Source organism: Salmo trutta, chromosome 14 (assembly GCF_901001165.1).
Source record: "Salmo trutta chromosome 14, fSalTru1.1, whole genome shotgun sequence".
Taxonomy (NCBI): Eukaryota; Metazoa; Chordata; class Actinopteri; order Salmoniformes; family Salmonidae; genus Salmo; species Salmo trutta.
In genome coordinates this window covers 21,943,162-22,087,340 of record NC_042970.1, presented here as the reverse complement: position 1 = coordinate 22,087,340, position 144,179 = coordinate 21,943,162, and the positions used below count along the sequence as shown (strand labels likewise).

Sequence of the window (144,179 nt, the reverse complement as noted above, 5' to 3'; positions counted from 1 at the left end):
CGCTCCACTTCCTCCATGGACCTTCTCCGGCCATAATCTCCTCCCACGTCCACTTCTCACGATCGTCCATATCAAAGTCCATTTTCTCAGCGTTCCTCCTCTCCTTCTTCCGCTGCTTGGTCTTGTTGTGGTGGGAGATTCTGTAACGGTTGTCGTCGGGAATAGCGGACCAAAACGCAGCAAATAATGAGAACACCAAAATAACAAACGAAGAACGCACGAACAACAAAACAGTCTTGTCAGGCTCACACATGCAAAACAAGAAACAATCTCTCACTTAACCAAACACATACCCCTATATAGGACTCTCAATCAGAGGCAACTAGAAAACACCTGCCTCCAATTGAGAGTCCAACCCCAATAAACTAGACATAGAAATACAAAAGACTAGAGACCACATAGAAATACAAACCTAGACCAAAACCCGGAAATAATAAATCAAACACCCTACTACATAAAACACCACCCCGAACCACATAAACAAAATACCCTCTGCCACCTCCTGACCAAACTACATTAACAAATAATCCTTATACTGGTCAGGACGTGACAGCTACCAAATAATAATTGAGTGTATGTAAACTTCTGACCCACTGGGAATGTGATGAAAGAAATAAAAGATGAAATAAATCATTCTCTCCTATTATTCTGACATTTCACATTCTTAAAATAAAGTGGTGATCCGAACTGACCTAAGACAGGGAATTTTTACTAGGACTAAATGTCAGGAATTGTGAAAAACTGAGTTTAAATGTATTTGGCTAAGTTGTATGTAAACTTCCGACGTCAACTGTATATATTTAAAAAAAACTTTCTATTGGAAGGATTGAATCATTTGCAATTATGTCTACTTATGATAAGGTAAAAAGTTTACGTTTCTGTTTCCATATGATATGATAACTATACCCAGTGCAAAAAACATATACATTTAAATGGTATTAATATTAATTTGCATATATTTCCGTTAATTCCCATATATTCCTGTTAATTCCCATATTTTCCCATTCATTCCCACGGAAAGTTTCCCCCTCTGAATATTCCCCAAAATGTGCAACCCTAGCCACCTGTATCCTTGATTGCATAACACATTAAATGCATGACTCAGCTCTGTTTACATTTTCTCCAATAAGTACAATAGAGCAGTTTGCCAATATCTGAGGGACAGAGACATAATACTTTGGTACATTTGGAAACTGCTCTCACAGTAATTATATACTTTGCACACAAACATGAGTAAGAAATCACGAATGTATTTATGTGAAATATCTTGGTTCTTTGTGTATTTTGTCAGAACCAGGCCTTCTTGGAAAGGGTGTTGGATCTTTTTGCACAACGCTTGTAAGGCTCTGATTGTCCAAAAGGGGTCCCCACCCGTCTTCTACTTTTGTTCTCCTCTGCTGTCGTCCGTTATCCGGTGACTTGTCGTGTAGTCTTGAACAGAACTACAGAGTTTATTCTACTTCCATTCACTCTGGAAGATGCTCCTTTGAAGATAGGCTAGCCAGCCCTGTTGATGGTTCCCAATGGGTTGATGAGAGTAGTAGAATACGATGGTTTGAAGAGAGTAGTGGAATGGTCCCACTTAAATGAGCTTTTCTAGATACTTTACTTAGGACAGCTAATCAGCAGTACCAGTGATTGTCCAGGTGGTGACTTTATATCTCTATCTCATGTTGAGATTCAAAGTTCCAACCACTTCAAATGTGAGCTGCAGCTTGATGTCTTCCTGGTCTGACATGTTAATTGTTAACCCATCATTTTATACTGTTCGTTCAAAAAGGGGGGGTTCCTTCAGGCTGACACACTATGTGACCTCACTCAAGGGGGCTGTGACAACTTACTTGTAAAAAGTTATAGAAACTATTATCTCTTATGGCTCCTAAAATCATATCCCTCTCTCGACAAAAACACTTTCATAATTTTTCATAACTCATGCACAGCGCATCGGATGGACACTTCACGCAAATAGTGTGTATACTTTTCAAGTTACAGTATTTCCTTTATAACATTTTTAATGACATCACAAAACAACACCTGAAACGTCTCCAGTGTTCTCCATATTGCCTCTGACCATTCCCCAAGTTCTTTGTTAGAAATGTTGTTCCAGTATTCGCTTCAGAACGTGTTAGAGTTTTGGTGGGAAAAGGTCTGTGTAGACAAAGCCACATTCCTTGGGTGAATTTGGAAAGGGACATAGCTGAATGTTCTGAAATTGATTGACAGGGTGTGAGCTGTCAACCCCCCACCAGTTCCCTTCTCCCCCCTCTGCGGGTGAAAGGGGATCTGGTTGAAGTTATTTATTGCAAAGCTAATCTGACCTATTTGGATCCTTACAGGACAGTTTTGACAGTAGGTCACTTTCTAAATGTAATTCATTACAGTAGTTTCCTGTCCAAATTTGTAATCGATAACATAACTTTTGGATTTCCTAAACTCGGTAATGTAATCTGATTACATTCTGTGACTTTTAGATTACTTTTTTTGCATCATATGGGATGATTTCTGTATTTTGAAAGTTACTTATCTTGAAAACTTGATTGCTGAGAAGAAAAACATTTTGGGACTATGCCAACAATGGACCAATGAAACAAATTCCAAAATATAGTTTTTGGGTGGAGTTTTCCTTTCAGACATTAGAAGAAGACAAAAAATGTCCATCAAATGTATTTTGTATGTCATCATAGTGGTCTATGACACTCTCTCAGGTGGAACAAACTTTAACTTGAACCTTTTTTCAATGTTGAACAGAAAGGTGTCATAATGGATTTTTTTCTCGCAAACATCCCTTCTGAATTTAAAAGTAATACATTTTTTTGTTGTTGCTGGTAAAGTAACTAACAGTTGTAGTTTTTTTGTAATCAGATTACATGTTACTGATTACATTTAATAGTTTAATCAGTTACTCCCCAACCCTGTGTATAAATTACACACAGGACAATCCCCCGGTTGTTCCCTAGCCCAGAGCTGGTTGGAGGGAGCATACGTGGGTTAGTTATTTTCTGCTCAATCACACAGCAGGGACAACAGAGCGCTTTACTCCCCACACAATGACAGGGATAAGGCACATTCTATCCCCTTACCCAGGGACAAAACTGCTTTGACATTTTGTGAAGAAAGAAAGGTTTTTTGATGGTAATGCTGTTATGTCATAATGGAGTGGGATAGTCACAAATACGTCATGTCAGACACTCTTTCTCTCCTGAATTGTCCAGAACATTTCCTCAAATTGTAGATCGACAATTGAATCTATTATGATTGGTAACGGATTTGAAAATGGAAAACAAGAAGCACATGACAGGTGCTGCGCCACATGTGAACTGTCCTCGTGTTTTAGGGCTAGCAGTCCGTTTTATTGTGTACGGCCATGTGTCTAAAAGGAATCTAGCTATTTGTGCTTTTTGAACATGTTTGAAAATGGTGAATAAAGCTGTTTCAGCTCCCGTAAGATAAGACAACATGGTACAGTAGTGTACAGAACCATGGAAAGAATATTAGCCAATGTGCTGAAAGGGGAAAAACCAATAATTACACGTAATGTGAAACAGTGGTGGTGGACCTATCAGCATCAGTGCAACATGTAGGAAATTGTCAACTGAGGAACACTTTCCACTCATTGCAAATTTGTAGACTTTCTGAGATATACAGTGTTGTCATAATCTTAGGCTATACTAGACTAATAATGGTTCAACAGTATAATTTAGTGTTATAGAACAATATTGCCCAAAGCAACTTACACACTCAGGAAAATATTAGTTGATTTTATTGTTGTTGTTTATTGTGGTTTGTTAGGATCTTTTTAACCCACCAAGGGCTAGCCATGAAGTTGACCACACAAATAATTACTACCAGTAACGACTGTCAGAGATCCCACTTCTCTCACTTTTAATGGTTGTTCACCCTAATCATCCTTTGTATTGTAAACAAGCCATTATGTGACCAACTCTCACTCTCTTGCCTTGTCACCCTCTCTCTACCCCTCACTCTGTATTTCTGTAACTGCCTCCTGTGTCTGTTAGTCTGTCTGTCCGGCTCAGGGCTTGTTTAAAAAGGCCCAGGAACTAAGGAACAGGACAGAGGGTGTTTACCAAGCCTGTAGAAGTCATTGTTGTTCAGGTTATTCAAGCCTTCAAGTGATGCCAACTTTACCAGAATACTTGTGGGAGCGGTTTGGAACAGGACTGAATGGAGGTTAGATTCATTAGAGCAAAAACAGTTCATGTTCCTCCCACTGCCTTAATGTTTCATTCTATTACCAAATTGAATCAGTAAGTGGCTTGATTGGCATGGTCAGGCAGTTTCCTTTCGAGGAGCTGCCTAAACAAAGAGACTTGGAAAGTCTGCTAGACTTTCCAAGTCACACACAGCTGGCAGGCATGGAGAACAAACGAATGAGAGTGAGAGAGGACTGTTGCTTAAAGAAACGTTCAGTAGCTGCCTTGTTAAGCAGCGTCTTGCATAATCACACATTGCCACACTCTGCAACAAATAACCTAGTAACAAATGTGAATATATTTGTTGAGAATATACATAAATGGTAACATATTATCTGACATTGTGTGGGTAGGGATGAAAATGAGAGGCCGTGGAATGAACAGAGTGTTCTGATGATCACACACACACACACACACTATCAACCTCTTCCTCTGCGTAGTCTTCATTGCCTAGCAGTACCCAGAACATTGTGCGCCTCACTCTGACCCCGTCAATCTCCCGCCTCACTCTCCTGCTCTCTCACTCTTAAAGCCTCTCGCTCCATTCATTTAGAATGCACTGCTGTTTAGAACACGGCCACTGAGGCAGAGAGGGAGTGCACCATTCACTCGTGTTTCAATGGAGATGACGCAAATCCCTGACCTGTTTTGTACTCCGAAATCCTGGGCCTTCTCTCTTCGACCAACGTTCTCCTTACAAATCTTGACCTTGCTGGCAGGTGGACAGACAAACTAATTATGAGTGGGCCAGAATCCCTATGTGGACTGGACCAGGCCCAATATTCCTGTCTGTCTGTCACACCCCTGCTAGTGGTGAAAACACTTTCTCTGAGGTGGATACATGGGGTCGTAGGTTACCTATGTGGCACTGTCAACAATGCTATCCTGACATGACTCTGTATCATGACTCAAATCTCAAACATAAACAATGCCAATCATTAACAGTAATTATTCAATAAGCCAATTATATTAATTAACCAATTGAGAATATGTGAACCATTCTATACATGTTTTGTAGAGCTGTAGGTATTATCTTTTCTTATTGATATTTTTGATCATTAGAGTAGTTTGAAACTACACTACAGACCAGGGCCCAGGCCAAAGACCAGGGTGGATAAATGTCAAACTATATAACAGCACCACCTTGTGTTCAATCGAGGAAACATTTGACAATATACCTACTGTAAATACCAAACAGAGGAGGCTGGTGGGAGGAGTTATAGGAGGACAGGCTCATTGTAATGGCTGGTTTCCATATGTTTCATGTGTTTGATACCATTCCATTGATTCCATTCCAGCAATTAGAATAAGCCCTTCCTCCTATTGCTCCTCCTACCAGCCTCCTCTGATACCAAATAATACATAGGGCTCTGTCTAAGACCAAAGAATATCTGATAATGCTATAAACGGGGCTATGTTTGCTTGAAATGTTGCTTCATTTATACACCAGAATAGGTCTACGCTGTGCCTTATGTTGGACATCAAAACATGATAGCTGAAAATAATGACAGGGACAGTCGATCTAATGAATAAGCAATTTATTCATATCAATACAATAACGATTTTAATAATGAAATAACTGATTTTGAAAAGGTAGGGCTTGCACATGATCATATAACAATGACTACTTGTCTAGGCTATATATTTTAGTCCTGGCTTGGTCAAGCTCTAGCATGTCGGCAGAAGCCACAGGTGAGTCGCTTCACTGCTCTCCAAACATGGGGGAGGAATCCTCCCTTCTTTCTGGGGTGATTTACGGTCACCTGAAAGATAGGAAGAAGTCATATTTGTATTCACCTCCAAATCTACTGTACTCTTTGCAGACCATGTACTGTACATTGATTTGTTGACACACTTGAAAGGTCCTCATATGTCAATGATCTGCGAGAGTGTACGAGGCTGAAAAGTCTGCTAGTCCACACTGTAAATAGCATATTTGAGTGACAAAAAACCTTTAATTGTATTCATAGAGAGAGCTTACTCTTTCGCTGATTAACTCTGATCCAACAACAATGGGATCCGAGAACAACACTGATGGGGTTCAGTGACCTATCAACTTTTCCACAACCATTCTGGAGACTATAAAACACAGCTCCTTGTCCTCCATGAAGGCATCAATATGAAGTTGGTTTGCAGGGAATGCTGAAATGTACCCAGAGTAGAGCATATCTCGCAGATCAGAGTCTACCTTTCCCAGGTTCTCTTCAGTCAGGTAATATATTCAAGGCTCTCAGGAGAGCTTTGGAGCTTTGGCAAACTCATTTTGGATAATGACCCAAAGCTGATGTGCCAAGCAGAAGTGCGTCGTCATGTCTTTATCCATCATAGTCATGACGGGATCAATTGGAAAGATGTTATATGTAACCGATGTGAAATGGCTAGCTAGTTAGCACTAGTGTGCGCTAATAGCGTTTCAATCGGTGATGTCACTCGCTCTGAGAACTTGAGGTAGTTGTTCCCCTTGCTCTGCAAGGGCCACAGCTTTTGTGGCGCGATGGGTAACGATGCTTCGTGGGTGTCAGTTGTCAATGTGTGCAGAGGATCCCTGGTTCGAGCCCAGGTAGGGGCGAGGAGAGGGACGGAAGCAAAACTGTTACATATACACAAATTTGTTGATGATGTGCAGAAATTGGGAATTAGGCATAGTTCCAGTGGACATTAGGGTCCAGTAGTTCACAGCTTTGTGTTCTTCAACTCTGCAGTACCTTCCACAGTCACCAGGTCTCACAGGGTACCGTTGAGAGTACACACTGGGAAAGAGCTACGTCATGGCTCTCACAATCAGGCAGGCAATGTCTCTGGACACCATTTGGCTTTTAGAGGAGACATTGTACTGAAGGATCATCTTTGTGCTCGACCAGTCAGAGTTCTGGGCAAGTTGATCATACACAGAGGCTAGAATCTCTTCCACCTCAAGTGGAAGTTGGCCTCTGTTTCCCCATTGGCGACTGACATTCCAAGGTCCGCAGACAGGTGGTTCTCCAGACCCTCAGGACGAGTGTGGCTTCCTTCTTTGGTGCCTCAGAGTATATTTGGCTCAGCAGTTTGGCTCTACCACCCTGCACAACGTTGGGATCAATCACAAGACGTTCTCCATGGAGAAGAGGGGACTTACTGCCAAGGTGTGACTCAGACTTCTGGATAAAATGGAAGTTTACACAGGAGGAGGGTCCAGTTATTCAGTCACATGTGATAAGCTGACATACAGAGTTACAGCTGTCATAACAGATCCGGTAACCTCACTATCTCCAGCACTCAGGGCTTTTCTCAGGGCAGTGGGGTCACCAGCCATACTCAGCAGGTCATCAAGAATGGAGCGCACAACCATGATGCCCACAGGCCTGTAGTAGAGGCTCTGCAGCTGCTTCGTATCATTGAAAGCATCTGTGATCTTAAGACTACCAGTCAGTTCCTGCAGCACCGAGATCACCACCCACATCATCAAGTCGACCAATGCCACGCTGGTGGAGGCCTCTCCCTCAGAGGAGTCTCTGTCTGCAGGGTAGGTTCCAAGAATCAGACTAGTGACGATTTCACAACCGCAGATGCACTCTGTAGACTGGAGGCTGGAAGGTAGGTCAAGTCACTGATGATGTTCTTAATGGCCTTTTGGAGCAAACTTGTGGTCGCAAACCCAGTAGGTTCCCTTTAGAGCCACAGTCTGCTCTCCACTTGCAGGGTTTATGCTACAGCAAGACAGCAAATAAAGGCCACAAGTTTAGAGACTATGAACACTACAGCAGCAGTGTAAAGTACTTAAAAGTAAAAATACTTTAAAGTACTACTTAAGTAATTTTTGGGGGTATCTGTACTTTACTATTTATATTTTTGCCAACTTTTACTTTTACTTCACTACATTCCTAAAGAAAATTATGTACTTTTTACTCCATACATTTTCCCTGACACACAAAAGTACTCGTTACATTTTGACAGGAAAATGGTCCAATTCACACACTTATCAAGAAAACATCTCTGGTCATCCCTACTGCCTCTGATCTGGTGGACTCACTGAACAAAAATGCTTCGTTTGTAAATTATGTCTGAGTGTTGGAGTGTGCCCCTGGCTATACGTAAATAAAAAAACAAGGAAATGGTGCCGTCTGGTTTGCTTAATATAAGGAATTTGAAAATGAGTTACACTTTTACTTTTGATACTTAAGTATATTTAAAACCAAATACTTTTAGACTTTTACTCAAGTAGTATTTTACTGGGTGACTTTCACTTTTACTTGTGTCATTTTCTATTAAGGCATCTCTACTTTTACTCAAGTATGACAATTGAGTACTTTTTCCACCACTGCACTACAGAGGCCTACAAACAGCGAACTATGTAACTGATGTGCATATATTACTAGCTAAGAAACACTTGTATCAAGTAAAGTGACACTCACAAGTTAGGAGAGGAAAGGAAGGAACACATTAACCCTCCAATGCCATGCAGTGGCTGAGCGGCTGTCACTGAACAACCCTATCATCACAATGTGTCAATGCAATAGGTTCAGAGCTTATTAACAGCTAATAAACTCAAATTATATTTTACTACTGCCTATCTTATGACCTTGCCAGCTCAACAATGGTGAGATCCCTGCCTTCCCTGATTTATTTTTTAAACCTGAAGTTACAACAAAGGTAATCATGCTGCTAACTGCTTCTCGGTTGTCTTACTGCCTTCACCTCCAATGAACTTTACAGCGAATAACTGATAGTCAAATTATTAACAATGGGGATTATGAAATGCTAGTTAAACACTCCCTCACTTGTGAGGTAAGCCAATGCTTCATGTCCTCTGTGGTGACATGAGGAGCAACCTTGTGCTGGGCCTCCAAAGCCAGGAACTACATCAGGGCTCTTTTCTGAAAACAGATGAGAGGCCTCACAATACGTTGTTTGTTCTCTTTCAAGGTTGACTATTTTACCTGATGGGTATAATACGATCTCTCCCAGCACAGATATAATGGTCTTCAGGTATTCATTTCTGGTAGAACAAATGACCTGAAATATAAATATGGGATTATAAACGAATATCGTCATCAATAAAAACGTTATAGCTTATAGCTTCCATCTCTACGCAGACGACACCATTCTGTATTCTTCTGGCCCTTCTTTGGACACTGTGTTAACTAACCTCCAGATGAGCTTCAACGCCATACAACTCTCCTTCTGTGGCCTCCAACTGCTCTTAAATGCAAGTAAAACGAAATGCATGCTCTTCAACCGATCGCTGCCCGCACCTGCCCGCCCGTCCAGCATCACTACTCTCGACGGTTCTGACTTAGAATATGTGGATAACTATAAATACCTAGGTGTCTGGTTAGACTGTAAACTCTCCTTCCAGACTCACATTAAGCATCTCCAATCCAAAATAAACCTAGAATCGGCTTCCTATTTCGCAACAAAGCATCCTTCACTCATGCTGCCAAACATACCCTCGTAAAACTGACTATCCTACCGATCCTTGACTTCAGCGATGTAATTTACAAAATATCCTCCAACACTCTACTCAGAAAATTGGATGCAGTCTATCACAGTGCCATCCGTTTTGTCACCAAAACCCCATATACTACCCACCACTGTGACTTGTATGATCTCGTTGGCTGGCCCTCGCTTCATATTTGTCACCAAACCCACTGGCTCCAAGTCATCTAAGTCTTTGCTAGGTAAAGCCCCGCCTTATCTCAGCTCACTGGTCACCATAGCAGCACCCACTCGTAGCACGCGCTCCAGCAGGTATATTTCACTGGTCACCCCCAAAGCCAATTCCTACTTTGGCCGCCTTTCCTTCCAGTTCTCTGCTGCCAATTACTGGAACGAACTACAAAAATCACTGAAGCTGGAGACTCATATCTCCCTCACTAACTTTAAGCACCAGCTGTCAGAGCAGCTCACAGATCACTGCACCTGTACATAGCCCATCTGTAAATCGCCCATCCAACTACCTCATCCCCATACTGTTATTTATTTATTTTGCGCCTTTGCACCCCAGTATCTCTACTTGCACATTCATCTTCTGCACATCTATCTCTCCAGCGTTTAATTGCTATATTGTAATTATTTCGCCACTATGGCCTATTTATTGCCTTACCTCCCTTATCCTACCTCATTTGCACACACTGTATATAGACTTTTTCTATTGTATTATTGACTGTATGTTTGATTATTCCAAGTGTAACTCTGTGTTGTTGTTTGTGTCGCACTGCTTTGCTTTATCTTGGCCATATCGCAGTTGTAAATGAGAACTTGTTCTCAACTAGCCTACCTGGTTAAAAAAAGGTGAAATAAATAAAAATAAACAGCTGCACAGAAAGTAAGTAGAGCCAATTTTACCTCACAGTTTTCCTATTCATCAATCATGATTCACAGAAATTAGGTCAAACTCCAGTCAAAATCTAATTTTGTCAACCTTACCTTATCACATTTGTGGGATTATTACAATTTCTGTTTGCACTTTCTGGACATTTTGGAGTGTTTGGCAATTTTGATGCAAAATCAATGCAGCACTTCATAGAATGAAATGGTGTCAATTGCCATGAGTGCAGACAGATCTGGCTTTTCAAGTTAAATAGAAAACGCCATTATGCATATTGATTTGAAATTAATCTTTTTTTGACACGTGCTCCACATGTGGAGCACTCTGAAATAAGCACATCATTTTTATGAAATAAAAAAATATACTCTACCGGTTAAAAATTTTAGAACACCTACTCATTCACTTGTTGGCTGCTTTTCATTCACTCTGTGGTCCGACTCATCCCAAACCATCTCAATTGGGTTGAGGTCGGGGAATTGTGGAGGCCAGGTCATCTGATGCAGCACTCCAACACTCTCCTTGGTAAAATAGACATTACACAGCCTGCACATGTGTTGAGTCATTGTCCTGTTGAAAAACAAATGATAGTCCCACTAAGCCCAAACCAGATGGGATGGCGTATCGCTGCAGAATGCTGTGGTAGCCATGCTGGTTAAGTGTGCCTTGAATTCTAAATCACAGACAGTGTCACCAGCAAAGCACCCCCACACCATGACACCGTCTCCTCCATGATTTAGGGTGGGAAATACACATGCAGAGATCATCCGTTCACCTACACCGCATCTCACAAAGACACAGTGGTTAGAACCAGAAATCTCAAATTTGGACTCCAGACCAAAGGACAAATTTCCACCGGTCTAATGTCCAGTGCTCGTGTTTCTTGGCCCAAGCAAGTCTCTTCTTCTTATTGGTGTCCTTTAGTAGTGGTTTCCTTGCAGCAATTCAACCATGAAGGTATTTTCCCAAATAGGGCTCTCTTCTGTTTTCGACCCCTACAACACAACACAACACAACTGTCTCAAAAGTATTAAGAAGGAAAGAAATTCCCCAAATTAACTTTTAACAAGGCACACCTATTAATTGAAATGCATTCCAGGTGACTACCTCATGAAGCTGGTTGAGAGAATGCCAAGAGTGTGCAAAGCTGTCATCAAGGCAAAGGGTGGCTATTTGAAGAATAGCCACCCTTTTGATTCGTTTAACACTTATTTGGTTACTACATGATGCCATATATGTTATTTCATAGTTTTGACTTCTTCACTACTATTCTAAAATAAAGAAAAACCCTTGAATGAGTAGGAGTTCTAAAACTTTTGACCGGTAGTGTATCTCACAAATAAAATATATAATGTTCAGATAATGTAGTTTTATATATATATATATATATTATGCCAGTTCAGTGGTTTTAAATTTTAAACACAATAGTAAACGTATCTAGTAAACGTATCTTCACATCATGTGGATTGTTACATACGTAGAAAGGCTACAATTTCATCACTTATAGCCTACCTTTACAGTAAGGCTACTGCAATGTATTTACTATCCATTATATCACTATCCGACTGATGTATCATTTATTTCGTGTTTTTTCAAAAATGCGAACGTGTATTTTCCATAAAAATTGACATTCAAGTCTCTGCCGAAACCCGGGATCGAACCAGGGACATTTAGATCTTCAGTCTAACGCTCTCCCAACTGAGCTATTTCGGCAGACATGATATGAAGGAATCCAACAGACATTTTGAACAACCCCAATGCCTTGTGGGATATGTTAGTTTCTGTGCAATTTTACAGATACACCTGCAGAGGTCGCCATAAGGCTAAAGATTGTAATGTGACGTGTAAACAAAGATGGTTGAGAATTGTCTTTCTATACCGCAAACGTTTTGTATAATTTATGTTGAATATTATTGTATTAAATTGTTACATTGTAAACAAAATACTATATTGACCAAAAAACAACAATATGAAATACACCCCATATACTACCCACCACTGCGACACTGGGTCCAGGTCATCAACAAGTCGTTGCTAGGTAAAGCCCCACCTTATCTCAGCTCACTGGTCACCATAGCAGCATCCACCCGTAGCACGCGCTCCAGCAGGTATATCTCACTGTTCGCCCCCAAAGCCATTTCTTCCATTGGCTGCCTCTCCTTCCAGTTCTCTGCTGCCAATGACTGGAACGAACTGCAAAAATCACTAAAGCTTGAGACTCTTACCTCCCTCACTAGCTTTAAGCACCAGCTGTCAGAGCAGCTCACCGATCATTGCACCTGTACATAGCTCATCTGTAGATTGCCCATCCAATCTACCTCATCCCCATACTGTATTTATTTATTTATCTGCTCCTTTGCACCCCAGTATCTCTACTTGCACATTCATCTTCTGCACATTCTACTGTTCCAGTGTTTAATTGCTATATTATAATTACTTCATCACCATGGCCTATACCTCTCTTATCCTACATCATTTGCACATGCTGTATATAGAATGTTTAAAAAATCTAATCTCGATAGTAGTGCCTGCAGCTCGCTCTGTTGATGGCTGTTCAACTATTGCGCCTGTGCTTTGCATGTCCTGCAGCTACAGCCCACACATACAACTTATTTTGCCTTGCCATGCTCAATTCAGCCTGTACTCAAACTGTAGATAGCGTGCTCATAGCAATGGAGAACCCATCATTTGTACACACGTACATGCACACACACACACACACACACACACGCGCGCACACACACACACTCACTCACTCACTCACTCACTCACTCACTCACTCACTCACTCACACACACACACACACACACTGTATATGTGAGTGTGTGTGGACATGCATGATAAAGTTGTTACCTCTTCATCTGCCTCCAGCTGCAGCCCTCACAGCAGGCCTTCCCTTAACATATTTCTCTACTGAAGGAAAGACTTTCATGAAGCACTGTAGCTCCCCAGGCTTCAACCCCAAGCAATTTTAAACCATGTATTCTAAAGTGGCTGTATTCATGTAGCACAGTGTGGTACTCCTCTTTATTCACGGAAAATGTGCCTGTTATTGAAAAACCTATAGATGACAACAAGAACAGAAATATAGAAGCCAGATTAAAGGTGATTGACTGCAAACACAAGACCCAATTCAATAGTCACATTTATTGATATTTTCATTGTCTTCTCTCTCTACATTTAGATACAAGAAAACAACACAATGTGAATTTATACAATGAATACATGTGACGCATGTGCGTATATAAAGCGGGTATGAACATTCAGTAGCATAAATCCATTTGTCTCAGGTTTTATGATGATAAATCTATAAGACACAGTCCCACAGGGAGTTGAAGGTCTGTGTGTGCACCACAGAACAGCACGGTGCTGAAATCAAACAATTAGCCAATAGTGTTCTCTTTTGTTTTTACCTCGCCTACACCAGTGGAGGCTGCTGAGGGGAGGACGGCTCATAATAATGACTGGAATGGAGTAAATGGAATGGCCATGTGTTTGATGTATTTGATACCATTCCACTGATTCCACTCCAGCCATTACCACGAGCCTATCCTCCCCCATTAAGACGCCACCAACCTCCTGTGGCATACACGTTGATTTTTTCAGTCCTTTATTTTCACATCTTATTTTTTTACCCGTATGCGCAAATAACGAATAATAAAAAAACCCGATGTAAGCTAAAATCAAATCTACTACCGGCATATTTATTTGTCACATGCGCCGAATACAACTGGTGTAGACTTTACCATGAAAATACAACTGGTGTACACTTTACCATAGAATGCTTGCTTACGAACCCTAAATATACCGGTAGTACACAAACCTACCTGTGTTCCTACAGGCAAATTATTCCAACAGGCAAATTATTACAAAAACACGGTTCTGTTCATTTGCACCGGCTCTGGGGACTTTTGCAGGTACAAAGGTATTTAAGTGGTTTGACACAAGGGTTGACAAGATGGCCATGACAGATGTCCTCTACTATAACATCATCACTCTTTGTAATACGACCAAATGATGTGGGGACCAACTGACAAGGTGGAAACCACATTGAATAAGTTACAATGTCTATTTTATATACAATACATCGCAACAGATAAATATCAATACATGATTACAAATTCAGTGCCAAATAGTGATTTGTGGACACTTTTATGAGCTTTGTGGAAGTTTATCTGTCAACAATTAAACATTGTCTGTCATCTGTTTATCTGTTTACTACAAACTATCCAACACAACACTGTGTATTACACATCTCTCTCTCTCTCTCGCTCTCTCTCTCTCTCGCTCTCTCTCTCTCTCGCTCTCTCTCGATGCAGACAGATATTTATTAGCATCAGATTTGCCGCCAACCTATACTGAACAAAAAGATTAACGCAACTTGTAAAGTGTTGGTCCCATGCTTCATGAGCTGAAATAAAAGATCCCAGAAATGTTCCATATGCACAAAAAGCTTATTGGTCACAAATCTGTTTACATCTCTGTTAGTTGAGCATTTCTCCTTAACCAAGATAATCCATCCACCTGACAGGTGTGGAATATCAAGAAGCTGATTAAACAGCATGAGAGAGAGAGAGAGAGAGCGCGGGAGGGAGGGAGGGAGGAATTGTAGATCGGCATTTAGTGATTTGTGGACACATTTGTGAGCTTTGTGGACGTTTATCTGTCAACATTAAAACATTGCCAGTCATCTGTTCACTACAAACTATCCAATGCAACAGTCTATTACATAGGGAGATCCTTAACCTCTGTATCTCCCCTCCTCTCTCTATTTACACTGCCTTCAGAAAGTATTCATACCCCCTTGACTTCTTCCACATTTTGTTGTGTTACAGTCTGAATTTAAAATGAATTAAATTGAGATTTTGTGTCAATGGCCTACACACAATATCCCATAATGTCAAAGTGGAATTATGATTTTGTAATTTTTTACCAATTCATAAAAAATGAAAAGGTGAAAGATCTTGAGTCAATAAATATTCAACCCCTTTGTTATGGAAAGCCTAAATAAGTTAAGGACTAAAAATGTGCATAAGTCACATAAGTTGCATAGACTCACTCTGTGTGCAATAATAGTGTTAAACATGATTTTTGAATGACTACCTCATCTCTGTACCCCACACATAAAATTATCTGTAAGGTCCCTCAGTGAATTTCTTTCACAGATTCAACCACAAAGACCAGGGAGGTTATCCAATGCCTCGCAAAGAAGGGCACCTACTGGTAGAAGGGTAATTATTTTTATTTTTTTACATTTAATATCCCTCTGAGCATGTTGAAGTTATTAATTACACTTTGGATGGTCTATCAATACACCCAGTCACTACAAAGATACAGCTGTCCTTCCTAACTCAGTTGCCAGAGATGAAGGAAACTGTTCACGGATTTCATCATGAGGCCAAAGGTGATTTTGAAACAGTTAAAGAGTTTAATGGCTGTGAAAGGAGAAAACTGAGGATGGATCAACAACATTGTATTTACTCCACAATGCTAACCTAATTGACAGAGTGAAAAGAAGGAATACAAATATTCCAAAACATGCATCCTGTTCGCAATAAAGCACTAAAGTAAAACTTCAAATAATGTGGCCAAAAATGAACTTAATGTCCTGAATACAAAGCATAATGCTTGGGGAAAATCCAACACAATACATCATTGAGTACCACTGATCACATTTTCTAGCATGGTGGTGACTGCATCATGTTATTGGTATGCTGGTCATCGGCAAGGACTAGGGAGTTTTTTGTTGTTGATAAAAATATACAGAATAGAGCTTAACACAGGCAAAATCCTAGAGGAAAACCTGGTTCAGTAGGCTTTCCAACAGACACTGGGAGACAATTTTACTTTTCAGTAGGGCAATAACCTAAAACACAAGGCCAAATATACACTGGAGTTGCTTACCAAGACGACATTGAATGTTCCTGGGTGGCCTAGTTACAGTTTTGACTTAAATTGGCTTGAAAATCTATGGCAAGACTTGAAAATGGCTGTCTAGCAGTGATCAACAACTAACTTGACAGAACTTGAAGCATTTTTAAAATAATAATGTGCAAGTATTGTACAATCCAGGTATGCGAAGCTATTAGAGACGTACCCAGAAGGAATGACAGCTGTAATCGTGCCTAAAGGTGATTCTAGCATGTATTGACTCAGGGGTGTGAATACTTATTTTTTTATAAATTTGCTAACATTTCTAAAAACATGTTTTCTCTTTGTCATTATGGGGTATTGTGTGTAGATGGGTGAGCCCAAAAATCTATTCAACCCATTTTGAATTCCGTCTGTAACACAACAAAATATTGAATAAGTCAAGGGGTCTGAATACTTTCTGAAGTCACTGTATATATGAATAGATGACAGTGTACACTATGTACAAAGTTCCATCTTATATTATATCAGTAGGATATATACATATTCTTGTTCAGAATCAATGATACCTTTAAACCCATTCTTAAAATAGTTAAGGCATGGGTAATACAGATGTAGGATCTTCATTTGATCACTCTTTTGTTGCTGAGAATTTTCCTGCTCAGCAGGAAATGCAACCTTGCTGTGCATTCAAGTTTTAAAAAGGCTTCTAAATTTTATAATTTCCACTTTAAAATGTCAGACTTGATTTACCCCCAAATTCTTTAATCAAGCCCTACAAAAAATGTCCATTAATTATAATCAACATAATAATTCACATTTCCTGTTGATGCAGGATTATTTTCCTGTTGTAGCAAACTGGCTTCAATTAAGGTCCTACATCTGTATTTAGCAGGATATGTATTTGTGTATCTAAATGGGTGCCAATGTTTTTCTGTTGTTTTAGAAGCTGCCTTCCAATGCTTGAGTGGGTGGAATTCTGATCCTGTGCTGGCCAAACAGACACTCATATAGGCTACTGTAAAGAAGTTACGTACATAAGCATCTTAGTGTTTACACTCAGTGATATACAGCAGGGTTTCCTAAACTCGGTCCTGCACCTGGTGCACCTGCACCTGGTGCAGCTAGTGTGTGCTATTCTTCAGGGGCTCTACCAGGCAATGGTCAATGGTTTCGCTGCCCTCCAGCTGTAACTGGCGTCCCTTCCTTGGCTCCACCCAGGAGTTGTGTGTGATGGTCTCTCCTGGCGAGGGGCCCACCTGCAGTAGTGACACCACCCTCTTCTTCACCTTGGCTCTGAGGGCAAGCCGCAGCTTCTGCCTGGTGAAGGCGTAGAGCAGTGGGTGGGAGATGGTGGTGCCATAGGCCAGGGCCAGAAACCAGAGGCGCAGGCTGACCAGGGTGTCACTGGGGCCCAGGCCCAGGATCAGCACATTGGCCACGGACAGAGGAGCCCAGCAACCTAGGAAAGTGGAGACGATGAGGAGGGACATCCTGAAGACACGCCGCTGGCGCTCCCGCCGGTCCCGGTGACGCCTCACGGCCCGCCGCAAGGCAATGATGGCCGACACAGATGCCTGAACAGTGGGACCGGTGACAGGGGCAGCAGGTGCAGGGGCAGCAGCAGCAGCAGCAGCAACAGCGCCTTCTGAGCTAACCAGAGGGGCTGAGGACAGGGCTGGGGGGGAGATGGCTGTGGGAGATGGGATGAGTGGAGGGTGAGAGAGGTGCTTAGTTGTGTCTGTGCACTGCTCTCCTCCCTCTATCACTCCCAGCCCTGCCTTCTGCTTCTGTCTCTTACGGTGCCCCCTGCAGCAAGGTGCCCTGAAGCGCTGGCTCTTTTTAATATGGGAGCCGATGCGAATGTTCAAGGCCCGCAGGATTCGTGAGTATGTGAACAGCATGACTGCCACTGTGATAAAGAAGATGGGCACCTGCAGCAGCAGGTGGTAGTACATGGCCAGGCCTGTGTGGTAGCCCTGTCCACCCACACAAAGCAGCGTCCGGTTACGCCACACTAGTGCCAGGGTGGTGTCGGGGGAGGAGGTGGAGCTGTGCTGTCCACTCTCCGCCCCTCCGGTGAGAAACTCCACCTCCAGAAAGGGGATGAAGAAGACGGCCAGAGACGTGGCCCAGACGGCAGCCAGCAGCAGCCCCGCCCTTTGCGGGGTGAGCAACCGGTTGGCGGGTCGGACAGAGATGTCGTAGCGGTCCACGCTGATGACCAGCACGTTGATGGCGGTGGCGAAGGAGGCGAAGGTGACACAGGCCTCGTGGAAGCAGCAGAGCAGGGCCAGGTTGGGCCCTGGGGGCAGAAGCACCACCACCAGGGTCAGAGGCAGACAAAGCACACACAACATCACGTCCAGCACATGCAGGTTGACCGTGACCATGTTGCTGACCGAGTCGACCAGGTTGGACTGAGAGCAGTAGAGCACCAGCACCATCAAGTTGCTGCTGAAGCCTAGGACCAGCTCTAGCATGAGGAAGGCGGTCAGTGACACCTGGAAGCCCAGGGGGTAGTGCATGTACCAGGCTGTGCTGGAGGAGACACTTCCCCCCGAGACCTCCTCCAGGGCCCCCACACCTACCACCGTCCCAGCCCAGTCGCTCGGGGCTGGGGTCGGGGTGTAGCTGTCCGTCTCCATGGTGGGGACTTCTCAAGCGTCAGGGGTAGTAGTAACCGTCACAGCCGTGATGTGTTCCCATTGTGCAAACTGGCTCCATGATGATGGAGAACAGAGCAGTAACAATCCTGTAGAGAAAGGGAGACGGGGGATGAATTGTGTGTCTGACGGGGGTTTTGAAATGGTTAAAGCTATAAGGCAAAGATAAGTAATCAAACACACAGGCAATCAATTGCTTTTAATGGATTCTCAGAAATAACACATTCAACAACTTAGAAATGGGTTCTGATCTTTGGCCAGTAAGCTATGACTCGGATCACCTGCTGGATCGTTCTGCCAATTCGGTGACTTTTGAGGTATGTAATTTAACCTAATTTTAACATTTTGTCATAAAGACCACATGTTCAACTTCATAAAAAACATGTTTTCCCATCTCAAGAGGTTAAATATAAAAATATATATATACAGGTAAGTGCCTGTTAAGTTCCAAATAAAGTAACAGGGTTTCCGTAACAGGGTTGAATCCCATTGTGACAGGGGTAATGGAAGCTTGTGTGCAACAGGGATTGGCAATTGAATGCAAGCTCCACCATTTATTTCCTTCACATTCTAGCCTCTTGTCTATGGGTAACAGGTTTGACAAGTTATGCTCGACCTGCTCAGTTTTCCACCACAAAACAACAGAAAAGGGCCAAAAATAGTAGAACCAGCTCACCTGCTTTAACATTATGATTTGACTATTAGATCTTCAATGTTTATTTAGAAAAAATATTTATTAAGGAATAGTTTCACCATATTAAAACGAGTTCAGTTCACATAACAGGGTTGACCTTAAAATGAGGGACAGATGTAAATGAATCACATGAACTAAATAATCATACTCAGAAATGACTTTGTCAAAGCAACAAAATAACTAGGGCTTTACAATGATGGTGAAAACCTGGAGAAATGTTGGGGTTCCGTGGGTTAAAATCTTCCCTAGAAGTCACAGAGGGTGCACAGAGGGACATGTCAGTCTTTATTTATATAAAAAATCTGATTGATTGAATTTGCCATGTGGTCTATATTAAATGGCCCTTCATTGAATATAAGAGGCTTTTAACATGATAGTTTTTGCATATATTTTCTGCGTAAAGTGCTTAGACTTTATTGAGCAGTTTGTCAGAATTGACTGCTTTTTAAATCAATTTTAGGGCATCATAATACATTCAGAGAAACGGCAGTAGGTCATCTAGAAGCGTCTGTATCATCCCCTGGAGGTTAAATCTACATCAGGGCTCTCTGACAGATACGGCCTCTTTCATCTCCTCAAAGAGATTGACTAAATGTCAGCATTTGTCAAGGTGGCTTTGGTATACAATTCACAGAGCTACTGTAAGAGAGTATTTACAGTGTTACATCAGGACACGCAGCAAAACAGACAAACATGCATGAACTACACATATTTTATAATAAGATATAATTTGGTATTTATGGTGTACAATAATTTCCTGACATTCCCACTTGAAACTGATGAATGCATGTTTGTGTGTAAGAGATGGGAGGAAGTATTAAATATACTAATGCAACTGCAGTAAGTAATTGCAAGCTCTTTTTACATCGCTGTACAATAAAGATGTAACCAATGCACAAATCCACTGCACAGTCTCTCACATACGCTGTGTACAATGCACCCGCAGAAACACAATCAGCCAAACAAAGTACTGTGCTAAGCCATGTGTGTCAGTGGAATGAAGCGTTCAGAGATAAAATGTATAATTTGTTTTCTATACTGAGGTGCTCGTGGGTAATCAGATTAGTGTCTACATGCCAGACTATAACCCCATGCTGTATTGACAGCATACCAGTGGTGATGTCCATGACACAATTCCCAAACATTGATTAGGGGCCAACTGCTGAAGGCAATCAATTGATTAATCAAAATCCCAATCTTTGCTCTAAATCAGGAAATCAGACCAATCAGGAAATTGCGCCAGAACCCAACCCCCTCTGCACTACTCTAGAAATAACACATTTGGTTGAACGATGGACCCAATCTCTCATGTTGTCGTTGCCATAGCAACTGAGCTGCGAGGGTCTAAATTAATCAGGGAACACAGATGCTGTAGTACTACGGAGCTACTGTGTGACACCATGTTGGTGACTGTGTTAAACGACCCACGATAGGCTACAGTTACAGCCTAATTGTTGGGGTTCTAGAAAAAGGCAATACTTGTAGAGTTTTTCCAGCACTGGAAGGCGCGTGAGATGAGATAAATGCCAAGGCAGATACATTTGCCAGTATACTCTAAAAGAGAAAACAATGAACCTATAGTAAAAAGAGATAAGGAGAGGTCAGGTAGAAAGGGATGAGGGGAAAGAGGGGAAAATGAGGTGAGAATTAGAGGGGTAGGACTAGGGAGGGAGGGATGTGTATGGAGCACTGCAGTCCTACGCTCACTTATTATAGAGATTTCCAGCTGGCTGGGTTCGTGGGCAGACTGGCTAACCACCACTAGGCTATGAGACGATAGAGAGATAGGAGAGGGACAGAGTCTCTAAACAAACATACAGTGAGACAGGGACTGAGGCTGAACGAATCAGTTGGACGGGCCTTTGATTTCCATAGGCGGGCACCTTTTTTTGTGGGGGGGCGGGGGGAGCTTACTATTTATCCTACCATTTCTACCGATCTGCATGAGTTATGATTACTTTTATATGCAAATTTTTGTGGTACAGTTTAATTTCTATAATAAAGTTTTCATTTCTCATAATCAGTGTAACGTGGTTAATTATAAAAAATATATATAAATCTAAAAAACAAAATTCAACTAAGATGAGAGCATCAGTCTCTGCCATATGGACACATTGATAGCCTACACTGTGATCCATTTGTCAGAAGGTGGGTGTAGCTGGTGCATGAAGTCAGGCGCAGCAGAGCAGAATGAGTGAGCAACGTACTTTACTCAAAATAAAGGGACTAGGTGACAATACACTTGACCAACAATAAATGGTAATCAATTACGCACGGGTGAAAACAGCACCCGTCGAAATACCAGCCATAACGTACCGAATGAACATAGAAACAATCACGCACAAAAACATGGGGGAAACAGAGGGTTAAGTACATGAACATGTAATTGGGGAATGAAACCAGGTGTGTAGAAAGCAAAGGATGTAAATAAAAAAAAATACTTTGTTGACTTACAGTGTGAGGTGAATAAGAAATGAATGAGAAGCTCAGCTCATTAGCGGTGGACGTGGTGAGTTAAGACAATCAAAAATCAGACATCCCAAATGGGCACTTTCCTATATATGCATGCAGCAGGCCAGATATGCCTACTTCTATGCCTCCTAGAGAAAAACCAGACACTCATTACTCACATGGAGCACTCCAAACAAAAGACAATGAAAACATTTACAAAACTCGTCAATTATGTTTATGAAATAAACCAAAACTTGCTTCTCACAAGTGTAGCAGGTTCTGAACTCTGCAAACAACGTTTTTACATTTACTAGACCTACTGGTGACATACGAAATGGGGAATTTATGAAAAATAAATACAATCAATGGGCAAACAATTCACACAATGAATGTGCAAGAATTGACGGGAGACAGCTGAGTGCATTCTGGAGAGCTGAGTGCATGTATTCTGGAGAGAGACAGGCCATATCTTCTCCACACACCCCTCCCCTTCTTCTTGTTGCAACATTTGAAATTATACTCAAGACACATTATCTTCACACATATTTTACAGTGAAGGAAAAAAGTATTTGTTCCCCTGCTGATTTTGTACATTTGCACACTGAAAAATAAATGATCAGTCTATAATTTTAATGGTAGGTTTATTTGAACAGTGAGAGACAGAAAAACAACAAAAAAATCCAGAAAAACGCATGTGAAAGATTTTATAAATTGATTTGCATTTTAATGAGGGAAATAAGTATTTGACCCCCTCTCAATCAGAAAGATTTCTGGCTCCCAGGTGTCTTTTATACAGGTAACGAGCTGAGATTAGGAGCACACTCTTAAAGGGAGTGCTCCTAATCTCAGCTTGTTACCTGTATAATAGACACCTGTCCACAGAAGCAATCAATCAATCAGATTCCAAACTCTCCACCATGGCCAAGACCAAAGAGCTCTCCAAGGATGTCAGGGACAAGATTGTAGACCTACACAAGGCTGGAATGGGCTACAAGACCATTGCCAAGCAGCTTGGTGAGAAGGTGACAACAGCTGGTGCAATTATTCGCAAATGGAAGAAACACAAAAGAACTGTCAATCTCCCTCGGCCTGGGGCTCCATGCAAGATCTCACCTCGTGGAGTTGCAATGATCATGACAACGGTGAGGAATCAGCCCAGACCTACACGGGAGGATCTTGTCAATGATCTCAAGGCAGCTGGGACCATAGTCACCAAGAAAACAATTTGTAACACACTATGCCATGAAGGACTGAAATCCTGCAGCGCCCGCAAGGTCCCCCTGCTCAAGAAAGCACATATACATGCCCGTCTGAAGTTTGCCAATGAACATCTGAATGATTCAGAGGACAACTGGGTGAAAGTGTTGTGGTCAGATGAGACCAAAATGGAGCTCTTTGGCATTAACTCAACTCGCCGTGTTTGGAGGAGGAGGAATGCTGCCTATGACCCCAAGAACACCATCCCCACCGTCAAACATGGAGGTGGAAACATTATGCTTTGGGGTTGTTTTTCTGCTAAGGGGACAGGACAACTTCACCGCATCAAAGGGACGATGGACGGGGCCATGTACCGTCAAATCTTGGGTGAGAACCTCCTTCCCTCAGCCAGGGCATTGAAAATGGGTCATGGGTGGGTATTCCAGCATGCCAATGACCCAAAACAAACGGCCAAGGCAACAAAGGAGTGGCTCAAGAAGAAGCACATTAAGGTCCTGGAGTGGCCATGCCAGTCTCCAGATCTTAATCCCATAGAAAATCTGTGGAGGGAGCTGAAGGTTCGAGTTGCCAAACGTCAGCCTCGAAACCTTAATGACTTGGAGAAGATCTGCAAAGAGGAGTGGGACAAAATCTGGTGGCCAACTACAAGAAACGTCTGACCTCTGGGATTGCCAACAAGGGTTTTGCCACCAAGTGCTAAGTCATGTTTTGCAGAGGGGTCAAATACTTATTTCCCTCATTAAAATGCAAATCATTTTATAACATTTTTGACATGCTTTTTTCTGGATTTTTTTGTTGTTATTCTGTCTCTCACTGTTCAAATAAACCTAACATTAAAATGATAGACTGATCATTTCTTTGTCAGTGGGCAAACGTACAAAATCAGCAGGGGATCAAATACTTTTTTCCCTCACTGTAGATGTTTGTCACTGACAGCCTCAACTCAATCAGCTCGGCCTATTGCCACACGCGCTGCCCAAATCGAGGGCTTCCCAAATAGGCATACTGTAGGCCTACAAACTTGTGAGTTGAAACAATCCACAGCTATTTAAAAAAAATAAGCTAATGATCCTCTATGGCTAAGTCAAGCTCTCTGGTGAAGTATTTTGAATGATTTTATTTAGACAGGAGTTACTATATAATTTGGGCAAAACATCAATTTACTTTAGGGGAAGCCAGCATCCGAACAGTGCACTATGCAATCGCCAAATTTTCTTTCCAGTTCGCAAGCGGCTGAAACTAGAGATCTCTATATAATAACAAAATGCTCATGTCTCTGGCCTAACAATGGGAGTCGTTGTCCCAAAGGTGGGAAAGCAGGCTACAAGCTTAGGTCTGGATGATATGCCCATAAAAACGCATCGGGCTTATTCTGGACAGAGTTTGGTAAGAGTGAGCCCTCTCGCTTTGCCTCTTCCTCTCTGCTGGAGAAATCATCTGAGCGAGCCAAACAGCACCCCTCTGTCTTAATATATGTAGCCCATGTATATGATCATGTCTCTCCAAAAATAGTATGACATGCCATACTATTTTTTTTCCAGACAGCATCAGATACATGCTCTACACATTCTGAGACAGAGGGGTGCTGTTTCGCTTACTTGGATGCTTTAAGAGAAGGATTGAGGGATGAAGGGAGGCAAGGATAGGAATCATGCCTCGCAGGTACACAAGATGCCCCAGGGAGAGAAGATGGAGTTGTGTTTTTTCCACTCCAATCTCTCCCATCAGCCTAACCCTGTTCCTGCCTGCTCTAATGCTCCCTCTACTCTGTGTTTTCCTCAAAGGCCTTACACACATATCATCCACCTTATATACACTTTACTCACGCACATCATCCACCTTACACACACATCATCTACCTTACACACACCTTATCCACCTACACACACACACATCATCCACTTTACACACGCACATCATCCATCTTGCACACACATCATCTGCCTTACACGCAGGTAGTCTAGTGGTTAGAGCGTTGGGCCAATAACCAAATCCCCGAGCTGATAAGGTAAAAATCTGTCATTCTCCCCCTGAGCAAGGCAGTAAACCCACTGTTCCCAGGGCACTGAAGACGTGGATGTCAATTAAGGCAGCCCCCCGCACCTCTCTGATTCAGAGGGGTTGGGTTAAATGCAGAAGACACATTTCAGTTGAAGGCGTTCAGTTGTACAACTGACCAGGTATCCCCCTTTCCCTTTCCTTTCCACACATCATCTACCTTACACGGACATCATTCACCTTACACACACAGGTCATCCACCCTGTGTTGAGAGCTGCGTGATAACAGGTAGGACACCACCACCACCACCACGTTGAACAATAAAACAAGGTTATGTCCCCCTGGATTGTCCTTGTAAATTATAGGTTCAGGAGCAAAATCAGGCATTCATTTTTCAATGAGGTTTGAGACACTCAAGAAGATGTTTTGATTTTTTAAAGACCATCCAATATGACCTTGGTTTGACCCCGACACAGGGCCACAGGGTCACATGGCCTTACAGCCGCATGTCTGATCACTGAACACAGGGGAGCCTCATCTCCTGCATGTGGAAGACCTTTGTTACCATAGTGTCAAAGTGTTTTTCCCATCTCAAGGGAGAGAGCTCCCATCTGGCAGACCAGAAAAGTGTTAATAGTTCCCCTTGTTAGATCAGTGTCTAGACAGTCAGTGATGAAAGCACTGCAGAGAGCGCAACAAGGGCTCTACCAGATTTCAACTTAGCACCAGTCCAGCTACGAGCTGTCCACCCTGATCACTCAGCAGTGAATAATCAGCATGCTTCGCAGGTCTGCACTCTCAGAGTCAGTCCCAAGCTCTGGATAGTGTGAACCCAGGAGAAGCAGCTATGGAGCTAACTTCCGAATTAAGACCTCTTGTTGCTGCTAGAGGAGGAGGCCCACAGGGAAGCTCTACCCCACCAAGAATAACGGAATTCATAAGAGCCAGGTACAGCAGGATCTAATGAATGCCCAACAGGGCACCTGTTGAGTCAGCAGCCTGAATACAATAACTACTCCTTGCACTCTGCTGAGTTTATAATGAAGACTGACTTACTTACCTACTGAGAGTTTAAGGGAGAGAAGAGGGAGGGAAAAAGAAAGTGTATAATATTGCCAGGGATTAAAAATACCGATTTAAGGGATAGAGGGAGACAGTGTTTGAATTATAAGGGCTGTGGTATTCATGAAAGTGGGGTCAGTTTGGAGAAGAAAGCGGGTTCTGCTCCATTGATAATTGGTGGAATAGAAATAAATAAGTATTTATTTAGGCTGAATCTGAGGCTGGTAACTCTAATGAACGTCTCCTCTCCATCAGAGGAAACTCTGGTTCTTCCTTTCCTATGGCGGGCCTCATGAGAGCCAGTTTCATCATAGCGCTTCATGGTTTTTGCGACTGCACTTGAAGAAACAAAGTTCTTGAAATGTTCCTTATTGACTGACCTTTATGTCTTAAAGCAATGATGGACTGTCGTTTCTCTTTGCTTATTTGAGCTGTTCTTGCCATAATATGGACTTGGTCTTTTACCAAATAGGGCTATCTTCTGTATACCACCCCTACCTTGTCACAACACAACTGATTGGTACTACCGTGCAGTATTGAAGAGCCCTCAGTGCTGCTCGATCATCCTATTTTTCTAACTTAATTGAGGAGAAAAAGAACAATCCAAAATGTATTCTTGATGCTGTCGCAAAGCTAACTAAAAAGCAGAATTCCCAAAGAGAGGATGACTTTCACTTCAGCAGTGATAAATTCATGAACTTCTTTGACGAAAAGATCATGATCATTAGAAAGCAAATTACGAACTCCTCTGCACAACACTGCTAGGGACAAGGATCAAGGGAGACACTCAAGTTTTTTAATACTATATCTCTTGACACATTGATGAAAATAGTCTTGGCCTCTTAACCTTCAAGCTGCATCCTGAACCCTATTCCAATTAAACTACTGAAAAAGCTGCTTCCTGTGCTTGGCCCTTCTGTGTTGAATATAATAAATGGCTCCCTATCCACCAAATGTGTACCAAACTCAATAAAAGTGGCAGTAATAAAGCCTCTCTTGAAAAAGCCAAACCTTGACCCAGAAAATATTTTTTTAAATAGGGGGCAGTATTTTCACGTTCGGATGAAAAACGTGCCCAGAGTAAACTGCCTGCAACTCGGGCCCAGAGTCAAATATTTGCATATTATTAGTAGATTTGGATGGAAAACACTCTGACGTTTCTAAAACTGTTTGAATGATGTCTGTGAGTATAACAGAACTCATATGGCAGTTAGTTTTTCAAGTGATTGCCTATCCAAACTACAGTGTCTGTGGGGTCATTTTGCACTTCCTAAGGCTTCCACTAGATGTCACAGTCTTTATAACCTTGTCTCATGCTTCTACTGTTACTGGGGAGAGAATAAGAGCTGACTCAACAAGGACTGCCTGAGACCAATGAGTTGTTTACTGCGCGGTCACGCAGGCGCGCCGTTCCTTCTTTTTCCTCTGTAATGAATACGCCATTGTCCGGTTGGAATATTATTGAATATTTATAATAAAAAGACCCTAAGGATTGATTGTAAACATCGTTTGACATGTTTCTACGAACGGTAATGGAACTTTTTGACTTTTCGTCTCGGGTTTTGCGCTCACGCATTTTGCCTTTGGATAGTGATCTGTACGCGCGAACAAAAGGAGGTATTTGGACATAAATATGGAGTTTATGGAACAAAACAAACATTTCTTGTGGAAGTGGGAGTCCTGGGAGTGCATTCCGACGAAGATCAGCAAAGGTAAGTGAAGATTTATAATACTATTTCTTGGTTTTGTTGACTCCAGAACTTGGCGGGTAACTGTATAGCTTGCTTTGATGGCTGAGCTCTGTACCCATGAATATTGAACAATGTGCTTTCGCCGTAAAGCAGTTTTGTAGTGTATCTATAATTCTTTCAATAACTGTTGTAAATTTTATCAACGTTTGTGATGAGTATTTTTGTAAATTGATGTGCTCATTCACCGGAAGTTTTGGAGGCAATACATTTTCTGAACATCACGCGCTAATGTAAAATGGGGTTTTTGGATAAAAATATGAACTTTATCGAACAAAACATACATGTATTGTGTAACATTGAGTCCTGGGAGTGTCATCTGATGAAGATCGTCAAAGGTTAGTGATTAACCTGTTAGGGATGGGGGCAGTATTTACACGGCCGGATAAAAAACGCACCCGATTTAATCTGGTTATTACTACTGCCCAGAAACTAGAATATGCATATAATTATTGGCTTTGGATAGAAAATACCCTAAAGTTTCTAAAAGTGTTTGAATGGTGTCTGTGAGTATAACAGAACTCATATGGCAGGCAAAAACCTGAGAAGATTCTGTACAGGAAGTGCCCTCTCTGACCATTCCTTGGGCATCTTGACTCTTTTTATTGAAAACTTAGGATCTTTGCTGTAACATGACACTTCCTACGGCTTCCATAGGCACTCAGAACCCGGGGAAAAGCTGAATGATGTCGAGGCAGCACCTGGCTGAAAAACATTAGCGCCTTTGGTAAGTGGTCTATCAGAGGACAATGAGACTGAGGCGCGTGCACGAGGCGACCCCATGTTTTTATTTTCTCTCTCTTTGTACTAAAACACAGATTCCCGGTCGGAATATTATCGCTTTTTTACGAGAAAAATGGCATAAAAATTGATTTTAAACAGCGGGTTGACATGCTTCGAAGTACGGTAATGGAATATTTAGAATTTTTTTGTCACGAAACGCGTCGGGCGCGTCACCCTTCTTTACACTTCGGATAGTGTCTTGAACGCACGAACAAAACATAGGATATTTGAACATAACTATGGATTATTTTGAACCAAACCAACATTTGTTATTGAAGTAGAAGTCCTGGGAGTGCATTCTGACGAAGAACAGCAAAGGTAATAACATTTTTCTTATAGTAAATCTGACTTTGGTGAGTGCCAAACTTGGTGGGTGTCTAAATAGCTAGCCCTGTGATGCCGGGCTATCTACTTAGAATATTGCAAAATGTGCTTTCACCGAAAAGCTATTTTAAAATCGGACATAGCGAGTGCATAGAGGAGTTCTGTATCTATAATTCTTAAAATAATTGTTAAGTTTTTTGTGAACGTTTATCGTGAGTAATTTAGTAAATTCACCGGAAGTTTGTGGGGGGTATGCTAGTTCTGAACGTCACATGCTAATGTAAAAAGCTGGTTTTTGATATAAATATGAACTTGATTGAACAAAACATGCATGTATTGTATAACATAATGTCCTAGGAGTGTCATCTGATGAAGATCATCAAAAGTTAGTGCTGCATTTAGCTGTGGTTTGGGTTTATGTGACATTATATGCTAGCTTGAAAAATGGGTGTCTGATTATTTCTGGCTGGGTACTCTGCTGACATAATCTAATGTTTTGCTTTCGTTGTAAAGCCTTTTTGAAATCGGACAGTGTGGTTAGATTAATGAGAGTCTTGTCTTTAAAATGGCGTAAAATAGTCATATGTTTGAGAAATTGAAGTAATAGCATTTCTAAGGTATTTGAATAACGCGCCACAGGATTCCACTGGCTGTTACGTAGGTGGGACGATTTCGTCCCACCTTCCATAGAGAGGTTAATTTTAGCTGTATTTCTGGTTGTGTGATGCCTCTCCTTGCTTGGAAAATGCATGTGTGGTTTTCTTGTCAAGGTGATGTCCTAACATAATCTAATGTTATGCTTACGCCATAAAGCCTTTTTGAAATTGGACAATGTGGTTGGATTAACGAGAAGTTTATCTTTAAAATGGTGTAAAATAGTTGCTTGTTTGAGAACTCCGTTCCGCCAGCGGGACCCCTCGCCAACAGCCAATGGAATAGCAGGACGCGAAATACAAAAAGATTTTTGTTGTTTTGTATTTCACGTCCTGCTATTCCATTGGCTGTTGGCGAGGGGTCCCGCTGGCGGAACGGGGTTCCGCTAGCGGAACGTCTGTCCTCAACAGGTTTTAACCCCTTAACATCGAAATTTGACATTTGGAGAATGTGAATGAACGTCTAATTCTGCAGTGAGACTGTGAGAGTTAGTTGGGAAAGTGATACTAAAAGCAGATGGCTCCAGCTGATGAAATCCAAATTGAGAAAGGGGAAATGGAGAAGGGAATGGGAAGATAAAATGTCTATGGGGGAGTGGTGGAGAGAGGGAAAGGTGGAAGGAAGGAATTAATGAGAGAGGGTTATGGTCTTAATGAAAGGATTTGGGTGTGAACTCTCCTACCTCCCTGTAGTGCCTTGTGTGTGTTCTTCTGTGAAATACTTTGATAGTGAACGGAGGGCAACCTCTTGACAGACATACAGAGCCACATTCATTATGGCAGGAATGTTGGCAGCAGAGACATCACTCTGCTCTCTGTCTCCCTGCAGCCAGAAGATTAATTGGATTAATTGTCCTCTAATTGCCTTGCTGTAGATAAGTAACCTCATCATTTTAGCCAACTGGATTTATGTCCAGCATTCCTCATCCTCTGGCCCTTCCCTACACACACACACACACACACACACACACACACACACACACACACACACACACACACACACACACACACACACACACACACACACACACACACACACACACACACACACACACACGCACACACACACACACACACAGTATTGTACAGCTAACCTTGTGGGGACACAAGTCCAATTCAAAATCCTATTTACCCTAACCCGTACTCTTACCTTAACCCTAAACCTAACTTTAACACTAACCCTAAACCTAACCCTAGCTCCTAACCCTAAAACTAACCCATTTCCTAACCCAAACCCTTAATGTAATTCTAACCCTAACACTAATAGCATTTGACCTAGTGGGGTCTAACAAAATGTCCCAAGTTGGTCAAATTTTTGTTTGTTTACTATTCTTTTGGGGATTTCTGGTCCCCACAAGAATAGTTAAACACATCCACACACACACAAAGTCACATGCACACATGTACAGTTGAAGTCGGAAGTTTACATACACTTAGGTTGGAGTCATTAAAACATTTTTCAACCACTCCACAAATTTCTTGTTAAATAACAAACTATAGTTTTGGCAAGTCGGTTAGGACATCTACTTTGTGCATGACACAAGTAATTTTTCCAACAATTGTTAACAGACAGATTATTTCACTTATAACTCACTGTATCACAATTCCAGTGGGTCAGAAGTTTACATACACGAAGTAGACTGTGCCTTTAAACAACTTGGAAAATTCCAGAAAATGATGTCATGGCTTTAGAAGCTTCTGATAGGCTAATTGACATCATTTGAGTCAATTGGAGGTGTACCTGTGGATGTATTTCAAGGCCTACCTTCAAACTTAGTGCCTCTTTGCTTGACATCATGGGAAAATCAAAGGAAATCAGTCAAGACCTCAGAAAAATGCCTGAAGGTACCACGTTCATCTTTACAAACAATAGTACGCAAGTATAAACACCATGGGACCACGCAGCCGTCATAACGCTCAGGAAGGAGACGCATTCTGTCTCCTAGAGATGAACGTACTTTGGTGCGAAAAGTGCAAATCAATCCCAGAACAAAAACAAAGGACCTTGTGAAGATGCTGGAGAAGACGGGTACAAAATTATCTATATCCACAGTAAAATGAGTCCTATATCGACATAACCTGAAAGGCCACTCAGCAAGGAAGAGCCACTGCTCCAAAACTGCCATAAAAAAGCCAGACTACAGTTTGCAACTGCACATGGGGACAAAGATAGTACTTTTTCGAGAAATGTCCTCTGGTCTGATGAAACAAAAATAGAAATGTTTGCCCATAATGACCATCGTTATGTTTGGAGGGAAAAGGGGGAGGCTTGCAAGCCAAAGAACACCATCCCAACCGTGAAGCACGGGGGTGGCAGCATCATGTTGTGGGGGTGCTTTGCTGCAGGAGGGACTGGTGCACTTCACAAAATAGATGGCATCATGAGGTAGGAAAATGATGTGGATATATTGAAGCAACATCTCAAGACATCAGTCAGGAAGTTAAAGCTTGGTCGCAAATGGGTCTTCCAAATGGACAATGACCCCAAGTATACTTCCAAAGTTGTGCCAAATGGCTTAAGGACAACAAAGTCAAGCTATTGGAGTGGCCATCACAAAGCCTTGACCTCAATCCCATTGAAAATGTGTGGGCAGAACTGAAAAAGCATGTGCGAGCAAGGAGGCCTACAACCCTGACTCAGTTACACCAGCTCTGTCAGGAGGAAGGGGCCAAAATTCACCCAACTTATTGTGGGAAGCTTGTGGAAGGCTACCCGAAACGTTTTACCCAAGTTAAACAATTTCAAGGCAATGCTACCAAATACTAATTGACTGTATGAATACTTCAGACCCTCTGGGAATGTGATGAAAGAGATAAAAGCTGAAATAAATCATTCTCTCTACTATTATTCTGACATTTCACATTCTTAAAATAAAGTAGTGATCCGAACTGACCTAAGACAGGGAATCTTTACTAGGATTAAATGTAGGAATTGTGAAAAACTGAGTTTAAATGTATTTGGCTTAGGTGTATGTAAACTTCCGACTTCAACTGTACATGCACTAATGCACACGTGCGTGTACACACACCCACGCACACATACAAACACACACACTATCAAAAAGCTCTTCTTCCTCTGCATCTCCTCTCTCTCTCTCGCTCTTGCTCTCTCTCTCTCGCTCTCTCTCTCTCTGTCTCTCGCTCTGTCTCTCTGTCTATGTCCATGTCTAACCTGCTCAAGTTTTCACAATCGTTCTATTTCAGGTCCATATTTCTGTAAAACCCAACCATGAATCATTCATGTGATAGGGCAACACAGTGAACACGTGTCTCTGCCTCTCAAGGTCCAACCTTCCATCTGACCAACATGCTGTTTGGCCAGTTTTCCCGCAAAATAAAAAAGCTTCACAATGTTTACCTAAACTAGAGGAATCTTATAAAGATAAAGCACATTTTAAAAATATGTTATGTAAATTAAATTTTACTCCCTGAATAGCCCTTACGTAAGGTCCGCATAAGGCCTCTAAATACAACGACTTTTAATAGATTGTTTGGACCTAGCTATATTAAATGTTACTTTTAAAGAAGGCCTTATCTTCTACATCTCTGTCACACCACCAGTACACCATCTTCATCTTTTCCTGCTTTCATCCGCTTGCCTCTCCTTGTACTCCTTGTATTTTTTTCCTATTTTATACAACCACACTTTCAACCAGAATAGTTGTGTCTCTAACTGCTCCTTAGCGCCATATTGAAACTAGCAAAAATATTTATGACCTGGAAAGAAATGGTAATTGGATTTCTGCATAAAAAGAAAGGATCGGTCTGTAACACAGAATGAGTGGCTGTTAAAATTCCAGACAGCTGGTCAATAAGCCAGTCACAGTTGAACAGGCCCGTAGCCCTCGATTGGCTCTGTTTTGTTATGCTATTGGTGAAGGTCAGAGCACTGGAATAGACAGATAATTCACATTTTATGTGTTGGAGTTAATGAGTTGAAAATATGGCTCTCTAAGTGTGTTACGGAGTTGGTCACATGACTAATTAGGGGACCGTTGCCAGTACCTCACGATATTCCATATTCAGCCATTTCCTTCTGTTTGCAGGAAGGAAATATTTTATACCAAAAGGAAGCCCTGGTAGTGACCAAGAAAGCTGAAACAAGTGCAAGGGACTATACATGTATGTGTACAAAACATTAGAAACACCTGCTCTTTCCCATGACATAGACTGACCAGGTGAATTCAGGTGAAAGCTATGATCCCTAACTGATGTCACTTGTTAAATCCACTTCAATCAGTGTAGATGAAGGGGAGGAGACAGGTTAAAGAAGGCTTTTCAAGCCTTGAGGCAATTTAGACATGGATTGTGTATGTGTGCCATTCAGAGTGTAAATGGGCAAGACAAAATATTTAAGTGCCTTTGAACGGGGTATGGTAGTAGGTGCCAGGCGCACCGGTTTCAGTATGTCAAGAACTGCAACGCTGCTGGGTTTTCACGCTCAACAGTTTCCCCTGTGTATCAAGAATGGTACACCACCCAAAGGACATCAAGTCAACTTGAAACAGCTGTGGGAAGCATTGGAGTCAATATGGGCCAGCATCCCTGTGGAACGCTTCTGACACCTTGTAGAGTCCATGCCCAACGAATTGAGTCTGTTCTGAAGGCAAAAGGGGGTGAAGCTCAATATTAGGAATGTGTTCCTAATGTGTTGTACACTCAGTGTATGCCACTTTATATAACACACTGTATAAATTAATTGTCCATGTATTCATTTAGGAAACAAATGTGTGTGTGTGTTGGAATCCTCAGTAGGCGGAAATAGCGCCACGGCTGCCCCACCTCCATTGTTATGGTTTTTGTTGCTGAGCTGAGGAGACGTTGCACAGCATGGTAAAAAAAATATCAGTACATATTGTGCTCTTCTATTGTGCGTGTAATGATGTCAGAGGGAAAAAAACAGTAACTTCTTTGTTGTTGTAATATTGCAAAAGGACGTGCCGATCATTCAGAGTTAGAGACAGCAGGTGCGGTAGAGAGAGAGTCCAAAACAGTAGGTCCAGAACAAGGTAGCACGTCCAGTGAACAGGTCAGGATTCCATAGCCGCATGCAGAACAGTTGAAACTGGAGCAGCAGCATGACCAGGTGGACTGGGGACAGCAAGGAGTCATCAGGCCAAGAGAGAGAATTAGAGAGAGAACTTAAATTCACACAGGACACCGGATAAGACAGGAGAAGTACTCCAGATATAACAGACTGACCCTAGCCCCCCCCGACACAAACTACTGCAGCATAAATACTGGAGGCTGAGACAGGAGGGGTCGGGAGACAATGTTGCCCTGTCTGACGATACCCCCGGACAGGGCCAAACAGGCAGGATATAACCCCACCCACTTTGCCAAAGCACAGCCCCCACACCACGAGAGGGATATCTTCAACCACCAACCTACTACCCTGAGACAAGGCCGAGTGTAGCCCACGAAGATCTCCCCCACTGCACGAACCCGAGGGGGGAGCCAACCCCGACAGGAAGATCATGTCAGTGACTCAACCCACTCAAGTGACCCAACCCTCCTAGGGACGGCATGGAAGAGCACCAGTAAGCCAGTGACTCAGTCCCTGTAATAGAGTTAGAGGCAGAGAATCCCAGTGGAGAGAGGGGAACCGGCCAGGCAAAGACAGCAAGGGCGGTTCGTCACTCCAGTGCCTTTCCGTTCACCTTTGCACCCCTGGGCCAGACTACACTCAAACATAGGACCTACTGAAGAGATGAGTCTTCAATAAAGACTTAAAGGTCGAGACCAAGCGTGCATCTCTCACATGGATAGGTAGACCATTCCATGAAAATGGAGCTCTATAGGACTGTTTGCTTAGAAATTCTATGGGACAGTAAGGAGGCCTGCGTCTTGTGACCGTAGCATACGTGTAGGTATGTATGGCAGGACCAAATCGGAAAGATGGGTAGGAGCAACCCATGTAATGCTTTGTAGGTTAGCAGTAAAACCTTGAAATCTGCCCTAGCCTTAACAGGAAGCCAGTGTAGAGAGGCTAGCACTGGAATAATATGATCACATTTTTTGGTTCTAGTCAAGATTCTAGCAGCCGTGTTTAGCACTAACTGAAGTGTTTTTAGTGCTTGTATCCGGGTAGCCGGAAAGTAGAGCATTGCAGTAGCCTAATCTAGAAGTGACAAAAGCATGGATACATTTTTCTGCGTCATTTTTGGACAGAAAGTTTCTGATGTTTGCAATGTTTTGAAGATGGAAAAAAGCTGTCCTTGAAATATTCTTGATATGTTCTTCAAAAGAGAGATCAGGGTCCAGAGTAATGTCGAGGTCCTTCACAGTTTTATTTGAGATGACTGCACAACCATCAAGATTAATGGTCAGATCCAACAGATCTCTTTGTTTCTTGGGACCTAGAACAAGCATCTCTGTTTTGTCTGAGCTTAAAAGTAAAAAAATGATGCCTTATGTCTGAAACACAGGCTTTCAGGGAGGGCAATTTTTGGGCTTCACCATGTTTCATCGAAATGTACAGCTATGTATCGTCCGCATAGCAGTGAAAGTTAACATTATGTTTCTGAATGACATCACCAAGAGGTAAAATATATAGTGAAAACAATAGTGGTCCTAAAACGGAACCATGAGGAATGCTGAAATGTACAGTTGATTTGTCAGAAGACAACCATCCACAGAGACAAACTGATATCTTTCTGACAGATAAGATCTAAACCAGGCCAGAAATTGTTTGTGTAGACCAATTTGGGTTTCCAATCTCTCCAAAAGAATGTGGTGATCGATGGTATCAAAAGCAGCACTAAGATTTAGGTGCACGAGGACAGATGCAGAGCCTTGGTCTGATGTTAAGTTTAGGCTCTCATTCTGAAAAATAAAAATCCAGTGTCCACAACTGGGATCGACCACGCAACCTTCTGTCTCTGGATCAATCCCAGTTGTGGACATTGGTTTCTTATTTTTGTTTTTAACCCTATCCCAGACCTTAACCCTTATCTTAACCATTTGGAATGAATGTCTAAACTTAATGTTTAACCCTATCCCAAACCTTAACTCCAATGAGTACCGGTTTTGAAGGCATTTCCCAACGTCCTCAGGACATGGCTAGACGTCCAATTTCAAAGTCAATCTTGAATGGCCTGGCTGCACTTTCCATTCCCTGTCAATAGGTTCACTTCCACCTCTCTTTCTTTCTTCTCTCCCAGTATCATTGATGTATCTGCACATCACACATTCACTCCTGGATATAGACCTATTGAATGCAGAGAGAGAGATGGTTTCCTAGTCAGACCTCTGAAGACTGCAGTGGAGGTATTCCCAGAGGAGTGTGGGAGAAACACACAGCCTCTGTGCCTGTATATGTTCCCACAATAAAGCCCGGTGGGTTGAAAATAGCTCATACTCATAAAGTCAATCAATACTATTTAGCCTACTTACAGACTTACCACCAAAAACCCACGAAAGCAAAATGAGTCCCATTTCTCTTACTACAGTTTACATTATTATCTACAAATAAGGAATCAATATTCCAAAGTAATTTGATGCAAAAGAAACATTGACCTATTTGGTAGATAAAATAACACACTAGGACTCTACCACAAGGAAAATAGAGCTATGACATAATAATAAACACAAAGATGTAGGCTTTTTTGATTACATGTTCAACAATGTATTATTATTGATGTTATTGCAATATTATATGGAAGATAAGGTACAAGGTGTTATTGGACTACAAGAAAGTAGCCAAATAATGTAGACATATACTATAGTGGGCCACATTCATTTTAACATTTATTAATTCATGCAGTGTGTTTACATTTAAGATGTTATTTGAAGTTGCTCAGGTAAAATAGTGGAACAGGACTTACCTGTTTGTAGCTCTCGGTCTTCTATTTGTTGTATTTCATATCATGTTTAATGGCTATGTAATGTGATTATATTAATGCTGTTGTAGTCACTCTCATGTAACATCTGCGTTGTTGCCTCTGTGTTGGAGATGATTGTCCTGCAACAGTATTATGTACCGTGAAGAATCCCGTCAACATGTTGTGAGTGTCTTCGGAGACCACATGCTGCTCAGCAGAGAGTACGCTACCACTAGTCACATCAGACGTAGAGCTGCTTTCCCTCCATCCGATAACGGGCTTGCACATACTGCACAGTGCAGTGTGGGATTGAGTAATTACTTTATTTCGCGCCCTGAGTGACAGGAGGGAGGTGCTTCATTTTACAAGGAAGGTCAACTGTAGCGTGTGGAAAAGCATATGGTAAATCCTGTAAAGGCAGGATTTCATTGAGTAGCCAAGAGGAACAAAAAATACACACCCTGTAACGAATGCAGTCAAGTTGAAATAAAAGAAGGCTACAGTGTCTGGTTTATTTTAGATTAAACTAAAAGGACAGTGCCTTAAAAAAAATCATACCCCTTCACTTCTTCCACATTTTGTTGTGTTACAGCCTGAATTCAAAATTGATGAAATAGTCCCCACCCACCCATACCCCATAATGACAAAGTAAAAACATATTTTTAGAAATTGTTGCACATTTATTGAAAATGAAATACAGAAATGTAATTTACATAAGTATTCACACCCTTTTACTATGACACTCCAAATTGAGCTCAGGTGCATCCAATTTCCTTTGATCATCCTTGAGACGTCACTACAACTTGATTGGAGTCCACGTGTGGTCAATTCAATTGTTTGGACATGATTTAGGGGGAAAAAACTGTCTATATAAGGTCCCACCGTTGACAGTGCACGTCAGAGCAGAAACTATACCATGCAGTCCAAGGAACTGTCTGTCCGTAGATCTCCGAGATGTAATTGTAATGAGGCATATATCTGGGGAGGGATATAAAACAATTTATAGAGTGTTGAAAGTTTACAAGAGTACAGTGGTTTCCATCATTCAGAAATGTTTTAAATATGGAACTACCCAGACTCTGCCTAGAGCTGGCCGTTCAACCAAACTGAGCAACCGGGCAAGAGTGACCTTGGTCAGAGAGATGACCAAGAACCCAATGACCACTGACAGAACTACAGAGTTCCCTTGGCTGAGATGGGAGAACATTCTCTATAGCACTTCACTAATCTGGGCTTTATTGGAGAGTGGCCAGACGGAAGCCATTCCTGAGAAAAAGGGACACGACAGCACGTCTGGAGTTTGCAAAAAGGCACGTGAAAGATGCAGAGCATTAAGCAAAATATTATGTGGTCTGATGAGACAAAAATTGAACTCTTTGGCCTGAATGCAAAGCGCTATGTCTGGCGAAAGCAGGCACAGCTCATAACCCGTCTAACACCATCCCTACTGGGAAGCATGGTGTTGTCAACATCATTCTATGGGAACAAGAATATGAAAGTCCTTGAGTAGCCCAGCCAAAGCCCAGACTTGAATCCCATTCAAATCTGTGGAAAGACCTGAAGATTGCTGTTCACAGCTGCTCCCCATCTAACTTAACAGAGCTTGAGAATCTGCAAGGAAGAATGGGAGAAAATCCTAAAATACAGATGTGCAAAGCTGATAGACATACCCAAGATGACTCGAAGCTTTAATCGCCACCAAAGGTGCTTCTACAAGGTATTGACTCAGGGGTGTGAATACTTACACTACCGTTCAAAAGTTTGGGGTCACTTAGAAATGTCCTTGTTTTTGAAAGAATTTTTTTTTTTTACCATTAACATCAAATTGATCAGAAATACAGTGTAGACATTGTTCATGTTGTAAATGACTATTGTAGCTGGAAACGGCAGATTTTTTAAATGGAATATCTACATAGTCGTACAGAGGCTCATTATCAGCAACCATCATTCTTGTGTTCCAATGGCACGTTGTGTTAGCTAATCCAAGTTTATCATTTTAAAAGGCTAATTGATCATTAGAAAACCCTTTTGCAATTATGTTAGCACAGCTGAAAACTGTTGTCCTGATTAAAGAAGCAATAAAACTGGCCTTCTTTAGACTAGTTGAGTATCTGGAGAATCAGCATTTGTGGGTTCAATTACAGGCTCAAAATGGCCAGAAACAAATAGCTTCCTACTGAAACTCGTCAGTCTATTCTTGTTCTGAGAAATGAAGGCTATTCCATGCTAGAAATTGCCAAGAAACTGAAGATCTCGTACAACGCTGTGTACTACTCCCTTCACAGAACAGCGCAAACTGGCTATAACCAGAATAGAAAGAGGAGTGGGAGGCCCCGGTGTACAACTGAGCAAGAGGACAAGTACATTAGAGTGTCTAGTTTGAGAAACAGATGCCTCAAAAGTCCTCAACTGGCAGCTTCATTAAATAGTACCCGCAAAACACCAGTCTCAACATCAACAGTGAAGAGGCGACTCCGGGATGCTGGCCTTCTAGGCAGAGTTCCTCTGTCCAGTGTCTGTGTTCTTTTGCCCATCTTAATCTTTTTATTGGTCAGTCTGAGATATGGCTTTTTCTTTGGAACTCTGCCTAGAAGGCCAGCATCCCGGAGTCGCCTCTTCACTGTTGACGTTGAGACAGGTGTTTAGTGATAGAAAAAGCGAGTAGATGCATATGTCTTACTTTTGCTAGGCATAAATAAATGTTCAAGGGTCATGCAGAAAGAGTGGCTTCTGTGCAAGGCAGAGATCAACATGTGAGCTATATAAGTGAAAGAGAGCAAGCATGCCCAGAGAAAGAGAGTCAAGAAAAAGAGCCAGAGAGAGAGGAACAGCGAACAGATCTAGAGAGGGAGGGACAACAAACAGATCCAGAGAAAGAAAGTAATCAAGCTGCTGCAGCAACTCCTTCCAGAAATGAGAGCGATTTTGGTGACAAAGACACTGGGCCCAGACAAGTGAAGCTGAATAGCTACCCACACAAAAGTTTTGGGACACAGAAAAGGCCATTTCAACACTGCTGGTTTGTGAAATACAATTGGGTAGTGTACTCTGTCCACAAAAATGCAGCTTTCTGCTTTCCATGTAGAGTTTTTGGCAAAAACATTACATTTAATTATTTTGTCATTAATGGCTGTAAAAATTGGAAAAAAAACTTTGTTTATCTTCAGAAAACATGAGATGGCACAAACACACAGAGACAGTGTTGTGGCATGGCAAAGCTACCAGGCAACTAGCAATCATGGGAACATTGCTCCGATTTTAACATCTGCCCATGCTAGTGATACTGCAGAGAGAAGGGAGTATCTGAGGAGAATTGTTGCGGTCACCTCAATGTTAGGAAGACAGGGACTTTCTTTCTGTGCCAATGTTGAATCTAGTGAAAGCACAAATAGAGGGAACTTTTTTGAATGTATGAAGCTTTTGAAGGAGTTTGACCCTTTGCAGGAAAGGTACAATACTCCATCAAATGCGATGTCTCTCTGTCCAGAATCTCAGAATGAAATGATCGAATGCTGTGCTCAAGAGATTACGGACACCATAGTCTCTGAGATGTCAAAGTCTGGAATGTATGCAATTATGGAGGACGAGGCCAGGGATGGACAGTCTGAACAGTTGGCTCTGCGTGTTAGGTATGTGACAGAGGGGAGAGTTAACTAGCACTAGCAGAAATCAAGTCATTTGATGCCCAATCGATAGCAAATGAGTTGCAACAGCAGCTCCAAATGAGAGGGGTATCAGGCCTAAAGTGCGTTGCACAGACCTATGATGGTGCAGCTGTCATGAGTGGGTCCAAAGGAGGTGTGCAAGCACAATTCAGAGTGCTGCATCCGGAGGCAATTTATGTACATTGCTATGCTCATGAGCTTAAATTTGGTGTTGAGTCATACTTGCAGGGCTATTCTGGAGGCTGCTGAGTTTTTCAGTTTCTTGGAGAATGTTTATTCGTTTTTCAGTACATCCCTAGTTAACCGCCAGAAGTTCAAAGAAGCTCAGTCCAAACTTGGAATAGCATCAGCTGAACTTGTACAGCTCTCAAAACACTCGCTGGGCATGCCAGCGGCGGTCCATAAATGCAGTCCTGGACACCAACTGCTATTTTTGATTGTCTATCTGCCATTGGATCCCCCATGGCTGTTGGTGTGACAGCAAAGCTTCATATGTTCTCCACCGTGTATTTGCTACTGATGTTTCAGTCTCTTCTTTCCATAACTGAGGGATTACACAAGTTCTTCCAGAAAGAGACTTTAGACCTGGCAGAAGCTTGTTTCGGCAAATAAGCTGTATGTGACACACTGATTGGCAAACGCACAGATGCATTTGCCACAGAACTTTATGACAGAACCAAAGCACTCTGTGAAATTCACAATATTCCAGAGGCAGATGCAGCAAGAAAGTGCAAACAAAGGAAAATGGGAGATTTTGTGGTGGAGACCTCCTTGGGTTTAGGCACAGAATTGTCATGTTCCCAAACAACGAAAACAGAGTTGTTGCTCCCCTGCTTGGACAGGATGGTTTGTGAGCTTGACCTGTTATTTTCGGCTGTAGACGCAGGTCTGCTCAAAGGCATACAGGTATGCAGCCCCAACTCAAAAAACTTACTAGATACATCATGCTTAACTGAGTTTGCCAAGCACTACGGTATTGATGTTAAAACAGAAGAGATGTTGGTGGCCAGAAACTTACTTGCCCGGAAAAGAGGTTGGATGTCCTCCCAAAGATATGCTTGCTGTGCATAACCTCCTGGATGATGATATGCTTCCTTCTCTGAAGGAAATTATTCAGGTTGCCCTCACAATTCCAGTGAGCAGCTGCTCCTGTGAAAGGTCCTTTAGTGCACTGCGCCGCTGCACTCCTGGTTGTGTAAGACAATGAGTCAGAAAAGGCTTGCAAGTCTTGCAGCCATGTCCATTGAGGGTGACCTGCTTGGGCAACTAAGCCACAGTGTCATTGACTGCTTTGCCACCTTTAAAAATAGGAGGTACACTTTGATGAATAACACAAAAAAGACAAACACTACATGTCTTATTCACCAACACTGAGAAAGTATAACAGCATCAGCTAATAAAATGTTAATTAAGTTGGAATTTGCAACACCCACAGTGTTAGGGACCCAACATTCTGGGGGTGTTAGTTTATCAACACATTGAGAAGTGTTAGTTTAAAACAAATCAAAATGTTATTTGTCACATGCGCCAAATACAACAGGTGTAGATCTGACAGTGAAATGCTTACCTACAAGCCCTAACCAACAATGCAGTTAAGAAAATACCAAGAAAAAGTAGTAAGAGAAGAGAATAACAAATAATTAAAGAGCAGCAGTAAATAACAATAGCGGGGCTATATACAGCGGGTACCGGTACAGAGTCAATGTGCGGGGGCACCGGTGTTGAGGTAATTGAGGTAATATGTACATGTAGGTAGAGTTATTAAAGTGAGTATGCATATATAATAACAGAGAGTAGCAGCAGCATAGAAGAGGGTTGGGGGGCAATGCAAATAGTCTGGGTAGCCATTTGATTAGATGTTCAGGAGTCTTATGGCTCTGGGGTAGAAGCTGTTTAGAAGCCTCTAGGACCTAGACTTGGTGCTCCGGTACTGCTTGCCGTGAGGTAGCAAAGAGAACAGTCTATGACTAGGGTGGCTGGATACTTTGACCATTTTTAGGGCCTTTGACATCGCCTGGTATAGAGGTCCTGGATGGCAGGAAGCTTTGCCCAGTGATGAACTGGGCCTTACACACTACCGTCTGTAGTGCCTTGCGGTCAGAGGCCGAGCAGTTGCCACACCAGGCAGTGATGCAACCCGTCAGGATGCTTTCGATGGTGCAGCTGTAAAACCTTTTGAGGATCTGAGGACCCATGCCACATCTTGTCTCCTGAGGGGAATAGGTTTCGTCGTGCCCTTTTCACGACTGTCTTGGTGTGCTTGGACCATGTTAGTTTGTTGGTGATGTGGACGCCAAGGAACTTGAAGCTCTCAACCTGCTCCACTACAGCCCCATTGTTGAGAATGGGGGCATGCTCGGTCCTCCTTTTTCTGTAGTCCACAATCATCTCCTTTGTCTTGATCACGTTGAGGAAGAGGTTGCGGTCCTTGCACCACACGGTCAGGTCTCTGACCTCCTCCCTATAGGCTGTCTCATCGTTGTCGGTGATCAGGCCTACCACTGTTGTGTCATCAGCAAACTTAATGATGGTGTTGGTGTCGTGCCTGGCCGTGCAGTCATGAGTGAACAGGGAGTACAGGAGGGGACTGAGCACGCACCCCTGAGGGGCCCCCGTGTTGAGGATCAGCGTGGTGGATGTGTTGTTACCTACCCTTACCATCTGGGGGCGGCCTGTCAAGAAGTCCAGGATTCAGTTGCAGAGGGAGGTGTTTTGTCCCAGGGTCCTTAGCTTAGTGATGAGCTTTGAGGGCACTATGGTGTTGAACGCTGAGCTGTAGTCAATGAACAGCATTCTGACATAGGTGTTCCTTTTGTCCAGGTGTGAAAGGGCAGTGTGGAGTGCAATAGAGATTGCATCATCTGTGGATCTGTTGGTGCGGTATGCAAATTGGAGTGGGTCTAGGGTTTCTGGGATGATGGTGTTGATGTGAACCATGACCAGCCTTTCAAAACATTTCATGGCTACAGACGTGAGTGCTACAGGTCGGTAGTCATTTAGGCAGTTTACCTTAGTGTTCTTGGGCACAGGGACTATGGTGGTCTGCTTGAAACATGTTGGTATTACAGACTCAGACAGGGAGAGGTTGAAAATGTCAGTGAAGACACTTGCCAGTTGGTCAGCGCATGCTCAGAGTACACTTCTTGGTAATCTGCCCTGCGGCCTTGTGAATGTTGACCTGTTTAAAGGTCTTACTCACATCGGCTGCGGAGAGCGTGATCACACAATCGTCCGGAACAGCTGATGCTCTCATGCATGTTTCAGTGTTACTTGCCTCGAAGCGAGCATAGAAGTTATTTAGCTCGTCCTGTAGGCTCGTGTCACTGGGCAGCTCTCGGCTGTGCTTCCCTTTGTAGTCTGTAATAATTTGCAAGCCCTGCCACATCTGACGAGTGTCTGAGCCGGTGTAGTACGATTCGATCTTAGCCATGTATTGACGCTTTGCCTATTTGATGGTTCGTCAGAGGGCATAGCGGGATTTCTTATAAGCTTCAAGGTTAGAGTCCCGCTCCTTGAAAGCGGCAGCTCTACCCTTTAGCTCAGTGCGAATGTTGCCTGTAATCCATGGCTTCTGGTTGGGGTATGTACATACAGTCACTGTGGGGATGATGTCCTTGATGCACTTATTGATAAAGCCAGTGACTGATGTGGTGTATTCCTCAATGCCATCGGAAGAATCCCAGAACATATTCCAGTCTGTGCTAACAAAACAGTCCAGTAGTTTAGCATCTGCTTCATCTGACCACTTTTTCATAGACCAAGTCACTGGTGCTTCCTGCTTTAATTTGAGATTGTAAGCAGGAATCAGGAGGATAGAATTATGGTCAGATTTTCCAAATGGAGGAAGGGCGAGGGAGAGCTTAGTACATGTCCCTGTGTGTGGAGTAAAGGTGGTCTAGAATTGTTTTCCCTTTGGTTGCACATTTAACATGCTGATAGAAATGAGGTAAAACTGATTTAAGTTTCCCTGCATTAAAGTCCCCAGGGGCCTTCTGAGTGGCGCAGTGATCTAGGCACTGCATCGCAGTGTTAGCTGTGCCACTAGAGATTCTGGGTTGGAGTCCAGGCTCTGTCGCAGCCGGGCGCGACCGCGAGACCCATGGGGTGGCGCACAATTGGCCCAGCGTCGTCCGGGTTAGGGTAGGGTTTGGCCGGCAGGGATGTCCTTGTCCCATCACGCACTAGCAACTCCTGTGGCGGACCGGGCGCAGTGCAAGCTGACACGGTCGCCAGTTCCTCCGACACATTGGTGCGGCTGGCTTCCAGGTTAAGTGGGCATTGTGTCAAGAAGCAGTGCGGCTTGGTTGGGTTGTGTTTAAGAGGACGCATGGCTCTCGACCTTCATCTCTCCCGAGACCGTACAGGAGTTGCAGCGATGAGACAAGACTGTAACTACTACCAATTGGATACCACAAAATTGGGGAGAAAAAGGGGTAAAAGGAGCGCTGCCTCTGGATGAGCATTTTCCTTTTTGCTTATGGCGGTATACAGCTCATTGAATGTGGTTTTAGTGCCAGCACCGGTCTGTGGTGGTTTGTAGACAGCTACAAAAATACAGATGAATACTCTCTAGGTAGATAGTGTATCTCATGATAAGCTGTAGGCCACACTACCTCAGGCGAGCAAAAACTTGAGAATTCCTTAGACATCTTGCACTAGCTGTTTACATATATGCATAAGCCCCCGCCCTGTGTCTTACCAGAGGCTGCTGTTCTAGCCTGCCGATAGAGTGTATAACCCGTATGTTCTTATTGTCGTCGTTCAGCCACGATTTGGTTAATTATAAGAGTTTTTAATGTCCCGTTGGAATACATACGTGCTTTCAATTCGTCCCATTTATTTTCAAGCGATTGAACATATGCTAGCAGGACGGAAGGCAAAGGCAGATTAGCCACTCGTCGCCTGATCCTCACAAGGCACCCTGATCTTTTTCTGCAAAATCTCAGTTTCCTTCTCCATTTAACACGATTTCAGTGGATCACAATTTATGTTAAAATTCTGATCTCAAATTTGCTGTGTGGTGGTACTGAGGGCCTTGAACTGAAAGGCATCATGAAATCAGCAGATTATCAGGTGCTTTGGAGTCCAATGTTCAACCCAGTGTCCATAAACTCAGTCTCTATTGAATGTTGTGGGTCTTCCAACAGGACAACAACCCCAAACAATGTCAAAAAGCACCCAGGAACGGTTCAAGAAGAAACACTGTTCTAGAGTGGCCAACGAAGAGGCCAGATCTGAATCACATCCAAAACCTATGACGAGAGCTGAAAATAGCAGTTGGTGGTGGGCACCCCTCAAACATTGACGAATTAGAGCAGTTGGCTGCTAAAGAGTGAACCAAATTGACAGTAGAAAGGTGCAGCAAGCTTACTGATGGCTACAAGAACCGTGGGTCTGCAGTTCTTGGCCAAAGGCTGTGCAACCAAATACTAGCTCTGGGATGCCAATAATTTAGTACATCTTCCTTTTCCCTAAATTAAAATTATAAACTTAAGTTGACAGAAATAAAATTGCATCTGCAATGTTTAAAGTCCAATAAAAAGGTGTGGAGGAGAACAAACATGTTTTTTCTATTTCAACTTATTTTAGAAGAAATAGAGAATTATTTAAGTGCAAAAAGTTGAGAATGACACAAATATTAATTTCCACAAAGTTTGCTGCTTCAGTGCCTTTAGATATTTTTGTCAGATGTTAGTATGGAATACTGAGGTATAATTACAAGCATTTCATAAGTGTCAAAGGCTTTTATTGACAATTACATGAAGTTGATGCAAAGAGTCAATATTTGCAGTGTTGACCCTTCTTTTTCAAGACCTCTGCAATCCTCCCTGGCATGCTGTCAATTAACTTCTGGGCCACATCCTGACTGATGGCAGCCCATTCTTGCATAATCAATGCTTGGAGTTTGTAAGAATTTGTGGGTTTTTGTTTGTCCACCTGCCTCTTGGGGATTGACCACAAGTTCTCAATGGGATTAAGGTCTGGGGAGTTTCCTGGCCATGGACCCAAAATATTGATGTTTTGTTCCCCGGGCCACTTAGTTATCACTTTTGCCTTATGGCAAGGTGCTCCATCATGCTGGAAAAGGCATTGTTTGTCACCAAACTGTTCCTGGATGGTTGGGAGAAGTTGCCCTTGGAGGATGTGTTGGTACCATTCTTTATTCATGGCTGTGTTCTTAGGCAAAATGGTGAGTGAGCCCACTCCCTTGGCTGAGAAGCAACCCCACACATGAATGGTCTCAGGATGCTTTACTGTTGGCATGACACAGGACTGATGGTAGCGCTCACCTTGTCTTCTCCGGACAAGCTTTTTTCCGGACGCCCAAACAATCGGAAAGAGGATTCATCAGAGAAAATGACTTTACCCCAGTCCTCCGCAGTCCAATCCCTGTACCTTTTGCAGAATATCAGTCCGTCCCTGATGTTTTTCCAGGAGAGAAGTGGCTTCTTTGCTGCCCTTCTTGACACCAGGCCATCCTCCAAAAGTCTTCGCCTCACTGTGCGTACAGATGCACTCACACCTGCCTGCTGCCATTCCTGAGCAAGCTCTGTACTGGTGGTGCCCCGATCCCGCAGCTGAATCAACTTTAGGAGATGGTCCTGGCACTTGCTGGACTTTCTTGGGCACCCTGAAGCCTTCTTCACACCAATTGAACCACTCTCCTTGAAGTTCTTGACGATCCAATAAATGGTTTATTTAGGTGCAATCTTACTGGCAGCAATATTCTTGCCTGTGAAGCCCTTTTTGTGCAAAGCAATGATGACGGCACGTGTTTCCTTGCAGGTAACCATGGCTGACAGAGGAAGAACAATGATTCCAAGCACCACCCTCCTTTTGAAGCTTCCAGTCTGTTATTCGAACTCAATCAACATGACAGAGTGGTCTCCACCCTTGTCTTCGTCAACACTCACACCTGTGTTAACGAGAGAATCACTGACGTAATGTCAGCTGGTCCTTTTGTGGCAGGGCTGAAATGCAGTGGAAATGTTTTTTGTGGGGTTCAGTTAATTTGCATGGCAAAGAGGGACTTTGCAATTAACTGCAATTCATCTGATCACTCTTCATAACATTCTGGAGTATATGCAAATTGCCATCATACAAACTGAGGCAGCAGACTTTGTGAAAATTAATATTTGTGTCATTCTCAAAACTTTTGGCCACGACTGTACATTTGGCTGCAACAGTAAACAGAAACCATCCATGTGAACACATTATTGCATGGTTTATATTCAAAATATTTGTTTCCATTAGCCAAAATCACATTAAGATATGTCAGCTGGATGGAATTGGGTTAGAGAGGCCCTCTACATTTTACTGTGGCCATCTCTCTCGCTCCACAGAACAATGCAAACAAACCAGCCTCATGGAGCATTAGGTAAATGCTTGTGAAGTGGCCACTTACTGTACCAACTGATCGTGTGTATGTGTGTGTCTATAGGGGAGAGAGGAGGCTTCATCAATAGAACAAATAGCAAAAGGATTACGAAAACATGAGGAAGAGAGTCTGAAGTGTCTGGGTTTGTAGTTACATCCGTTCCTTTCTATAGAGTTCATGACTCGCATCAAATAACCCTGATGGGAAACAATAATTGACCACTTCAATTTTGGAATAGTCTTTTTTTTTTATTTGACATTTTTTTTAGTAACATCAAGTGCTACGATGAGCAGAGCAGTAGCCACTAGTATCGGAGTGTCTGAAGTCAATGGAGAGAAATAATGAGATGCATGAAGTCGGGCAGGTTGGCTAGAATGTTCCAAAATTTGTTTGAAGTAAATTACACAATTTTCCTTGAGATGGTAGAGGGAGAGTGGGCCTATTGTTGGTGCTGCTGCTGCCAAAAGCATCATCTTCTCTGTCTGTCTGTCTATGTAATGGCTCATTTCCTTGGCTCTGCACTTCAGCCCCCTACAGCTGGGTGCCATTCCCTGGCCCTCTCCCCCCCCTAGCAGGCCAAAGAAAGATGGGCTCCAGCTGGCAGGACAGGGCAGGCTGGGGGACAATTAAAGGAGTGTGGGCGAGACAACCATACCTTATGCCAATTAGTGTGCCTTGAGCCAGTCAGACATGTCATCCATAATGACCTCCAACACTGTGGAGCCAGGTGGGAGTGTGTGTGTGTTGAAGGGGAATAAAGTCACTCAGAAAGGTTAATAATCATATGATTTATTTTTGCTTATTAATATTAATATCAGTTGAAAGTACAGTCCAGAAGCAGTCACTGCAAAAGAAAAGTAGGCATTTGCTTGTGGGGTGTTGCAAGCCATATACACAAACATATGTAACAAAGCACAAGTGACTGCAGCCAGGTATTTACATAGTGTGGGACAACATAGCATTTCCTGTCACAAAAGTCAATCTAGAGGAGTGACCTAACCAAAAGGCGTGTACCTGCCGCAGTAACCATGACATCATCAGAGTGATGCAACACTATGTACCCATTTTTTTTTTTAGCACAGTCAATTCCCTGTTTGAATATCCTGAAAATCCATCTATCCTTCTTTTCTCCATTCCATGAAATGACCACTAATCTGCCATTACTGGACAGATGCAAGCTATGTGGTGGAACTTTCTCTTTCCCCTGCACAATCAACTAAGATGGGTGATTATTAGGGAGAAGGGAAGGATGCATGTTAATAGTATTGGAATAGGTCAAACAACAGTCAAGCCCATCACAGCAGTCCTGCCCATCAGAATGCTCTGTAGTTGTTTGATCTTGCCTTCCTGTGGCAGTGGTGGCAGGCCCCTGTCTGCCCGGTCATCCTCGTCCAGGAGCTGCCCAGGAGGACGTGGCCTGTGGCCTGCATGGAGAACAGGGTCCATCTCAGAGCCTCCTTATAGGAACAGGGAAACAGTTGCAAGACAGAAAGACACTAATACCTGGACTGTAGATCAGTGATCAGACAGGTGAGTGGCAAACCGATAGACATAAGCATATAGTAAGGCAAATGGAGAAACACCAACAGTGTTAGACAGATGGGAATCACAGTGTGATTGACAGTACAGGGATGGAACCTGCATCTCCTTGATCTCTCCTAGTTTAGATACAACTTCCATTCTCTTTCCACTGACTTTTTATAGAGAACAATACAAGCAGAAAATAAAGCAGCCTAGAAAACATTATTTGTCGATCTTGCACAATTTAAATCCTCACTGTCACAATTGCTCAGCTAAAGCCGAAAATCGGCAGCGCTCAGTATGGATGACATAACCTTCCAAAATGAATCTGAACATATCAATAACCTCCTCCTAGGTCTAACCGCCACACCTTTGTGTACCCACATAAACAGACAGTGACACATACTCACAGGTCACTCACTTTCAGCATCTTCTTGGCATCGTAGCAGCGCATGTCGTAGGAGACAGAATAGATGCCATAAAGGGTGGCCTTCACATTCAGACAGCCAAAGAAATCCTGAGGGTTGTTCTTGTACAGGTCAAATGTTATTTTAGCCACATCTTTCCTTGGCTGGGGTTTGAGCTCATTTCGCATTCTGCGAGGAGTGTTCTGGGAGCAGAAATATTGAGAGGGGGAGAGAAAGAGAAACAAAAGCAAATCAATTTCCCCCAGGAATTAAGTCTGGTCTCCAACAGCTTATTTTCGATGGGAAACTCAAATTGTGTGTGAAGGAAAACTGCATAGATAACCTCTTACACTGGCTGTCAAACGAAGATAAATGAATGCAAGACTAGTTAGATCCCCCATGCACACACCCCTCCCCCCTCCACCCAAGGGCTTCAGTCATCTGCAAAAGAACATAACGAGCATTAGAATACAGATGAATTCATTCTGAACGGTGGATGGACAACAGGAGATTAAATGGCATTATGTTAATGAGAGACGCTCAGCATGACAGGAGCCAAGGAAACACACAGGGTGATGCCGTTCAGGTGGCAGCTCATCATTTAATGAATATGAAAATGACCTGCTTTGGACAAACAAACACCACTCAACTCTTGCTCAAATGGTGCTTTTATTATGCCCAAAATTGTAAAGAGGTAACTAAATGAGGGGTTTATGATTTATCATATACACTGACCAGCCAGTTTATTAGTTACACCCGTCTAAACTCAGCAAAAAAAGAAACGTCACTTTTTCAGGACCCTGTGTTTCAAAGTGAATTCGTAAAAATCCAAATAACTTCACAGATCTTCATTGTAAAGGGTTTAAACACGGTTTCCCATGCCATAAACAATTAATGAACATGCACCTGTGGAACGGTTGTTAAGACACTAACAGCTTACAGACGGTAGGCAATTAAGGTCACAGTTATGAAAACTTAGGACACTAAAGAGACCTTTCTACTGACTCTGAAAAACACCAAAAGAAAGATGCCCAGGGTCCCTGCTCATCTGCGTGAACATACCTTAGGCATGCTGCACGGAGGCATGAGGACTGCAGATGTGGCCAGGGCAATAAATTGCAATGTCTGTACTGTAAGACACCTAAGACAGCGCTACAGGGAGACAGGATGGACAGCTGATCGTCCTCGCAGTGGCAGACCACGTGTAACAACACCTGCACAGAATCGGTACATCCGAACATCACACCTGCGGGACAGGTACAGGATGGCAACAACAACTGCCCGAGTTACACCAGGAACGCACAATCCCTCCATCAATGCTCAGACTGTCCGCAATAGGCTGAGAGAGGCTGGACTGAGGGCTTGTAGGCCTGTTGTAAGCCAGGCCCTCACCAGACATCACTGGCAACAACGTCGCCTATGGGGACAAACCCACCGTCGCTGGACCAGACAGGACTGGCAAAAAGTGCTCTTCACTGACGAGTCGCGGTTTTGTCTCACCAGGGGTGATGGTCGGATTTGCGTTTATCATCGAAGGAATGAGCATTACACCAAGGCCTGTACTCTGGAGTGGGATCAATTTGGAGGTGGAGGGTCTGTCATGGTCTGGGGCGGTGTGTCTCAGCATCATCGGACTGAGCTTGTTGTCATTGCAGGCAATCTCAACGCTGTGCGTTACAGGGAAGACATCCTCCTCCCTCATGTGGTACCCTTCCTGCAGCCTCATCCTGACATTACCCTCCAGCATGACAATGCCACCAGCCATACTGCTCGTTCTGTGCGTGATTTCCTGCAAGACCAGAATGTCAGTGTTCTGCCATGGCCAGCGAAGAGCTCGGATCTCAATCCCATTGAGCACGTGTGGGACCTGTTGGATCGGAGGGTGAGGGCTAGGGCCATTCGCCTCAGAAATGTCCGGGAACTTGCAAGTGCATTGGTGGAAGAGTGGGGTAACATCTCACAGCAAGAACTAGCAAATCTGGTGCAGTCCATGAGGAGGAGATGCACTGCATTCCTTATGCAGCTGGTGGTCACACCAGATACTGACTGTTACTTTTGATTTTGACCCCCCCGGGATTCATCAGAACAGGCAATGTTTTTCCACTCCTCAATTGTCCAGTGTTGATGATTGCATGCCTACTTGAGCCACTTCTTATTGTTTTTAGCTGATGGGAATGGAACCCGGTGTTTATCTTCTGCAATAGCCCATCCATGACAAGGATCTTCGCCGTTATTTGTCTGTTTGTGGCCCGCCTGTTGGCTTGCACAATTCGTGACATTTTCCTTCGACCTCATCAAAGAGCGGTTTTGCCCACAGGACTGCGCTGACTGGATGTTTTTAGTTTGTCTCGCAATTCTTGGTAAACCCTAGACAATGTCGTGTGTGAAAATCCCAGGAGAGCGACAGTTTCTGAGACACTGGATCCGGCGCTTGGCACCGACAAACATACCAAGCTCAAGTCGCATATGTCACTAGTTTTGCGCATTCTAACGTTCAATCTAACAGTAACAATGCCTTGGTGCCCGTCTGCATGCTTTGTATAGCAAGTCACGGCCACGAGACTCACTGTCTGCAGGAGCGATCCATTTTCGTGAACGGGGTGGTGTACCAAATAAACTGACAGGTGAGTATGTCAGACAATTTCCCTCAACTCTTCGCCCAGAATAAGTATGCTTTTGCATTTATCTGAACGGAATAATTTTTGATATGCAATATGGGAGTAGATTCTCTCTTTTGTTCCATTTTATCTAAACGGCTTGTTATACAACTGCATCTTCATCTGAGAACACATCAGTATTGTAACTACTAGGTCTTACTGAAATGTGTCTGGATGATGATGATGCTGCCGTGCTGCTGCTATGCACATAGTACTGGCAGATTTTCCATGCCGTGGCAGGATCAGACGGCGGCATCGGGGAATTCGAAAGGTGGATTGTGTTTTTTCATAAATAACAACTGGTGTGCTGCTTCAAGTGTGAAGGAAATGTTGAGCTTTTTCTCATCTGATCTAGAATACCTCATGGTAAGCTGCAGACCGTTTTATCAACCAAGACCGTTCTCATCCATTATCATCATGCCTGCCTACATCCATCCACGAGCCAAGACCACTCTGTAGCTCAACGAACTGTATGGGGCCATAAACAAACAACAAACTGCTCACCCAGATGCAGCATTTCTGGTGGGTGGAGACTAACGCGGGGAGACTTAAAACTGTCCTACAGTGCATTCGGAAAGTATTCAGACCCATTTACTTTTTCCACATTTTGTTACGTTACAGCCTTATTCTGAGATAAAAAAAATTATATATCCTCAGCAATCTACACATAATACCCCATAATGCCAAAGCAAAAACAGGTAAAAAATAAACAGAAATACCTTATTTACATAAGTATTCAGACCTCTTGGACCAACAGGCTCAGAGACAGCTTCTACCCTCAAGTCATATGAATGGTACATTTCCAGACAGCTAAATAGTCAATTAATGGGACCCTACACACACACACACACACACACACACACACACACACACACACTAGACCAATATATATGTAGTAGCTTTAACAGCATTCTCTGGTGTATTCTTCCCTGTAGCTCAGTTGGTAGAGCATGGTGTTTGCAACGCCAGGGTTGTGGGTTCGGTTCCCACAGGGGGCCAGCACAGAAAAAAACAAAAAATAAATGTATGAAATGTATGCATTCACTACTGTAAGTCGCTCTGGATAAGAGCGTCTGCTAAATGACTAAAATGTAAATGTAAAAATGTGTAGCCAGAGGACAGCTATTTTCCGTCCTCCTCTGGGTACATTGACTTCAATACAAAACATCAGAGAATCATGGTTCTCACCCTCTTCAATAGACTTGCACAGTAATTATGATGACTTCCGGAGGACACCCTCCATCCTATCAGAGCTCTTGCAGGATGAACTGACATGTTGTCCACTCAATCAAAGGATCAGAGAATGAATCTAGTGCTGAAAGCATAAGCTACAGGTAGTTGGCACTGCAGTCATAACATGTGGTGAGTAGTTGAGTCAAAGAGAGTGAAAAACAGTTGGGACAGTTTTGAATAAATTAATAAAAAAATTAAGGAGAAGCAGCAGAGAGAGTGAGCTAGTTATATTTTTGTCACGTTCACAGCTAACTAGCTAATCCAGCTTGCTAATTTAGCCTACTCAAAACACCCAGCTCAACAGAGAGGAATGCCATTTATGTTAGCTAGCTGGCTAAGGCTATCACAGGAACTCTTCGAAGTCAAGGTAAGCTTTTGGTTTTATGAATTTATTGCCACCGGGGCCTGCCGGTGTAACTACTAAACTGCACTGCGTAATTGTAGCGGTTTACTAACGCCTTAGTTCTAGTAGCAATGTTGACTATGACGTTAGCCTATATGGTGACATTGACAACGATGCAGGCTGTGTGTAGTGGTTAGTGGTTATGGTATGAAGGTTTGGCTTGGAAAGGTTTTTTTCTCGTCTGCCAATGACTGGAACAAATTGCAACAAAAAAAATCACTGAAGCTTGAGTCTTATATCTCCCTCACTAACTTTAAGCATCAGCTGTCAGAGCAGCTTACCGATCATTGCACCTGTACATAGCCCATCTGTAAATAGCCCACACAACTACCTCATCCCCATATTGTTATTTATTTTTGCACCCCAGTATCTCTACTTGCACATCATCATCTGCACATCTATCACTTCAGTGTTAATGCTAAATTGTAATTATTTCGCCAATATGGCCTATTTATTGCCTTACCTCCCTTATCTTACTACATTTGCACACACTGTATTTGGATTTTTCTATTGTGTTATTGACTGTACATTTGTTTATCCCATGTGTAACTCTGTGTTGTTTGTGTCGCACTACTTTGCTTTATCTTGGCCAGGTCGCAGTTGTAAATGAGAACTTGTTCTCAACTGGCCTACCTAGTTAAATAAAAGGCGAAATAAAAAAAATAAAACATTGACACTCCCACACACATTCACTACAGACGCACGAGCATACTGACAAAACATTATACACACACACACACACACACACACACACACACACACACTTTTATTTTCTGCCGCTACTCTGTTCTTTATTTGACTATTATTATTCATCCTGATTCCTAGTCACTTTACCCTGCCTTCATATACACATCTACCTCAGATACCTTGTACCCCTACACATTGACCTGGTATTAGAACTCCCTATAGATCTCCATTCTTGGGTATTTTATTTATTTATTTTAAACTTTGCATCGTTGGGAAGGGCTCGTAAGTAAGCATTTCACGATAATGTCTACACCAGTTGTATTCGGTGAATGTGACAAATAAAATGTGATGATAATACACAGAAGTGAGGCCTCTTCACCATTCTGCCTGCGTGACCCGGTGTAATGGCACCACCTAGTGGACTCTGTGAGAAGAAGGATCAGAGGTTATATATACTGTACAGTGTCTGTGGAAAGTATTCAGACCTTCACTTTTTTCAAATGTTCTTAGGTTACAGCCTTATTCTAATAATTGATTAAATTGTTATCTTCCCTCAATAATCTACACACAATGTAGAAAATAGTAAAAATAAAGAAAAACCCTGGAATGAGTAGGTGTGTCCAAACTTTCGACTGGTACTGTATACACACATAGTGCCATCGGAAAGTATTCAGACCCCTTGACTTTTCCACATTGTTACGTTACAGCCTTATGCTAAAAAATAAATTTAAAAATCCTTAGCAATCTACACACAATACCCCATAATGACAAAGGTAAAACAGGTTTTTAGACATTTTAGCAAATGTATTAAGTATAACAGAAATACCTTATTTACATAAGTATTCAGACCCTTTGCTATGAGAATCGAAATTGAGCTCAGGTGCATCCTCTTTCCATTGATCACGCTGATGTTTCTACAACTTCATTGGAGTCCCCCTGTGGTAAATTCAATTGATTGGACATGATTTGGAAAGGAACACATGTCTATATAAGGTCCCACAGTTGACAGTGCATGTCAGACCAAAAACCAAGCCATGAGGTCAAAGGAATTGTCCGTAGAGTACCGAGACAGGATTGTGGGAAACTAGTCAGGATCGAGGAAAAGTTGAACGGAGCACACAGAGATCCTTGATGAAAACCTGCTCCAGAGCACTCAGGACCTCAGACTGGGGCGAAGGTTCACCTTCCAACAGGACAACAACCCTAAGCACACACCCAAGACAACACAGGAGTGGCTTCAGGACAAGTCTCTGAATGTCCTTGAGTGTCCCAGCCAGAGCCCAGACTTGAACATCTCTGGAGAGACCTGAAAAGCTGTGCAGCGATGCTCCCCATCCAACCTGACAGAGCTTGAGGATCTGCAGAGAATGGGAGAAATTCCCCAAATTCAGGTGTGCCAAGCTTGTAGCGTCATACCCAAGAGGAATCAAGGCTGTAATCGCTGCTAAATGTGCTTCAACAAAGTACTGAGTAAAGGGTCTGAATATTTATGTAAATGTGATATTTATTTTTTATACATTTTTTAGATTTGCAAACATTTCTACAAACTTGTGTGCAGATTGAGGAAAAAAATAACTTCATTTTAGAATAAGGCTGTAACGTAACAAAATATGCTATTTGTCAGATGCCTCAGGACATTCAAGGCCATATTACATAAAATCTAGTACTGTACATAAAAACTATTTCATTTAGGCCTATTATTTACCCCCCCACCTCCCAAAAATGTAAACAAAAATCAAAACATTGATACCATATGCAGTAAACAGTAGCTATCGCTGTGTGGGCTAGGCTACACTGTGTGGGCTAGGCTACACTGTGTGGGCTAGGCTACACTGTGTGGGCTAGGCTACACTGTGTGGGCTAGGCTACACTGTGTGGGCTAGGCTACACTGTGTGGGCTACTCACCGTTAGCTAGCCAAGACTCATTAGCCAAAAATAAGTACAATTGCCATTTTCAAGAGACTGTGCATAAAAGAGGATGTTAGCGTATTTGCCAAGTTAAATGATATCTGTGATTTTCACTGATTGCATTGATCTAATGGAGGGCCTTAAAGACAGTTTCAGTACATGCAGAGACAAATACAGCATTGTAGTGCTGATCATTATTTCAACACTTTTAGAAATCATGAAACATGCTTCTCCACTTCAACTCGCACTCTCTTCCTCACTTCACTGAGACATAACCATCAGTCCAGTGAAATTACAACAACTGACCTATTACCAGTGTCATCATATAGCAACTGACCTATTACCAGTGTCATCATATAGCAACTGACCTATTACCAGTGTCATCATATAGCAACTGACCTATTACCAGTGTCATCATATAGTAACTGACCTATTACCAGTGTCATCATATAGCAACTGACCTATTACCAGTGTCATCATATAGCAACTGACCTATTACCAGTGTCATCATATAACAACAGACCTATTACCAGTGTCATCATATAGCAACTGACCTATTACCAGTGCCATCATATAGCAACTGACCTATTACCAGTGTCATCATATAGCAACTGACCTATTACCAGTGTCATCATATAGCAACTGACCTATTACCAGTGTCATCATATAGCAACTGACCTATTACCAGTGTCATCATATAGCAACTGACCTATTACCAGTGTCATCATATAGCAACTGACCTATTACCAGTGTCATCATATAGCAACTGACCTATTACCAGTGTCATCATATAGCAACTGACCTATTACCAGTGTCATCATATAGCAACTGACCTATTACCAGTGCCATCATATAGCAACTGACCTATTACCAGTGTCATCATATAGCAACTGACCTATTACCAGTGTCATCATATAGCCTAGCTTCAGACTCAAGATTTGATTCCATGTTATTTATAATAAGAGGTAGGCCTACAAGGAGAAAATCAGACCTCTCTGTATGAAACAATATTTCCAGTCAATGTAAATTGCCTATCACACTTGATCTCCCGCGACCGACTGGGAATTGCACCCCGCTTGCATTTTGACTCAAAGTGATCTCGACCAAGTAAAGGTTGGTGACCACTGTTCTAGTCTATATAGGCTATGGCTGCCTATTGTGATTATTACTGTTATAGCAGGGCATTATGTTCTAGTCTCATAGTCTATTAACTATAGGCCTATGGTTTATTATGTGTAGGTCTATGTGAGTCGCATGTTAACTGATTAACAAGACTATTTGGTCTGTAATGTGAAATCACGTTAGATGGTTTGTTGTGTGCGATCGATTACATTAGTGTATAGGGTAGGCTTTTATGATAATTGAATGATGATTTGCGTGCCCAAATTTTTGCCACACCTACATTTTTGCTGGCCCTGCCATCAGCGGATTTCTGCCAACACCACCGGCACGTACTGCAGCATACAAGCCTATGACGGAAACTGCCAGTTCTCTGCTTCCCTTTGAAAGTCTCTGACTCACCCATCCTTTCAGTCCTCCATTCTTTTAACCATCTGGGTCACATTGTTCCCGTGGTTTAAATTTATGATGAAGAGGTAGTAACCTGACTCTTTCCTTCTCCTCCCTTACTGTCCATCACTCATAAACCACTCTTCTCTCTTATTAAACGTGTACTCGTTCTCAAGCACCCTCTTCCTTCTCTTTCATCCCTTCCACATTTCCTCCTTTGTTCTCCTTACCTTGTTGAGAGGGTCTCGCAGCCCATTAGCCATGATTCCCTTTTTAACGTTGCGGTCAGCGCTGGTGACCTGGAAGGGCTTAGGCCGACGAGACCTGACAAGGAGCTGCTGGGTCATGGAGGCACTGGCTGACACACTGGCTGTCACACAGCTGGTGGAGACACATACAAGCACACAGTCAAAAACGGTCAAATGTATTGGAAAATTATGCTGATCTTGACTCTAAATGTGGTCCTCCGTAGCTCAGTTGGTAAAGCATGGCGCTTGCTACGCCAGGATAGTGCACTCTTAGAAAAAACTGTTCCAAAAGGGTTCTTCTGCTGTCTCCTTAGGAGAAGGAGAACCCTTTTTGGTTCCAGATGGCGCTGATAGAGATGGTCGCCTCGCTTCGCACAGTATTTGTTTTTTTTATGTATTATTTCTTACATTGTTACCCCAGGAAATCTTAAGTCTTCATTACATACAGCCGGGAAGAACAATTGGATATAAGAGCAACGTCAACTTACCAACATTACGAACAGGAATACGACTTTCCCGAAGCGGATCCTCTGTTTGGACCACCACCCAGGACAATGGATTGGATCCCAGTAGGCGACCCAAAACAACGGCACCGCAGAAGGGGCAGACGGAGCGGTCTTCTGGTCAGGCTCCGTAGACAGGCACATCGCTCACCGCTCCCGAGTATACTACTCGCCAATGTCCAGTCTCTTGACAACAAGGTAGACGGAATTCGAGCAAGGGTTGCCTTCCAGAGAGACATCAGAGGCTGTAACATGGCTCTCTCTCTCTCTCTCTCTCTCTCTCTGTTTCACAGAAACATGGCTCTCTCAGGATATGTTGTCGGAATCGGTCCAGCCACCGGGCTTCTCCATGCATCGTGATGACTGAGATAAACATCTCTCTGGGAAGAGGAATGGCGGGTGTGTATGCTTCATGATTAACAACTCATGGTGCGATCATAACAACACACAGGAACTCAAGTCCTTCTGCTCACCCGACCTAGAATTCCTTAAAATCAAATGCCAGCCATTCTACCTACAAAGAGAATTCTCGTCAGCTCTGTACATCCCCCCTCAAGCAAACACCAAAAACTTCACTCAACTTTATGTAAACTGGAAACTATATACACCGAGGCTGCATTTATTGTAGCTGGGGATTTTAACAAAGCAAATTTGAGATCAATGTTACCTCAATTTTATCAGCATATTGATTGTGCAACATGTAGGGCTAATACTCTCGACCACTGCTACTAACTTCCGCGATGCATACAAAGCCCTCCGCCGCCCTCCCTTCGGCAAATCTGACCACAACGCTCATGTCGGCTTATAGGCAGAAACTCAAACAGGATGTACCAGTGACGAGAACCATTCAACGCTGGACTGACCAATTGGAAGCCACGCTCCAAGATTGTTTTGATCACGCGGACTGGAATATGTTCCGGTCAGCTTCAGAGAATGATATTGATCTATACGCTGATTCGGTGAGTGCGTTTATAAATAAGTGCATTGGAGATGTTGTAACCACTGTGACTATTAAAACCTACCCTAACCAGAAACCGTGGATGGATGTTGGCATTCGCGTAAAACTGAAGGTGCGATCCACCACATTTAACCATGGAAAGAGGTCTGGAGATATGGCTGAATATAAACAGTGTACTTATTCCCTCCGCAAGGCAATCAAACAAGGGAAATGCCGGTACAGGGACAAGGTGGAGTCGCAATTCAACAGCTCAGACACGAGACGTATGGGGCAGGGTCTAAAGGAAATCACGGACAAAAACAGCCACATCACGGATGCCGACGTCACGCTTCCAGACAAACTAAACACCTTCTTTGCCCACTTTGAGGATAGTACAGTGCCACCGTCGCGGCACGCTAACAAAGTCTGCGGCCCCCCCTCTCCTTCTCAGTGGCTGACGTGAGTAAAACATTTAAACATGTTAACCCTCGCAAGGCTGCTGGCCCAGACGGCATCCTTAGCCGAGGCATCGGAGCATGTGCAGACCAGCTGGTTGGTGTGTTTACGGACATATTTAAATCGCTCCCTATCGCAGTCTGTTGTCCTCAGATGCTTCAAGATGGCTACCATTGTTCCTGTACCCAAGAAGGCATAGATAACTGAACTATATGACTACTTCCCCGTAGCACTCACTTCTGTCATCATGAAGTGATTTGAGAGGCTTGTCAAAGATCATATCACCGCCACCTTACCGGCCACCCTAGACCCACTTCAGTTTGCATACCACCCCAACAGGTCCACAGATGATGCAATCGCCATCGCACTGCACACTGCCCTATCCCATCTGGACAAAAATAATACCCATGTAAGAATGCTGTTCATTGACTACAGCTCAGCATTCAACACCATAGTACCCTCCAGTACCCTCAGCAGTGGAGAAGATGGAATATTTTAAGTTCCTGGGTGCACACATCACAGACAAACTGAAATGGTCCACCCACACTTTCAGTGTGGTGAAGAAGGCACAACAGCGCCTCTTCAACCTCAGGAGGCTGAAGGAATTTGGCTTGTCACCCAAAACCCTGACAAACTTTTACAGATGCACAATGGAGAGCATCCTGTCGGGCTGTATCACAGCCTGGTACGGCAACTGCACCGCCCTCAACCGCAAGGCTCTCCAGAGGGTGGTGCGGCCTGCACAACGCATCACCGGTGGGCAAACAACCTGCCCTCCATAACACCTACAGCACCCGATGTCACAGGAAGGCCAAAAAGATCATCAAGGACAACAACCACCCGAGCCACTGCCTGTTCACACTGCTATCATCCAGAAGGCGAGGTCAGTAGAGGTGCATCAAAGCTGGAACAGAGAGATTGAGAAACAGTTTCTATCTCAAGGCCATCAGGCTGCTAAACAGCAATCAATAACTCAGAGAGGCCGCTGCCCACATTGAGACCCAATCACTGGATACTTTAATAAATGGATCACTAGTCACTTTAAACAATGCCACTTAAAATAATTCCACTTTAATATTGTTTACATATCTTACATTACCCATATCACATGTATATACTGTATTTTATACCATCTACTGCACCTTGACTATGCCGCTCGGCCATCGCTCATCCATATATTTATATGTACATATTCTCATTCACCCCTTTAGATTTGTGTGTATTAGGTAGTTGTTGGGAATTGTTAGATTATTTGTTAGATATTACTGCACAGTCAGAACTTGAAACATAAGCATTTCGCTACACTCACATTAACATCTGCTAACCATGTGTATGTGACCAATTAAATTTGATTTGAGGTAGAAACCCTTTTGGTTCCAGGTAGAACCCTCTGTGGAAAGGGTTCTACATGGAATCTAAAAGGGTTCTTTCTACCTGGAACTAAAAAGGGTTCTTCAAAGGGTTCTCCAACGGCAACAGCTGAAGAACCCTTTAGGTTCTAGATAGCACCTTTTTTTTCTTAGAGCGTGGGTTCAATTCCCAGGACTACCCATACTTAAAATGTATGCACGCATGACTAAGTCCCTTTGGATAAAAGTGTCTGCTTCATGGCATACATCCCCTCAGTGCTGCGGCATCAGGCACTTGGAGAGAGAAGCAGAGGACAGGAGACTGAGGGACTTCATGGAATAATCCATCCTTTGGATCCACTGCTCCCAGGATCCACTGCTAACAGCACCTGTGGATGAAAAGGGAACAATTCACCAATGTAGTCTTCACACTGCAGTTACAACATCACCACCAGCAGGGAAGGCTACCACCACACTGACTGTACACGGTACTGGGGATCTTTTTACAAATATTTAAAACATTTGTATGAGAGAAACATGACTGACAAAGACAAGCAAGCCATAATTACAGCTCCGAACAGCAATATTTCTGGAGAGAAAAGGCAACCCTTGACAGCCCACGTCTTGTCACATACAATAGACACTTGAAATGTCAGTATCCTAATGTAGCCGACCACAGACAACACTTCATTATAATAGTCTTGTGACTATCTGTCCAAAAGGAATACATTTTTACTAAAATAATATATGGTAATTATTCACTATATACACAAAAAATAAAACATGGTGCTAATGAACTCCACTTTACATTCATACATTCACAGCTATAATTGACAGAAAACAGAGATGACAGTTCTGACACTAAGTCTCCTGTCTACAGTAAATTGAGTTTTGGTTACCTTTTTTGCCACGCTTCTCCATCTCTGTGAAACACAGGTCCAATTTCTGATAATTTATAAATCGACGGATCCTTGATTTCACTGTCTCTTTTTTTGCTCCCTCTCCTACATCACTGGTTCTTTTTTTGCTCCCTCTCCTACATCACTGGTTCTTTTTTTGCTCCCTCTCCTACATCACTGGTTCTTTTTTTGCTCCCTCTCCTACATCACTGGTTCTTTTTTTGCTCCCTCTCCTACATCACTGGTTCTTTTTTTGCTCCCTCTCCTACATCACTGGTTCTTTTTTTGCTCCCTCTCCTACATCACTGGTTCTTTTTTTGCTCCCTCTCCTACATCACTGTCTCTTTTTTTGCTCCCTCTCCTACATCACTGGTTCTTTTACTTTCGTTCTAATCTGTTGACTGTATGCAGTCAGTTATATTCAGCAACTCTCTCAAGCTACCAAAAATAAATCAAATCCCAGTGCTGAAAATCAAGAGATGGCAATAGTAGTGGGCCTACTGATGTCTGTCCAACCGTGGTGTTGTTATCTGACCGATGTCTCATACACATCACTTTAATAACACATCATAGAGTGGGAGTGCCCTGCCTTTTAACTTCTATCAGACCATCCATGTTGCACAACCAGGTGTGTTTTAACAATTAGATGAATGTGTTTAGATTCTATGGCTTACATAATGTGGGTCATAATGTAACTGTAGTAAATCAAACGAGACACATAGTATCAGGCTATCAAAATCCAAAAGTGTTTGTGTAGGCAGGATTCATCTGACTAGTAGCCGAGGTGTGACACAAAACAAAACCATCAATTCAATCACAGATTATATTCACACCCCTGATCTTTGATCTGACCAGTACTGAGCAAAAAAATCTATCATCTTCAACTGAGAATAGCACCACACTAGAAGTGGCATTTTGGGGGCAGCATAACCACTGATGGACACGCTTGTCTTTTGAGCTCATGTATGGTGTGTTCCAATGAAACCTCAGGCTCACTGGGGATGGAGGGCCCACCTTGGCTTTCACGTGTTAAGGAATTGAAAAAAAATACATTTCACAAAGCAGAGTGTCAAAACCTCCTGCAGTCCTTTAGTTTGGTGAGAAATTACTCTTTCACAATTTATTCTCTGTTGCCAGTTATTTCACACGCTGTCTGTGACCACCTAGCTTTTACACACATAAATGCCCCACAGCAATACAGAGCATTGACAAGCTCTCTTGACCACAGGAACATTAACATACACACTCAAATGAGAAACACAATTCAACTGCATCTCAAATCTACAAGACAAGCAAACCACACACCCACCCACACCCCCTCTGGGAGCCAGCCAAATAAGGAAAGTGCATAAACAGATTAAGGACAGAGTGATAAAATGCTTAAGTGCACTGCTGCTTATGCAGTCACAACTCACACCTCCTCACGCAAGATTGAGGCGCATTATTAAACACAGTGGCATTACAGGATCATCTTCACATTAACCCTGACTCAGTAATACAGCTAGGGTAAATGGGATCAACATCACAGTACCAAGTTACCACTTGCCTTCTTACAGAGGGTCAAAAATAGGTCAAGTGCCAGGGTCAGGACAAGTCAGAGCTCGACAATGTAAGCTACAGTACATTAGAATGTGTGCAATTTGCATTATGGTTGATCTGCACAATAAGACACATTTAATTATATACACACACAAGGTCAAACTCAGGACAATGTCCAGTACATTAATGTTTCAACTCCTAGTCACATTACGTGGCAATGCCTTCAATCGAGTATGCAAAGCCACGAACATTTATTTACACAGAAAAAACTAAACATACCTTGTCTGTCATAAATGTTGAATACAATTATATTGGACATTACTCTGCCGATTGATTGTCTGTGGTGTCGGTCAATCAGCTGGTTGAACATTGACAAACTATGCGCAGAAATGTATTATTAAACCGACTTCAAAACGCGGGTCTATGTGTGTGGCAATCAAAATGTTTGCTCATGACGGAAGGCACTTGGACAAGACGCGGAGTACATGCAAGCACACTAACAAATGTTTTCATTGTTTTGATCGTGTGCCAGGTCAACTTCAGTAGCAGCATTCTAAAAAGTCGGGTAAACAATACTTTTCTGTGTATATTTTGTCTTACATTTTGAGCAGCTGAGGGACCAACCAAACAGACAATCGGTAGAGTAATTTTATTCAACATTTTGGCTTATAAAAAAGGTACAATTGCACGGTTTTGCAGTGGTTTGTTTCAGACTGTATACCATTTTTTGGGGGATCAAAGTCTGATTTATTCATTGTGGTGAAGTTAGCTTTATATTAAAGATAAGGATTTTGCTCGTCAATACCTCAACGGAACATGACAGGATGATGGAAATGTCATATTCTAAATCAGCTGACGATAACGAACAAGTTACACCCCGTGTTTTTCCAATTCCGTGCTATATTTACTTTTTGGAGGGGAAATGTAGCTAAACCGTTGCGCTCCTAGTGTTAAGGGACCATCTTAAAACTGCAACGCCTACCAATTGCATGTTAATTAAAAACGTCAGTACCTTCTCAAACCAATTGACATTGTTCAGAGAGACTTCTTCTCAAATATCAACGGCAATTAGTATTTTTATTTACTTTATATTTTCCTTTTATTCACTTTACATAAAAATACTGCCAAAAAACATCAATAGCTTCAACCTCATTTCACTTTCATGATTACAACCAACTGTTATTGCTTCAGGGACCTTATCCTTCCAATCAAAAGCAATAACTTAGTATTTTTTACTCTTAAAAAAAAATATATTTTAATTGAGTTTACTTTGAAAGTAAAGTAAACGGGCACTCAGAGTCTGGAGATGGAGCGCTGTCAACAGGTCCACAGCTGGGAGAACGACTGCCCCTTCTATTAAAGCCACGGAAGTTCAAGACCGACTGCGGTACTACAGGCATTGTTAGCAGAAAACAGTATCCAATTTTTTTTTAAGACAGTCAATGTACCAATAATTGCTTCTAATACACCAGATGTCCTTGAACTGATTATTTTAAAATTGCTTACAGAAGAAGTATAAGAACAATTTAGCTGCTAATGGCAGCCTACAGTACTGCGTCGGCCTTAAACTTGAGTTACTCAAAGAGAGGGTGCAGCACGAAGCTAGCTTGCAACGTCACTTCCTGGAATAGCTCAAACTGCGCATGTTATCTCCATGAGACACCATATTAACCGACTTAATTTGGCTATAATGCACTATCGAGTCTTTACATAGGAAGGAATGGTGTCATGTGATCAATAGCTTTGTCCATTCATATATACACATTGTTAGGAGTGTATAGTGGGGACTGAACCTTGTAACCTGTTGGAGGTTACCAGGTTCAGAGAGCGTGTTTGGGACACCAGATGCCTGTGGTTCCTGGCAGTGGGTCTATAGAGGTCTTAGTGGTGGGGGCTTAAGTGCGGGTGCCCCGGTTCGTGAGGATCTGGAGGTGAATGAGACTGACCGGAATGCAGTTATGGGTGATGTCCAGGGAGAGGGTTGTTGCCCGTGTAGGGAGAGTAAATGTGTAGGCCTGGAGGTCCAGGGAGTAAGCTAGACTCTCAGCCCCAGGAAGAGGGCAGGCAGACAGGGAAAGGAGTGTAGGGCCTGGAGGTCTGGACTTAGTTTGTGGAACTCCAGTGTAAGGAGTGGAGCTCCAGAAAAGGTGAGGCAGCAGTGAGGGCCAGACAGGGGTGGCTTGACTGGGGGAATAGGTCACCTGGTCAGTGGGGGACTGTCTGGTCCTCCAGAGAGGTCCAAGGAGGGTGAGGCAGGAGGCAGGGAGATACTCCGATCCAGACTCATTGCGGATAATTTTTTTTACGTCCGTAGGCCTAGCATAGCGTTTGGCCGGAGCAAGGAGTCTGGGTAGCCAGGCAAGTGTGAAAGGGCTGGCTGAGGCCTACGGTAGGTGACGGACACCGTCCTTCTCGTGTGCAGAGCAGGGTTCCTTGGGTGGTCCCCCGGCTGCTCCCTGGCCCTTTCCCTGGGGCAGGGAGCTGGCTGGAATAGTAACCCTGGCATCCTTTTTTTCATGTAAATTAAATTAAAATTCATTAAAAAAATTGACAAAGTAAAAAAACACTCAAATAATTGCTGTTGATTAGCGATATAGTCACTGAACCAATAAAAGTTGGTTGTATCCATGAAAGTATTATGGGTTTTAAGCTATTGAAGTTAAGTAAGTATTTTTCCTATTTAAAGTCAATTAAAATTATTGCCGTTGATTGAAGAGGACAGGTCCTTGAACTTACTAAAGTTGGTTTGAGAGTTCTGTCATGTGATTTCAAAACTTGAAATTTCAGTTAACAGTGGGTTCAAATTGCACCTTTTAAGATGGTCCCTAAACTGCAGTACAAGGAAAATCTGGCATTGAAATTACTGTGAAGGTCACTTTTTGTAAACGGAACTGGACAACCGGTGTAGCTTCTTCGCAATCGTCAACCGATTCAAAATGTAATTTATACCATCCTGGCATGTTCTGTTGAAGAGGTATTGATGAGCAAAGTCTGAATCTTTATCATAAAGGTAACTTTACCGTAGGGATTTACTGGGCAAACCATGTCCCAGCTCCATTAGGTCTACTACTTAGAAATCTTCAATGAATGTCAGGGGCAAACGTAAATCTACCAATATACAATGAAACAAACGTACTTGTTAGTATACCTTTGAGTCAAAATAGCCTCTCCTTATGGCTGTCTGCTGAGTGTCATCCACCTAGCCATCATTGGCAGCACCTTTTTAAATCACGTAATAAAACATAATTAGGCCTACTGTGCTGAACTCTATAAACGCTGAAATTCACTAAATGTGTTCTTAGTATTTTTGACCGGAGTAACTATAAAAATGAAAATAATCATGGTATTTTTGCATGGTTTATAAATTGCTTCAATGCTTCGTCCAACTTTGTGTGAATAACGACATCATGTGGGAAAATGATGAATGACCTTGTAACACCTGTGAGGCTGCTGTCGGTCGGGCACTGCATCTGGGCAACGAATGAATCCCGCGGCGGTCGAAGCTATCAGATGTGATCTCAAGTATGACCTGTCAAAGCACAGAAATTGCTCAATTCACTACTGCTCTGATGCACCTCAGACCGCTTTGGGGTAGTATACAAATGGTAGACCACATGATAAGCTGTCAACTGCGGCTTCGGTTATGCAGGAAAGTGCCAAAAAATTTGGCCCCCGGGTTCAGTGACTCATCTGTATTTTCTTTTCAAATATCCATTTATATTTCTTAAAATAGCTGTTAACTAACTTATGTTGTCTATGTTGGTAGTGTAGTAGTAGTAGACTACACATGACAACAGTAGCCAAAAGGGGGAGTGAGACCTTTTAAACAGTTGGCTCATTAAAGGCATTTATTTTATTCTTCATTCATCTTCTTCATGATATGGGCCTGGCCTATAGTAATCATACAGATTGTGCTGACACTATTTCTGTATAGCCTATGGTAGGCTATTATATAAACACACACATATATATATATATATATATATATATATATATATATATATATATATATATATATATATATATATATATATACACTACTGTTCAAAAGTTTGGGGTCACTTAGAAATGTCCTTGTTTTTGATAGAATTATAATTTTTTGGTCCATTAAAATAACATCAAATTGATCAGAAATACAGTGTAGACATGGTTAATGTTGTAAATGACTATTGTAGCTGGAAATGGCTGATTTTAATGGAATATCTACAGATGCGTACAGAGGCCCATTATCAGCAACCATCACTCCTGTGTTCCAATGGCACGTTGTGTTAGCTAATCCAAGTTTATCATTTTAAAAGGCTAATTGATCATTAGAAAACCCTTTTGAAATTATGTTAGCACAGCTGAAAACTGTTGTTCTGTTTAAAGAAGCAATAAAACTGGCCTTCTTTAGACTAGTTGAGTATCTGGAGCATCAGTATTTGTGGGTTCGATAACAGGCTCAAAATGGCCAGAAACAAATACCTTTCTTCTGAAACTCATCAGTCTATTCTTGTTCTGAGAAATGAAGGCTATTGCATGCAAGAAATTGCCAAGAAACTGAAGATCTTGTACAACGTTGTGTACTACCCCTTCACAGAACAGCACAAACTGACTCTAACCAGAATAGAAAGAGGAGTGGGAGGCCCTGGTGCACAACTGAGCAAGAGGACAAGTACATTAGAGTGTCTAGTTTGAGAAACAGACGCCTCACAAGTCCTCAACTGGCAGCTTCATTAAATAGTGAACAGGTGACTCCGGGATGCTGGCCTTCTAGGCAGAGTTCCTCTGTCCAGTGTCTGTGTTCTTTTGCCCATCTTAATCTTTTATTTTTATTGGCCAGTCTGAGATATTGCTTTTTCTTTGCAACTCTGCCTAGAATTTATCTTGGTTTAGCTTCTCTAGTGTCCGTGAGTTATTTACTCATATATATATATATATACCTTTATTGAACAATTGAGACAGGCTATAAACATATTCTTTGATGAACATGATTGTGTTGTTTTTGTACCATCATTTTAGTCGTTTTGTAGGCCATATTACCTCACAAACTGTACCACCTGCACACCATCCAGTACTTCCAGGAGTCCAGACGAATGTTTATTTGTAATTTGCTTATGTATCTATCTGAGTTAAGTAATGGTCTGTGCTGTGACTAAAAATTACTCTCAGCATTGCTGCTTTAATTATCCAATTGACTTGGGATCAAGCATTGATCAACTAGATGGATGATCTCTAACAGGGACCTCTGTCTCAGGTCAGTTTCCTCCCTATGCCATAGTCCTGTTATCAGTCTTCTTGTTGGGAATGACGCAGGGTGATATTACTTATTCGTTAGTGCTTTATTGGTTACTGATGCTTGTAATTAATAAACGCCTCTGACGTCAATGCAGAAGAAGCAAGCTGTACACACAGAAATTAGGTTACATTATCTGATTTTATTTTCCAACCTTTCCTTAGTTTGTTACACATACAAATAAAAACAATAAACAGACGCCAAATAGTTCCCTGCCTATTACTATTTCAGAAGATTATCTGCCCACAAATTGTACATTTTGCCCACTGTAGCGGAGACAAAAGACCAGCTTCATCTTATATTTGATAAGTGACATTTAATTAGCACAATTTGTTCTATCATTCTTTTTATATAATGGTTCTGTACAGGCAGACAGTGGATCTTTTTGGCATAAAATGAGGTAAGAATTATGCAATAGAAATATAAAACAGATAAAGGGCTAAACTAATTAAAGACTTCAAGATGTCTTTTCCTCTAATAACAACCATTCCTTCCCATAACCTATCCATCCCTTAACCTGATTTTGAAAACCCACCCTGGTGAGTTGAGAATTGCCCCCCTTAGCCTTTGCCCATACGACCCCAGCCTTTATTTCCTTTTTCCAATGCGTGCCATCAGCTCTGCATTGGCAGCAGCCTTGGCTCTCATGTCGTGGTTCTTGGCAAGATCTATGAGGACACTGAGGATGCTGGTGGGAACATCCAGGGACAGGGTGAAGCGAGACCCTTGCTGGGCTCTCTTGGAGACCTGGGAGGCCGGACGTGGGGCTCTGGTCTGCCGGGGTGTTGGATGGAACTCTGGGGGGAGCAGAGGGCCCAGGATGCCACTGCGGTTTACGAGTTTGACAGCCAACAGGTCTCCTGTGTCTTCTTTTCCCAGCTTGGCACTGGCAGAGTCCGTTATCTGGCACTGGTTGCACCATGGCAGCAGCAGAGCCAGACACAGACTTAGATGCATGCCTCGCATGGTCAGCACAGTTGATCTGAGGGAGGAAAGGCGGAGAGGAAACTTTTTATAGTGAAAATCATACAATTTTGAAGCAGATTTGTTAATTTGCTCTAAATATAGCATGGTTCCCTCATGGTCCTTGTAATGATGGCATGGCACACCATTAATGTTTCCTCAACGGTATGTAATTGCCATGACTAATGGTTACCCACTGTGATATACACTGCTCAAAAAAATAAAGGGAACACTTAAACAACACAATGTAACTCCAAGTCAATCACACTTCTGTGAAATCAAACTGTCCACTTAGGAAGCAACACTGATTGACAATACATTTCACATGCTGTTGTGCAAATGGAATAGACAACAGGTGGAAATTATAGGCAATTTGCAAGACACCCCCAATAAAGGAGTGGTTCTGCAGGTGGGGACCACAGACCAATTCTCAGCTCCTATGCTTCCTGGCTGATGTTTTGGTCACTTTTGAATGCTGGCGGTGCTTTCACTCTAGTGGTAGCATGAGACGGAGTCTACAACCCACACAAGTGGCTCAGGTAGTGCAGCTCATCCAGGATGGCACATCAATGCGAGCTGTGGCAAGAAGGTTTGCTGTGTCTGTCAGCGTAGTGTCCAGAGCATGGAGGCGCTACCAGGAGACAGGCCAATACATCAGGAGACGTGGAGGAGGCCGTAGGAGGGCAACAACCCAGCAGCAGGACCGCTACCTCCGCCTTTGGTATGGAGGAGCAGGAGAAGCACTGCCAGAGCCCTGCAAAATGACCTCCAGCAGGCCACAAATGTGCATGTGTCTGCTCAAACGGTCAGAAACAGACTCCATGAGGGTGGTATGAGGGCCCGACGTCCACAGGTGGGGGTTGTGCTTACAGCCCAACACCGTGCAGGACGTTTGGCATTTGCCAGAGAACACCAAGATTGGCGAATTCGCCACTGGCGCCCTGTGCTCTTCACAGATGAAAGCAGGTTTACACTGAGCACGTGACAGACGTGACAGAGTCTGGAGACGCCGTGGAGAACGTTCTGCTGCCTGCAACATCCTCCAGCATGACCGGTTTGGCGGTGGGTCAGTCATGGTGTGGGGTGGCATTTCTTTGGGGGGCTGCACAGCTCTCCATGTGCTCGCCAGAGGTAGCCTGACTGCCATTAGGTACCGAGATGAGATCCTCAGACCCCTTGTGAGACCATATGCTGGTGCGGTTGGCCCTGGGTTCCTCCTAATGCAAAACAATGCTAGACCTCATGTGGCTGGAGTGTGTCAGCAGTTCCTGCAAGAGGAAGGCATTGATGCTATGGACTGGCCTGCCCGTTCCCCAGACCTGAATCCAATTGAGCACATCTGGGACATCATGTCTCGCTCCATCCACCAACGCCACGTTGCACCAAATACTGTCCAGGAGTTGGCGGATGCTTTAGTCCAGGTCTGGGAGGAGATCCCTCAGGAGACCATCCGCCACCTCATCAGGAGCATGCCCAGGCGTTGTAGGGAGGTCATACAGGCATGTGGAGGCCACACACACTACTGAGCCTCATTTTGACTTGTTTTAAGGACATTACATCCAAGTTGGATCAGCCTGTAGTGTGGTTTTCCACTTTAATTTTGAGTGTGAGTCCAAATCCAGACCTCCATGGGTTGATAAATTGGATTTCCATTGATTATTTTTTGTGTGATTTTGTTGTCAGCACATTCAACTATGTAAAGAAAAAAGTATTTAATAAGATAATTTCTGTCATTCAGATCTAGGATGTGTTGTTTAAGTGTTCCCTTTATTTTTTTGAGCAGTATATTTACATATCAGTGGTTCTAACAGATCATTTAACTCCCGAACATTCTTGAGTTAGTACGTCAGTGTACACTACTGGTCCAAAGTCTTAGAACACTTACTCATTCAAGGGTGTTTCTTGATTTTTCCTATTTTCTACATTTTAAATGTTTTTATTTTACCTTTATTTAACTAATCAAATCAAATGTATTTATGTAGCCCTTCTTACATCAGCTGATATATCAAAGTGCTGTACAGAAACCCAGCCTAAAACCCCAAACAGCAAGCAATGCAGGTGTAGAAGCAAGTCAGTTAAGAACAAATTCTTATTTTCAATGACGGCCTAGGAACAGTGGGTTAACTGCCTTGTTCAGGGGCAGAATGACAGATATTTACCTTGTCAGCTCGGGGATTCAATCTTGCAACCTTTTGGTTACTAGTCCAACATTCTAACCACTAGGCTACCTGCCGCCCCCAGATTCTTCAAATAGCCACCCTTTGCCTTGATGACAGCTTTGCACACTCTTGGCATTCTCTCAACCAGCTTCATGAGGTAGTCCCTAGGAATGCATTTCCATTAACTTAACAGGTGTGCCTTCTTAAAAGTTAATTTGTGGAATTTCTTTCCATCTTAATGTGTTTGAGCCAATCATCTTAATGTGTTTGAGCCAATCAGTTGTGTTGTGACAAGGGGGGGGTTAAGGGGAATACAGAAGATAGCCCAATTTGGTAAAAGACCAAGTCCATATTATGGCAAGAATAGCTCAAATAAGGAAAGGGAAACGACAGTCCATCGTTACTTTAAGACATGAAGGTCAGTCAATACGGAAAATGTCAAGAACTTTTAAAGTTTCTTCAAGTGCAGTTGCAAAAACGATCAAGCGCTATGATGAAAATGGCTCTCATGAAGACCACCGCAGGAATGGAAGACCCAGAGTTAGGAGCAGTTCATTAGAGTTACCAGACTCAGAAATTGCAGCCCAAATAAAAGCTTCACAGAGTTCAAGTAACAGACACATCTCAACATCAACCGTTCAGAGGAGACTGCGTGAATCAGGCCTTCATGGTCGAATTATTGCAAAGAAACCACTACTAAAGGACACCAATAAGAAGAAGAGACTTGCTTGGGCCAAGAAACATGAGCAATGGACATTAGACCGGTGGAAATTTGTCCTTTGGTCTGGAGTCCAAATTTGAGATTTTTGGTTCCAACCACGGTGTCTTTGTGAGACGCGGTGTGGGTGAATGGATGATCTCCGCATGTGTATTTCCCACCGTAAAGCATGGAGGAGGGGGTGTTATGGTATGGAGGTGCTTTGCTGGTGACACTGTCTGTGATTTATTTAGAATTTAAGGCACACTTAACCAGCATGGCTACCACAGCATTCTGCAGCGATACGCCATCCCATCTGGTTTGGCCTTAGTCCCACTATAATTTATTTTTTCAACAGGACAATGACCCAACACACCTCCAGGCGGTGTAAGGGCTATTTTACCAAGAAGGAGAGTGATGGAGTGCTGCATCAGATGACCTGGCCTCCACAATCCCCCGACCTCAACCAAATTGAGATGGTTTTGGATGAGTCAGACCGCAGAGTGAAGGAAAAGCAGCCAACAAGTGCTCAGCATATGTGGGAACTCCTTCAAGACTGTTGGAAAAGCATTCCAGGTGAAGCTGGTTGAGAGAATGCCAAGCGTGTACAAAGCTGGCATCAAGGCAAAGGATGGGTATTTGAAGAATCTCAAATATAAAATATATTTTGATTTGTTTAACACTTTTTTGGTTACTACATGATTCCATTGTGTTATTTCATAGTTTTGATGTCACTATTTTTCTGCAATATAGAAAATAGTAAAAACAAAGAAAACCCTTGAATGAGTAGGTGTTATAAAACTTTGGACCAGTAGTGTATAAATGTTGCTTTGGTCTTCAAACTCTATTTCTGGCGTACATCTGACCATTCAACACTTGTCCAATTGAGAATGAAAGACATTATGGTTCCTTAAAGTTCCTTTTACAATCACATTTACTATGAAAGTTGTGGATCATCCTTGGAAAGTATAAAACATGTAATCATCAGTAATAAGTTCTTACCCAATGTCACAACTTAGGAGTGGTAAGGTCCCCAAAAGGCACTTGTCCTGTTCCTCTTAGATGCAGGGTGGTGGCAAAGTATTTTTCTTCTGGTTCTCTCTGTAATGCACGCACAGATGTTCAACTGGACTTCTCTCTCGTTACCCAAGACTCTTATCGTCCTCCCTCTCTATCGTTCGAGTGTTACTGCACCGTCACATACACCTCTCCCCTACTCTCTGTTTATCTTGTACATCTCTCCATCCCTTGCCCTCCCCTTTCATCTTGTCTCATTTCCCTTTCTGTCATTGTTTGCTATCACCCTCTTTGTCTAAAAATAACATGATGGTAAGTGCAATTTTGTCTCTGTCTAGATTGGATATTACCCCCATCTTCACTCACAAAGAGATAATAAACACAGATTTTCCCATGCTTTAGACATGCTAGACTATTCACATGTATTTTGGGTTTTCTTGATCAGTATGAGAAAAACATAATGCAAAAAACATTAGGTCCACCTATATCAAGTGACAACACTATGGTTGTGGTTGTAACATCTGGTTCAAATTGGTGTGCAGATCCCTATATCTGATTTTGAAGTTATCATGATTAACTTTTTGCCTATGTGATTATCTAATTTTCAGAGTGGAAGAAGTGAAAATGTAATTTATTTTACTCAGATCAGATTGACTTCACATGAAGGGCCATTCACCTGTCACAGCACTTTGCCTGCCACTCATGATCATAGTGTTGTTGAGTGCTGTGACCGCAAAGCCATTCTACTGACAGATTCCGTCTGTCAGTCCTGCCAACAGTAAACTGGAGGGTGTATGCAACTAGGATTTCCCTATAGTTGAGTTAATCAATTTATCAAGGAGATCAACTGATCAATTACCAATGTCTTGGGTGTGTGTTCAGGACGTGTTGACCCATTTATCATCCTTGTCTTGAACTGCACCAGTACCGATAACACGTGAAGAAGAAAGAGGAGAAACAAAAAGGCAGTGGCTGCGAATACGAAGTTTTCACATTGTATTGGAGCAAGAATAATCTGTTTTATGTGATGAGTTAGTCTAATCTTTGTAGTTGCTACCATAGCGTAGCCATTAGCCAGAGTTGCTGAAAAAGAACATTATTACTTTGACTGCCTGTCTGCCTCCTGCTTAGCCATTGTGACGACTAGAAAATAACATTAACATTAAAAACAATGAAAATAACATTAAATGGCTAATGTTTGTGTGTGATATGCTGCCTAGATAGCTGCATGTAACTCCCCACTTGAGGTTTGTATTGGGGTACGAACATGTTGATCATGTCTTTTGTGCACAACATATAAAATAAAGGTACCTTGAGTAAATGAGAGATAAAAAGTTTATAGAAAGCAGGTGCTTCCACACTGGTGTGGTTCCTGAGTTAATGAAGCAATTATTATCTCCTCATGCTTAGGGTCATGTATAAAAATGCTGGGCAGGCCATTATTTTGGCTCCACAGCTAAGCCCCCATAGGATGACAATGCCCCCATCCACAGGGCACAAGTGGTCACTGAATGCTTTGATGAGCATTAAAACGATGTAAAACATATACTATGGCCATCTCAGTCACCAGATCTCAACCCAATTGAAGACTTATGGGAGATTCTGGAGTGGCGCCTGAAACAGTATCTTCCACGACAGCACCACCATCGACAAAACACTAAATTATGGAATTTCTCGTGGAAGAATGGTGTCACATCCCTCCAACAGAGTTCCAGATGTGTAGACTCTTTGCCAAGGTGCATTGAAGCTATTCAGACTGCATTGAAGCTATTCGCCCTATTAAGACACTTTATGTTGGTGTTTCCTTTATTTTGGCAGTTACCTGTAACTGCATGTAGCCTTTCTCCTGAAAAAAGAACATGAAATTGCGCTTATGCTTAATAGCCTACTGAGGCATAGAATGCAATAGTTCGAACCTATCGTCCATGTCCTTTGAGCATAACATGAAGTTTGTAGGCTACACCAGACAAAGACATTCATCTCCGAAGCAGCAGAAGCACCTGCATCCGCACATGAGCAGAAATCTATCTTTAGCCACGGCAAGTCGGTTTCCAGAAAGTCTGGAACTGCAGCCACTCCAACCAAAAAAATAGGGATAGAGAGAAGAGCCACTGGAGAGAAAGTCCTCAGGAAGAGGGAAAAGGGAAATTAGCTGTCCACCTCGGAAGGAAGAAAGGAAGACAAGCCTATCTCGTTTCCTTTGTGACCTCTAGCCCATCAAGACATTTATCCTCATCTGACTAATGATAACCATGGTCTTACTTACACAGCCTGAGCCAAGGGACTGGACCCTGAGGGCCACAGAGACAAGGCCCTGCCTCAGTCAGTGACCCCTGTATGGGGGTCATGTACGCATCATACACCGTAGTCAGATAAGTGGAGGCGATACATAAGCTAGCCCCTAGTCTCTGTACCTACAGAAAGGGACAGCCTGAAATAGAGACGACTGGAACCTAATTCTCACACCCAGAAAGAGTTCCACCAGCAGACCTAGTCATAGATCAGCGGTTCCCAACCTAAATGTAGTCAATTTTATCAGTGACTACAACAGATTAAAGGTGTTTTATTATTATTATTATTATAAACTATAGTATTTATTTGCATTGTGAAAAGTAAGGTAAAATTGCTTACACCGTTAATACTAATACTCCCAACTGTTATTGTTTGAAGAAAACAATTCTACAAAATAAAACATTTCTAAAATAAATGATGGAGCGCCTGTAGAACTCCGGTTGACCACAGGTTGAAAACCAGGGTGGTAGATAAGAGCATACAATATGTCGCCCTCATAAGGATGTGAGATGATGTCACAATGTCCATATCATTCAGGAGCAGATTTGTGTGTCCTTACACAGCTCGGGGTTTGACAATGATTCTTTAAATGGGCTTTATTCATGGATATGCCAAACAAGATAACCCCAATGAGCTGTTTGCCTGCAATTTGTCCACAACTCATCAGTAATGAATTCATTTCTCTGACTAACCATCCAGACATGAGCTAAACTGTGTACTGTTCCTGGAGATGACTGATTTGAAGAACATGCTCACAGATTACATGTTGATATTTTTTTGTTTTGTGCATGGAATGGTTAGGTTGCGTTAAGGATTCATTAAGTCACATTCTGTTAAAGGTCCCCAAAGCACACACATCCCTGGGACGCTCCTCTTTTCAGTTTGCTGCAGCTAGCGACTGGAATGAGACTCAATCATGGACACTGTTACTGATAGTTGTGGTGCTTTGTGTGATGTATTGTTGTCTCTACCTTCTTGCTCTTTGTGCTGTTGTCTGTGCCCAATAATGTTTGTACCATGTTTTGTGTTGCTACCATGCTGTGTTGTCATGTGTTGCTGCCTTGCTATGTTGTTGTCTTAGGTCTCTCTTTACATAGTGTTGTGTTGTCTCTCTTGTTGTGATGTGTGTTTTGTTCTATATTTATATTGTATTTATTTTTCCTTTTTTTCACCCCTTTTTTCTCCCCAATTTTGTGGTATCCAATTGGTAGTAGTTACAGTCTTGTCTCATCGCTGCAACTCCTGTACGGACTCGGGAGAAGTGAAAGTCGAGAGCCATGTGTCCTCCAAAACACAACCCAACCAAGCCGCACTGCTTCTTGACGCAATGCCCATCCAACCCGGAAGCCAGCCGCACCAATGTGTCGGAGGAAACACCGTACACCTGGCGATGGTGTCAGCGTGCAATGCGCCCGGCCCGCCACAGGAGTCGCTAGTGTGTGATGAGACAAGGATATCCCTGCCGGCCAAACCCTCCCTAACCCGGACGACGCTGGGCCTATTGTGCGCCGCCCCATGGGCCTCCCGGTCGCGGCCGGCTGCGACAGAGCCTGGACTCGAACCCAGAATCTCTAGTGGCACAGAGCACTGCGCCACTCGGGAGGCCCCCTATTTTTCATTTTTAATCCCAGGTCCCTGTCCCCACAGGAGGCCTTTTGCCTTTTGGTAGGCCGTCATTGTAAATAAGAATTTGTTCTTAACTGACTTGACTAGTTAAATAAAGGTTAAATTAAATTAAATTAAAATAAAAAGGGTTCAGGTTTGGTTTAACCATAAAGCCAGTCATGTCTGGACAGTGAGAACAGTAGATTTACTGTCTCAGGAGCAGGTAAATCGTGGTCCAATATTGTTGACCTTACCTAGTGGTATGTACAGTATAAGGAAAAAAGGGATAAGGGAGATACAGTTAGAGAGGGGGGAGTTGAAGCACACATAAAGGGAGAGGAGATGAGGTTAAGAGAGCGTGTTTGTGCATCTGTATTTCAGTTTCCTCTTTTGTTTCGCCAGTAGCAATTGGGTAAAAAAAGAATTTATACTGCATCAGGGGAGACATATCAAGGGATGTCGGCATAGTCAACTCTGGTCCTCTGTAAAGAAGTGTTGTACAACAGAAACATCTCCGGTCCTGACATGTCTCCATCCATCTGATCCTGCCCAATCTGATGGTATTTGGGTGTTATCTATACAGTGCATTTGGAAAATATTCAGACCCCTTAGCTTTTTCCACATGTTGTTACGTTACAGACTTATTCTAAAATTGATTAAATAGTATTTTTCCTCATCAATCTACACACAATACCCCATAATGACATTTATAGAACTCATTTTATTGAATCCATTTTAGAATAAGCCTGTAACGTAACAAAATGTTGAAAAAGTGAAGGGATAATTTCTGAATAATTTCCAAATGCACTGTATATCAGTGTAGGTTAGTGCTGTTTAAGATGAGAGAGGAGGATATTTTTTGTTTATGAACATGGCCTTATTTCTATTATTTAACTTTAATATAGTATATTGGATGACTGTCATTCATATTCCATTCACCCAGCTCAATGTAACATCAATAGACTTAGGCCATTACATGACATTAAAAATGTTCCTATACCCATCATGAGGTTGCTACTGTACAACCTAGCCTACAAATGAAAGTTTACAATGTAGGTGCACAGGTTGAGAGAAATATGAGAAATCAAGGTGACAGACAGTGACACATTCAATACCGCCTTGAACACTCTTGCCTGCATGTTACTGATTTAGGGTGTAATCATTCGTCCAACAGTTGGAAACAAGAGTTTCTATTGGACAAATTCAGGTATGTTTACCCACGTTTTGTTCCGTTTGCTTCTGTTTTAAAAAAGTTTTTCAACAGAATCGGCAAAATGAATACACCCCTAATTACCGCAAACACAGTTCACTTTCATAGCAGCCACATCAATGGCGACCCACATCAATGAGCCCCACAAAAAAATATAAAATAATAATATATATATATATATATAGAGAGAGAGAGAGATTTTTTTGGGGGGGGCTTGCCTGTTTGCATGTTATTTTGTCATTAATATGTGTCACATATCAGTTTGCAAACAATGTAAAAAAAAAATAGATCATTAATAAAGCTGCATACAAACAGGCAGCTCCAAAATGCAGGTGTTTCAGCCGAGCTCAGTGCTTTCTGTGGTGGTGTGGCAGGCCGGCAGAAAATAGGAGCATTGCACCGTGATTGGCTCAGCATTTCACAGGGATTGGCTCAACATTGCACCATGATTGGCTCAGTGCTCTGTCACTCATGGGGACACTACGTCACCCGCAGATAAAAGGACGTCAAAACACGTTATATCTACAGTAGCTTTGATTGGACTGATCATGTCAACATCTTACTTTCAAAATCTTAGCTAGCAGTCATCATCAAAAATCAAGTAGACAATATATTGGCAAGCTTTAACTTCTTGACTGATGTCTTGAGATGTTGCTTCAATATATCCACATAATTTTCCTCCCTCATGATGCCATCTATTTTGTGAAGTGCACCAGTCCCTCCTGCAGCAAAGCATCCAAACAACATGATGCTGCCACCCCCGTGCTTCACGGTTGTGATGGTGTTCTTCGGCTTGCAAGCGTCCCCCTTTTTGCTCCAAACATAACGATGGTCATTATGACCAAACAGTTCAATTTTTGTTTCATCAGACCAGAGGACATTCCCCCAAAAAGTACAATCTTTGTCCCCATGTACAGTTGCAAACCGTAGTCTGGCTTTTTTATGGCGGTTTTGGAGCAGTGGCTTCCTTCCTTGCTGAATAGCCTTTCCGGTTATGTCGATATAGGACTTTTGTACCTGTTTCCCTGTTTGCTACAGCATCTTCACAAATCAAAATCAAATCAAATCAAATGTATTTATATAGCCCTTCTTACATCAAGGTCTTTTGCTGTTGTTCTAGGATTGATTTGCACTTTTCAAACCAAAGTACGATAATCTCTAAGAGACATAACACGTCTCCTTCCTGAGCAGTATGACGGCTGCGTGGTCCCATGGTGTTTATACTTGCGTACTATTGTTTGTACAGATGAACGTGGTACCTTCAGGTGTTTGGAAATTGCTCCCAAGGATGAACCAGACTTGTGGAGGTCTACACATTTTTTTCTGAGGTCTTGGCTGATTTCTTTTGATTTTCCCATGATGTCAAGCTAAGAGGCATTGAGTTTGAAGGTAGGCCTTGAAATACATCCACAGGCACACCTCCAATTGACTCAAATGATGTCAATTAGTCAATCAGAAGCTTCTAAAGCCATGACATTTTCCAAGCTGTTTAAAGGCACAGTCAACTTAGTGTATGTAAACTTCTGTCCCACTGGAATAGTGATAGAGTGAATTATAAGTGACATAATATGTCTGTAAACAATTGTTGGAAAGAATACTTGTGTCATGCACAAAGTAGAAGTGCTAACCGAGTTGCCAAAACTATAGTTTGTTAACAAGACATTTGTGGAGAGGTTGAAAAACGAGTTTTAATGACTCCAACCTAAGTGTTTGTAAACTTCCGACAAGTTTGGACACACCTACTCATTCAAGGGTTTTTCTTTATTTGTACTATTGGTCATGTCCGGACCAGTAAGGGGGTTATTTAATATTGTAGTTTGGTCAGGGCGTGGCAGGGGGTGTTTGTTTTATGTGTTTCAGGATTTTGGGTTTGATCTATGTTTTCCTTTCTAGTTCTATGTTTAGTTTCTTGGGTTGACCTTCAATTGGAGGCAGCTGTTCCTCGTTGCCTCTAATTGAAGGTCCTATTTAGTAGGGGTGTTTTTCCATGGGTTTTGTGGGTAGTTGTCTCCATGTATTGTCAGTGAACCTTACAGGACTGTTTTTCATCGTTTGTTTAGTATAAGTGTTTTTGTTTTCTTTTTTTTCTCAATAAAAGATGAGCATACATATACCCGCTGCGTTTTGGTCCACCTTCAACGACGCTTATGACAGAACTACCCACCAAAAAAGGACAAACCAGCGGAGGAAGGAGCAACAGGAGAGCTATCTAGAGTCCTGGACATGGGAGGAGATACTAGCTGGAGAAGGCCATTCCCCCCAGAAATGTATGGGAACTTGCAGGTGCCTTGGTGGAAGAGTGGGGTAACATCTTGCAGCAATGACTGGCAAATCTGGTGCAGTCCATGAGGAGATGCACTGCAATACTTAATGCAGCTTGTGGCCACACCAGATACTGTTTCTTTTGATTTTGACCCCCCCCTTTGTTCAGGTACACATTATTCCATTTCTGTTAGTCACATGTCTGAGGAACTTGTTCAGTTTATGTCTGTTGTTGAATCTTATGTAAATATTTGTATGAACATGTTTAGTTTGCTGAAAATAAACACAGTTGAGAGGACATTTCTTTTTTTGCATTGTTTATATTTCCTGACCTTATATCAGTCACTTAAACCTTAGTCAAAAAATAGTATTTTTTGCAATTCATTGTTATTCAATGCATTTCTGTGGGATTTGGTACAAAAGGCCAATTTCAATATTGTATCAAATGTTTTATATATTTCTTACACCAAAAGGGGTCCTAAAATTGAAAATCAAATAGCTAAATGATGCATGGTTAGACAATCTGAAAGCAATTCTGTCAGCGTATAACCCCTTCACCCCCTTTTTAAATGTTATGTTCCAAAGTGGCGCATTGGTGGCTTGTAGGCCTGGAGATGCTAAACATGTTTGTCAATTACAAAACAAGGATAGATCATAACATATTAAGTCTTACTAATCTAATTCTGTGTGTGGGACAACGACAAAAAAAGTGTTTCACAATGTTTTATTTCAATTTGCCGGAATGAGAGATTCTGTTATGTACAATAGGACAGAAACAAAATACATCAATTCATAAATACTTCTGCTCTACATTAACTGGTTGTACAGTGCCCTGATTTTACTGTATATATATCACTGAATGTCTTCAGGTGTTCCCCTCTCTTCCCAGGAACAGTACCAGGTGCATGAAGAGGCTCAGTGATATTAACAAAAATCTTCCGTATTACAATCTTTCTCGAGAGGTAATTATTGAGAATTACAGGGAAACAGAACACTCAGAACTTATTCACCCCCCCAACAGTGGTTCTCTCCCTCATAACCAACTAAAACTAACATAGCAGGAATAGAGCGGTGACAGCGAGAGATGGAGGAGAGGGAACTTTGATGGAGCCGATACAGATCTGTGCTGATGAGCTAAGGCAGTCCTCAGTTCCTCACTCTTGCAGTGATGGGAGGAGTAAGGGAGTGGAGGAGAGTGAAAGGAAGAGCAGACATTGGACACGCAGAGAGCAACACTATTGGGTTCTTAGAAGCGGAGCCAGTACATGGCACTGCGCATTCTGTTGTAGTCAGGCAGCTGCTCAACGGGGCCTGTGGAACAGAGAAAGACAGTAAGACAAGATGAGAGAAGGATTGAGGAATCAGAACGTTACCAAGCTAGGTAGCCACTAGCTGGACTTTTAGACTATGCGCCATCTTTATCCTGCACAAGAGGATTAAGGTGCAAAGGCTGCTTGGAAGGAATACTGATGTGTGGTAACTTACCAACAGCAGACACAGCGGGACACTTGTCATAGATATATTTGGAGCAGACGTCACGCACCATCTTGGGCGTCACAGCCTGAGGGGGAGAGGTGGTGAGAAATGTGGGGTGAATGCAGTAAGGGGTGGGGGGGGAGAACTCCGAGTGAGATCAGAGAGAGAGGCACAGAAAGAGCACCCTATAGATCAGTGGTATTCAAAGTCAGGGTCTGGGGGAACTGTCTGTAATAAAGCCCTTTTTTGGGGGAAAACGTATTCTTATTGGCTGTGCCTGGCTACCCAGTGGGTGGGCCTATGCCCTCCCAGGCCCACCCATGGCTGCGCCCCTGTCCAGTCATGTGAAATCCATAGATTAGGGCCTATTTTGTTTCTTTCTTCGATTGATTTCCTTCTATGAACTGTAACTCAGTAAAATATTTGAAATTGTTACATGTTGCGTTTATATTTTTGTTCAGTATATATGTTTTAATATAAAAATGAACAGTACAGATTATTGTATGGGACAATATACAAACGTTGAGAAAGATGATTAGAAAAATGGCATTTTACTGAATATAAGTATTTTTTGGTAAAAAAAATAAAAATGAAGAGATGAAAATGTAATTTATTAATTGTTGTTAATTGGGGGGGTTGAATACCTCTGCTCTAGGTGGTAGAGGGTGTAACAGCTGTATGTGTGGTGCATGGAAGGCGGTTGTACTCACGTCGATGCGGGCATCCCACTCAGCCAGAGGGATACGGCGGCCGTAGTTCAGGACGTGCCTGCCGATGTCATCACATATCGGTGTCGTTCCTACACAAGAGCAGTACGGCAGTGTTAGTGTTGAACAAGGAGAGGTATTTGTGTGTGTGTTTAAGTGTCTGACAGGCTACATGAGGAGATAGAGCTCTTACCGTCAAGCTGTCCCACCAGGCTGGCCTTGAGGGCGTTCTTGGCTCTGGCAACATCACTCTCTGTCACTGTGGTGCACAAGTTCATCCTTCAGGGAGAAAAAGAAAACGAGGAAGGTCAATACTATCAAATGAAATGTGTAAAATTACACAGGCTGAGGATAAGTGTTGGACCAGGAGTGTATCCATGTTTGTGAGTGTATGTATTGGAAATCACAACTAACCATGCGTTCTGTGACCAGTGCATCATGTCATCAATGTGGTGTTTGTCGGTGACAAAGTAGATGCCCAGCAGTCCAGTGTCGCTGTAAGAGGAGTGGAAGGCCTGAAAGCTGTGGCACAGACTCTCCTCTGAGGCCAGACGAGCAAGGCGGCTGCTCAGGTGCTTTCCACCACCAAAAGTGATGTCATAGCTGCCAATGATGGAGTTGGCCACCATGAGAGGCACAATGTCTGGGCTGGCGGCACTGGCACCCTCCACTGCGATAGCAATTTGTGCAAGGGGCATATCATCATCACGCATTCGGATCTACAGAGGGAGAGAGGAGACGACAACACAGGGTTAACCATATTAACATTCCAAATAAAAAGAAGAATAGCTCTGATGGGATACCTGTGTCCTTGTTCAAACATCTGTCAATTCGGACACACACTGAAACAGGGGCGCTCCTCACCTCGCTGCCAGAGAAGCGGCAGGGGGACAGAACAGGCACGGCATCATCCTCATACTCAAAGGAAACTCCGCTAAAGTGCTGTTTGGCCAACCCAACCAGTTCCTCATGAGTCACACCTACACAGGAGACAGGCAGTGAGCCATTACAAACAAACAACCATTACACTCAAATAAAATAAAAAACAATCAGGGCCGGTTGGTATTGGCATGTAATACCTCTATATACAGCCTTAACATGCCAGTGTTAATGTATGGGAGACATACCTCCAGCAGCTGCCAGCACCATGCGGGGGGCCTTGTAGTGGCTCCTGATGAAATCTACCAGATCTTGTCGACTCATAGTCCTGAAGGGAAGAGACAGACCTTTACTGCTCAACTAACTGGGAGTGCTGTGAAATGTAACAGGATTCGATAACATGTGCGAGTTTCCCTGGTGTTTTGGTTTGGCCTAGCCTGACCCAATAGGATTCCCTGGTAGGCTCTGTGTGTGTGTGTGTGTGTGTGTGTGTGTGTGTGTACCTGGCGTTTTGGGACGGTCCCAGCACACTGTGTCCCAGGGGGGTACCCTGAAAAGCTGTGGCGTGCAGCAGGTCCAAACAGACGTCCTGCAGACTGCCCTCCACCTCCTCCAGCTCTCTCAGCACCACACTCCTCTGCTGCTCAATGTCAGCCTCGCTCAGGGCATTGCTCTGCACTACCTCTGACAACAGCTCCACCGCTGGAGAGCGTGAGAGGGGCACTTCAGTATACATAGCAATTGACAAGGACTACTGGAGACCATGGGAATGGAAGTTCAACACAGGCATGAGAAACTAATTCACCAAAAGGAAACAGGAGCTTTACAACTAGATACATAACACTCACTCAACCTCTGTGGAACTAGAAGGGCTTATAAGAACCCAACCCATTGTACACACTATTGAATTGTCATATCACCTTATAAACAGTCTCCATGCCTTATTCCTGCCTCATTGAAGTGTCTGCTATGCTGGGTAGGTGGTCTGGTTGGCTCACCTTTGGGCAGGTCTTTGGCCAGGGTCTTCATGTAGTAGGCAGTGTGCTCCCGGGAAGTGTATGCACTCAGGTGAGCCCCCATGGACTCCACCTGCTGCTCCAGGGCCATCTGGGTGTGCGTCTTTGTCCCCTGGGGAAAAGAAACAAGGGAAAAAAGGGGTGGAGAAAGAGAAACCATGTTGGGCCAGTCTGGTGCAGTAGTAAAGTAAGTGTGAAGTCCCTTATGAGACTGAAGGTAGGTTGCATAGATGCCAGGGCTGTTGTGTACCTTGAAAGCCATGTGCTCCAGGAAGAACCCAGCTCCATTGTTCTTCTCAGTCTCATAGCGACTTCCACAGCCGATCCACAGCCCAACCTGAGAGACAGAGGTGGAACTTAGCTAGATACCATGACACGCCAACAAATAGTCAGGTTCATCTGAAATGTGACTAAGTGAATGTCTGCACTAGGCAATGTTTCCCAAATCCATCAAGATGAGTGCTTGGATTGTATGATCAATGACACAGCAGGTCCTTACAGTGCATGTGCTGTGTCCGGTCTCCTCTGATGCGATCCTCAGGCCATTGTCCAGGGCAGTGAGGCGGGTCTCTGGAGCTCCCAGAAGGCTCTGGGCGTAGGTCACCGTAGCCTGACCACGCCGCAGAGACAGCAGGATGGGCTGGAGAATGAGGGAGAGGATAGTTAGCCTACAACACTGTGTGACTGTGACAAGAGATTCTTCAGCAAAAAATGAAACGTCCCTTTTTCAGGAGCCTGTCTTTCAAAGATAATTTGTAAAAATCCAAATAACTTCACAGATCTTCATTGTAAAGGGTTTAAACACTGTTTTCCATGCTTGTTCAATGAACCATAAACAATTAATGAACATGCACCTGTGGAACGGCGTTAAGACACTAACAGCTAACAGAAGGTAGGCAATTAAGGTCACAATTATTAAAACTTAGGACACTAAAGAGGCCTTTCTACTGACTCTGAAAAACACCAAAAGAAAGATGCCCATGGTCCCTGCTCATCTGCGTGAACATGCCTAAGGCATGCTGCAAGGAGGCATGAGGACTGCAGATGTGGCCAGTGCAATAAATTGCAATGTCCGCACTGTGAGACAGCGCTACAGGGAGACAGGACGGACAGCTGATCGTCCTCGCAGTGGCAACAACACCTGCACAGGATTGGTACATCCGAACATCCCACCTGCGGGACAGATACAGGATGGCAACTACAACTGCACGAGTTACACCAGGAACGCACAATCCCTCCATCAGTGCCCAGACTGTCCGCAATATGCTGAGAGAGGCTGGACTGAGTGCTTGTAAGCCTGTTGTAAGACAGTTCCTCACCAGACATCACCGGCAACAACTTCGCCTATGGGCACAAACCCACAGTCGCTGGACAAGACAGGACTGGGAAAAAGTGCTCTTCACTGACGAGTCGCGGCTTTGTCTCACCAGGGGTGATGGTCGGATTCGGGTTTATCGTCGAAGGAATGAGCGTTACACCGAGGCCTGTACTCTGGAGCAGGATCGATTTGGAGGTGGAGGGTCCGTCATGGTCTGGGGCGGTGTGTCACAGCATCATCGGACTGAGCTTGTTGTCATTGCAGGCAATCTCAACGCTGTGCGTTACAGGGAAGACATCCTCCTCCCTCATGTGGTACCCTTCCTGCAGCCTCATCCTGACATTACCCTCCAGTATGACAATGCCACCAGCCATACTGCTCCTTCTGTGCGTGAGTTCCTGCAAGACAGGAATGTCAGTGTTCTGCCATGGCCAGCGAAGAGCCCGGATCTCAATCTCATTGAGCACGTCTGGGACCTGTTGGATCGGAGGGTGAGGGCTAGGGCCATTCCCCCCAGAAATGTCTGGGAACTTGCAGGTGCCTTGGTGGAAGAGTGGGGTAACATCTCAGAGCAAGAACTGGCAAATCTGGTGCAGTCCATGAAGAGGAGATGCACTGCAGTACTTAATGCAGCTGGTGGCCACACCAGATACTGAGTGTTACTTTTGATTTTGACCCCCCCCTTTGTTCAGGGACACATTATACCATTTCTGTTAGTCACATGTCTGTGGAACTTGTTTAGTTTATGTCTGTTGTTGAATCTTATGTTCATAAAAATATTTACACATGTTAAGTTTGCTGAAAATAAATGTAGTTGACAGTGAGTGGACATTTCTTTTTTTCTGAGTTTAGTTGATTTTGTTGTGTTGATAGTACTGGTGTAAGGATATGTATGAAATTGCTAAAATAAGCTATAGTAATGGAATGAAGAGACATTTAGCAAAATATGATGCATTTTAGCAATTTATGATCGCCTCAATGTCATTGTTAGGAGCTAGTAACATAAGCATTTCACTGCACCCACTATATCATCTGTTAAACGGTGTACGTGGAAGCGAAAGAAAAGCACACCCATTTAGACGAGGTGCTGGCTAGCAGAGTAAAATACTTGAAAAAAAAAGAGAAAAAAAAGGAGAGCCACACACTAGGAGCTCAGATACAATAATTTAATAACCTCATAACCAACGTTTCGACAGACAGGCTGTCTTCATCAGGGTATAATGAGAAACACTGCGGGTCACTAGTTTATATACTGTCAAAGGACACACACACACAGGTGTCTGTAATCATGGCCAGGTGTGGCCTGATATTGGTTAATTCTCAGATATAAACAGAACACACAAAAAACATGAATAGATAGCATATCATCATAGATACAATTTGGCTACATAGGTCTACAAACATCCTGAGTGGTGCAGCCGTCCAAGGCACTGCGTCGCAGAGCTAGAGGTGTCACTACAGACCCGGGTTCAAACCCGGGCTGTATCACAACCGGCCATGATCGGTTACTAGTCCAACGCCTTAACCACTAGGCTATCCTGCCGCCCCACCCACACACACAGTCTCTGTGTGTAAAATAAAAAGTGGTTAACGTGAACCTAACTCACAGTTAAAAAATTTTTGGAGAAAGCAATCCAATGTATTTGTTGCCTAGACTTTACTGCAAATGACAAGTCTTGAGAAAAAAACACTAATATTGCAGTTAGCCATGACAGCCTTTATAATATAACGATTGTGACCACACACAAATATTGCACTTGGGGAAAAAATATCTTAAAGTAGAAATAGAATGAAATAAACAGGCATTCTATTTTTTGCTCTATTATAGTGGCCACTATAGACGTCGATGAAGTGCACAAGGCTACATGTGTGAAAAAATAACATTCACTGAGTAAACAAATGTATAATCCCCCTCACACACACATTACTGTCAAATTCAACACAACAAAAACAATATCTTTGGGCTAGACATTATTACATTGTACACTTTCTGCCTGTGGACATGTGCCAGCAAAAGTGAGAAAGAGGGAAAGTGTGTGGTGTTCCTTTCACCTCTATAGGCATCCAGCTTAAACCAGGCCCATCTCCAGCTACACTTGATCCCTGAATGCACTTGTTTAACAAGCAGCGCCTCATTTTAGTCTAATTCTCTCATTCTGAAAACGAACCACATACTGTAGAGGAAAAACACGAGTTAATTAACAGATAGTGGTTAGTTCGTTAGCTAGTTAACATTTCACACAGATTGCCAGGGTCCAGTAAGGAACTAACGCGTTATAATTTGCGGACCGGTGCTGTCCTGAAAATCTCCCCCCTGCCAGAATTCTCCCTCCCTTCTAATTTCCTTAATTGTGTGGCTAGAGTCAACTACTTTCTGTGGCACACATCAAAGTCAAATACTTTCTATAGAACACACTTCACGTCAGGATTGGCAACAGAAATGAATAAGTAATGTATGTGTGTAGATTTATTTATAGACTAATACAAATCAGTAGCAGGTTTAGGTACGGGAGACATGGGCAGCGTCTTTCCGGGGCGGTCGCTGCAGGGGGGTTCGCACAGGGCGCCATATTGAAATAAATAGCCAAAACGAAAACTGCAGACAAAAATGCTTTCTGCTACTAAGATCAGTGAAATGTAGGCTAAACTGACAACGGAGTGAAGAGCAGAAATGTCCACCTTCAAGCAAGTCGCAGCAATGAAGAACGAGAATGGGGGGTGTATTCTGACAGGGGGGAGATTTGGGGTCGTATACTAGCGAGTTGGTTAGGTTACTAATGTTAGCTCATCTGGTGTTGTAACGTTAGCTAGCTAATTTCCACACCATAAACTAAATTAATTGATCAGATAATTTGGATAATGTTGCTCAGCATTTCTCTGGCTAACTACGGAGAAATCGATCCAGCTAGCGAGATAGTTAGCAATGCTAATACTTGTTCCACCACACTGTCTCCCTCACCTCACCCTTTCAGAATGCCAGTAGTTTTTCGGTTACAGCTCATGAAGTACGTTTCATCACCGTCTCACCCCCGTCTCCGTGGTCAGGCTTCTCACCTAACGGTACCTCTTCGTTATCGTTCAGGGGACGCGCTGCTGTAACTGGCAAGCTGCCTTTCCAGAGCGCCCACTGAGGCTCTAACTAGTAAATTGGTTGTCTCTTCAGTCGCGTGCTGCACTGCATTCTGTTTTGTAAACGATTGTCTGATACAGCAGCCAGCATTGCTCCAAACGCGTATCACTCGTTTGCTTACAGCCAGTAGTGATCCAAACCTCCCGCCTCTCTCCCAAACTTTTCTCATCGGATCTACACGAATCACGTAGGATTCAACAACGGCGAATTTCGCCGAATGGTGACTAGTTTGCAACCCTGCACTGGGAGAGGATCAAGAGATTCAATAATAGAGACCATACTGCTGGTGTCCTTTGCAAAACTGTGTATGTGACCAATAAACTTTGATTTGATGTCATCATTGCCTTGAAAAGGAGAGAAAGTGGTAGTGGGGTGATCTGCTGACTGTTGATCCCACACAATAACAGTGACAGCCACCAATTCACACATACCACCAGTCGACCTTAGCTAGCTAATAAGTTGGAGGTAAGGAGGGGCTATTTTTATCTTTACTGAGGGTCCATCAACAACACTTCACCAGCTAGCCTAGCAGCCCAACACCACAGTTTGAAGTCAAACGACTCAAACACACTTTCAAGTTAAGAGGTCACACAATTAATGACTATGTAGCGAGTTCAATTTAACATAGCTACGCATCCAGTTGGACAAGACAGCTAGGTAACTGGTTAACGTTAGGGCAAATAGGACAACGCGGAAGTACGGACAAAATTACCTTGTTCGTTTTTAAAAAGCGAATAAGGCAACGCAGATATAGGTTAACTAAAGTGTTAAACACGGATGTCAAAATTCCCACTCGTGTCACGGTTTTTACAGTGAGACATTGCGCCTTTGCTGACAGTGGGTTGACCTTGCGCTAACTCCAAGCTAATGCTAACCGCCTAGCCATCACGGTGCTCTGGTTACATAACGTTAACAAGATAGCTACAGAGGCCTAATTTTCGGTAGAAGTTGCCGACGTGAAGGAAATGCAGATCCCAATCAACAACGCAGTTATTCTTACATCCTTACAGACCCCTCAAATACCAATATGTTCCTGAATACTTACGCTACGCGATTTGGCGAGGGCTCGACCCACAGTGCTCCCGACTCGGCACACGCACGCTGCCATCTTTTCCTGTCGAATACAGAAAACTCAGCTGCGCGCACGTTCCCCAACGTGGACGCCCAAGACGTGCATAAAAATGTGACGTCAGCGCATGCCACCCTTCACTCATGCAGCAGTACCAACAAGTTCAGCCTGGTCTCATAGACTAGACGTAACATAGTAAAAATCAGGACACTCAAATGAATATGGTGTGTTATGTTTGGTATGTTACATAAGACAGATGGTTACTTAAGGCAAGTATGAAAGTAGGTTGTTTGGTCAGGGTACAAAATGAACGTCTAGCAAGCCAAAGGTTGCTAGTCATCATGGACAACTTTAGCATTTGAGCTACTTTGCAACAACTTAGCATTAGCTAACCCTTTACCTAACCATTCCCCTAACCTTAACCCTTTAACCTAACTCCTAACCTGAAAAGAGGAGCAACCCAGGGATGTGTGTGCTTTGGGGACCTTTAATAGAATGTGACTGGCAGAACAGGTGTTGTACGTAGAGGATGATGGCTGCAGTAGGTATCTCAGATAGGGGGGAGTGAGGCAAAAGAGAGTTTTATAAATAAGCATCAACCAGTGGGTCTTGCAACGGGTATACAGAGATGACCAGTTTACAGAGGAGTATAGAGTGCAGTGATGTGTCCTATATGTAGCGTGGTTCGTTCTGCGTTGTGTACTTTTAATCAGGACACTGCCACAACTGGAATTATGATGGTTGAATCATGTTTATTGGTCCTGCACACGAAGAGACAACACACAATAGGTTAGCCCTCGGTGCAGTCACAGCTCTCGGGCACCTTGCTAGCTGAAGGTCCGGCAAAAGAGCGGGAACTGCATACATACATTCAGTGCCCATCAGCACACTATACAATACAGTTAAAATTATATACAACATATTCGGAACAAAATAAAAGACATACCTGCACACGAAGAGACAACACACAATAGGTTAGCCCTCGGTGCAGTCACAGCTCTCGGGCACCTGCGTGACCACAGCAACTCACTCAAACACGGTCCCAAATACTCCCGAGTTACAATAGGTACCCTAATTAGCGAGCTTGGTGAAAGTTAACATAAATCTTTATAATTGTTCACATTGTAACAAACCCTATAATTGCGTAACAGCACTTTATGTAACTTTACCACAGTTTTATATTGCCAAATTACGGCGCCAAGGACAACATACCTTGCTAGCTGAAGGTCCGGCAAAAGAGAACGATAAAAGGGTCCGTAAGTACGGATAAGTACGCGATGGACCAAACCAAAATATACAAACTTTTACAATTAGGTGTATTTACAATATAGATATCAAAAAATGTTTGTACACTGAAAAATAACATTAACTATGCTGCTGTAATTAAAGAAAGAAAACACATTGAATTATTATTATTGTTATTAACTTATTAACCTGTTTGGGCTAGGGGGCAGTATTGAGAATTTTGGAAAAAATATGTTCCCATTTTTAACTGCCTCCTACACCAACTCAGAAGCTAGAATATGCATATTATTGTTCAGGTTTGGATAGAAAACACTCTGAATTTTCTAAAACTGTTTGAATGGTGTCTGTGAGTATAACAGAACTCCTATGGCAGGCAAAAACCTGACAAGGTTTCAAGCAGGAAGTACCCTGTCTGACAAGGAGTCGTGCGTCTTGCATCTTTTTATTGAAAAGTAAGGATCTTAGCTGTAACGTGACAATTCCCAGGGCTCCGATAGGCTCTCAGAGCCCGGGAAATAACTGAAGGTTTACGAGGGAGCCTCAGGCTGAAACACATTATCACCTTTTGTAAGTGGCTGCTCCGAGGACCTTTGAATGAGGCGCGTGCACGAGTCGCTCCTGAGGAGAAATTTTATTCGGCTGTTTAGGCTCAATGCATACTCCCGGTCGGAATATTATCACTTATCTACGAGTTAAATGGCATAAAAATTGGTTTTAAACAGCGGTTGACATGCTTCGAAGTACGGTAATGGAATATTTAGACATTTTTGACACGCCAATGCGCCATGCGCGGGACCGTGAAGAAGCATTCTGATAGTGTCTAGAACTCACGAACAAAACGTCGCTGTTTGGATATAACGATGGATTATTTGGGACCAAACCTACATTTGTTATTGAAGTAGAAGTCCTGGCAGTGTATTCTGATGAAGAACAAGCAAGGTAAGAACATTTTTCTTATAGGAAATGTGATTTTGGTGGAGGCTGACCTGGGTGGGTATCTAAATAGCTAGCCCTGTAATGCCGGGCTATGTACTTAGATTATTGCAAAATGTGCTTCATCCGAAAAGCTATTTTAAAATCGGACATATCGAGTGCATAGAGGAGTAATGTATCTATAATTCTTAAAATAATTGTTATGCTTTTTGTGAACGTTTATCGTGAGTAATTTAGCAAACTGTTAGTAAATTCCCCGGAAGTTTGCGGGGGTTATGCTTTTTCTGAACGTCACATGCTAATGTAAAAAGCTGGTTTTTGATATAAATATGAACTTGATTGAACAGACATGCATGTATTGTATAACACAATGTCCTAGGTGTGTCATCTGATGAAGATCATCAAAGGTTAGTGCTGCATTTAGCTGTGGTTTGGGTTTATGTGACATGATATGCTAGCTTGAAAAATGGGTGTCTGATTTTTTCTGGCTGGGCACTCTGCTGACATAATCTAATGTTTTGCTTTCGTTGTAAAGCCTTTTTGAAATCGGACAGTGGGGTTAGATTAACGAGATTCTTGTCTTTAAATAGCTGTAAAATAGTCATATGTTTGAGAAAATGAAGTAATAGTATTTCTAACGATTCAAAAATCGCGCCACTGGATTTCAGTGGCTGTTACGTAGGTGGGACGAGTTCGTCCCACATGCCCCAGAGAGGTTAACATCCCCTCTTGCCCTGGCCTACTTGAACTGTCCTTGCGTGCAACTTGGTGCATAATCTAGGGGAACAACATCACTCTACTACATTCACCCCCACTGTTTTACACTAGATTATAGGCACAAAACACATTACCTCGAAGGTAACAAAGCAAAGAAAGAAAAAGAAAAAAAAAATTCACACCCACAGAGCGACGGAGTAACCCAGTTTAGTCCCTTAAGTCTAGACCCACAAATGGTCGATCAGCTTGAAAGCTATCCCGCGAAGGATTAGGAAAAATAAGAGGTAGCTAATCCCTTATTCAACCGTATACAAAAAAATGCCAAATACATTTTATGCTGATGAACTACACACAAAGTTACATGAATTGTCAAAAATATTAGACCAACCCACAAATCACTCTAAGACCCAGTTAGATTACCATATACACACAAAAAAATGAAAAGGTAGGCAATATCCTACCGTCACTGAGAAACCAAGAACGGTTTCATTTTCTGTGTAGACATAGTTTGGATTAACCTATCCACTGGCTTAATAAATCTACCTAGTCTAGTCCGAACACCCCCACCCAAAAACCTAGCAGGAATGTCACGGACAGCACTAACCGTGCTCAGAGGTCTAACCTCAGGTTGGGGAATACTACAACTCGGCCTATCCGGAGCCAGCACACTTTCAGTTACAGACTCAACACTAGTAGTGTCAGACGACTAATCAGAATCCTGGTAGATTGCCACAGACCACACTGACAAAGCATCTTCAACCAAGTTAACAACATCTGTCACAGCACCATCCCCACTGAATGGAGTTTCGCCATCAGAACTCTTGTAGGCTTTGGGGATCTCTCTCTGGTCCACTTCTACTGAGCACACCTCACTCAAGGGGACGTCATATGGCCGTTCCACTTCACTTCCATCAACTGGGACTACACCATCTTCTTGGAATATCCTCCCAGAAGACTCAGGAAGGCTTGCTACCCAGTGGACAGTCCTTGCGTCACTCCCATCCATTTTGCTGGACGCTGCAGACATCTCAGAGAACACGTCACCACTCGATAGATATCCGTGACTCTCAGGTTCCTCCCATGAAGGCAAAGGCAGAAAGTTGACTGGCATAATCAGGTTCCTATGCACCGTCTTGATGCGTCCAGTGGTAGGGTGCTGTATACGATATGTGTTCAGTGAGCTGTTCTTCGCAACAACTATGTACACCACACTGTCCCAGCGATCAGCCAGTTTCTTCTTGCCCCTCTCTCCCTTGTTAGCAAGTAGAACTCTGTCTCCCTTCTCTACCGAATGACCCTTCGACCGTCTGTTGTAGACCTCGGCTTGTCTCTTTTGTTGCTTACTTGCATGCTGCTGAGCCAATGTCATGGCTTCTCTCAGATCCTCACCCAAAGACTGGACATACTTATCCACATCGACCGTGTCCCCATCCAACAGCACACTTTCAAACATAACATCTACTGGCAGCCTAGGGGTGCGTCCAAACATCAAGAAGAAGGGCGGAAACCCAGTAGTCTCGTGAACAGTGCAGTTATAGGAGAATGTCAATGTGTTCAACATCTGAGGCCATTTAGCCTTGGACCTAGCTGGCAGAGCTCTAATCATCCCCCCCAGCGTGCGATTTAGACGTTCTGCTTGACCGTTCCCCATGGGATGATAAGGTGTGGTGTGGGACTTTCCAATACCAGATAACTGAAGTAATTCTGCAATAAGTGAACTTTCAAAGTTAGCACCCCTGTCCGAATGGATACAATCAGCGAACCCATAAACGCAAAATAAATTATTCCAGAGAACACGAGCCACAGTCTTAGCAGACTGGTTTGGACACGGATACGCACATGCCAGCTTAGTAAAGTGATCAGTCACTACTAACACATCAATAGACTTGTTGTTTGAATCTTCTGCAGTCCAGAAATCAATACACACAAGTTCCAAAGGTGCCGTTGTCACAATGGAAACAAGTGGAGCTCTTGCTTCAGGCTCATGTGCTTTACTCAACACGCATCTCTTACAGTGGGCCACGTATTCCTTGACATCCTTTTCCATAGAGTTCCAGTAAAACCGCTGTCTCGTAAGCCACAATGTGCGCTGCTGACCCTGATGACCAGCATCATCATGAACTCCCTTCAACACAAGGCCTCTCAAAGACACAGGTACAACATACTGGAATATTTTCTTCTTACTCACTGGGTGTTTTGAGACACGATACATAATCCCTAACCGCGTGGTGAGTTTTCCCCACTGTCTTAGAGTATAAACTGTTTCATTAGCTTCAAGGACTCGCTCTCTCCTAGATGGGCGCCGGCCTCTATCTACAAAGAACATGACTCTGCTGATGACAGGATCCAGTGACTGGTTATCATACAGCTCCTTGTGTGTAAAGACAGGTAAAGGGCTCTGACCCATGGACATCAACTTCTCAAGGTGCTGCGCATGTGAAATTGCCCTCACCTTGGCACCATCATCCCAACGGCGGTGAGCATGGAGGACAGCAGACACCTCTTCACAGGAAACCAACCCACTGACATCGTCTCCAGCTCTACTTAACTCACTCCCAGGAGCCATAGACGTTCCACAGCCAGCCTCGGGCTGTTCACAGGAGAGGCGGAACATGTCTTGAACATCATCCACTCGAAGACCTCTGGCTTCCTCCAGCAGGACATCATATGGAATTCTTGTCAGTCGGTGCAGAACTGTGGAGCGGACAAATGGCTCTCTGCTCAAAGCATCAGCAACGACATTCTTGGGACCTGGTATGTACTGGATATCAAAGTCAAAGGGTGCCAGCTTTGCAACCCATCTCTGCTCGCATGCATCAAGTCTCGGCTTTGTAAGAATATATTTGAGTGGATTGTTGTCGGTCCACACAGTAAACTTATGCCCTCGCAGCCAATGGCTGAATTTATCATGAATGGCCCATTTCATGGCTAGAAATTCCAGCCGGTGAGCAGGATACTTGGATTGTGCATGATTAAGAGATTTACTAGCAAAAGCTATTGGCCTGGCTATTGCCGTCCCATCTTGCACTTGGGATAGTACAGCTCCCAAACCACTAGTAGATGCATCCACAGAAAGTAAAAATGGCTGAGAAAAATCTGGATGAGCCAGCAGTGCCTGGTTAACTAGTGCTGATTTCAAAGCTTCAAAAGCGAGTTGACATTCGGCAGTCCAGTCTGCAGCAGTGAGCCTGCGAGAGGGACCAGGCCTCCTCCCACCCTTGCCTCTCCTAGGCTTCTTCTGACCTGTAGTTAGCTGAAACAATGGCCTAGCAACCATGGAACAATTCTCAATGTAGTGCTGATAGTATACTACCATACCAAGAAAAGAACGGATTTTGCTAGGAGACGGAGTGACACCATCAGCCTCCATCATCTCGCTCTCAGTCACGTTCAAAATAGTTTGAACTTTAGCAGGGTCATTGGCTACACCCTCCTGAGAAATGATGTGACCCAAAAACTTAACAGACCTCCTCAAAAACTTGCACTTAGACGGAGACAGTTTAAGATTGTGCTCCTGCAACCGCTGAAAAACCATCTCAAGTCTCTGCAGACTCTCTTCCTCAGTCTTAGCAAAAACCATCAGATCATCCAAATAACAAAGGAGACTTAGAAAGTTTTGGTCACCAAAGATGGTCAGCATCATTCTCATAAACGTAGCCGGGCTGTTGCATAGGCCCTGAGGCAACCGATTGTACTCGTGCAGACCTAAAGGAGAGGAAAAGGCCGTGTATTTCCTGTCCTCTTCATGCAGTGGCACGTTATAATACCCTGACGTCAAGTCCATTGTGCTGAAGAAGGCATTACCTCCCAGCGCGGCCAGTACATCAGCCTGATGAGGCAGGGGATGAGTGTCCTTTACAGTGCGGGCATTTAACCACCTAAAGTCAGTACATTGGCGCAAGTCCCCATTCTTTTTCCATACCAGCACCAATGGTGAGGCATACTCACTGCTGGATTTTCTGACAATTTCCTTTTCCTCCATATCATCCAGTGTTTCCCTGAGTTTTTGGTAATGAGCTGGAGAAAGCCTACGATAAGGTAATCGAAATGGGCGGTCATCAGTCAGCCGTATGCGATGGCAGAACCCCTTTGCCTCACCACAATCTAGGCTATGTCTAGAGAACACTGTGTCATACTTCCCAATTAAATTGACAAGTTTATCCTTCCAGAACTGTGAAACTGGACACTCCTCAACAGACAGGCCTTGAAGTCCAAGATTGCTCAGTGTACTGTTGCCATGAACTACACTGCCACCAACTGAACTCTTAGCTGTCAGACTGCCGTGTGAGCTGTCACATTGAACTTTAGCCACGTTCTGGTAAGCTGCTTGCTGCTTGACATCATCAAAATCCTCCAATGCAATGCAAGGATACACATCCGCCACTTTAGCATTTCGTCTCAGGGTAACTGGTGATGTTGTTGGATTCACTATCTTCACAGGTAGCCATCCATCCCCCCACAAAGGCGTAACTACTCTCCCCACTAGTATGTGTCGATTCACACAACGAGACGTGCTGGGCTCGACAACAACAGTACTGCCCACAGAGAGTTTTGTCTTTGGGGGTAGGCGGCCCCACACCAGATGCTCACTCATGGGTTGGAGTGTTACTGCTCTCTTCAACTTAATGGTGCCTACTTTATCTGGGATAGAGTCTCCTCTCCATCTCTCCAGATTTGACAGGAGACGCAGGAAGTGGCTGTCATCGCACTGGCTAGAGGAACCTGGTGTACCCACCACCCGCCAGTAGCTGTCATTTGATTTGAACTGTCTAATCAAAGACTTCAACACATTAGTGCCCACAATGAGTTCATCAACCTGCCCATCTACAATAAGCACTGGGACTACATAGCTGAAACCATAAAGCTGAATTTTTAAATCACACATGCCCACTGGGCTAGTTTGCTTCCCACCACAACCCACCAGGATAATATCTGAAGGAGCTAGAAAGTTCCCCTCTACCACTCCTGCCTCCCTCAACCGAGGTACAATATCTGCGGTCAGAGTAGTAGCCATGGACCCACTATCTAACATCCCCTTCAGCTCAACTTTATCCTGTACTAGCACGGAGGTGTAAAACAAACTGTCATTCTGCGTAATTCTCATTGTGTTCTGAAAAATGACTGTGTTGTTCTTGGGTACTGACTCACAAAAGTAAGAATAAACAGATTGGATATCATCATCAGTGGAGGAAAAATAAGACTGCCCCACATTGCCCTCCTCAGAATGGAGGCATTCTAGTTTTCCTGAGACCTGCCAGTCTGTCCACATCCAGGGCTCTGTCGCTGCCCAGCCTCCCTACAGTCAAAGCTAATGTGGCCCGGAGAGAAGCACTTGAAGCACAGCTGGTGCATCTGACAGTGAGCTTTGGTCCAGTGATTAGTGCTTCCACAGACGGCGCACTCACGCTGACGTTTGTGGAACTGTTTACGGGGCCCTCTGTTCACAGACTGAGTATTGCTGACCAGAGCCTTCTCTAACAAAGTCAAAACCTTCTCTAATGTCTCACCCTCAGATATAGATGGTGCCTGGTCTGGTTCACGGCCACATTGAGAAAAGGATGACACCTTAGGTCTGTTCACAGGACCCACTCCCTCCTGGGGGGAGTCAAAGACGGCAGCCACCTGCTGTGAAAGTTGTGTTCTACATGCTTTACGTTCCCTTAACAGTTCATCCAACTGATCCTGTACCTCACTGGCTGTCCAGTCACGAATGGGTTTGCTCTTGAACACTTGGGCCAACTCTCTATCAGGACAGTTGCGTACAAACATGACTGCCAACTCTGAGCACTCATTGGGTAGGGTCCTGCCCTCACTCACAAGGTACTGTTTGGCTGCCTCTGCAGCTTTGTTAAGCCTAATCCAGAAATCTATTGGACCCTCAACAGCATATGGTTTGATTGAATAGAAATCAGCTAATGGCATACCTGAGCAGACAGTATCCCCAAAGTGTTGCTTGAGAACACTGAACACCGCCTTAACATCTGTGACAACGGGGTTGTTACGCATCCAGACTTTGGTCACATCCCGTGCCCTCCCCATGAGCCTAGACATCACCTCCCCAACATTCTCAGACCCAGTGTAACCCCTCTTCTCTAAGTAGACTCCCATTAACTCCTCCCACTCCAGGACAGAGTACTTATCTGAGCCATCACCCCTAAAGAAAGGTGGAGGACTAACATCGGACTTCACAACCAGATTCAGCTTGGACGCATCAATAAAGGTTGACCCACACTGCTCAGGCAGGGGAACCTGCTGGGGTTGGTGAGGGGGACAGGCAGGAGAAAGACTTGAAACCCCAGACTGCAGTAAACTCGCTCTGATGGATTCACCTATCTCTGAACCAATCTGCTTAATAATGTCACTAAGCTGACTCGGAGGCGTCCCATTATCACTGAGGACTGTGGATGATGGTACATCAAAAGACAGAGGTGGGATACCCTGGTCAGGTGGAACAAACAGCCTACCCCTCCCAGCACTTGCAAACTCAGGACTAGCAAACGCTCTACTCCCAGGAGCTGACTGTACACTTGGCGTAAATGCAAGGACACCCCTCCCTCTACCCACACTAAAATCCCCAGCATAACTCAATCTATGGACTTGAGAATCTACCATGGCCCAACAGGGCACTAAAATACAAGGTAATTTACTGCAATCAAATAGAAAAAAAAATGCAATATACAAATTCATCAAAAACATACAAATAATCACAAATACCTGTATCTAATGAATATGCTACACTCACATTCACTGTTTACAGTATATATTAGCTTACAGCAAACCATCAACAAATGCGCATGCGCAGGTCGTTCGCCTCAGCCACATGCACAGCTCCCGGGGGTCGGCTCGAGCTGACCAGTCGGCAGGTCACGGCACCAGTTTGTAGCGTGGTTCGTTCTGCGTTGTGTACTTTTAATCAGGACACTGCCACAACTGGAATTATGATGGTTGAATCATGTTTATTGGTCCTGCACACGAAGAGACAACACACAATAGGTTAGCCCTCGGTGCAGTCACAGCTCTCGGGCACCTTGCTAGCTGAAGGTCCGGCAAAAGAGCGGGAACTGCATACATACATTCAGTGCCCATCAGCACACTATACAATACAGTTAAAATTATATACAACATATTCGGAACAAAATAAAAGACATACCTGCACACGAAGAGACAACACACAATAGGTTAGCCCTCGGTGCAGTCACAGCTCTCGGGCACCTGCGTGACCACATAGCAACTCACTCAAACACGGTCCCAAATACTCCCGAGTTACAATAGGTACCCTAATTAGCGAGCTTGGTGAAAGTTAACATAAATCTTTATAATTGTTCACATTGTAACAAACCCTATAATTGCGTAACAGCACTTTATGTAACTTTACCACAGTTTTATATTGCCAAATTACGGCGCCAAGGACAACATACCTTGCTAGCTGAAGGTCCGGCAAAAGAGAACGATAAAAGGGTCCGTAAGCACGGATAACCCGCGATGGACCAAACCAAAATATACAAACTTTTACAATTAGGTGTATTTACAATATAGATATCAAAAAATGTTTGTACACTGAAAAATAACATTAACTATGCTGCTGTAATTAAAGAAAGAAAACACATTGAATTATTATTATTGTTATTAACTTATTAACATCCCCTCTTGCCCTGGCCTACTTGAACTGTCCTTGCGTGCAACTTGGTGCATAATCTAGGGGAACAACATCACTCTACTACATATAGTCTGATGGCTGAATGGTAAAGAACATCTAGCCGCTCGAGAGCACCCTTACCTGCCGATCTATAAATTATGTCTCTGTAATCTAGCATGGGTAGGATGGTTATCTGAATCAGGGTTAGTTTGGCAGCTGGGGTGAAAGAGGAGCGATTACTATAGAGGAAACCAAGTCTAGATTTAACTTTATCCTGCAGCTTTGATATGTGCTAAGAGAAGGACAGTGCACTGTATAGCCATATTCACAAGTACTTGTATGAGGTGACTACCTCAAGCTCTAAACCCTCAGAGGTAGTAATCACACCTGTGGGGAGAAGGCATTCTTCTTACCAAACCACATGACCTTTGTTTGGAGGTGTTCAGAACAAGGTTAAGGGTAGAGAAAGCGTGTTGGACACTAAGAAAGTTTTGTTGTAGAGCATTAACACAACATCCAGGGAGGGGCCAGCTGAGTATAAAATACTATCATCTGCATATAAATGGAAGAGAGAGCTTCCTACTGCCTGAGCTATGTTGTTGATGTAAATTGAGAAGAGCGTGGGGCTTAGGATCGAGCCTTGGGGTACTCCCTTGGTGACAGGCAGTGGCTGAGACAGCAGATTTTCTGACATTATACACTGCACTCTTTGAGAGAGGTAGTTAGCATACCAGGCCAAAGACCCCCCCAGAGACACCAATACTCCTTAGCCGGCTCACAAGAATGGAATGGTCTACATATCAATAGCTTTGGCAAAGTCAATAAAAATAGCAGCACAACATTGCTTAGAATCAAGGGCAATGGTGACATCATTGAGGACCTTTAAGGTTTCAGTGACATCCATAATCTGAGCGGAAACCAGATTGCATACTATAAACATCAAGAAAGCCAGTCGGTTGACTCTTGACACGTTTTTCCAACATATGCCTATAACAGTCAGGCTCAGCTTGATCGCTCCCTTTAAATAAAGGACAAACCGTGGCTGCCTTCCAAGCAATGGGAACCTCCCCAGAGAGGAGAGACAGGCTTGGCGATGATAGAGGCAGCAACCTTAAAGAAGAAAGGGTCTAAACCATCTCTCCCATATGTTTTTGGGGGTCAAGTTTAAAGAAGCTCCTTTAGCACCTCAGACTCAGTGACTACCTGCAGGGAGAAACTTTGTAGCGGGGCAGGGGAAAAAGAGTGAGAAGCATTGGGGATAGTCGCATGAGAAGGGGTGGGAGATGAGGAAATGTTGGATGGGCAAGGAGGCATGGCTGGGTCAAATAGGAATCCTGACTTAATGAAGTGGTGATTAAAGAGCTCAGCCATGTGCTTCTCGTCAGTAACAACCACATCATCAACATTAAGGGACATGGGCAGCTGTGAGGAGGTTTTATTCTCCAGGTCTTTAACTGTTTTTCAGAGAGAACTGCTCCTTAAAGTAAATAACTCTGGCCTTCCGGATAGCCTAAGTGCACTTATTTCTAATTTGCCTGAACGAGAGCCAGTCAGCCTGAGTATGCGTGCGCCGAGCCTTTCGTCAAATGCAATTCTTGAGGTGGAGTAACTCTGCAAGATCACGGTCGAACCAGGGGCAGAACCTGTTTTTAATTCTCATTTTCTTCATGGGGGCGTGTTTGTTATCAATACCACTGAAAATCTAAAAAAAATAGACGGTCCAAGCGTCTTCGACAGAGGTGATCAAGCTGATTCTATTCCATTTTACAGAGACCAGTTCATGAAGGATGGCTTGCTCATTAAAGTTTTTTTAAAAGCGTCTATGACAAATCAGGACAAGTCGTTTAAATGAGCAGCCATTACGAACACAGGCTGTAAAACAGTGATCACTAAGGTCATTACAGAAAACACCAGACTGATACCTATCAGGATTATTTGTGAGGATAACATCGAGGAGAGTAGCCTTTTCTAGGTGTTTGGAGTCATACCTTGTGGGATTGGTAATAATATGATAAATATTATGCATACAATATGATAACCATCTCAGATTTCCGTACAGAATAATACAAAATGCTCTGAGACCAGGTTGCCAAGTTGGACAAAAAGACTACAGTACACAGTTATCTAAGTAAATGACAGCAGTATAAAAGGAAAAACATACCAAGACTGAAAATCTAAGTGGATACAATACTGACTTTATTATGATGAGGTAGGCCTACAATGGCTGAGTGCAAAAAGACAGCTTTCAAAATCAGGCAGCAGTCAGTGAATGGTTCAAAAACCGATCCATGTCACGAGCTCTTGTGAATTCCTCTCCCTACACATGTGGTCTTGATCACCCTACGGTGGAGGTTCTGTTGCCTGAGAAACTTCTGGAACCTGAACTCAGCATGGAGGACCACAGGAGCGGGCACAAGCAGGGCACTGGGCTCCCTGTCTGGGTCTTGAAGGCTGATGACCTCCAGGGGAAGGACAGGGCCTTTGTAGATATCAGGGGTAGCAAAGGGGCGTGCTCGCCCTGACCAGGGCACAATAACCTGGGGTCTCCGCCAGCAGTCCATGGAGCGGGACTGGGCCCTGGGGGGCAGCTGGAGGGAGTCAACCAGGCCCAGATGCTGCAGCCTCCAGGACTCCCCGGCCAGGGGCCTCTCAGTAGAAAGTGGGGTCTGGACTCTGAAGCTAGAGAAGGTAAGGTGTCGTACCTCAGACTTCAGACCCTTCTTAGAGGGGGCCGGCTTGGGTTTCTCTGCCACAGCCTCGTACTCCTTGCTTTGAGGAGGGCGTCTGGGCGCTGGTTGATTGGTACGACACTTAGAGGGTTTGGAGGCTTTTTGAGGAGGAGGGCGGGGCCGTCTGATCTGGGAGCCCTCAACAAGCAGGTTGACCCCTACATACTGAGGCACCTCCACTGCTGCCTATAGACAGAGACAGAGAGAAAGAGAGATGACATCTGTACAACCTCTTATTCAGGGGTACATTAAACTTCCCTTTCCTAACTAAAAGGCATACATAAACACACCTCACCTGTTTGTATATAAGCTGAAAGCCCCCAGTGTATGCCCCTCGGTCCAACCGACGGTCCAGGACCACCCGTAGAGTGTCCTCCTGCACAGCTGCACACAGGCGTGTTGTCACTGCTGTAGAGGGGGCCATGGTGGGGCTGGCATTGATCTCTATCAGCCATGGCCTCAGGTCACGACCTTTGGAACAGAAGATGTTCCACCATATTAGTATCAACCTATTTATCCTGCTACTGGTCACTATGACTCCTGTTTTCATGTACAGTGCCTTGCAAAAGTATTCAAACCCCAACAAAATACTCTAATGTCAAAGTGGAAGAAAAATCTGTTTTTGTAAAAATATATATTTTTAATGAATAACTAAAGATTTTCAAGCAGATTAACTCAGCCACTCAGGAACATTCACTGTCTTCTAGGTAAGCAACTTCTGTGTAGATTTGTGCTTCAAGTTATTGTCCTGCTGAAAGATGAATTCATCTCCCAGTGTCTGGTGGAAAGCAGACTGAACCAGGTTTTCCTCTAGGATTTTGCCAGTGCTCATCACATTCATTTTTTATTTTGAAAAATTCCCCAATCCTTAACGATTACAAGCATAACCATAACATGATGCAGCCACCACCATGCTTGAAAATATGGAGAGTGGTACTCAGTAATGTGTTGTATTGGACTTGCCCCAAAGATAACACTTTGCATTGCCACATTTGTTGCAGTATTACTTTAGTGCCTTGTTGCAAACAGGATGCATGTTTTAGAATATTTGTTATTCTGTACAGGCTTCCTTCTTTTCACTCTGTCAATTAGTTTAGTAATGTGGAGTAACTACAATGTTGTTGATCCAAGTCTGTAACTGTTTTAAAGTCACCATTGGCCTCATGGTGAAATCCCTGAGCGGTTTCCTTTCTGTCTGGCAACTGAGTTAGGAAGGACGCTTGTATCTTTGTAGTGACTGGGTGTATACCATCCAATGTGGAATTAAAAACTTCTCTATGCTCAAAAAGGGATAACATTTTTTTTACCCATCTACCAATAGGTGTTCTTCTTTGCGAGGCATTGGAAAACCTCTCTGGTCTTTGTGGTTGAATCTGTGTTTGAAATTCGCTGCTTGACTGAGGGAACATACAGATAATTGTATGTGTGGGGTAGAGATGAGTCATTCAAAAATCAATGTTAAACACCATTATTGTACACAGAGTGAGTACATGCAACTTATGTGACATGTTAAGCAAATTTGTACAGAACTTATTTAGGCTTGCCATAACAAAGAGGCTGAATATTTATAATCAAGACATTTCAGCTTTTCATTTTTAATTAAAACATACCTATCTACCTCAAATACTCCAGTATCCCTGTACATTGTAAATGTGGTATTGGAACTGACCCTGTATATAGCTTCCTCTCTTATGTTTTCTTTACCTTAGAAAGTATTCACACCCCTTGACATTTTCCACAATTTATTGTGTTACAGTCTGAATTTAAAATGGATTAAATAGTGATTTTTTTTGTCACTGGCCTACACAATACCCCATAATGTCAAATTGGAATGATTGTTTTTCATATACTTACAGTTGAAGTCGGAAGTTTACAAACACTTAGGTTGGAGTCATTAAAACTCGTTTTTTAACCACTCCACAAATGTCTTGTTAACAAACTAAGTAATTTTTCAAAAAATTGTTAACGATTATTTCACTTATAATTCACTGTATCACAATTCCAGTGGGTCAGAAGTGTACATACACTTCGGTGACTGTGACTTTAAACAGCTTGGAAAATTCCAGAAAATGCTGTCATGACTTTAAAAGCTTCTGATTGACTAACGCACATTATTTGAGTCGTTTTGGAGGTGTACCTGTGGATGTATTTCAAGGCCTACCTTCAAACCCAGTGCCTCTTTGCTTGAAGGTACCACGTTCATCTGTACAAACAATAGTACGCAAGTATAAACACCATGGGACCACGCAGCCGTCATACCGCTCAGGAAGGAGATGCGTTCTGTCTCTTAGAGATGAACGTACTTTGGTGTGAAAATTGCAAATCAACCCCATAACAACAGCAAAGGACCCTGTGAAGATGCTGGAGGAAACCGGTACAAAAGTATCTATATCCACAGTAAAACGAGTCCTATATCGACATAACCTGAAAGGCCGCTCAGCAAGGAAGAAGCCACTGCTCCAAAACCGCCATAAAAAAGCCAGACTACGGTTTGAAACTGCACATGGGGACAAAGATCGAACTTTTTGGAGAAATGTCCTCTGGTCTGATGAGATATCAGTCAGGAAGTTAAAGCTTGGTCGCAAATGGGTCTTCCAAATGGACAATGACCGCAAGCATACTTCCAAAGTTGTGGAAAAATGGCTTAAGGACAACAAAGTCAAGGTATTGGAGTGGCCAACACAAAGCCCTGACCTCAATCCTATAGAATATTTGTGGGCAGAATTGAAAAAGTGTGTGCAAGCAAGGAGGCCTACAAACCTGACTCTGTTACACTAGCTCTGTCAGAAGGAATGGGACAAAATTCACCCAAGTTATTGTGGGAAGCTTGTGGAAGGCTACCAGAAACGTTTGACCCAAGTTAAACAATTTAAAGGTGATGCTACCAAATACTAATTGAGTGTATGTAAACTTCTAATCCACTGGGAATGGATTGAAAGAAATAAAAGCTGAAATAAATCATTCTCTCTACTATTATTCTGACATTTCACATTCTTAAAATAAAGTGGTGATCCTAACTGACCTAAAACGGAATTTTGAATAGGATTAAATGTCAGGAATTGTGAAAAACTGAGTTTAAATTTATTTGGTTCAGGTGTATGTAAACTTCCGACTTCAACTCTATGTAAATGTGATATTTCAGTTTCTATTTTGAATAGAAACTGAAATGAATTAGCAAACATTTCTAAAAGCCTGTTTTTGCTTTGTCATTATGGGATATTGTGTGAAGTTTGATGAGGGGAAAAAAACTTTAATCCATTTTAGAGGCTGTAACGCAACAAAATGTGGAAAAAGTAAACGGGTCTGAATACTTTCCAAATGCACTGTATGTTTGAGGCAAATACAATACAATACATTACTGAGTACCACTTTCCATATGTTCAAGCATAGTGGTGTCTGCATCATGTTATGGGTATGCTTGTAATCGTTAAGGACTGGGGTATTTTTCATGATAAAAAAAGAAACGGAAAGGAGATAAAGCACAGGCAAAAATCCTAGTGGAAAACCAGGTTCAGTCTGCTTTCCACCAGACACTGGGAGATTAATTCACCTTTCAGCAGGACAATAATCTAAAACACAAGGCCAAATGTACACTGGAGTTGCTTACCTAGAAGACAGTGAATGTTCCTGATTGGCCAAGTTACAGTTTTGACTTAAATCTACGGCAAGACCTGAAAATGTTTTTTTAAATAATGATCAACAACCAATTTGCCAGAGCTTGAAGAATTCTTAAAAGAATAATGGGGAAATGTTGCACAATGTGTGGAATGCTCTTAGAGACTTATCCAGAGACTCATAGCTGTAATCACAACCAAAGGTGCTTCTATAAAGTATTGACTCAGGGGTGTGAATACTTATGTAAATTACATATTTTATGTATTTCATTTTCAATAAATTTGCTAACATTTTGAAAAACATGTTTTCACTGCCATTATGGGGTATTATGAGTAGATGGGTGAGATTTTTATTTTTTTATTTCATCCATTTTGAATTCAGGCTGTAACACAACAAAATGTGGAATAAGTCAATGGGTATGAATACTTTCTGAAGGCACCATATATTATTATTTTTTTGGTATTTTTATTTTGCATTTTTTAAATTAGTTATACTATTTTGATATTGATTGATTACTGCACTGTTGGGTAGAGCTTGCAAGTTAAGCATTTCACTGTACTTGTGCATGTGACAATAAAACATGAACTTCACTGCCAATAACAACGAATACTGATGCCACTGACATCATTCACACCTAGCATGAAGTCGGCTCCGTAGAGTTCAAAGCTCCCTCGGCGTGACTCCACCAGGTCTTGGGCAGTCTGCAAGGCGTGGACCACAGCCTTCTTCATCCCTGGGACCACCACAGACCCCCACTGTGCTGCTCGGCCCTGTCCAGACAGGAAGGCCCGGAACTGGTCACATGACCACATGTTGTCCTCAGGCACCTCTGGGTGACGCTGTTGGGAGGGCTGAAAGTGCTTCTGTATGGAGTTGTTACACAGGTGGACAGAACTGGAAGAAGGGGGATATAGATGGGAACAGGAGAGATGAGAGCATAGGAAATTAGCAACAAGGTGAAATGTTGAATCAACATGGAAAAATGGCAATAACAACAGGGTAAAAATGTCCCCCTTACCTGTCCAGTGTCTCAACTGAGTAGGGCTGGGTGGAGAAGCGTAGGTAGCACTTCTTATAAAACCAGACAGTGAGAGGGTTCCAGTCAGTCACCAGGAACCACTGGCGGAGGTCAAACTTGGTGCCGTGGACCAGCAGAGGGCGCTCCAGGTACTTCTGCACCACCCACTTACTATCCTTGATCAGGGCTGGGTCACTGTCCACCAGCCTCAGGATGTCATCCAGCCGCTTGGCACACATGATGCCTGCACAGGTGGAGGGACATGGAAGGGACACAAAAACAAAGTTACTGTAGGCCTACACTATAAGCAGCATTAAATAAATATTATAGGTAAATACAACATGAGGATACAGTTAAATAAAGTACTACTACACTTGTCTCTTCTTCCCCTCTTGGAACTCACCTCTGCCCCGGGACTTGGCCCCGGGTTTGACTATCCAGATGTTGTGGATGCCATCTGTGTCTAGCTGTGGATTGACATCACGAAGCTTGCGCAACATAGCCTGACAGCTGTTCACATAGTGAAAACTCTCCTCTATCTCTACACCATCACTGAGAGAGGGAGAGAGTGAGAAGTGCCACTGAGATACACTGACAAAGAGATGCGTGTACTAACATGACAGAGACACATAATGATCATACTATGTGGAGTACTCACTGGACAACCAGGTAGTAATTGTGGATGAACTCCAGCCACTCTTGTTCTGTTAGGGATGGTGGTGTTTCCAAGGCAATGTCTATGTCACTGTGTTCCAAGCTGTCCAGGAAGTCCTGGCAAACTTTTAGTGCACTGTCAATCATTTTGGAGGCCACCAATGACATGGCTCGACGCTTGCATGCTTTTTTCTGACCTAAGGGATTGGACAAGACAATGAAGCCTGTAGCTCCGTTTGACCTAAATTGGGGGGATTGAGGGGGTATGCCTCTTTTTGTGAGGAATACCTTACTTTGACATGATTGGTCAGTTGATCCAGCTGTGCCACCTCCCTCTCCCTCTTCTCGCTCACCCCGAATCCTCTCCACAACACACTGTATAAGGCTGGTGCATGCTGTCCTCCTGTAGTCCTCTATAGAGAGAGAGAGACAGAGAGGGAGAAATAGAGCAAGTCAGATAGAGGTTGCCACAGGAAGGTTGCCCCCCACGCCTAAAAGTATGGAAAATGAAAGGGAAGGAGAGGCAGTACTGTAAATCCCCCTAAGACTATAGAAGTGAGGCATTCCGATAGAGAGGGGGGGAAATAGGCAGATCAGAACGCGGGGTGCGAAAAGAGACCGGTGAGGATTCTGACCAATAAAGGCATGTTTCTCATCCTCTGCCCCCAGCCTGTAGCAGCGTGGGAAGAAGGAGTCAAGGTCTGCAGCATCAAACCAACGCAGGTTCCTCAGGTTCACACACAACCCAACCTGAAACAGAGAGAGACAGAGACAGAGACAGAGAGAGAGAGAGAGAGATGGAGGAGACAGGCATAGCCTACATAGGTGTGGTGAGTATAAAAATGATCAAAGACTGTGAAAAGGTAAAGAGTTTGTTATTTTCAGGGTCTCCCATGTGAAAGCCATCAAACCTTGGTGGTGAAGGTGCCTGCTTTGGCATAGTGATTGGTCATCTGTTCCTTTCGCAATGAGCGGTTGTCCACTGTCTCTCTACGCGTCGTCCAATAGAAATATGACGTTTCGTTCCTCACCATGCGAGACTAAGATAGATGGGCAGGGGAAAGACATAAAAACTGTGTGCTACCCCCCCCCCCCACCCCCCCACCACGCACACTTCCGTTCTATTACCATGAGGTCATACATGTCATCTGGGTCTTCCTCTCTGTCGTCTGGGCTGTCTAAGCAGAGCATAGAGGGAGATTACAATCTAGGATTTAGGCTAATGGTCAATGATAGTTAGAATCAAATACTACAAGATTTGCAGTGGCCTTCCTGTCTCACCATCTTCATCATCACTGTCATCAGCATCATTCCCATCATCTCCACGGCACCGGCTCCAGTGCTGGTTTGGGCGCGGCAGGCGGCGCTCTACCCAACCCCTCGCCTTCAGGGCAGCCCGAACCACAGGGTATGGACCCTGTATGGAGAACACCATACGCATCTGAGGGAAAAAGACACACAGAGAGAGAGATATAAATAGTATCTACATGACCTTAAGTATCACATATATAGAGGGTTGTCCTATTTTAGATTCTTACCTTTACAGCTTTGTCGACCAGTACTTTTGCTGTCCGCAGTCTCTCTGGGTTGATGATGGGCAGGTTGAGCAAGCTGCGCCTCACTCTTCCCTCACCTGGTGGCGCTGATATACACACATACATAAACACACAACTCAGATACAGCGGCGGTAATAACCACTTTATAAGCTACGCATTCAAGTCAAACTGTATTCTCATCTACTGTTAGTTGATGGTACTGTTATAAGTGGTACCTAAGCCAAGTCCATGTTTAGTATGACTGGTTAGTCAGTGTTAAGTGTCTGAAGGTTCTGTGTGTAGGCTTACATGGTATTTGCTGTAGGCCCTTCTCTGTGGTGAGGTTCAGGAACATTTGAGTGTGTTGCTGGCACAGGGCTTTGCTCTGCTGGTCTTTACTGGGGTCTCTCTCTCCTAGAGGTTCTGAATATGAGAAGCAAAAACAACTCCATTCATCTACATGGGGTTTGGGGTACATATAGTAATACAGTGTTCTAGCAAAGGTGAGCACTGTTCTGTATTCAGTCACATCAAAACACGTTGCTGTGACAATGACGTTGAAAAGTTAGCAGAATCTACTAACAAGTAAGTAACATGACATGCTAGACGCTCTTTAAGGGAAAACATAAGAACATCATTACATCCCCATGTAGGCCTAATGTGCACAGCAGATAGATATGCCATGAAGTTCACAAACCCTTGGGAGTGTAATTGAAGCCTATACCTTGACCTCTTCAGGCCAGCATTGAAAGAGCAAACACACTGCATTTTAATACCTGGCCTCTGTATTCAAACATTTGACAATCTGACATTTTAGAGTGGGACCTCATGATTTATTCAACACTCTTCATACATACACTACTACCATTCAAAAGTTTGGGGTCACATAAAAATGTCCTTGTTTTTGAAAGAAAATCCATTTTTTTGTCCATTAAAATAACATAAAATTGATCAGAAATACAGTGTAGACATTACTAATGTTGTAAATGACTATTGTAGCTGGAAACGGCAGATTTTTTATGGAATATCTACATAGGCGTACAGAGGCCCATTATCAGCAACCATCACTCCTGTGTTTCAATGGCATGTTGTGTTAGCTAATCCAAGTTTATCATTTTAAAAGGCTAATTGATCATTAGAAAACACTTTTGCAATTATGTTAGCACAGCTGAAAACTGTTGTTCTGGATAAATAAGCAATAAAACTGGCCTTCTTTAGACTAGTTGAGTATCTGGAGCATCAGCATTTGTGGGTTCGATTACAGGCTCAAAATGGCCAGAAACAAATACCTTCCTTCTGAAACTCGTCAGTCTATTCTTGTTCTGAGAAATGAAGGCTATTCCATGCTAGAAATTGCCAAGAAACTGAAGATCTCGTACAACGCTGTGTACTACTCCCTTCACAGAACAGCGCAAACTGACTCTAACCAGAATAGAAAGAGGAGTGAGAGGACCCGGTGCACAACTGAGCAAGAGGACAAGTACATCAGAGTGTCTAGTTTTAGAAACAGACGCCTCACAAGTCCTCAACTGGCAGCTTCATTAAATAGTACCCGCAAAACACCAGTCTCAACATCAACAGTGAAGAGGTGATTCCGGGATGCTGGCCTTCTAGGCAGAGTTGCAAAGAAAAAGCCATTTTGAGCCTGTAATCGAACCTATAAATGCTGATTCTCCAGACACGCAACCAGTCTAAAGAAGGCCAGTTTTATTGCTTCTTTATCCAGAACAACAGTTTTCAGCTGTGCTAACATAATTGCAAAAGGGTTTTCTAATGATCAATTAGCCTTTTAAAATGATAAACTTGGATTAGCTAACACAACATGCCATTGGAAAACAGGAGTGATGGTTGCTGATACTGGGCCTCTGTACGCCTATGTAGATATTCCATTTTTTTTAAATCTGCCATTTCCAGCTACAGTGGTCATTTACAACATTACCATGTCAACACTATTTCTGATCAATGTTATGTTATTTTAATGGACAAATGTGCTTTTCTTTAAAAAACAAGGACATTTCTAAGTGACCCCAAACTTTTGAACGGTAGTGTACATACATACTGTATATACATTTGTTCCTTGTCTTTGGCAGACAGATGATTATAGCTGGCTTCCCTCACCACTGTCAATGCATGTTGTTGGGCTTCCATCAGCTCCCCGATCTTCCTCCTCCCTCTGCCCTGGCTGGACACACTTTGGGGGCTTGGGGGCCTCTTCTTCTAAGTTGTTGCTGTTTGGCTTGATCAGTTTGCCATAGTAACTGTAAAAATAAGTCACAAGTTATTGTGAGGTTTCAATTAAGGATAACTATAATATCCAATGCATGATTACAAGCATATGTCATATCTGTGCAAATGTTTGCATTTACTATTTATCTAATGCACTGTGTGTGTCCTGTTAGTGCTATGGGTTGTTATTAGATGCAGTGACCTATAATGTGGATCAAATTGCTGAGCAGAGATAGCTTGGCTACACCTGTCACGTTTCTTACACCCTGGACAGGGCAGTGTTACACCTAACCTGCTACCTTCTTCAGACAGTGGAGCAGCACTGGCCCCGTTCTAAATAGCTTAGCTATAGGATATCTGTGACATTCACAGAACAACACAGGAGGATACTTTAGCTAAGGGACTAACCAAAAATCCTCAATTGTCATTGACCAGGCAAACACAAAAATAGACTACCTCTTTCTCATACCAACACTTCCGTATTCGTGATTTTGCTGTTGGTTTACAAGACACCCACACTTCTAAAGACACCTGCATCGACTGCACTGACTGTGACGCCACAATGATCAAAGTGATTGCACGACTGCGCGTAACATTTTCCCAGGAATACATTTCGCAATTCCTCGCACGTTCTCTGCTTTATGGGGGTGGGGGGACTATTTGTCATACAGCGATTTTTAGGGTATAGGTCTACTTCACTCACCTCATCGGATGTGGTGCGTTCTCCAGTTTGCAGGGTCGCACCTGCGCAATCTTCACATTGCCATTTCTCTCTGCTGCCTGTTTAGTGTCTCCATACCAACGGTGAACAGGACCAAGACATGTGAAGAGTTTTGACTAGAAGGGATACATCTTATGTCAGAATTGACCAGAATTGACTTGTAGTTGCAGGTTAGGAGAATTTACGCAGCAGGCTAGGATAATTAAGTTTAGGAAAATGATTAGGGTTAGCTAAAATGAACAAAAATGCAACTGTAGACGTCAATTTGACATAAACGGTATCCCTTCTAGCCATGGCCCACGCGAAGGCAGTGAGAGGGCTAGGTTACATAGGCAAACGTTTTGCTCAAAGCAAAATACATGCAATGTATTTTGGATATTTCATTCATTCAGATGAAATTACCTCAATACATCATTCAATTTAATTTACTGCACGACCCTGCTTGTCTCATCATGAGTGGTTAATTCATCTATGGGAATCTTTTATTTATTTATTTTACCGTTATTTTACCAGGTAAGTTGACTGAGAACACATTCTCATTTACAGCAACGACCTGGGGAATAGTTTCAGGGGAGAGGAGGGGGATGAATGAGCCAATTGTAAGCTGGGGATGATTAGACAGCCGTGATGGTATGAGTGCCAGAAAGTAAGAACTGATATTTGTGATGGGTAGCATTCTGCTCTTGAAAGGTTGTTGGATTGTCTACAGTGAACAAAAAAATCGCAGTTTTATTACATTGTTGCAATATTTTAAGCTGTAGAAAAACGTGTCAGATTTTGATGTATGCTTATGACCACTAGGTGGCGGTCAATGCCCGCATATGAAAAAAAGCGCAACGGAATAGAATCTGGTTCAAAGAAACAAGCACTACAAACATGTTTTATTTCAGTTTTTTGTACGACCATGCATTGATATCTATCCATATCTCAACCATGTTTAACGGATATTTAAATAGAAAATCAGGAGAATCCCACTCCCACGGCCAATTGCTCCCTGTGGGATATGTCATATGACTGTGCAAGGTCGTGGTTCTCATCCTATGGATCCAGGGACATGTCAGGGCCTGACTCTCATAATGCAGCTGGCGAAGTAGTGAAAATCTCTTACTTTTTTATTTAGATTTTTACCATAACATGAGATACTGCATAATACAAGCTATTTAAAATACAGCATTGGCAGTAGACCTACTGTATCTACTGGTATATGAGGCAACTCTCATGGTCGCCTACCTGGAGACCAGGAGGGTAGAGAAACTCAAATCTAGCCTTATGGCCTCTATTACCTAACCACCATCATGTAAAGCTTGTAAAGCTGCTATCTGGGTAGTCCTGTGTCCTGTAAGAAAATGCAAAATGCTAACGACCATCATGTAAGCTTTAAAACAGATGGAGTCATTGAATCCTATTCATCGAATCAGATGGCTTTTTCATCACAAAACCATTTGATATTGTAGGTGAATGAGAGGCTGAATAGATATTGGAGGCCCTAAGCACAGAGTTTCTAAACCTAGAGGCGCAAACCCAGACGCACGACCAGGGGCGGAAATCCCGGGGGGGGGGGGGGCGGGGGGGACACGACCCCCCCATCCTGGGAAAAATATGATTTGTCCCCCCCAATATATCACTGAAACATAACTATGTAATTTAAATAATATTAATAATACGCAATGAAAGCAATTGTGCTGATTATAGACACTTAATAGTGCGTTTTTAAGTTTCAAAAGATTGCAACCCCCCCACCCTTTGCCTCACAATGGTTTGATCCACTGCCAGTTCCTTAGCTTGCTAGGTAACAGAGAGGTCGTATCTACTGTCTGAAAGGCACTCAATGCACGTAACTGACGTGAGGTTAATCCAGTCAATCGCGCACACACACTAGCTGAATATGCAGAGCTAGCGCACAAATATTAACTATTAAGCTAGCTAGTACCTATTCCATTTATGTGGCGTCGTCAAACATGGAATCAGCATGCAGATGATGTAAGTTAGTGCTTCAAAGTCCCTGTGATAAGGTTAGCGATAAACTGAAATCCAAACTGAACAGAACTACACTCTCTTCTACCATTGTCTTAAATATATTTAATGGTCTCGTTGCAAAAGCTAAATTGTTGCAAGTGAACTTTTATTTATTTATTTTATTTCACCTTTATTTAACCCGGGTAGCAAAGATTATAGCAAACACCACTGAAACTGAATTGGTGCTCGCTAGCTTTGCAAATTCAGCTATTGTTGGAAGCCAGCCAATATGAAACAAACTATTAAAATTACAAAAGGTTGCAGCCTATGTTGTGTAAATGGTGAACTCATACAGCTGTCAACTCTTGTCATTTTAATCCGTTTCACATTTGCTAGCTACCTTTTAGATCGAAGCCCAAATATAATGATTGAAGATGATAGAAGCCCATCTGCTACTGTAAATAACCTACACACTGTGTGTGTAGCCAGCCAGCCAGGCAGAAAAATAAAAGACGGACATCAGAGTATTTTTCAATACACCAAAACGCATAGTAAGAACCCTAGTAGCCTAATATCTCAAAGACTAGTTGATAAAATGTTCATAAGAAAGAAATGAAATTCTAATGGAAATGTTTCACAATGATGTCATTAGGCAGAGCAGGCACAGATGGCACACAGACAGCAGAGTTGGGGACAGATATGCAGGGACAGACTGGCAGAGACAGGGAGTCTCAGGTAAGTTTGTTGAGTCTTTGTTTGGCAACATTATGAAAGGTTCTCAATTTTTTTGACTTGTAAAATAGGAACATAATTGGAAAATGCCATGGATACCCCCACTCTCAACTTAAACTGGTGACTGAACTAAGATTTGTTAAAGGCAATGGTATTGCTGTTGTGATTAGTTGTGTAGTTTTGGGTACCGGTAGTTAGGAGTACGGCAAACACCTTATTTCTTTGGTTCCTCAATATACATTTACCATATTACAATGTAGGCTATGTGTTACAGCACTACTTTTGGTGTCCCCCTCAGGAATTGCTCTTGAGAAAATTTCATGTAATTGTCCCCTCCAAAGTTGATATCAGATTTTCGCCAATGGGCACGACACTTCCGGGAATGCTTGCGAAACAGACCAAACAGACCAGGCCTGGGTTTGGGGTTTGAGAAGTCAATGAGAGAAGTAAAAAATGATCTATTAGTTCGCTAAATCTAAAGACACAACCTAGATTCAAGCAATTTCCTGAAGTAGTTGAACCTGTTATTACTTCAACCTCGTGAAAGTGCCAAACTGACATGTTTCGATTTTCCTCAAAAACAACTTTATATCAAAGGAGTGCCTTTGATTTGACGGCCTGCACATGCGCAGTTCAGCACGAGAGACGACCGTTAGACCCGATAATGTGTTTCTACGCATGAACTTAGCTAGCCAACGTTACCATGACATCACCTATGGGGATGTCTATTGGAGAAGCAGTTTTAGCCTATGTTCATACTGGAGTCTTTGCCCTAAGCCTGGGTGGATTGTACAATAGAAATACAATGAATAGGAAGGGGATCTCCATTCAATTCAATGATGGCATAATGGATAGCCTGGCAGCCATTTGAGTGTAAAAACTGGTTGAATTGTTTCCACGTCATTTCAACAACAAAAAAATCAATGTGATGATGTTGAATCAATGTGGAAAACTGATTGGATTTGAAAAAATGTATCAACGTAAGGGAATTTTGTCTTTATTTCACCCAACTTTTAACCTAAATCCAATGATGTGGTGACATTTTTTGTTGATTTCACCGGTAATTGACAACTCAACCAAATGTAAATCAAAACTAGACGTTGTACTGATATCTGTGCCCAGTGGGTTTCAATCTGTGCTGTGATTTGTTGAGTCAACCAAAATACACACTTAGAAAAAAGGGTTCCAAAAGGGTTCTTCGGCTGTCCCTATAGGATAACCCTTTTTCTTTCCATGTAGAACCCTTTTTGGTTCCAAGTCAAACTCTTTTGGGTTCCATGTAGAACCTTCTGTGGAAAGGGTTTTACATGTAACCAAAAAGGGTTCTTCAAAGGGTTCTCCTATGGGAAAGCTGAAGAACCCATTTAGGTTCTAGTTAGCACCTTTGTGTGTACCATGGAAATTATTGCACCACAATACCAGGCAGCCATTGCGAGTGTACCCATGAGTTTATCAGTCAGGGTTAGAGCTTCCAAGCCCGTTCTATTCATTCTATTTCTATGGATTGTACTGTGTGCTTTTGTCCCGTTTTTTTTTCTAATTTAACATGAACTGAAGGGCAGGTGGGCTTTGTGTTGATTCAGATCTCAACTCATACACATTTAATGATGCACATCCACTGTTTGCACAATCACTTATTGAGTTGCTTTAAATGCTGGTCAAACTCATTTTACTACACAGGTGGTTGTACCATGTCATGAATCTTCATGGCCATAAGTTCACCGTTCCTCACACCAGAACAGATATCCCTTCTTCTTCTCAATGTGTTTGTGAAATTCAGATTAGTAGTGAGTGTATCCCCTCCTCTCTGTTATGGCCAGTAAACCTTTATGGGTGTTTGAAGAGGATGCCACTCCATTTGGAGGGTAGAGTAAACACAGATCAGCTCCAGAGGTTTATATGGCAAGGAAGGGAAGGAAGCAAACAGTGGGTACAGTGTGTGAGGGTAGTGGGGGTGTTGAAGAGAGGATGAATATATTATGTACAGTGTGTGGGTGTGTGTGTGTGTGGTTGTGTGTGTGTCAACATGTGTATGCATGCATGTGTGTGCATGCCTGCATGTGTCTCTATAGAGAGAGGGGCTCTCTGTCCATTGGGCCATTGTCTTTCAGTCTGTGCAAGCCATCTCTTTCTCTCGGTCTCTCCTCCTACTCCACCTCCATCCCTGCGTTCCAGAGTTTGTGGCAAACAGAGAGAGGGAGTGGGGTGAAGGCAGGGAGACACACAGCAGTTCAGACAGCTGCTGTGGTCCTTCCAGTGTGAGGAGCCTCTGTCCAGCTAGGCCACGCCCCTGCTTCTCTGCCTCACAGAGCTCCATTGTCCCCACCATGACTGCCTCTACTATTGTGATGTCATAGTTTATCATTCCCATAGCTGTGCGGTTGCTGCTAGGGTAAACTGCAATTCACATTTTATTCGGGAGAGAATAATCACTATTACACATGTTGACACGAGACACACACACACACACACACACACACACACACACACACACACACACTTGTTTTCTTGTCTTTCTTTTTAACCAAGAGGAGGAGATCCAGGTTCTCATATCAACTAGTACTCTCTGGTTCAGAATCTTCTCCTGTGGATGAATCTGTGACTCATATGTCATGGCAGACATAAACATACCTTCTGTAACCTCACCCTTTGACCCACACTTTATCATCCCTCATTTGAATCCATTTGCATGGCAGTTGGAGCTCCCTATGTACCCCTGCTGAGTTTGACATGCAAATCAAACTTTTTCTTTCTCATCCAGCCCAGGTGACTCTGGCTCATTTTAAACCGGGGGTGTTAAAAAAATATGTGGGGCAGTAGGGCGAGGGTCTCCCCCACTTCCCCTCATTGGGGGCCTAAAGCCATTAGGGTGGTCCGGGGGCATTCTCCCCTGCAAAAAAAGAAGGAATTTCAACAGCTAAATGCATGAATTTGGTACACTTTGAGATGAACATTGAGAGATTAGAACATTCAGAGATATTTTTTCAGGTAACTTCCCACCTGCCACAGCAGACGCTGCCAGTACTCAATTACAGTTGCCACTGTGGGTCTCTCTACTCCGGAACACTCTCTACTCTGGAGGGGTACAGGACTATAAAAGGTTTTTGAACCACTAGTGTAGAGTATGGGCCTGAGTTGTGCCTGTCAATGCAATAGAATCCAACTATAATGTGCTCTGCCTACAAGAAAATCTCTTGCACAGTTAGTTTTGTTTCGGTATTTTACATTGAAAGTGACTAATATTACGTTGATTCGATCACAATTCCCACAGAGCAAAACGTTGATAGTGTTAACTAAACGGGAAAACTCTAGAAAGTTGATTGCTAATTTTTCTTCTGTGCGGCTGTCCAAGGGGGGCTGAGTACCCGCATGCCTGCAGCTTAGAGGGAACATTGCTCACCCATCCTCTGCCTCTCTCCATCGCTTTCTCTGTGTCATCTGTTGCTGACTCTTAGTATTCTATGTTGCTGTCAATTGTTTTAATAGTAATTTTACAGGATTTTTCACCTCACCTGCATATTCTTTGTAAAACATGTTTTACTTTTTCACTGTCTGTATTTCACCTCTTATAATTTGTGCAAATAAATTAAACAAATTAGAATCTATAGAGCAGCTTGAAGTGATACAGTCTGCTGTGTGTTCAACCCACCTCTGTTCTCTTTCCATCTGCCCTCTTCTATATTACTTTCTCTGTGTCTTGTCTGTTACTGTCTCAGGTTTTTGTTTGTTACTGTCTCCATTCTCTATCCTCTTTTGTTATGGCCTGTCCTGTTCTTCCAGTGTCTCTCTCCATCATATCCTATTCTTCTGTTGCTGTCTCTGTGTTGTGTCTGGTGTGTCTCTCTCCATCATATCCTATTCTTCTGTCGCTGTCTCTGTGTGTCTCTCTCCATCATATCCTATTCTTCTGTTGCTGCCTATGTCTTGTCTGGTGTCTCTCTCTCTCCATCATATCCTAAATAATAGGTTACACTTGATTTAGGCTACATTATTGCATGCTAAATGTTTCTGATTAGTGAACGAATAAATGAGCTAGCACTTCCACTTGTCCAGCCAGAGATCAATTAACCAAATATACAGACAGAGATTCAGTGAAACAAAATCAAATTGATTAATGATCAGACAAATCACAGGCTTTTGGTCAGGAGTAGGCCAGGCTACTACGCGAGTGAAGAGCAAAATCCACTTGTATAACTAGCATGTCTGGATCATCTAAATCATCCTCTTCCCTACCATTTGCCCCTGGCTGCTGCGGTTCTAAGTTCTCCACTGGCCTGCTGTTCTCATCTGTCCTCCTCCTTGGCTCATCTGAAAGGTAGCAAGGTAGAGGTGCAAAATGTTATTAGTTCAATGTTTCCCAAACTAAGGGTCGTGACCACATGTAGGGTCTCTTGAATTGAAAATGGGGTTGTGAGAGAAACAAAAAAAAGTGTAATAATAATCGCGCTTGGTTCATAGAACCGGGGTTACGTCAGTTGTAATAAACGCTAGAGGCGTTTCTCTTTTCTTCCTACAAATGTGTCTCTTTCTTTCGAACCATTTAAGCTAAAAACTATTATGACACCATCACTGAAAGATAAGACTCTCAGGAACACGTACGCTAGAGGCGTTACTACAGATGGTGGGGCTTTACTTTACGTGGGGCTTTACTTGGTTCATCGTGCTCTAGCGACACCTTGTGGTGGGCTGGGTGCCTGCAGGCTGACCCCGGTTACAATTTGAATGGTGTTACCTCCGACACATTGGTGCGGCTGGCTTCCGGGTTAAGCTGGCGTGATTAGGCGGGTCATGTTTCGGAGGACGCATAACTCCACCTTCGCCTCTCCCGAGCCCATTAGGGAGTTGTAGCAATGAGACAAGATCGAGAAAAGGGGGTCAAATACAAAAAAAAGTACATAAAAAATAAAACAGAGTGGACAAGACCAGGCACTAAATCAGACTGGGGGAAAAATAACATAAATTAGCTTCAGACGACTGGTTGGCGATCTGACTTAGACTTTGGATCACCTATTTCTTGAGCTAGTTAAGGACCATCAATAAATTACACAATATAAATGAGACAATATTTTCATGTTGCACACCTTTTAGTTTTCTCATTAATTGCTTTCAATGTTTGTACATTAATTTCTACAATTTACAGTTGGTTTGATGTTTTTAAGTCATTGAAATTTGGAGCTATTGGTTTTGAACATTGTGTAATTTCCGATGGTCACTAACTGGCCCCATAGGGATATCCAATGTTGACCCAAATTTACCACAGGCATTACGATCGAGTTGCGTGCAGCTGCAGTCTGAATTGATGATTACTTGTGTGCTACCAACTATAGGCATGTGGGCAGGATTGAAACAAACCCAACCTTCATTTACATTGTAATGCAGTCATGACCACAAGTCTCACAAAACTCTGTTTTGGACGAGACTGACTTGACCAAAATTATTCTATTTACACTTTGTAGTCAATTTTGTATCATATGGATGCCACGTGACTTGAGAAGTTGGTTTTATAGGGGCAGTTGCTTTTTAAAGTTACTGTATACTGACACGAACAATGCAACAAAGAAAAATTCAAGTGTCCGCATAACATCGCAACACAACTCCAGACATGACAGATAAGAAGCTACATAGCCCCTAGGCTATATGAATATAAAGAGACATGAGCCCAGAAAATGTACATGTATAATGGAATAAGTTATAAGACCTTTATGATTAATTTAATTTCATCAGTTCTACCAGCTAATGTGAGATTTTTAGATGACATAACATTTGAGGACACATCATTTAAGAGCATATGTATTTTCTATGTTTTATTCACCTACAATCTAACCACAAAGCTGGCCATATTTTCCCCCCTCTTTCTGGCTGCCGTCCCCCTTCCCTTCTAAGTTCAAGTTTGTTTATTTGTGATATGCACATGATATACAGTGCCGTGAAAATATATTTTCCCCTTTCTGACTTTCTCTATTTTTAAATATTTTTGATACTCAATGTTATCAGATCTTCAACCAAAACAGAATTTTAAATAAAGAGAACCTGAGTTTACAAATAGCAAAAACAATATGGACATTTATTTTATTTAATTAACAAAGTTATGCAACACACCATTCCCCTGTGTGAAAAAGTAATTGCCCTCTTACACTCAATAACTTATGGTGCCACCTTTAGTGGCAATGACTGCAACCAAATGATTCCTGTAGTTGTTAATCAGTCCCTCACATCGCTGTGGAGGAAGTTTGGCCCACTCTTGCATGCAGAAATGCTTTAACTCAGCAACATTTGTGGGTTTTCAAGCATGAACTACTCGTTTCAAGTCCTGCCACAACATCTCAATTGGGATTAGGTTTGGACTTTGACTAGGCCATTCCAAAACTTTAAATTTGTTGCTTTTTAACCATTTTCATGTAGACTTGATTGAGTGTTTTGGATCATTGTCTTGCTGTATGACCCAGCTGAGCTTCAGCTTCAGCTCAGACAGATGGCTTGACATTCTCCTGTAGAATTCTCTGATACAGAGCAGAATTCATGGTTCCTTCTATTAAAATCAAATCAAATCAAATTGTATTGGTCACATACACATATTTAGTAGATGTTATTGTGGGTGTAGTGAAATGCTTGTGTTCCTAGCTCTCACAGTGCAGTAGTATCTAACAATTCACAAGAAGAGAGAATGATGGTCAAAAGATAAAGGAAAAAAAACTGTAGTAGGGGTCTCGAATGGTTGAGGGACAGCTATTGGGGAACTGTGGGGGGATCTTGGAGGGTTCGGGTTTCACAAGATTGTGATCATGAAAAAGGAAACTATGACATATATTTTATATCACTATCATGCACACACACCCTCACACATAAGGATGGCTCTGTTGTGGAAAGACTGATACATGTTTGATAGTGTCTTGATGCTGTATTGTTTGTCCTTCATGTTCTAATACTTTAATGTTACCCCTTCCTTGTGTTTTTTGTAATAAATAATTATATATATATTTTTTAATAAAAAATAATTCACAACAATACACAAATCTAAAAAGTAAAAGAATGGAATTAAGAAATATATAAATATTAGGACAGGCAATGTCGGAGTGGCATTGACTAAAGTACAGTAGAATAGAATACAGTATATACATATGAGATGAGTAAAGCAGTATGTAAACATGATTAAAGTGACTAGTGATTCATTATTAAAGTGGCCAGTGATTCCATATCTATTTATATAGGGCAGTAGCCTCTAAGGTACAGGGTTGAGTAACCGGGTGGTAGCCGGCTAGTGATGGCTATTTAACAGTCTGATGGCCTTGAGATAGAAGCTGTTTTTCAGTCTCTCGGTCCCAGCTTTGATGCATCTGTACTGACCTCGCCTTCTGGATGATAGAGGAGTGAGCAGGCCGTGGGAAGTCGTCCAGGTCCTGAGGCAGCAAAGCATCCCAAAATCATTACACTACCACCACCATGTATGACCGTTGGCATGAGGATCTTACTGTGGAATGCAGTACTTGGTTTTTGCCAGACATAATGGGACCCATCTCGCCCAAATCTTTGACTCAAGTTTGCTAAAAAGCACCTGGAAGCACCTGGATGATCATCAAGACTCCTGGAAAAATGTTCTATGGACAGATTAGTCAAAAGTAGAACTTTTTGGACGACTGTAGGATGAGAATGTGCATGCACGGCAGCATCAATTAAGCCTTGCTAGCTAACGTTAGCTAGCTTAACTATCTTCTCCCGGTATGAGGCAGTCAAGCCAGGGGAAAGGGGGATACCTAGTCAGTTGTACAACTGAATGCATTCAGTTGAAATGTGTCTTCTGCATTTAACACAACCCCTCTGAATCAGAGAGGTGCGTCATTGGCGCCCGGGGAACAGGGGGTAAAATGTCTTGCTCAGGGGCAGAACAACAGATTTTTACCTTGTCAGCTCAGGGATTCGATCCAGAAACCTTTTGGTTACAGGCCCAATGCTCCTACCCGCCAGGCTACCTGCCGCCCCAGGTACTACATAATCATATTTAATGATAAATAACCTACACTACATGTCCAAAAGTATGTGGACACTGGCTCATTGAACATCTCATTCCAAAATCATGGGCATTAATATGGAGTTGGTCCTCCCTTTGCTGCTATAACAGCCTCCACTCTTCTGGGAAGGCTTTCCACTAGATGTTGGAACATTGCTGTGGGGACTTGCTTCCATTCAGCCACAAGAGCATTAGTGAGGTCAGGCACTAATGTTGGGCGATTAGGCCTGGCTCACAGTCTGCGTTCCAATTCATCCGAAAGGTGTTCGATGGGGTTGGGGTCAGGGTTCTGCGCAGGCCAGTCAAGTTCTTCCACACCGATCTCGACAAACCATTTCTGTATGGACCTTGCTTTGTGCATCATCATGCTGAAACAGGAAAGGGCCTTCCCGAAATTGTTGCCACAAAGTTGGAAGCACAGAATCATCTAGAATGTTATTGTTTGCTGTAGCATCAAGATTTCCTTTCACTGGAACTAAGGGGCCTAGCCGAAACCATGAAAAACAGCCCCAGACCATTATTCCTCCTCCATCAAACTTTACAGTTGGCACTATGCATTGGGTCAGGTAGCGTTCTCCTGGTATCCGCCAATCCAGATTAGTCCGTCGGACCACCAGATGGTAAAACGTGATTCTTCACTCCAGAGAACGTGTTTTCACTGCTTCATAGTCCAATGACGGCAAACTTTACACCAGCCGACACTGCACATGGTGATCTTAGGCTTGTGTGCAGCTGCTTGACCATGGAAACCCATTTCATGAAGCTCCAGACGAACAGTTCTTGTGCTGACGTTACTTCCAGAGGCAGTTTGGAACTCGGTAGTGAGTGTTGCAGATGATTTTTACGCATTACGCACTTCAGCACACGGCAGTCCCGTTCTGTGAGCTTGTGTGGCCTACCACATCGCGGCTGAGCCGTTGTTTTTCCTAGGCGTTTCCACTTCACAATAACAGCACTTACAGTTGACTGGGGCAGCTCTAGCAGTGCAGAAGTTTGACAAACTGACTTGTTGGAAAGGTGGCATCCTATGACGGTGCCACTTTAAAAGCCACTGAGCTCTTCAGTAAGGCCATTCTACTAACAATGTTTGTCTATGGCGATTGCATGGCTGTGTGTGCTTGATTTTATACACCTGTCAGCAATGGGTGTGGCTGAAATAACCAAATTCACTAATTTGAAGGGGTGTCCACAAACATTTCTAAATATAGTGTAGGTATGGCAGCTACTAGTCTACTATAGCGTGAGTCAGCTTGGTTGGTTGCTGTCTCTCGTCTCTCCCTCCCTCCTCCTTGCTTTCGTGTCACTCGCTCACAATACGGCCCTTCCCCCAGCCTGCTAGGGTGACACCTCTCTCTCTCTTCTCTCACACTTTATCAGCTCCGGTTAATGAGGTAACTTTAAAAAAAATTGCTACTTCCCTCACTTGGATCAGACCGGTTCTGGATCTGACCAGGTCTTTACAGAACTGGTCTAGTTGTCCTCCAGTCAACTCTGATGCTGTTGCACTTTGGCTTTCTGGCTGTTCTGCCCTCTCCACATCATTCACTGATGCCTCAAACTGCTCAACATTCTCGCTTTTTTTTTATACTCTTTCAGAAGAAGTTCCAAACATTCATATTTGCTCTGTGCTATGCTGCAGACTCTGACTGAGTGAGGAATTTTGCTGTATGATTACATTGACATCTAACTGGTGCTGTTGGGGTGGTGTCAAGGGACATGAGCGGTTCACTGGGTTGTGAAATCTCGACCAATCACAGCAGGCACCACTTTACTCCAGGGGCTTTTTGCAGTGCCTGCTACTGCCTAGCACAGTATATTGTCTTTTACATTTTTTTTGTCATAAAATGTGTCAGTAAACTTATTTTTTTTAAATACTGCATAGTGCAAGTGATGTGTGGTTATTGAAACCCATATCAGACTGACCATTAAAAGGTTCGGGCTGGATCAAAAACACCCCGGCTTAATGACAACATGACATCCTCCTCATTTACCCTCAGGACCAGGTAACACCAGAGGCTATTCACTCTTACAGGATCAGGAGAGGAAACAAGAGTTGACATGCGAACAAGACAAAACACTCCTGTTTACTTTGTAGGCTGTTGTTGGTGCTTTTATCAACAGCAACTATACTATACTTTATTGAACTGTCTGCTGTAGATATGGATATGGATATGGATAGAATAAACAGTGTCTGGATCTTTTGCTGCACTATGCGTTACATCATTACACAATTCATGGTGACACATTTGATGTTGGACACACCTTGAGAATACATGGAGGTTGCTCTGGCAACGGATACAAGAGATAAAAAAAATATTTCACCTTTATTTAACCAGGTAGGTCAGTTGAGAACAAGTTCTCATTTACAACTGCAACCTGGCCAAGATAAAGCAAAGCAGTGCGACACAAACAACACAGAGTTACACATGGGATAAAGAAACGTACAGTCAATAACACAATAGAAGAATCTATATACAGTGTGTGCAAATGTAGTAAGATTAGGGAGGAAGGCCAATAAATAGGCCATAGTCACGAAATAATTACAATTTAGCATTAACACTGGAGTGATAGATGTGCAGAAGATGAATGTGCAAGAGATACTGGGGTGCAAAGGAGCAAAAAATAAATAACAATATGGGGATGAGGTAGTTGGGTGGGCTATTTACAGATGGGCTGTGTACAGGTGCTGTCACGCCCTGACCTTAGAGAGCCGTTTTATTTCTCGATTTGGTTAGGTCAGGGTGTGATGTGGGGTGGGCATTCAATGTTGTTCATTTCTTTGTTTTTGGCCGAGTATGGTTCCTAATCAGAGGCAGCTGTCTATCGTTGTCTCTGATTGGGAATCATACTTAGGTAGCCCTTTTTCCACCTGTGATTGCGGGATCTTGTTTTTGTGTAGCTGCCTGTGAGGAGTCCCAGAATGTCACGTTTTGTTTTTCTCCTGTTTTGTTGTTTTGGTGAGTTTCATTTTCATTAAAAGATGTGGAATTCCATGCACGCTGCGCCTTGGTTTATTTATGATCAGGAGTTTGAAGATAGCGAACGTGACAGAAGATCCCACCACAAAAAGACCAAGCAGCGTGCGCCTACGGGGAAGACGAGTTGGACATGGGAGGACATCCTGGACGGCAAAGGATCCTGGACGTGGGAGGAGATCCATGCCGGAAGGGATCGCCTCCCATGGGAACAAGTGGAAGCAGCGAGGGAGGAACAGCGACGAGATCGGGAGTCACGGCAACGACGGACTCAGGTTGAGACCTGAGCCAACTCCCCGTGCTTACCGTGGGGAGCGTGTGACCAGTCAGGACCGTGTTATGCGGTGATGCACAAATCAGCGCTCCTGGTCTCCAGTACGCCTCCTCGGTCCAGGATATCCTGCGCCAGCTCTACGCACTGTGTCGCCAATGCGCCTGCACAGCCCAGTTCGTCCTGTGCCAGCGCCCCGCACTTGTCGGGCTAAAGTGAGCATCCAGCCAGGACGGGTTGTGCCAGCCCTACGCTCCAGACCTCCAGTGCGCTTCCACGGCCCAGTATATCCTGCACCAGCTCTACGCACTGTGTCGCCAGTGCACCTGCACAGCCCAGTTCGTCCTGTGCCAGGGCCCCGCACTTGCAAGGCTAAAGTGAGCATCCAGCCAGGTTGGGTTGTGCCAGCCCTATGCTCCAGACCTCCAGTGCGCCTCCACGGCCCAGTATATCCTGTGCCAGCCCCACGCACCCGGTCTCCAGTGCGTCTCCCCAGTCCGGTGAGACCTGTTCCGGCTCCATGTACGAAGCCTCCAGTGATGATCCATGGCCCGGAGCCTGTAGTGATGATCCATGGCACAAAGCCTACAGTGATAATCCATGGCCCGGAGCCTCCAGTGACAATCCATGGCATGAAGCCTATCATGATATTCTCTATCAGGACCATGCCTCAGGACTGCCTGGCCTGACGACTCCTTGCTATCCCCAGTCCACCTGGTCGTGCTGCGGCTCCAGTTTAAACTATTCTGCCTGCGGCTATGGAACCCTGACCTGTTCACCGGACGTGCTACCTGTCCCAGACTTGCTGTTTTCAACTTTCTAGAGACAGCAGGAACGGTAGAGATACTCTGAATGATCGGCTATGAAAAGCCAACTGACATTTACTCCTGAGGTGCGGACCTGTTGCACCCTCTACAACCACTGTGATTATTATTATTTGACCCTGCTGGTCATCTATGAACATTTGAACATCTTGGCCATGTTCTGTTATAATCTCCACCCGGCACAGCCAGAAGAGGACTTGCAACCCCTCATAGCCTGGTTCCTCTTTAGGTTTCTTCCTAGGTTCTGGCCTTTCTAGGGAGTTTTTCCTAGCCACCGTGCTTCTACACCTGCATTGCTTGCTGTTTGGGGTTTTAGGCTGGGTTTCTGTACAGCACTTTGTGACATCAGCTGATGTAAGAAGGGCTTTATAAATTCATTTGATTGATTGATTGAAGATGGCTGCACAGTATTGTCTTTTATCGATGGCGGTTATGATAGCGTTTAGGACCTTGAGCGTGGCTGAGGTGCACCCATGACCAGCTCGGAAACCAGATTGCATAGCGGAGAAGGTACGGTGGGATTCGAAATGGTCGGTGATCTGTTTGTTAACTTGGCTTTCGAAGACTTTAGAAAGGCAGGGTAGGATAGATATAGGTCTGTAACAGTTTGGGTCTAGAGTGTCTCCCCCTTTGAAGAGGGTGATGACCGCGGCAGCTTTCCAATCTTTAGGGATCTCAGACGGTACGAAAGAGAGGTTGAACAGGCTAGTAATAGGGGTTGCAACAACTGCGGCGGATAATTTTAGATTGTCTAGCCCAGCTGATTTGTAGGGGTCCAGATTTTGCAGCTCTTACAGAACATCATCTATCTGGATTTGGGTGAAGGAGAAATGGGGGAGGCTTGGGCAAGTTGCTGTGGGGGGTGCAGAGCTGTTGACCGGGGTAGGGGTTGCCAGTTAGAAAGCATGGCCAGCCGTAAAAAAATGCTTATTGAAATTCTCAATTATCATATATTTATCGGTGGTGACAGTGTTACCTAGCCTCAGTGCAGTGGGCAGCTGGGAGGAGGTGGTCTTATTCTACATGGACTTTACAGTGTCCCAGAACTTTTTGGAGTTTGTGCTACAGGATGCAAATTTCTGTTTGAAAAAGTTAGCCTTTGCTTTCCTAACTGCCTGTGTATATTGGTTCCTAACTTCCCTTTAAAGTTGCAAATCACGAGGGCTATTCGATGCTAATGTAATATGCCACAGGATGTTTTTGTGCTGGTCAAGGGCAGTCAAGTCTGGAGTGAACCAAGGGCTATATCTGTTCTTTGTTCAACATTTTTTTAATAGGGCAGGCTTATTTAAGACGGTGAGGAAAGCACTTTTAAAGAATCACCAGGCATCCTCTACTGATGGAATGAGGTCAATATCCTTCCAGGATACCCGGGCCAGGTCGATTAGAAAGGCCTACTCGCTGAAGTGTTTTAGGGAGCGTTTGACAGTGATGAGGGGTGGTCGTTTGACCTCAGACCCATTACGGACGCAGGCAATGAGGCAGTGATCGCTGAGATCCTTGTTGAAGACAGCAGAGGTGTATTTAGAGGGCAGGTTGGTCAGGATGATATCTGTGAGGGTGCCCATGTTTACGGATTTAAGGTTGTACCTGGTAAATTCCTTGATCAATTGTGTGAGATTGAGGGCATCTAGTTTAGATGATCCAGAGATAACGACCAAACGCTGAATTATCAGTTCATATTTACTGTCTGTATCTTTTCATTGTTGTTCTTCCTAAGTCTCACCCACTGTTAAAATTCTCCTAGTCCACTATGTTTCCTTATCAGCACATGATAATCATTAAATCCCTTCCCCCTTCTGCTCTGGACCTATGAGAGAGCCCCTTGAGCTGACAGGGTGTCCCTCGTTGGTCACTACACAAGAGTAGCTGTTTGTTAGAATCACTATGGGAGGTAAGAGCGATAGATATCCTGAGGGTGCCACATTAGAGCGCTGTTGTCTTTCACTGTATTTGGACAGCAGAGGTCAAAGCTCTTGACAGAAGTCTTGAGTGACGATGGAGATAAGGCCTGATACGAGACATACATGGAGAGCAACTTTAAGGTTAATGAATTCAGATAAGCAGGCTCTAAAATTCCCACACGCACACACACACACAGATGTGCTCACACACATACAAACACACACACAAGCTAATTTTGCATATAACTGAAACAATTATAGTCACCATAGGGTGCCTAAAGAATCCAGGAGGTGGAACAGAGTGGAGATGCCTGTCAAGGGGGCAGTAGAAGGACCCATGAGAGGCTGATAATACGTGCCCTGTACTGACTTTCTCCATCCCACCAGGCCACTGGGAGGCACAGCACACTGATGGAGATTTTGATGACAGCCATTGAAGAGCTCCCAATATCCCAGCTAACAAGAAATATTCCCAAAACATTAGTGAACGTTCCCTTAAGAGTCTCATTAGGTCATTAACTAACATTTTCATAGGAATGTTCTTGTGATGTACAAGGAAAGTTTCCAAGAGACCATTCCCTTAATGGCAAATACTACTTACTCAGAACATGGTTACCATGTTCTCAGAACATCAGATATTAATGTTCTAGACACGTTTCATGGGAACATTGGAAGAACATTCATGTGTTCAGTTTTCTGTGTGGGTTAGGAGAATATTCCATCAACCTTCCACCAAACATACACAGAACATGAATAAGTCAAGGGGTATAAATACTTTCTGAAGGCACTGTACATATTTACCTCAATTACCTCGTACCCCTGCACATCAACTTGCAGTTGTTGTTACTCATTGTGTATTTATTTATTGTGTAATTATTTGTTTTTTATTTTTCTATCTGCATCTTTGGGAAGGACCCGTAAGTCAGCATTTCACTGTTAGTCTATACCTGTTGTTTACGAAGCATGTGACAAATAAAATTTGATTTGCATTCACCCTATTGCTTACACCTATCAATTTGTTTAATCTACGTACACTGAGTGTACAAAACAATAAGAACACCTGCTCTTTCCATGACATAGACTGACCAGGTAAATCCAGGTTAAAGCTATGATCCCTTATTGATGTCACTTGTTAAATGTTAAAAACATGTTAAAAAGTGGAGGAGACAGGTTAAAGAAGGAGTTTTAAGCTTTGAGACAATTGAGACATGGATTGTGTGTGTGCCATTCAGAGGATGAATGGGTAAGAAAAAATATTTAAGTGCATTTGTACAGGGTATGGTAGTAGGTACCAGGTGCATCGGTTAGTGTAAAGAACTGTGCTGGGTTTTTCACACTCAACACTATACAGGGCCAAACTATCCTGGCCCAATAAGTGCAGCCCTAGAAATATCTGTTATTGGGACAGTGTTTGGTCGTTAGACATTGGTGCTGGCGGCTTGGGTTTGAGACCCGCTAGGGGAATCACCCTACTCCAACGTTCTTAGCAATATATGTCAATGTCATTATTGGCAACAGTTACAGCTAATTAGATCAGATGGGTGTGTTGTCACTGTTGCCAAATATTGACATGATGTTCTGCTAAGAATGTGAAAGTAGGGTGATTCCCCTAGCGGGACTCAAATCCAGGCCATCCATACCAATGTCGAACACCCTAAACACTGTCTCAATAAGGGATGTCTCTAGGACATGTACTTATTGGGCCAGTATTGTTAATAATACTGTCCAGCAGAAACACTACCCCTTCTTCCATACACACTTGTGTAAATCTGAAACAACTTGATATGCACTTTGATGTAAATCTCATCTCTGTTAAAAGTACCGTACACTCAAAAAACACTTTATTGATCATAGTGATTCAGGAGTATTATTAAAACAGGTTAACAAGCCCCACCAACATTAGATAACTATTCTGAAAGCCCTTAAATTGCTAAAATAAATAAATGAAATCATTGACGAGAATTGTCAGAATAACCAACACATGTCTTGAACATAGTGGTGTAGCAGGAAGATTGGCATTCCTTGGACCAAGAGGTTGTTAGTTCAAAACCTAGGTGAGAACTGTTGACTAATAATTAGTGTATAAATGAACATGCACAATGAGCACAAGTGTGAAATATGTAAGTTGAAAACACTGTATGTTAAAAGTGCTGTGTGTGAATATCCTTAACCTTGCAGAAAAAGAGCTATGAATGGACAAATGGTTCACCAATCAGGGCCTTGCTTGGTTTGGCAACAGTAATAATATGTAATGAAAACATTTTGGGGGGGAGGATAACATTTCTTTGATTCCATCAGGCGACGTCCTGACAACTGATACACAGAAATGTTCTTGCAACGTTCTCATGAAACGTGTCTAGAACATTAGTATCTTATATTCTGACAACATGGCAACTATGTTCTGTGTATGTTCGGTGGGACGTTGATGGAATATTCTCCTAACCCTAGAAAACTGGACACTTGAATGTTCATGAAACATGAATAGAACATGAATATTGTATATTCTGAGAACATGGTAACCACGTTCAGTGTATGTTCTGTTTGACATTAAAGGAATGTTCTCCTAACTCTAACGTCAACATGCTAAAACAGTTCTCAGAAGGTGTTTGCTAACATGGATAGAATGTTCCCCTAACTGACGGAAAACTGGACACATTACGGGTAACATTACAAAAACGTTCTCTCTTCCTAGGATTATAGGCTAGGATGTGAGGCACAGTGACACCCACTGTGACTATCTCTCTCCTCCTCTTTCTCTCTCACACTGTCTGCCTGCTCTGTTATTATCAACAACATTATTATTCTCCCTCTACCCTCTGTTTTCCGGGAGAGAAAGGCCTGCCTGCCCGCCCACATGGCTTTGGTGGGATTCCTGACAGCAGCAGAGGGGAAAAAAGAGACAAGAGGCTCAATAACGTCTGTCTAAATATAGAGGCTTAAGGCCTTTTTTTCTCTCTCTTCTTATAAAGAGCTGTGGTGAATCTGTGTGGAGTATACTCCTCACTCCTGAGAGAGCAGAGCAGAGTGCTCCACCTCGGACTGGGAACACTGCCACACTGCCGATGCACATGATTTTTTCATGTTTTCTGTAAAATATCTTAACACAGTTTTTATCTTTACCTGAGAGAGGGCAAATAATATTAGGCGGAACATACTGCACTAAAATAGGAGAGGTTCAAGGGAGACTGAAAAACAATTAAGAAAAATAAAGGAGAGGGGGGGTGTAAGGAGTTATGCCTCACAGAGGAAGATACTGTGACAGATTAGGAGGTGGCCTTCAAATGAACTTCTGTCCACGAATACTGACCACGTATCTTTGATTCTATAGTCATGTTTGATCCTTTCTTATCTAATTTTTATCACCAAAACCCCTTTGTCCCCTTTCTCCTTATTGGTTTCTTTCTCCCTGCCTCCCTCAGTTGAGGTCACTTTGACTTTCCCCTAGTAGAATCTCTTGAGATTGAATCGAAATGGACAAATCTCACTTATAACACAGAGTTCTTGAGATAGTTGCACAAAACAGGTGAGAGAGACTAGATTTAGTCTATAACCCCCCTCGCATCTTCACACTGTTCCTGTCTCTCAGTCACTTTGATCAGTAATTGACTGCCCCGTTTTCCTCAGCCAGCTGTAGCATGGTGCCACTGTCAGCATGCAGCTGCTCTGTCGCACCAGACAGTGTTATCTCAATCATCATTAACAACACAAGTGCCTCCTCGCTTATCAGCAGGATGAAATAAACACCCAGCCACACACACCCAAAGACACCACACACACACACACACACACACACACACACACACACACACACACACACACACACACACACACACACACACACACACACACACACACACACACACACACACACACAGAGAGAGAGACATATTGACACTTACATAGTGAAACAGATATTCATATACATGCCTTTACATACTAACACAGATGCAATATGGCTGATAGGTACCAACCTTACCTAACTCACAAAATACAACTCTTCATGCTGTTTCCAAGGGTGTTAGTTAACAACAGGCCATCTCTACAGCTGTCTCCATATGACAACAATGACAGCAGAGGGCCAAGATTCAGAAGTCACGGATGGACAGAGGGAGAGAAAATGCGTCATTGTGTGTTTAACATCCCCCTTACACCTGTTGCCTGCTCTCTCCTGTGGAGTGGCCACACACAATAGCCCTTATGAGAACACAAATACTGTAGAGCCTTCAAACATGGAGGGGAACTGATTGTGGAGCCTCCCTGACGCCCCACTGGGCAAAAACGGGTTGAATCATCTCTGTTTCCAAGTCATTTTAACAAAAAAACTCAATGTGAATCAACTTGGAAAACTGATTGGATTTGAAAAAAGTCATCAACGTAAAGGAATTTCATCTTTTTTATTACCCAACTTTTAACCTAAATCCAATGATATTGTGACAATTTTTGTTGATTTCACGTTGAATTTGTGTTAGTTGACAACTCAAACAAATGTAAATCAAAACTAGACGTTGAACTGATGTCTGTGCCCAGTGGAACACGTCCGCATACACAAACATGCACGCATTCACATGTACACATATGCACACACACACCAACCCACCCACCGACCCACCGACCCACCCACCCACCCACCCACCCACACCCACACCCACACCCACACACACACACACACCCACCCACCCACACCCACACCCACCCACCCACCCACACCCACACACACACACACACACACACACACACACACACACACACCCACCCACACCCACACCCACACACACACACACACACACACCTCATGCTGATATTGTACTGGCCGTCTGAAACAAGATCAGTTAGAATGCTTCAAAGGCCGGCCCTGGGAGGCTGAATAACATCCATGCAGAGCAGAACAGATAACAGAGACTCACCGTTACATAAACAGCCATTCCCTTCCACACTAACAACTCCACAGCACAGCCAGTCAGAGTCAATGTCAAAGTGTGTGTAAGAGCAAGTGTGTATATGTCTGAGTGTATGCGCATTTTCTTTTTATGTGTGTTTGTGGATGTGTTGGGGTGTCTGCCTGTATGAGTACATTTATGCTTGTGAGTTTATGTGTCGAGTGTGTGTGCGTGTGGGCACACATCCCTGTTTGCGGCTGTGAATGACACACTGAATGAGGAAGCTCAGCTGTCAGAAGGCATCAGGCTTTCAGGCCTCTCTGTCTCTGTAAGTCCAGCCACAGAGCCTCTCCTCTCTTCTCCTCTCCCCCCAAACAGTAGCTCTCTCTGGGGCGCTGCTGCGGGTTAGGGCAGGGGCCCAGCCCTGGGTGTATGCATGCTGACTAGAGATAAGGAAATCTAGCTTAAAATCAAGGAAACCCCCTTGTGGAGAGAACATGCGAGCGCCCTCTCACATTGTGAGTGTGTGGCACGGTATGGTTTGATCTTTAGCAGTAGAGTGTCATGTTTGGGGTGGGGAACGGGGGTTAGGAAGAAGCAGAGAGACACGTGTTCTCTGATTCAGAGGGGTTGTGTTAAATGCGGAAGACACATTTCAGTTGAATGCATTTTGTTGTTTAACTGACTAGGTATCCCCTTTTTCCAGTTTGTTAAAAGCGAAACTAACAGTATCAGTGCATCCCCCCTCACTCTCTACTCTCACCCCTACTCACCCTAACCTTCAAGCCTCCCCCCTCACTCTTTACGCTCAGCCCTACTCACCCTAACCCTTCCTCACTCCCCCCTACTCACCCTAACCCTTCCTCCCCCCCAACTCAAACCTATCATAAATGTTCACACAACCACACACCCCACCTCACCCTTCTCTTCTCATCCCTCCTCACGCTAACCTTTCACCTCTCATCTCCCCTCACCTTGTCGCTATGTGATCTCACCAAGAGGAGTCTAAGGTCCATGTCCTGTATGTTAGCAGGCTGGCCCCAACCACACATCGCTGGGGAAAGTGTGTGTGCTCAGTCCATTCTACTGAGAAAGTGTTTGTGTGCATTGCTGAAGAGTGAGAGCATGTATAGCTGAGAAGTGAGTGAGTGTGAACCATTTAGGGCAGGTGAACAGTGCATATAGACTGGCGTGGTGTAAACAGAGTAGTGGACAGGGGAAAGATATGGAGATAAGAGGGTTTTGCATTCTTCGCCAGGCCTGGCCTGTCTGTCTGTCTTCTGGAGACTGAGACAATGATTACACACTGATCCTGCCTGCCATCCCCAAGCTCTAACTGAGTGAGACAAACTCAGATCAAATTACAGGCCTGAAGACATGGAGGACCTGAAGGGAGAGAGAGAGTAAAACACAGACTCCACCACAAGGGTGATGGAGAGCACACACACACACTACCTCTCTCTCTCTCGCTCTCTATCACACACACACAGAAATATATTTCATTGCTCTCGCTCACACTTCCTGTAAATTCGTACATATTCACACTCCCAGGGCACAATCCGTGCAAGCAACAGTCTGTAATTAGCACCAAGATAATGAATATGTCCCAGTGCATCATGGATCTAGAATAAAACACGCATGACCTAGCAAACACCCTGCAAACACACAAACACACACATACCAATTAACCAACATCCACCACCATTTAGTTTATCAGCCTTTAATGCACATGACTGACAGTATCAGTCTGTTATAGATACTCTGAATAGTAGCTGTCTTCATTATCACCACCCACCCATGCCTTTCAGTGGCTATGAGTGTGAGAATCACACAGAGGTCCATTAGACCAACTGATAGGGAGCAAGCCTGTTTTTTGGGAACACGCAATAACCCGCCACCTTCCCACTTAACGCTCTGCAGCCCCCTCTCCATAGCAACCTATCCTCTCCTTTCTAGATTATGTCCATGAAAGCAGGCTGCTCACAGGGACATCAAACCTCTCTGCCTTCCCAACAACCCCCTGCCTGGCTACTCTCTCCCTCTATGCCCCCATCCCTATCCCCTGTTCCCAATACCGTACCACATATCAGCCCTCTGCCCCATCCGTATATGTTCCACATACCTATCCCCAACACTCTTCCCCACTCCAGACATGTCCATGTAATCTCTCTGGGCTGGAACGGGAAAATGATACAGGTCAGAGCTGGATACTCAGCTCCCTCTGAGAGGGTGGGTAAATATAGAGCTGACCCTATCTGAAATGGCTGCTGATATTACCCAGGCCCCAGCAGGACCTCTTCAGACTGTCACACAGGACCACAGATACAGCTGGGTGGAGAGATGGACAGAGAAGCTGAATTTTTGTTTGGGGGAGGTGTGTGTTTACAGAAGAAACAGAATACAGAGTTGGAGTAGATGGGTCATTTTAATATTGCAACATTGCACAACATTCCAGTAATGGTACGCAATAGGATATAACAGAATGTCCACATTTTCCTGTTGGTGTTTTGCAAAGGAGTTTCCTTCAATCCATACTGTTCCATCATGAAGACAGTAAAAATGTATTTAACAGAATACTGTACACTGAGTATATAAACATTATGAACACCTGTTCTTTCCATGACATAGACTGACCAGGTGAATCCAGGTGAAAGCTATGATATGATCCCTTATAGATGTCACTTGTTAAATCCACTTCAACCAGTGTAGATGAAGAGGAGGAGACAAGTTTATTTTGTGTATCAAAAATGGTCCACCACCCAAAGAACATCCAGCCAACTTGACACAACTGTGGGAAGCACTGGAGTCAAGAGCCAGCAACCCTGTGGAACGCTTTCGACATCTTGTAGAGTTAATTCCCAGACTAATGAAGACTGTTCTGAGGGCAAAAGCAAGGGGGGTGGTGTGCAACTCAATATTAGGAAGGTGTTCTTAATGTTTTGTACACTCAGTGTACATCTCTTACTCTTAAAAGCCCAGTCAAAAACTTGATTTTCCTGTGTTTTATATATATTTTCACACTATGAGGTTGGAATAATACTGTGAAATTGTGAACATTATAATGCTCTTCGAGTATAAGAGCTGTTTGAAAAGGCCGACTGAAAATACAGCCTGTTTTGGTGGGATGACGTTTTCGCCGTGAATTAGTTAGACCAAACTTCCGGCAATAGCAGCTAGTTTTCAGTTTACCCCTCTACCCTCAAAAAAAATTGCAAGAGGCATCAGAGTTGTAAAAGGTGTCTTGAGGGATGTTGTGGAAATTCACCTCAACATGAAAGATCAACACATAGTGAAACCAAGAGGGGTGAAGTGAGGGGGCAACTGAGCCAAGTGGAAAAAGTCCTTTAATTCGGAGGTTTGATGAAAGTGTAGCTGGGGGCTGATAAGACAGGACTGAGTTATGACAGTTCTGAGGAATCCCTTGACGTCAGAGGGGAGCACGACTCAGAGTAGAGCGTGTGGAGTTAGATTTGAGAGTGCAGAGCAGCCTGCACTGTAGAATGTGTGTGTATGTGAGGCCTGATGGTGACTCAGCAAAACATGCTCCTCTGGGCCTGTATGACCTCGTTCATCAACCTGACACTCGGCTCTGTTCTCCCCTTATGATTCAGTGAGAGACAGTAAGGTGAAAGAGAAAGGGTAAGAATGAGAGGGAGAATAAGATAAGAACCACAGTGTGATGAGGAAAAACAGAGGCAATAGGAGGGAGGGAGAGAGAGAGATGAGAGTTAAGGCTGAGAATGAAAATGGAGAGTGACAATAAGAAACTGAGGATAGAGTGAGGGAGCCAGACAATTGGGAGGAGAGATAGGGAGAGCAGGGAAAACAATGAGACATCCACAGCACTAACTCAGTGCTCTCCAACACAGTAATGTCACCTCAGACCACACACTGGCCATAAACACCTAGGAAATGATTCAACAATGTAACTGTAACCCCTGAGACACCTATTCCATTACAGCACATTGCTTATTTAAATATGTATGAACCAGTACTGTTAAAGTGTCCAGCATACTGCAAGAAAGCCATCTGGTATCCCTCTGCGCGCTTTAAATATACACATGGTCCTCCCTCAGATATACCTTCATAAGCCATGCCGGTGCTGCTTCACAACCTTTTACTTTACATGGTCTGCGGGTACAATAAAACACCGTGTTAAGGCCTCACAATATGCAGAAACCAAACCTTTTATATTTGACAACTAACAAAAGTGCTTTTAACCACATACCAAACTCCTCCCCTTCTGGTTCTACATTTCCAAGTTTCTCATCTCCCCAGCAACAGTGCTTGTGTTGGGTCTGGGAACACCCCGTGCCCCTGGCAGGTTGTAGTGTTGTGGGCTGATAAAGCATGTGCCTCCTGCTCCTGACCCCCACCAAAGCAGACAGCACAGAACTGGGATAACAACCACATCACACAGATACTGAACCCACTCACCCCAACAGGAGCTAGCTTGAAGCTCTTAGTACACATTAGAAGTGACTAAAGGAGTTGACCCTAGAGATTAAGAACCCCATTCCTTTATACATCTATGGAATATGGCATTTACAAATAAGTATTTGTAAATGTTCTGCTCTTCATGAAGGTATCAAGTTTGAAAATGTTGCAAGTAAATCTCAGTAGATCAGGAAATGAGTCAAGACTTTTTTTTATAAATACAAATTCTTTATTTTTCAAGATTTTTTGGTATGGCTTCTTTGAAGGGCCTGGAAATGACATTTTTCTGAAAGTAAGAGTCTGATCCCAGCCAGCAGCCGGAGAAACTAAAGCATCTAGAGTTGTTGCATACAGGAAAACCCGATGGGTTCCCAGGAAAAATGGAAAACAAAAATGTCCATCAAATGAATAAAGACACATTTGTGGATTTGCACATACACTTACCAAGTTATAGGACTTCAGTGCTGCAACTATTTAGACCAAGTTACAAAAAAACAATTAACTTAGAATTTCCTATAAATACCTAAACATAAATATAGTATAATAAATGTACTTGATAATGGAAACATTTAAAAATACTGTACATGAATGTCCTTTGAGAGATCAACATTTGACAATCTTAGGTTAACAGTTGGACAAAATAAACAGGTAGTGGTTATCGGTGTCAGCTAACTGGCCCGTCAACGCCCAATGCTCTTTGACCCCTCCCACTTACTGCATATGATTATCTACTTCTGTCTCCAATAATCAAGGTAAAGTGAGCCAATAGACTACAAGAGTGTCTGGTATAAATATGAAGAGCCCGGGCCATGTGAAAATTAGTGAGGACTCTCCCAGTTAGATCGGAGTTAAGGGGTTAAAAGGAAGTGTTTGTAAAAACAGGAGTTAAGGCCTCTTTAATAAAAAAGAAATGTAGTCCTGACCTAACGATTTCACAGTCTCGGAGAGGGGGGGGGGGGGGATCCCAGAATCTCTGCTCTCCATTTAGTCCTTGATGAACTCTGAAAGGCCCAGAGAGAACCATGACCACCCATGGTGTAGGACCAGTATCAGACGGCTGAGTCCTCGCCTCTGGTGTGGATGGAAACAGTTGGCACTGTGCCTCTCACCCAATGCCCAACCACTATGTATCCAAGCAGCAGTGCCTTCACTTAACCCATGCCCTGGCAAAGACGAGGGGGGTGAGGGGTCAATGTCCAGGTAAGCACCCCCCCCCCTCGCTCTCTTCAAATACAAGTATGTAGCGTGGTTTTTGTTGTTGATTGAAACAAAATATAATTACATTGATAAGAGGATACTAACAACACTGATACAATAAAGATAGACCGTAATAATAATTTAAAAAAATCAAGTGCCTGCATCTGGAAGCCCTCAGTGACCACACGCTTAATTCTAGCCTTCCACCCGGTCATCAAAACCCTCCCCAAGACCCATGAGGGGGCTCATCCTGATGGTACCGTGCAATAGTCCCTCAGCCCATTCCCTGAAAGCCCTGGCTGTGGCATGGGCAGTCCAGGGTGACACCCCAGGCCTATAGGACTCCTTGCATCCTGCCTCTCCTCACTGCATGCGGTCTGGCTGAACATGCTGCTGGGGGGCGTACTGCAGGAAGGCGGGTGCTGGGCCGGCCCCTGTGGGGAGGGTCTGGTGAACAGTGGCTGGGGCGGAGGCCTGGGAGTGGGCGGTGGCAGGGCTGGGGGCGTAGCCGTAGCCCAGGAACCCTGGGGAAGCGGCGTAGGGGTAATGCTCGAAGGCGGCCTGGGCGTACTGGGTGTAAGCAGCACTGTAGTCCAGGTAGGGGGAGCTGACGGAGGAGGACACCTGAGAAGGGAGCACCAGGCTGGGCTGAAGGTAGGCCTGGGGGTACACATACTGCTGGGTCAACCTAGAGAACAAACAGGACACAAGTTACATACTGGATACAATGAACAGGAGCAAAGAGAGCCAAGGACTGGGTTCTGTCATTTACATTCTCCAGTAGGGTTAGCAGGTCTTGAATATGCATTAGAGTTGTGCTGTGTTTGTGTCGTGTATCCACAGTAGTGGTGGTGGGCAAGAAACTAGCCAGATGTCACACCACCCACTAAACGTGACAAAGCGCGAGGTAGGGAGAAGAGATCAACATCTCTCATCAGTTGAAAACCTACAGAACCTGTTAGGTAGGGCCCCCAGAGAGAAAGGGGGGGGGTGTGTGTGGTGGTGGGCGAGAGACAGCCGTTACTAGCAGGTTTTTAAGCTCAGACAGAGTGTTTTAACAGCTGCTCCTCTTCACTCGCTGAGTACACACACAGGAAGTGTGATGACAGTAGCAGAGTTGTGGTTCCTGTTTTGTGCGGAAGTTACATTGGATATCAGTGGTAGAGGGCTTATCAAGGCAGGTTGCTAGCCAGTTGGGTCTGATGTGCTGTGCTCAAAACCCTCTCGTACTAGTGATTAGTGTTATGGAGTATGGGGACAGCTCATTCTCCCCCAGTCTGATGGCAGAGGAAGAGCTAGGGACCCCTCCCCCCTGCAAAATGGGTGCCGTTTAGAGACCCCCCCACCCTTAATACTGCAGCTGGAGGGGAACAAACAAACTCCACTCACTGCAAACAGCACACATTAACCAAAAACAGAGCTCAGGAGAGCGAGAGGAACTTTGTCACCCGTCTCATATGGAGCGTCTGGTAGGAAAAGGCAGTATGTTCGGTGAAAGAACATCAAGACAGTGAAGTCATAGCAGACAAATCAACACTTCTCAGCTGGGTTTCAATACTCTGATGGCTTCCTTTCCTTGTCTCCAACTTCACAGCCACTGATGGGTGAAAGGACCAGATGGGTTACCACCATGTTGTGTTTACCAGTTTCCATTCAGATCAATGGCCATGACAGAAGACAAGGGAATAAAGCGATGGAAGACTATTGAGCGGTGTCAACTCAAACACAGCAAAAAGGGAGAGTGCAGGGGTAAGGGGTGACAGGACCGACGCACAAAATCCAATTGCAAC

At 43.2% G+C, this 144,179-nt stretch overlaps 5 protein-coding genes, 1 non-coding gene and 1 pseudogene across 8 annotated transcripts in view; all 7 read right to left on the bottom strand.

The window, feature by feature from the left end:
• Positions 1-12,155: 12,155 nt before the first annotated feature.
• trnaf-gaa (transfer RNA phenylalanine (anticodon GAA)) lies at positions 12,156-12,228 on the bottom strand. The gene has a single exon. It is a non-coding gene; the product is annotated as a tRNA-Phe (tRNA).
• A 5,059-nt stretch (positions 12,229-17,287) lies between these two features.
• On the bottom strand, positions 17,288-19,033 carry LOC115207080 (G-protein coupled receptor 22-like). The gene is made up of 2 exons (XM_029774080.1): positions 18,203-19,033; positions 17,288-18,064 (listed from the first exon to the last, which is right to left on the bottom strand). Exons 1-2 carry the CDS (start codon positions 18,912-18,914, stop codon positions 17,511-17,513), a joined length of 1,266 nt encoding a protein of 421 aa, XP_029629940.1. The 5' UTR covers positions 18,915-19,033; the 3' UTR covers positions 17,288-17,510.
• A 30,588-nt stretch (positions 19,034-49,621) lies between these two features.
• Positions 49,622-65,563, bottom strand: LOC115207190 (cell death activator CIDE-3-like; annotated as a pseudogene).
• Positions 65,564-70,580: 5,017 nt separating this feature from the next.
• LOC115207078 (urocortin-3-like) lies at positions 70,581-71,369 on the bottom strand. Its single transcript, XM_029774079.1, has one exon. The coding sequence runs from the start codon at positions 71,346-71,348 to the stop codon at positions 70,971-70,973; it is 378 nt and encodes a 125-aa protein (XP_029629939.1). The 5' UTR covers positions 71,349-71,369; the 3' UTR covers positions 70,581-70,970.
• Positions 71,370-83,296: 11,927 nt separating this feature from the next.
• LOC115207622 (cytochrome b-c1 complex subunit 1, mitochondrial) lies at positions 83,297-92,266 on the bottom strand. Its single transcript, XM_029774899.1, has 12 exons — positions 92,159-92,266; positions 87,165-87,305; positions 86,916-87,002; positions 86,648-86,777; positions 86,153-86,351; positions 85,898-85,977; positions 85,635-85,750; positions 85,185-85,489; positions 84,964-85,049; positions 84,774-84,862; positions 84,073-84,148; positions 83,297-83,898 (listed from the first exon to the last, which is right to left on the bottom strand). The coding sequence occupies exons 1-12, from the start codon at positions 92,219-92,221 to the stop codon at positions 83,834-83,836; spliced, it is 1,437 nt and encodes a 478-aa protein (XP_029630759.1). The 5' UTR covers positions 92,222-92,266; the 3' UTR covers positions 83,297-83,833.
• A 12,620-nt stretch (positions 92,267-104,886) lies between these two features.
• On the bottom strand, positions 104,887-115,291 carry LOC115207621 (tubulin monoglycylase TTLL3). 3 transcript variants are annotated; one of them, XM_029774898.1, is made up of 15 exons: positions 115,194-115,291; positions 114,383-114,522; positions 112,574-112,687; positions 112,268-112,371; positions 112,011-112,170; positions 111,858-111,907; positions 111,641-111,769; positions 111,365-111,479; positions 111,023-111,142; positions 110,734-110,926; positions 110,479-110,627; positions 110,076-110,319; positions 109,692-109,951; positions 105,738-105,913; positions 104,887-105,628 (listed from the first exon to the last, which is right to left on the bottom strand). In XM_029774898.1, exons 1-15 carry the CDS (start codon positions 115,196-115,198, stop codon positions 105,005-105,007), a joined length of 2,583 nt encoding a protein of 860 aa, XP_029630758.1. In that variant the 5' UTR covers positions 115,199-115,291; the 3' UTR covers positions 104,887-105,004. The 3 variants fall into 3 exon arrangements, with proteins under 3 accessions (XP_029630758.1, XP_029630757.1, XP_029630756.1); XM_029774897.1 differs by lacking the exon at positions 115,194-115,291 and adding an exon at positions 114,947-115,068; XM_029774896.1 differs by lacking the exon at positions 115,194-115,291 and adding an exon at positions 114,899-114,951.
• A 26,107-nt stretch (positions 115,292-141,398) lies between these two features.
• The window catches only part of LOC115207620 (RNA-binding protein 38), an 11,413-nt gene continuing 8,632 nt past the window's right edge, over positions 141,399-144,179 (bottom strand). Inside the window, exon 4 of the mRNA XM_029774895.1 lies at positions 141,399-143,077. Within this exon, the coding sequence (XP_029630755.1) occupies positions 142,753-143,077 (325 nt within the window). The 3' untranslated portion in view covers positions 141,399-142,752. The remainder of the gene's footprint in view (positions 143,078-144,179) is intronic.

Coding starts and splice junctions, on each gene's coding strand:
- LOC115207621 (XM_029774896.1), bottom strand. CDS start 114,918: ATGACAATTGAGGATTTTTG. Junction 111,143..111,364: donor TGAGAAACATGCCTTTATTG/GTCAGAATCCTC, acceptor CTCTCTCTATAG/AGGACTACAGGAGGACAGCA. Junction 105,914..109,691: donor CGGAGCCGACTTCATGCTAG/GTGTGAATGATG, acceptor TCTGTTCCAAAG/GTCGTGACCTGAGGCCATGG.
- LOC115207078 (XM_029774079.1), bottom strand. CDS start 71,348: ATGCGAGGCATGCATCTAAGTCTGTGTCTGGCTCTGCTGCTGCCATGG.
- LOC115207080 (XM_029774080.1), bottom strand. CDS start 18,914: ATGCACTACCCCCTGGGCTTCCAGGTGTCACTGACCGCCTTCCTCATG. Junction 18,065..18,202: donor CCAGCGCTTCAGGGCACCTT/GCTGCAGGGGGC, acceptor TCTCCCCCCCAG/CCCTGTCCTCAGCCCCTCTG.
- LOC115207622 (XM_029774899.1), bottom strand. CDS start 92,221: ATGGCAGCGTGCGTGTGCCGAGTCGGGAGCACTGTGGGTCGAGCCCTC. Junction 86,352..86,647: donor GGCCAAAGACCTGCCCAAAG/GTGAGCCAACCA, acceptor CACGCTCTCCAG/CGGTGGAGCTGTTGTCAGAG. Junction 85,050..85,184: donor CACTGGTCACAGAACGCATG/GTTAGTTGTGAT, acceptor TTCTCCCTGAAG/GATGAACTTGTGCACCACAG.